The sequence below is a fragment of the Gossypium hirsutum genome, chromosome D10 (genome assembly GCF_007990345.1).
Source record: "Gossypium hirsutum isolate 1008001.06 chromosome D10, Gossypium_hirsutum_v2.1, whole genome shotgun sequence".
In the NCBI taxonomy this organism is placed as follows: domain Eukaryota; kingdom Viridiplantae; phylum Streptophyta; class Magnoliopsida; order Malvales; family Malvaceae; genus Gossypium; species Gossypium hirsutum.
The window spans coordinates 36,802,426-36,946,604 of NC_053446.1; the positions used below are offsets into that span (position 1 = coordinate 36,802,426).

Consider the following 144,179-nt stretch of genomic DNA (forward strand, 5'->3'; position numbering starts at 1 on the left):
AAATGGGACCATTCAGGAGTTTGTTAGCAAGGCCTTAGATGCGTATACGAAAGAACGGGAAAATCAAGATTTTAAATCTTCAGAATCTTGGTCCAAGAAACCAAATCTTGCAGCCAAAGCGCATTGGATCTCCGTTACGAGCATCAACGATTCAATTTCGGTAGGAGAAGGATCACAAGCCCAAATTCTTGAAGGCAAGGCCCAAAAAAAAAGATTCCAAGCCCAATCAAGAAATCCACTCATACTTAGTCGAAAATCAGGCAAAATTGTCAAAGTGGCCCAAGTTGTAAAGTTTTATTTTTATTTATTTATTTATTTATTTATTTTTTTACTTAGTTTAAATTTTTATGTAAATATTCAGTTCAAGAGTCCCAAATAAAGACCCTTGGCCGAATTTCAATATTAAAATAATTAGGAGTTTTTATTTATTTTAGTTTTCTAATTAGATTAGGAAAACACTTGAGAGGCCTATATAAAGGCTTGGCCAGCACCTTGTTATTAACTTCTCAATTATATCAAAAATTTCAGATTTGTTTAAGTGCAGAATTCTCTTTGAGTTTTTCTCCAAGAATTCTCTCTTGGGTTTTCTTTAGAAGTTGTTTTAACAATCTTTTGATTGTGGGAGCCATCTTCAGCCTTCTTCTTGCCATTGATATTCTTTGGAAGGGAGATTAGAGTCATTTGAAGGGAGTTGTGAGATCTTTCGAGATTTCAAGGCTTCTCAGGACTTATCTTTTAATTTCTTGCTGTCAATTCTTTCTTTATTTCTGCTTGTGCCGAATCTTTATCTAATTTATTTGCTGTTCTTATTGTGTTTCCAGCCTTTTTTCTATCTTAAAGAATCAGCCAAAAATCCCCAATTTCTAGGGTTCTTGCCGATTCATCCATACTCTTTTTGGGTGAAATTAGATTGCCGAAATTTGGGGAAAACTATCTTGGTGTTCAATTTGGCAGAATTGCAACCTCCTTTAGGGTTTCAAGAACCCTTATTAACACTTATATCTATTCTCAATTTGACTCTTTGCTGATTTGGGGATTTTATTTCAGATCTGGAAATTCAAAGTTCTAATCTTTTAATTTTCCGTTTCGTTTCAGATCTGATTGTTTAGAGCTTTCGTAGGAGTTTCCCGTGACTTGATGACTCGATCTTGGTCCGCGCGTATTCCTCTTTCATTTGGTATCAGATTTTGGGCGTTCTGGGTGTTCTTGGTTGATTTCTAAACTGATATCTATTTTTTAAACTACAAATAGCAGTTTTACCCAGAAAAAATTTTTGAAAAAAATTCATTTGAGTGAGTAAACGTTGTCCGATTGATCTGAAATTTTACATTCATATTTTTGGCACTGTGATTGAATATAAAAAAATATTTCCCGCAAGAAATTCAGTCGAAAAAGTCAAAAGAATTGAAAAATACAAAATTCAATAAAAATTAAAAAAATATTCAGCGGGTTGAGTTTGGTGCCCAAAATTTCCAGATCAAAAATTAAATATTTAAGGACATTCTAGATTTAATTTCGTGATTTTTGGAGATCGGGAACACCTCGAACGAAGTTGTCAAGTTACTCCGTAGTTTTTCGGGTTTTCTGGTTTTAGCAATTTTTATTGATTCTTAGCTATAGGTTTTCATTTGTTTGCTTTTTATTCTCCCTTTACAATATCTAACACCTTCTTGTTTCTTGTGTTAGTAGGATTTAAACGTGTGCACAATCCTTCCTCGGTGCAACACGAATCAATTGGTGTCTCGTCAGTCTTTGGCATCCTAGTGCAAATTAGGATTCTTTGGTAGTCCGGTTCATACACTCTCTAATTGGTTAATATAAACTCTACTAAAGCACTCACAAGACTGAATTCTACCTCATTGAGAATTTGATTTTTCTTTTTGAGTGATTAACGGTGAGGTTTGCTAACTTTTATTTTCGAGTGTTGAGTGTTTATTTTTTGCAGGTTTTTCAAAATCTCTAAGGGTGATAATAATGATGACACATTTAAAAAATTCCAGCAACAGTTGGAAGAACAGGCTGCTGCACTTCGCGCTTTGACTGCTACCATCAATGAGGTGCGATTGAATCAAGAGTCTCAATATCGAGACGCCCCATTGACAGAGGTTATAAAGAAATCAGTGGGTTTCAAATGGGGTGAAACCCAAGAAAAGGCTTTTCAGACCCTGAAAGATAAGTTATGTTCTGCTCCTCTTCTCAAATTACCTGATTTTTTTAATACTTTTGAGCTTGAATATGATGCTTCAGGAATTGGAATTGGCGCCGTTTTAATGCAAGATAAGCAACCTATTGCTTATTTTAGTGAGAAATTCAATGGTGCACAGTTAAACTACTCAACTTATGACAAAGAACTCTTGGCATTAGTTTGTGCACTTCAAGTATGGCAACATTATTTGCTGCCTAATGATTTTGTCATACACACAGATCATGAATCCCTTAAATGGTGAAAGGGATAAGGTAAGTTGAGTAAAAGACATGCCCGATGGGTAGAATTCATTGAAACGTTCCCTTATATGATACAATATAAAACAGGTAAAGATAATATAGTTGCAGATGCTTTGTCTAGACGATATACTTTAATAACTACATTGAATGCTAAAGTCTTAGGGTTTGAACATATTAAGGAGCTATATAATGATGATGCTGATTTCGACCATATCTATAAGAATTGTGGACATAGTACTTTTGAAAATTTTTATCTTGTAGATGGCTTTCTTTTTCATATAAACAGGTTATGCATACCAAAGTGTTCCATGAGAGACTTATTGATTCATGAGGCCTATAGTGGGGGGTTGATGGGACATTTTTGAGTGGCCAAAACACTAGACATCTTGCAAGAACACTTCCATTGGCCACATATGAAAAAGGATGTCAAAAAGGTATGTTCCAAGTGCATTACATGCAAACAAGAAAAATCTAAGGTAATGCCTCATGGCCTTTACACTCCTTTACCGATTCCTACTTCACCTTGGGTAGATTTATCCATGGATTTTATTCTAAGTTTGCCTCGAAATAAGAAAGGAAGAGATAGTATATTTGTTGTTATTGACAGGTTTTCAAAGATGGCACATTTTATTTCTTGTCACAAAACAGATGATGCTACACATGTGGCAGACTTATTCTTTAAAAAGGTGGTAAGACTTCATGGCATCCTTAAAACAATTGTTTCTAATAGAGATGTCAAATTCCTTAGCCACTTTTGGAAGGTATTGTGGGGTAAGCTTGGTACTAAATTACTTTATTCCACTACATGTCACCCCAAACTGATGGCCAAACCGAAGTAGTTAATCGGATCTTAGGGACTTTATTACGATCTGTTGTGGGAAAGAACATTAGAAACTAGGAAGAATGCCTACCGTTTGTTGAATTTGCATATAATAGATCTATTCATTCTACAACTGGTTATTCTCCATTTTAACTTGTTTATGGTTTTAACCCACTAACAGTACTTGATCTTGCGCCATTACCACTTGAACACATTGTTAATTTAGATGGCGAACAGAAAGCTGAGTTGGTGAAATTCTTACATGAGAAGGCTAGGCAACGAATAACCAAAACAAATGATGCCAACACCAACAAAACAAACAAGGGGCGCAAATGGGTTGTCCTAGAACCCGGAGATTGGGTTTGGGTCCATATGAGGAAAGAACGATTTCCTGCAAAAAGAAAGACCAAGTTGGACCCAATGGGCGATGGGCCTTTCCAAGTACTCGAGAGGATCAACGATAATGCCTATAAAATTGATCTACCTGATGAGTACAATGTAAGTTCTACTTTTAATGTGGCTGACTTGTCCCCATTTGATTTTTCAGATTCGAGGTCGAATCTTTTTGAGGAAGGGGGAATGATACGAGATCAAAAGCCCGACAAATGCGTTCCAAACTAAATGGGACCATTCAGGAGTTTGTTAGCAAGGCCTTAGATGGGTACACAAAAGAATGGGAAAATCAAGATTTTAAATCTTGGGAATCTTGGTCCAAGAAACCAAATCTTGCAGCCAAAGCGCATTGGATCTCTGTTACGAGCATCAACAATTCAATTTCGGTAGGAGATGGATTACAAGCCCAAATTCTTGAAGGCAAGGCCCAATAAAAAGATTCTAAGCCCAATCAAGAAATCCACCCATACTTAGTCGAAAATCAGGCCAAATTGTCAAAGTGGCCCAAGTTGTAAAGTTTTATTTTTATTTTTTTATTTTACTTAGTTTAAATTTTTATGTAAATATTCAGTTCAAGAGTCCCAAATAAAGACCCTTGGCCGAATTTTCATATTAAAATAATTAGGAGTTTTTTTATTTTAGTTTTCTAATTAGATTAGGAAAACACTTGAGAGGCCTATATAAAGGCTTGGCCGGCCACCTTGTTATTAACTTCTCAATTATATCAAAAATTTCAGATTTGTTTAAGTGCAGAATTCTCTTTGAGTTTTTCTCCAAGAATTCTCTCTTGGGTTTTCTTTAGAAGCTGTTTTAACAATCTTTTGATTGTGGGAGCCATCTTCAGCCTTCTTCTTGCCATTGATATTCTTTGGAGGGGAGATTAGAGCCATTTGAAGGGAGTTGTGAGATCTTTCGGGATTTCAAGGCTTCTCAGGGCTTATCTTTTAATTTCTTGCTGTCAATTCTTTCTTTATTGCTGCTTGTGTCGAATCTTTATCTAATTTATTTGCTGTTCTTATTGTGTTTCCAGCCTTTTTTCTATCTTAAAGAATCAGCCAAAAATCCCCAATTTCTAGGGTTCTTGCCGATTCATCCATACTCTTTTTGGGTGAAATTAGATTGCCGAAATTTGGGGAAAACTATCTTGGTGTTCAATTGGTCAGAATCGCAACCTCCTTTAGGATTTCAAGAACCCTTATTAACACTTATTTCTATTCTCAATTTGACTCTTTGCTGATTTGGGGATTTTATTTCAGATCTGAAAATTCAAAGTTCTAATCTTTTAATTTTCTATTTCGTTTCAGATCTGATTGTTTAGAACTTTCGTAGGAGTTTCTCGTGACTTGACGACTCGATCTTGGTCTGCGCGTATTCCTCTATCAACTTTTCTTATGTTCTTAATGTTTCACTCTTTTTTAGTCAATTAAATCCACATACCAACATTTGGGTTTCAATAATATTGAAACAGAGGATTCAAGACTCGTGAAAATTGTAAAATTACATTCCCGGTAATGGAATTTGGTCCAATACCTATGTTTGTCTGTAATAGAAAGTAGTAGAAACATTGACATCAAATTTGGTACTCCCATTTGTCTGTATCTATTCCTTTGATGTCTCAGTCTCATAATAAAAAGTAATTTTAGTTACAATGAATCCTTTGGTCAATTTGCAATAAAGTGGCGTTCCTTACCACAAATATCAGAAAGTAGGGTGCCCATACTCCCAAATGTAACTAAAAATTTAAGATGCCACAGCGACCAAATAAAAGTTGGTGCAAAAAGATTTTATAAACACCTTGAGGGAAAGAGTCCCTTACCCTCCTCAAAAACCCAGCCAGAAAGGAAAATAGAAACACCTCTTCTCCTTGCTCAGGAGCATCGAAGCCAGTTTACAAATGGCTGCAAAGAGAATTGTAGCTCAGGCTTTACTGATACTGATGCCTGCCTTGCTGCGGTTGTCCCTTGCAGCTGTTTACAAGGTTGGAGACTCTGCTGGTTGGACCACCATTGGCAATATTGACTACAAACAGTGGGCTGCAACAAAGACCTTCCAAGTTGGTGACGTTATTCGTAAGTTTCCCTTCAAGCTTTGTGCTTTCTCCTAAGTCTCTGTTAATATTATCGGTGATCATTCAATGTTTAAGCTTACATCTTTTCATCACAATTCGTCTCTTAATGGAACTGGCTTGTGGATACCCTCTTAGTAACAGAAAAGTTTTCTGGATCCACTCTTCCTTTACCGGCGGGGGTTAATCGATACTTGCACTAGCTTTTTGTCCTATAAAATAAATCACCTTTCAGCTCTATTTTCTACTCACTATGGTCCACCTTATAGTTGGTGTGGGGTTTACAGTTTTCTGGGAGTCAAATTCCAAGCAGCCAGGTTCCTAATAAATGCTCCCCATTATATGTTTAATTCCTTGTTTCGGTTTTTCAATCCATCATAACTGGTAAAGACTTGGAAAGAAACTGTTGTTGAGAACGGAAGACACAAGTAATCTAAAAAGACAGTTGGCAAACATACATACAAAGTTTTTAATCATATCAAAACGGGTACCAACATTCACCAACTTGGTGGGGTCCAAAGTATAAATCTCACTTTCGCATGCCTCTCTCATTATAACTTTCAATTCACACCATCCACTCTTGTTTGCCTAAAAATACAAAAACTTACCTTTTTCTTTCGGTTTATAAGCTAAAAGTTTAATAACTATTAAATGTTTAAATTCTTTTATATAGAGACATAAAAAGCACAGTATGTAATCAAAATTTGAAAAATCCTTCGTAATTTATCGGATATATTATCTACCTATGAGTAACTAATAATAATCCTAAAACATTTTTGATTAAGAGTTAGTACAAATAGCATCTATGAGAAATGAAAAAGACTAGAGGCAAGTTCAATGAATTCATGTTATAATTTTGGATAGTAATAAAATTTTAATATATGTTTTATTATTTTCAAATTTTGATTATTTTTCTTGAAATTCAATACTTTAAAGAGGGAAATTGATGCAAATAGGACACAAAAATTTAAAAAAAAATTCTCTTGACTGAACTGCGATGACAAATTATGAAAAAAATGATATATATTAAAATTTTATTATACATATATACGTATAAAAATTATATATTTAAAACATAAAGATAAAAATTACATATTTTTATAGGCATATAAAAAGTCGAAAGCATACACATAATCATATAACTTATTTTATAAATAAAATAATTTTTTATGATTCTTTGAGTTAACTAAGATTCGGTTGATAGTTGACATCAACTCACTAAATTTTTTTTATAAATAATGAATATAATAAATATAAATATATAACAAATTTTCTTTAAAAATATATATATAACAAATTTGTATAATAAATATACTTATTATTATTACATTGCTTTGGGACAACTTTTATTATTTTTTATTATAGATGTGGCAGCTTTATTATAATGTTCAACAACTTTATTGATGGAAAAAAACAGGGAGCCTGGCTGTGTGTTCTAAATATAATGCGTACCCCCACTTTTCATCACAGTTCGCATAATATAATTGGAAACCCCTGTCTAATGTGTCAAGATTCAATGATAGTGGGGGCTACGCACTCTAGAATTATTTACAGAAAGGAATCTTGAGGGAAAGCAGTGCTATGAATATGATAACAATCTAGTTCATCCACGTCTGATGATTTTAGATAATTTTGAAGTGATTTTGTGATTTTAATGGGTGGTTCAAGATTTAAATTGGTTTAAATTATGGTCCTAAGCCAACATCCATCCACCGCAAATAATTGTGAAATTCAATAGTGGGGTGATTTTTGAATTAATTAAAACTAGTTTGGATATTAATGCAATACATAGATTGATTATATGAATAAATCAAAATAATATTTCATCATTTCATAATTTCATATAATAAGGTTTTAATTAGATATTAGTTTTAAATTTAAAAAAAGTAAAGTGTTTATATAAATAATATATATGTTGCTTAAATTTTATTCCAAACATACCTTTTTTTTGTATAATATTTTAAATACATTTTATATAGATTTTTAAATTTAAAATTAAATTAGTTTTTGTAATAAAACTATCTTATTGAAAAAAAAATTATAAATATAAATAGTTTTAAATAATTTGAAAATATCATGTTAATAGATTTAAATTTATATATTTTTAATTAAAAAATTGTAGTATACTTTAACATATTTTAATCGTAAAAATAAATCTGTTTTAAATATGTTTGTTAAAAAGTTTTGTTTTCTTCTTAAATTTTATTAAAAATTTTAATGTACAAAATTTTTTTAAAAATAATTTAATTTAAAATTTAAATATATTAATTAAAAATATTTTCAAAAGATTGCCAATGCTAAAATATTTTTTAACCATTTTAACATTTAAATTTATTAAATTATTTATGAAAATATGTTAAAGTAATTTACAAAATTATTATTTTTTAGATAACATTGTGTATGTGTTAAAAGCATTTAACTCTTTTTTTTTTGCAATTTTTTAAACCTAAAAAGGAAAAAAAAACACCCACTTTGAATTGTTCTTGGCAAGCTTCCATTTATTTTCCTATATTTCTACTTTTATTTTGTAAAATCATTCATTATTAAGTTTAAATTAGACTCATAGGATTTTTTTAACGAAGTCTTCTAAATAATTTACTAAAAAGTAATAAATGATTTAACATATTATAGATTAAATTATAGTTTTCATATATTTGTAATAATTATTGACAATAAGTATTTTTAATATATTCATTTAAATAAATGAAATTATAATACATTATCAATACATACTGAGGCAAATTTTTAATGATGCACAAATTTAGTTATATGTATCAATCAAATTTTATAACATTTTAACAATATTAATATTTAGAAAATAATAACAAGCTAATATAAATATTTAATTTTTAGAATTATGATTTTGTATTAGGATAAATATATAAATTAAAAAAAATCTATTCAAAATAAAGGTGAATTAATATAAATTAATATAAATTCATTTAATTCAATGATGTTAACCGTGTATTAAATATTTAATATTCAAGAGTCTATTTAAAAAAAAAAACAATCTATTCACTTAGGCAATTTTATATTCACTTGTGCATTTTAATATATTTGTTGCGGGAAAACCCCTGTAAGTAATGAACGAGAAAATTAACGAAGAAATTGAAAAGATAAAACACAAAAATTTTACGTGAAAAAACTCCTTTGATGAGGATAAAAAAACCACGGCCACGACATTGTTTTTGCTTCTCCCCTATTTTTTCGTTGCGTCATTGTCACGTCACATGGCTCCTTGTCTCGCTTTCTATTTGTGTCTTAATTTGACCGAAATGTGAGACATACTCCACAAGTCTCCATCTTGACTCGTATTTTTACAATGCCTTCTTTGTCGAGCCCGCCACGGGCCTATCTTGAACTTTGCAAGATATTAACTGAGTCCAGGTTGTGCTTGAACTTTGAAATTGGAGACTTCTAGTCTTCGACTTGTGCACTGCCAAATCAAAACTGATCCGAGTCTTCTTTCCACGAACACAATGCTCTATCTTTCCAAACCCTGCGCCCAAAAAGGAACTTCTTTTATTCAAAATGGTCATACCTTTTTCCCTTTTATGACCAAATTGCCTCTGCTTCAAACGAGTTGACTTCGGCTCTTTAACAAATAAGGGACTTGTTGTTTTACCAGTCATCGTTGAACCTTGAAGAAGATAAAGATTGCCAATCTTTCGACCTTTCATCAGAATGAGAGCCCTACAAGATACTTTAATGTCGCTTGACTCGATGTTAATTCTACAACTCCTCAAGTCTACCATACTTAACGAAATGAGTTTCTTCTTTAAATCAAGTACATATCTAACATCTAATGTCTTGTCATTCATCCTAATTTGATTGGTACTGTAACACCCCTTACCTAGTCCGCTTGTCGGACTCGAGTTATAGAATGCCACAATAGTTAACTGAATAATTCACAAACATTTGTAACTTAAACATTCAATAATATTAATAAAACAATTCATATCCCATGTTTCGCAAGATTTACAAACAAATTCAAGTCTAAATCAAGCTTATGAGAACTCATAAACGAACCCAAAATCAAATAGGGACTTAATTGAGAACTTAACAAAAAGTAGGGAAAATTCAGCAAATAAAGGTCACACAGCCGTGCGACAAACTGTAACTGTATGTGCCTAAGTTACACGACCATGTCACTTGGTTGTGTAACTGACTTGAAGCCATGTATAAAGGAGTCGCATGTCCATGTTGTATGTCGCGTAACCAAATGAAGCCGTGTGGACCTAAATGAAAAATTTTCAACTTAAAGTCACACGACCATGTCCCTGAACTGTGTATAAGATTGATGCTATGTGAAAAATTACTTGACCAAATCTATAGTGTCACATGGGCATGTGGCCAGCCCATGTAACAAGTTGAGGTCGTGCCAACCTAGAAGCTCCCATATTAAAAACAAGCACAAGGTCGTGCCACATGCCTATGTGTGACACACGACCGTGTGTGCCAAAAAGGTACCTTAATATGTAAGCTATTAAATCAACACCTCAACTATATCATGATTTGCAATAAATCATACCTAAAACCTGGCTAAAAATGCACAAAACTATACCCAAACACAATGTATCCTATTTCTAACCAATATGCCTCAAGGCACCTTCATACATTATAAACCAAATCACAATGCACTACCACTCAAGCCAAGTTAATTTAACAACTTGCCAAAAACACTTATACATATGCTTATATACATACTATCATCATTCTTTAAAATTCATAACTAATTAACCTATCATTATAAACAACAAAGGTAGTTATCAACCATTATCTAAAAACACTCAAACATACTTTCAACTCTCATCAACCATCTAAAAATTCAAAGTGACAACCCTAGGTACATGCCAAATTACATAACCAACATGGAATACAAACTTCAGGGAGTTTGGGGCCTCGATTGGATGCTAATGTGAGACACAAAATGTAGCTATAGACCTAACCTGTACACAAAAAGTAAAACCTCACGATAAGTAAGCAATGCCTTATATTTTTATACATTATGATGGTATAGTAAAACCATTCAATCTATAAGCATTTAGGTTAATAGAAAAGTTCTATGCCATTAGGTTTCAATATGATTTTGATCACTAACTTCTTTCCCTTTTCATTTCAATATTTACGAATGTCATTTTGCATTCTGCTTCCGCTAAAATTTTTGAACTAGTAAATACATCTTTTTCACTTTTTAATGTCATTCTGGATTGCCCGACAACAATGACTGCCATCCCAGGTTGCCTGAAAACAATGGCTTACCATACTGGATTGCTTGACAACGATGATTGCCATCTCAGGTTCCCCGGTAACAATTGCTTACCACCTTGGATTGCTTGACAATGATGGTTTCTTAATTCATTTATGTCATCTCGGATTGCTCGACAATGATGACTTGCCACCCCGGGTTGCCCGACGGTGATTGCTTACAACCCTAAATTTCCTGGCAAAGATGGTTTCTTAACTCATTTATGTCATTTCAGATTTCCCGACAACAATGACCTACCACCCTGCGTTGCCCAGCAATGGCTTTATCAAGTCTAGTCCACTGATATGTTGATCACATTCACCTCTTATTGTATGGGTAAAGTCAATACCTCTTAATATCTCAATTTTTATCTTCATAACGCTTCTTTCGAAATTGTACCCAATAGAAATATAATTCAACTCCGCAATCATGCATCTATTCATTTTGATACTTGTCTCGATATTCAATTGTAATATCGCAAATCATTTCACTTGTCACCAGATAGTTGATCGTAACAGTACACAATATATAATATTATAAAAATATGAAAATTAAATAAATATTTGACCATAGAAACAGTTACCAAAACTTGAGTTATTCGTCGTTGATTTTTGCTTTCACCATTCTTTTTTATGTTCCCGTGTCGTCTTTAGTTACAAATTAACATAAACATGCCAAATCATCAATATACCAATAAGTTCACACTCAATTTTAAAATTTAAGCAAATTTTAGATTTTGTTCAATTTAGTCCCTAAAACTGAAACAACTATATCTTCACATTTAAACTTCTTTTTCCAAACCATTTTTAATTACACCCTTATACAACCCTTCAAACTCAGTAATTATAGAAAATTTAAGTTAATTTCAATTAGTTTTCATTTTAGTCCCTAAACTCAAAAATAAAAAATATCACTTTACAAGTTAATCCCTGTTTCGTCTCTAAGCTTATAAACTACCATATCAACACTAAAAGCTTCAAGATTCATCAATGGTAACTTTTATAAACTTTAACAGTTTCACAAAATAGTCCCTGGTTGAGAAAGATGAAAACAATGGTTTTTTCTCTTTCTTTCCACTTTCTTTCTTTTATTTTATGTTTTACATTTCAATTTTAAATTTTAAAATTTTAAAATTAAAATTTTCATACAAAATGCATAAAACCCATGCCACCACCGTCCACTATTATTTACCTAGTGGTTTATTTTCCATTTAGGTCCTTAGTACAATTTTTACTTACAATTTCTTTAGCAATTGAAAATTTACTACTTTTATAATTTAGTCCCTGTACATTAATTAACAATTCACAAAAATTACTATTCCAAAACTCAATAGATTTCTAATTTAGACTCATAATTATTAAATAAAATATTCACAGATCCAGTTTACAAAAATGTAGTTCGAAAACCGTGTTTTTTGTCACCACTGACTTTCGGACCATTATAGGTACCTACACTGATTGGCTTAATAGATGGATCGTTCCCCATATGCATAACTCCACCTTCAACTGAACTGTATGTAGAGAACCAGTCCCTGTTGGGACACATGTGGAAAGAACAACTTGAATCCAGGATCCATTTGGATGTAAACTTAGACCTTTCGATCGTAGACACCAATAACCAAGCATCACCCTTGTCGTTACCCAAATTAGCTTCAGCTAATTCTTCCTCATTGCTCTCAGCAACCCTCTTATTTTGCAGTTTGTAACAATCTACCTTAACCTCACCTAACTTCATGCAGTAGCGACATCTCTTGTCTTGATTCCTTGATGCTACCAAAATCGCGACTTGCCTATCTAACATTCTATCCGAACCAAACTTATTGTCGAGTTTGTCTTTACTCAAGAAGTGATTTTTCACATCCTTGAGTGAGAGTTTACCTCTACCATAAATCAATGTCTCCATGAAAGACTTATATGAAAGGGATAAAGAGCACAAAAATAGCGTAGTTTGATCTTCATCATCAATCTGAACCTCAACGTTCTTTGGATCATTCAAAAGAATAATAAATTAACTGATGTGACCTCTAAAGTGCTCACCTTCATCCATACAAAATGTGTATAACCACTATTTTAACACCATTTGGTTAGCCAAAAATTTGTTGCGGAAAGGGTGTCTAACCTTTTCCACAAGGTGGATGTCATGTTCTCCATCAATACACTATTTGTGTGACAAAATTGTATTGCAAACAAGGCCTTCTCATCAAGCTCTTCCCATTTTGACTGGTCTAGATTATCGAGCTTTTTCCTAGTAATGACATTTTCCAAACCATTTTGAACTAGAATTGTTGTCATCTGAACTTGCCACAAATTGAAATTTGTGATGCCACGAACTTCTTAATGTTGAACCTTGTTGTTGCCATCTCTGAACGGGTTGAATGCAGAAGTTGAGTCAAGATCTGATACCAGTTTATTGGAGAAAATCCCGTGTAAGCAACGAACAAGAAAAATAATAAAGAAATTGAAATAATCGAACAAACAAATTTTATGTGGAAAAACCCATTTGAAAAGGATAAAAAAGTACTAACAAAGATAATTTTACTAAATCGGAAAAAATGAAGAGTATAAAGATGGAGATAAAAACTAAACACCAAAACCCAAAAATAAGAACCCTCAAAACATAAACACTAAATTCTCTGAAAGTTTGTAAAAGCTAATACTTAAATGCGTTAAGGGTTAATCTTTCTAAGATAGAAAAAGGCCTAGTTATAGGCTAAATTCATACGTCAAATAATGTTAAAATATTTTACACTAATCAAAGTTAGTCTGGGACAAATAATCAGAATTTGACTGGATGAAAAAAAATTAAGAAAATTGCATGACATGTCGCCTCGTGGCAATGTCGTTTCTACTTCGCTCCTATTTCGTCGTCACATTGTTGCGACGAAGAGCCATGCGACATAAATTCAATGACAGTCAGATAAATTACTTCATAAATACACAATGATAGTCAATTCAATGCAAATTCATAAAATATAACTTTTCTCGCGTCTTAAACGAACTTACGTATGCTCTAATTTAACTAAGAATTTAACTAGGACTAATTTGTAACATTTTAAAAATTACAGATAAATTAATTAATAAATAAACCCATCAAATAATCAGTCATGTCATAATCATTCAAATATTATAACATACAATTAAATTCAAGTCTTATTGGAGCTTATGAAAGCTCTTAAGTTGATCCCAGTACAACGAATGATTAAATTAAAAACTTTTCAAAAAGTTAGGAATTTTTTAAAAATATGGCCATATGGCCATGTGCCTAGGTCGTGCTTCAAACGGAGATCATATGAAATTTGGAGTCACACGGTCGTGTATCTAGTTCATTTAACTCACTGAAGTCATGCGGACCTAAATGCAAAAATCCAACAAAAGTCACACAGCCATGTAACTAACTGAGACGGTGTGATCTAAATGCACCTTATTTTCCAGTGGCACACGGCCATGCCACAAGCCCATGTGTGACACATAGCCATCTGGCTAAACCGTGTGGCACAAAAATATGTCATTTAAGGGCTTGTAACAAAACCAACCATTAAAGTAACTTGAAAAATACGTTTTGACAACTTTAAACCTGTTCAAAACATTTCAAAGCTAAACTAAAATACGTCATATAACATCCTACTAATGCCTAACCAATATGCCACAATGACACCATCAGAAAACAAGAGTTTTAAAACATTTCAAATCATTCAACTAGTTTAATACCATTCATGCCATAAACTAATATTACCATTTCACATTCTAAGTCAAACCATTTCACATCCCAACCTTAGTAACATTCCCAAGGTTTACCATTCATTTATCTCAAATATACCTTAAGCATTCCATCATCATCATGAACATATACGCATATTTATTTCAAAAGTTATATACATATTATATAATCACTCAATGTCAAGCACGATATATGGACCTTAATCTTTATTACTCAAACAACCACTTATATTATTCAAAGCCTATATACATAAACATAGTAACACATCCCAAAATAAGCTTTACAACCAAGAATCATTTCCTCAATATTCGAAAGGAAAAGCTAGTCTGCAAGCCACTGGTCCAATTCTCTCGGTAATTTCATACACTCCTATGAACCTCGGTTTGAGTTTTACTTTTTTATTGAATTATAAAATATTTTCTTAAAACGAGACTTTTAGGAATACATTGTCATAAGTCTGAGACTCGATACCCTTTCTTTTTAGACCGGTATACAATATCTTACGGTTTGAGGTGGCTTCCAAACAGTTTGAGATAATACGAACTGTATGTTCTATTTCTCTGATCAAATCAGTCTCAACTAGCTTTCTTTCACTCAATTTCGACCAATGTAATGAATTTTTGAAATTACAACTTTCAAGTGAGTAATGTGTTTTAATCGAAATGAAATGTGTGGATTTGGTGAGTATCAACAATAACCCAGATTGCATCTTTGTTTTTTAGTGGTAGCCATAAACTTGATACGAAGTCCACAGTGACTTGATCCCATTTCCATTCTAGAATCATCATAGATGGTAACGAACCTGACAGAACACAATGCTTGTCTTTAGCGTGCTAACATAACAAACATCTTATCACATATTTTGAAATCTTTCTTTTGTACTTTATTACCAATACAACTATTTTATATAACTGTACACTTCAAAATTGCCCTGATGAAATGAATAAGTACTGCTGTAAGCTACACGTAAGTTATCTCGTTTCAGTTCTAAATCTTTCGGCATACTCAAATAGTTACGAAGACATAGATTTTTGTTACCATCAATACTAAACTCAGAAGTACAAGTCTTTGTTTAACTAGCAAACTTCAAATTATCTTTTTGAAATTCTTGAATTCTCTGAAGAAATATTAGTTTAGTTCTCAAGTCTACTGAAAATAGAATCGCCATAATTCTAAGTTAAATGAGTATTCACAATAATCTCTGTCAACCATTTCCTAACCGAATAAAACTAGTAGTTTTCTATACTAGTTTCATAATAGTTTTGTTAACGGTAATTCGATCACCTTGAAGCCTAAAATAACCAGTTGTAACACTTACCCATTCTTAAAAATTATGCTTTTTTGTACATTCTTTAGAAGTTTCCAAATCAGATCTAATGATCTTTTGTTTGGATCAATACTAATACCTTTAGCCCATAATACATGTTTTAGAAATATTATTTGTAGAAGTTAGAATTCACATTACATAAATTTTGCATACAACTGCTTTTCTCATAAATTCTTCAGTACAGATCTCAGATGTTGATCAAGTTTATTTTTTTTCCTCGAGTAAATTAGGATGTCATCAGTATAGAACAACAAATATCTATTATTTACAGCAGCTTTGTTTAGTTGTCTACAACCAATACAAAATCTTAAAGTTTCATCTTTGCTTTTCACAATCAGGACCAAAACATCCCAAGGTGACGCACTCAATTGAGTGAACTCTTGGTTTAATAGCTCTTTCAACTAAGGCTTCAATTCTTTCGATATTATCTGTGCTATTTAATATGGTGTAACAGATATTGAAGCAGTGTCCACTGCTAATTCAATAACAAATTCAACCTTTCTTTTGGGCGAGAACATTGGCAAATCTTCTAAGAACACATTAAAATATACATTAACCATCGGACTTGTTTCACCTTCAATCTCTATATTCAGTACTTAAATTGCAAGACCTTCTTTGGTAAGTATTTGAAAAGATAACACTACCTTGATATTGGTGGAACATTTAGATTTGTCAACATTAACATTAATCGATTCACTCTTCTAACATCATTACAATTCTCTTCTGTTTACAGTCTCTACCATATCATACAAAGTCAATCAATCCATATCAAGAATAATATCAAATTTGTCAGTGGCAATAATATCAGAACAATAGAAAATTCACAGTTCTGTATTTTTAGTGAACACTTTTACACATCTATATAATGATAACATACTGATCTAACAAGTTCACTACTCTAACATCATGTTCAATCCACTCTACTGATATATTTCTTTCGATCACAATATCTTTGGTATATTTACTGAGTCCAATAAATTCACATTCATTCATTACTATAGACATAATTCTCTGTTTCAACTCTTGAAATTCTTTGTACTTCTTATCTAGGTACCATTTGCTGGTGTATTTCTTTTTTAACTATGATTAGAAGAAATTACAATTTACTCAATCTTTAAGAACAACCGTTGTCAAAATATTCATTTCCGATAAGCTTCATCTTTCCAAGTGACATAACGTTTCAAACTGTCTTAAGAAGAACATATAATTTCATAAAAAAATCATTGACTATTTTCCAGCAGTATCCAGTTCTGATCAAATCATCATCAGTTTTATCTCTAAATCATTCAGTTCCATGTTTTTGAATCTTATCAATTTGAATTCTATGAACACTTACTAGATTTTGAGGACAATATACTGTCGTGGAAGGCATAATCGAGGGTGGAGGTTGTAGAGCCAAAAGATTAGCTTTTAAAGACTCTAAGAACCATTGGTTCATCTTTTAACAAAAAAAATCACATATCACTATCTGGCTCTTGTGGAACGGTTGTATTATGACTAGCTCCCTAATTGGAAGAGGAATCATTACCATTTATCTAATCAAATACGATACGATTAGGCTCGATTGACATAGTATATCTATAAGAAAATAGAGTCAACTTGGATTAAAAGCATCACACTATCATAAGTTAATGTGACATCTATTTCTAGACTTATCACACACTACGTTCATTCCTAGAATTGACTAAATCATAGTTCTGATACCATTAAATATAACACCCCTTACCCGGTCCGATCGTTGGAGTCGAGCTATGGAGTGCTACAGTCAATCTAGAATAGAACACATTTGATTAACATTAATTAATTCAAATAAACATAGAATGACTTTATAAATACACAATTAACATCAGATTAAGCATGAGTCACACAATGATAGTCAATACAATGCATAATCATCAAATATAACTTTTCTCACTCCTTAAACGAACTTAAATATGTTCTAATATCAACCTAGAATTGGATTAGGACTAATTTGAAACATTCCCAAAGTTATAGATAAATTAAATCATAAAGAAACCCATCAAATAATCAATCATGTCATAATCATTCAAATATTATAATATACAATTAAATTCGAATCTTATTCGACTTATGAGAACTCTTAAGTTGATCCGAGTACAAATAAGGACTAAATTAAAAACTTTTTAAAAAGTCAGGAAAATTTTCATAATAGGATCACACGGCCATGTGCCTAGGCTGTGTTACAAATGGAGACCATGTGAAATTTGGAGTCACACGATTGTGTAACTCATTGAAGCCTTGTGGACCAAAATGCAAAAATCCAAAAAAAGTCACATGGTCGTGTAACTAATTGAGATCGTGTGATCTAAATACACCTTATTTTCCAGTGGTACACGGCCATGTCACAAGCCCGTGTATGACACACAACCATGTGGCTAAACTGTGTGACAACAAAATATGTCATTTAAGGGCTTTTATCAAAACCAACCATTAAGGTAACTTCACTAATACATTTTGACAACTTTAAACTTGTTCAAAACATATCAAAGCTAAACAGAAATATGTCATATAACATCTTACTAATGCCTAACCAATATGCCACAATGTCACCATCACAAAACAAGAGTTTTAAAACATTTCAAATTATTCGACTAGTTTAATACCATTCATGCCATTAACCAATATTACCATTTCACATTTTAAGTCAAACCATTTGACATCCCAACATTAATAACATTCCCAAGGATTACAATTCATTTATTACAAATATAACTTAAGCATTCCATCATCATCATGAACATATGCACATATTATATAAGTACTCAAGATCAAGCATGATATATGGACCTTAATATTCATTACTCAAACAACCACACTTATACTATTCAAAGCCTATATACATAACATAGTAACAAATCCCAAAACAAGCTTTATAGCCAAGAATCATTTCCTCAACATCCTAAATAAACATTTAATAACATTTAAACCTAAACACATGCCACGTAGTCGAGTCTAGAACGATCAAAAACCTATCGAGATTGAAACTAGAATGTGTGAACCTTGAAATTGATCCGATAGACACGTTCCGCAAGAATGTCAACTATAGACACAAAAAATGAAATAAAGTAAGCGTTACAAATGCTTAGTAAGTTTATAGGAACTAAAATAGTAAGCTTACCTCAATTGCTCTTAATATAACAATTTAGCTACTAAACAACTTTTTTGTTTTCACATTTAACAACAAAAAGGTTAGATCAATAGAAAAAAGTCTCAAACAATTCAATTTATATGGTGCCATAAGCACAATCATATAACATATCCATTCAGAACACATATCTATACTTCAAACATATAACACACCCCATTTATATAATTCAATCTAGTATCATTTATGTATAATTGTCGAACATATACATCATTTATTCAATTCAATCGTATAACACAAAATATTTTTTATGCATACATCCATTTTCATATATCATATAGAATTAGTCAATTCCTTTCCTTTTAAACAATTAGCCCGATGAACTAAAATAATAAGATATAGATACGTGGATAACTACACCACACTAGATAGCTCAATAAAGTGATAACTACACCACACCAAATGGCTCGATAGAGTGATAACTACACCACACCAAGGCACTATAGTGCAAAGCCCTTAGGCACAATATCGTTTCATATAATGTATCATCCTTCCACCATACCAAGGTCTTTGAAGAGACAAAGCTTGGTAATCCGCAACAAGTGCAGGATTTCGGGATAAACAATTATATCACCATCATATCTTTTACTCCACATAATCTTTTACACATATCCCATACTACAACGCAATCAAACCTATTGGCATGACAATCATATCTTAATCGTATACTACATTCAAACAGGCATTTATACGTGAGTCGTAACATTTATAATACATGGTCACTTTCATGTTTTCAAAACACAAGCCATAATCAAATTACATTCATTTCAAATCCACACGAATCATTTTTCACAAGTATTCAAACTTCCAATTAGATCCTTTCATTTCTCACATTTAGTACAAAATTATAAACCTTTTAAAATTTACAATTTAACAATATATAATTATATATTCACAATTTAACCACCATAAATACATATAAACACATTTCGATACTCTATAAACTTACTAGGTACAAAAAAAATTGAAGTGCTAGAGACTAATCTATAATTTCTCCTATTTCTCGATTAACTTCCGATTGATTTAATTCCAAATCTATAATAATTTATTACAATTTATCAATTCCAACAGCCTTATAACATCTTAGTATATGTATATAACAACTTAATTTCATCTTGTACAATTTCTCTAAAGTTTCACATTTTATTCAATTTAGTCCCTAAAATTGAAATAGTTATATCTTTATAATCTAAGCTTCTTTTTTCATTCTGGTTTCAATTTCATCCATTTATAGCCCTCTAAATACAATTATTATAGAAATTTCTTATCACTTTTGACACATTTACATTTTAGTCCCTATACTCAAAATTAACAAATTTCACTTTACAAATTAATCTTATTACATTTCTAAGCATCAAATCCGACCATTAAACATTAAAAACCTCAAAAATCATCAATGGCAAAATTTCAAAACTTTAACATTTTTATGATTTAATACCCAGGCTATCTAGATTAAGCTACAATGATCTAAAAAATATAAAATTTACAAAAACGGTTGAACATTCACTCACCATGCAAAGACATAAGTTTGGTCGAATATGAAGCTTCAACCATGGCTTCTCAACCTTTTCTTTTTGCAAAAGAAATAGTGTTGGTAAAAAAATAAAGATGATGACGTTGCTTTTATCATTTTTTATACTTTAAAATCTTATATTAATTTAATGATAATAAATTTTTAAAATTGTTTCCAGCACAACACTACCTAACCGTCACCACAATTCTAGATGTGTTCCAATTGCCACCTTGGTCCTTTAATGATTTCCAATTATTCCTTTTAGCGAATAAAAATCTATATCGATAAACTGTTATGGTTTTTACGATTTAGTCCTTGTACCTTAATTAATCACTAAATCAATAAAAGTACTTATAAAAAAATTTAATACACTTATACAATAATTCCATAAATATTTAATAAAAATGTTTACAACCTCAAATTTTAAAAATGAGGTTTCAATACCTCAATTTCCAAAACCATTGACTTTCAAAACAATACACTTGTACCTTGACTAACTTTCCACATAACCAAAATTATTACACTAGAATTCAGTATAATACTGTAATAACTTCATATATATTAATAAATAATATTTATTGACTCGTTCATCAAAAAATGGAGTTTCAAAACTACTATTTCCAGTACCTTTAAAAATTACGCCGTTACACAATACATATTTTTTTATTTTCCAAAAAAAACATTAATTTTCCAATTAAATAATTTTCTCATTCCAGTTTGACCATCGGTAAAATTTTGACGATTATACTACTGGCAAAATTTTCAATAAAATATATTCAATATTTTACAACTCAACTTCTTCACTATTACCAAATGGTTTATTTTCATTTTTGGCCTTTAAAAATAAAAAAATATAAACTCATTCTTCTGATCATTTATGAGTAATCCATATATATTTGCAAATAGATCTTTTCTCATTTTTAGTTCCATTTTTATTTCCATTTTTTGAGAAACCCACATTCTTGTCCAAACGGTTCCATTTCTCCATTTCAGAGAAAACCATAATCAATTTTGATTGTTTTCTATCTCTATATTTCTATTTATTCTATTCATTTTGATTCAAACATGTAATTCATTTATGGTTTCAACGAGCTAGAGGAGAGGCTGATTGAACATAGGTAATTAGGGATCAAATGATTTATAATTAAGTTTCAGCTTTTTGCCTATTAATTATAAATTTATTTAGTCACGAAATCATTCCACTATAGTATTGTGACTGAGCATTTCCAAGCGACATACCATTACGAAAGCAAATATTCAGTGCTTGTCCAATGACCTTGTCATAAGTGTGTTACCCTCATAGTATATCCTTGATCTCTTTGGAATAATACCTGCTCTCCTAATGTGATCCTATTTTATCTCATGCTAACCATTACATCTTCATTCATAAAAAGTCAACCACTATCAAATAGTGATAAAGTCATTCATCACAAAGGCAAACAACCCCTGACCACATTTGCTTTTCATCAACCACGCAATGTGAATGAGAGGATATCATTTACCCATGTCTCGGGATATGAATTCCACTGTTGTGAATGATGTTACATACTGTAGAAGTCGTACACCAAACACACCAGCTTTCGGTTCCTTATCTATTCGAACTCAAGCTTTTACATACATTAATGTGTACGAGTCACACATACATCGTCTGACATACACTTATAATTTAGGTATGTCACATTATGAACACCACAAGTGAAAACATCTATAAATGGATTTAGGATCTATTTTGCTTGGGTCATGTTCGATGTACTATTAGTCTAGTCAATCACATCTATGTCTCTATCTTTTAGGAGTCATCCGCTCTGATGCCCAAGACAAAGCGTATACCCAATTGGACTTGATAGACAACATATTAGTCTTTCAATTGGTTTGCTCATTTCCAATTAGACTAAGGACATGTTTAAGTTTGTCTATTAATAGATGTTGTCATTTTGTATTACGATCCGACCATGTAATACCGTTTAGTATTAGTTAAATATTAGACAACCGGTGACAACATTTGCTTCCATTTTGGTTTGATTGCCAAACTCATTTGAGGAAAATAATACAAAGTATATTAATTGTAATAAATGAATTTTTTTTATTTACTAATCTATTTTAAAAAATTTCAAGTGTATTGAGACGAAAATACTACACTTAGGGCACTAAATCCAACAGTCTCCTACTGGCCCTAGTGAAGTAGATAAGTCATGTTTTGCATTAGTTTTCCCTTCTTAATGTTTCCCAAAGAGATCTCCAACTAGTAGAGTCTTGGCAAAAAAAATCCCCAAGGTTTGTCCTCATATGCGATCTTTGACTACATCCACTATTCCATCAAACACTACCATCTCCCTTATGGTACTTTATATCAATGAGTTTTATCCTTATGGGGTTTCTTTGATCTATAGTTATATCCACACTATTATACTGCTATAGCTTTTCTGTACCTCATACTCGGCCCTCCATAGTGAAGTTAGTAGTGCAATCGTTCCTGACACTTATTCACACTACGGACATGTCGTCTAGGATAAAACACAGCCCGATGTCGATTTCCTTGAATCCCGACATGTTTGAAAGTTCAAATCAATATATCTAATAGGAGTAAGATCTCCTCTTGAATATACAAACATATAATTCCTCATTCTCTGTAAATACTTGTGTATATGCTTAACTACTTGCCAGTGTCTTGGTCTTGGATTCGCCTAATATCGGCTTACCAACCCCATTATAAAGTACATATCTGGGTGTGTGCATAACATAACATACATGATACTTCCTAATATCGAAGAATAATGAACCTTTCTCATGTTCTCTCTTTCTTCCACTGTTTGAGGAAAGTCCTCTAAAGAGAGATTAAATCTCAATACGGAGGGTTGATTTCCCTTCTTTAAATCGGTCATTGCATAACGCTCTAATATCTTGTCTATGTATGAAGCTTGAGACAGTGTTATCACTTTTTTCTTTCGATCCCTTAAGATTCGAATGCCTAGTACAAAATTAGCTTCTCCCAAGTCCTTCATGCTAAATTGTTGGGCTAACCACAATTTAACTAATAACAATGTCCCTACATCATTCCTAATGAGTAGAATGCCATTTAACATATAGAATGACAAAGATCACCTTTTCATCCCCGAAAAATTTTTAAACATAAAGTTTATCTATGGTTTCGACATTGAACCAAATGGTCTTCTCAGTTATTTCCGTACCACAAATTGCTTAGAGTGTGGGATCGAACCAATTGAATTAAAACACAAAATTAGGAAAAAAGTTCTTTTTTTAGGGGTAAAAACAAAAATTCTCTCTTCTTTAGCAAACATTGGTAGAATTGTTGTAACAACCTATACCCAGCCCGTCGCCGAGAGAATTTTCGGGTGAGTGTTTATAAACGATGGTGTATAAACACTCACCAATTATGATTTTGCTAAAAAGTTGAAAGCTCAAACTAAATTCCCAAATAACGCATTGAATCATGTCCACAAGCAGCTAATCTAAACACTCACCAATTACGATTTCGCTGAATAGTCGAAAGCTCAAGCTAACTTTTCCTTGCCATTATCTCTACTTATAAATGGTCATATCGATTCCAATGTTTCAACAAAGTAAATCAGACAACAACACAGTCAAAATTCAGTCACAGACTCACATCAAAAAAATCCAAAAACACAAGCCTAAGCTAGGTTCTCTTTTGACCGAAACCTTCGACACAGAAAACTTAAAATTTGAATATCTTGGTCTATACTTCATCTTTTTTTCCTGAAACTAATTCCATTCATCTAATTATTTACCTACGACTGATTCTCAACCTTTAAACTTCGCAAAACTACTCAATTCATGGTATCAAAATTTTATGTAGTATAATAGGCATTTTTCATTAAAACTCATTAAAACATTAGAAATATTTAATGAGACTTTTAAGTAAGTTTAGAAACCTAATAATCATGTCAAAACCTACTAATTAACACTTTGAAATCACATTTTTACTCGAAAACCTGAAATTCACCATTAACGACTCTATTTTTGGCTTTTATTTAAAACATTTAATTTAATGGTTAAAAATCCCATTTAAAATATCATATATCATTTAAAACTAATTAGGAATTGAATTGTTACCTTAGTTGACGAAAAATTGAGCGTTTGATTAAAAATATGAAAAACTCACAAGCTTGACAATAGAGGAAAGTATGGTATTTTTGGGTGTTTTTCTTAACTTCTATGAAGGTTTATGACTAGGAGAATGATAGAAATCAAAGGAATAGAGTTTAGGAATCAAAATTGGGTGATTGGGGTTTTAGGGGAGGAGTGGATGACAACACAAGTGAATGGAGAAAAGTTTATGTGAATATGCTATAGGTGGGGAAGATATTATTGGGTTGATTTAAAATTTTGGTGATATTTCTTCATAAACACACAAAATTTTACCCTTTTTACAAATCGGTCTTTAACTAAAAATTAAAGGTTTCTAAAACACATTTTCAAATATTGATTTGAATTTCTAAAAACTATATTCAAAAATATTACGGATATATACACTTTATGGCTAAAATTCCTAAATTACACCTAAAACTTTAGGCCCAATTTAGGGTTGTTACAATTCTCCACCTCTAAAAAGAATTTCGTCCTTGAAATTTACCTACTAGCATTTCACTTGCTTAATCACAAAATATGTTATTTCTACTTTTAAACAAACCTTCACACTTTCGTTGCGCACTCTGATTCCTATTTTCTTTAACTTCCTACCACTTTTCTTAAAGATTATCTTCACTACCACGGACTACTCTATGGTAACTTCTTTAACAATTTCCTATTCGCTATGACACTCTCTCACCTAAAGAACTTGTAACCATTTTTCCTAATTCAATAGTCCCTGTCGGGATTCTCTACTTATTAGTTAAATTTCTCAAAATTTACGGAGGCGTAGAACCTAAATCTACTAACGAGAATAAAAGAAGTGATTACAAGGAAAAAAATACCCTCAATTTTGGTCGATGAATCTTGACCCTATGGCTCCCTAACAACATAATCCTAAGCTACACGTCCAAACTCAAAATGTTTAGCAATAACATAAGCAACAATTTGCTGCCCAACCGATCTTCCATTACCTCTACCGCGACCACAACCTCTAGCAGGTGCCAAACGCTGAGTCTGCGATACCTCTACTCTTTCAGGCAATCCCTCAGAAAATGTTCCTCCAAACCACACTCAAAATAACCATCGTTCAACTTACGACACTCACCAAAATGCCTACGGCCACAATGTGTACAAAACAGTCATCTAGAACCACTTGACGAACCACTAGTACTAACTACAACACTGTATTGCTTCCTAGACTGACTTGGTCGCAACTCGTGCTGTGCTCTCCTATTAGAACCCTGAATATCATGTCTCTCTTAGACGGTCATCCAGATGCATCATTAGAATCCCTTTTACTAGACTTAGTAACCATAGAACGAGGCAACTCAGTCAAAGTCCCCTCAATAGCCTTGGCTTTCTCAACTAACTCATCAAACATCTCTACATTTTATGCTACCAAATAAACCCAAATCTCACGATTAAGCCCAAATCGACACCTCTTTCATCGACCCCTCTCAAAAAGTATCATCTTAGGAGCATACTGACTAAGTCATACGAACTTAGCCTCATAATCAACCACTGTCAAATCACCCTAAACCAAATCCAAAAATGCATGCTTGCGAGCCTCCATATATTGTTCACCAATAAACTTCCTCTTAAAACCTCAAGAAAATATCCCCAAGTCAAATGATAAGTAGTAGTACCTCTCCTAATCGCATTCCACCAACGATGAGCCTTACCATCGAGTAAGGACACAGTACAACCCAACTTCCCTTAATTAGAACATGACATCTGTGTGAGGATCCTTTCAACTCCCTCCAAACAATGCTCAATTATGGTCAAATCAATACCTTTTACCTTAGAAAATTTCTTACCACCCAACGCCAGAAGACGTTCAAGTGGAAACCCTCGGTTAACAGGCACAGGATTGGCAGGTGCAAAAGCAGGTTTAGCATCAACAATCTGCTAAAACGCTCCAATCATAGCTTCCATCATAGGGCCTACACCTCATTAGGTATGTTCACTCTGCATGGCGGCACAGAAGGTGCAGAGGATGTACTATCCACTTGAGCACTAGCTCTAACATTTACATGTCTAGGAGGCATATCTAATAATCTAGCATACAGACAAACAAATAAACGGTGTGAGCATCGAGGAGATGATCCAAGTTTTACTCCTACAAACAAACTTCAAGATCTAAGGCAATGTGTTCCCATTCCCACATGCAATTCAATCAGAATATTTCAAGCCAGCTTATGCAATTCAAACATCATTATATCACAACTTCAAGAAAATAGAGAAATTTAGACTCGCGAGTTTCGAAACTTCAAAGACACAACAATCACCTAGGTCTGAGCGTTAATGAACCTAGGCCCTTATACCATTAAATGTAACACCCTATACCTGACCTGGTCTCCGAGCCTGAGTAATAGGACGCTACACCACCATCTCACATCATGTATTGTCACATTTCATGCAAACATATTTTATCTTAGCACTTATACAAATTTTAAATTGGACATATACTAATTATCAATATAACAAGAAAAATCTACCTTAAACGAGCTTATTAAATCAATTAAACATGTTTTAGGACCACTTAGCAAAAATACCAAAACAAGTCACGTAAGTATCAATACTATAACAAATGTCTCAATATTTTCTTTAGATGGTATCAATGCCAATTTGAAAATTGATACCAAAACTGCTTACTGTTTCTCGTTGAGAAACCAAAGTAACAAAAATTATAGGTACCATTTACAAAGATCAGTAACTTTACCCCGAGTATCGATACTCTTGATAGGGTATCAATACCAAATTAAGATCCTGGCTTCCTACACATTTGAAAATCATAGAGGTATTATTTTTACAACCCAAATATCGGTACCTCTACATTAGACCCTAAAATTGTAGCACATATAAGCACATAGATCATACCAACTTGTATCAATTCATCATGCTACTATAACATTATCAAATAAATGTCAAAACGACCATAATAAAGTTTTAACATTGAAAATTATTCCGAGTAGTAGTCAACATAACATGATTTAAACCTCAAAATCCTAAGAGCAATTAAGTTATGGAATGTCAAAAAATCAAGGCAAAAACTAGCACAAAGTCTACCACATTACCTTATTCCCAAAACCAAATTGAATAAACAACAGACACCCACAAAAAGCGAAATGAACTTGTTTGGATCACCCCTCAACAACCACACCGCTGGCACCAGCACTTAACTACTCTGTAAGGGTTTAAAAGGAGTGGGTGAGCTCAACAAGATCAGTGAATGCCTAAAACAACTACTATGCAAACATGTCATCAAGCATTCGTAGAAAACACACATGGCATAATTAGAATAATCGCAACTTTATCGACATATTCCAATTACACAAGCATGTTTAACAGTTTATTTCCTAAGTTATTACATACACTTTCGCATATACATCACAATACATAGAAACATAGCTATAGTCAATTTCCATAATAGTCACATATCATATAAACAAATATCACAACACACACATATTCATATATTATGATAGTTTGAGATAATTTGACACTTGAGCTACGAAACTTAAAAGTGGGCACTACCACCACACATCATATACACGGATCTCCAACACACCATATAGACTCATAGAGTTAAACATTTCCTGTAAGCGAAGCATTAAGCTAACACTCTCCAACACACTGAACATGTCCCGTTGAATGGAGCTTAGCTCACATCCCCTTATCTCTCCAAACATGTCCCAGTGCCTCAATGCCCAAATCACATATATATATGGGTGAGTACTTACAATCCTATGGCATGCCAACTATATCCAATGGTCTCAAGTATCATAGGGCCAAAATATCTGTATTTAAACACATATGTTACTTACCGATTTTCGTTTACTATCACCCCACATTTGTAACATTTGCACAATATTATCACTGTCACTTAGCATGTATGTCATGCCTACATATACTCTTTCACAACAATAATCATGAACATACAACACATATATAACATCTCATTTCAGTTCACCTTTTCATAATAAGGCAAGTGCATATTCCACAAGATAAATATCAACATAAGGAAGCTTACGCTCAGAATGTAGACTAGGGGTTTACGCTACAACTAAATTCCCAAATAACGCATTGAATCATGTCCTCAAGCAGCTAATCTAAACACTCACCAATTACGTTTTCGCTAAAAAGCTGAAAGCTCAAACTAGCTTTTCCTTGCCTTTATCTCTACTTATAGAAGGTCCTATCGATTCCAACGCTTCAAAAAAGTAAATCACACAACAACACAATCAACATTTAGTCAAAGACTCACATAAAAAAAATCCAAAAACACAAGCCTAAGCTAGGTTCTCTTTTGACTGAAACCTCGACATAGAAAAATTAAAATTTGAATATCTCGATTTATAATTAATTTTTTGCCTAAAATGAATTACATTCATCTAATTATTTACCTACGACTGATTCTCAACCTATAAACTTTACAAAACTACTTAATTCATGGTATTAAATTTTTTTGACGTACAATAGACATTTTCCATAAAAACTCATTAAAACCTTAGAAATCATTAATGAAACCTTTAAGTAAGTTTAGAAACCTCATAATCATGTCAACACCTACTGATTAATACTTTGAAAACACCTTTTTACTCGAAAACCTAAAATTCACAGTTAACGACTTTATTTTCAGCTTTTATTTAAAACATGCAATTTAATGGCGAAAAATTCCGTTTAAAAGACATACGTCATATCAAATTGATTAGGGATTGAACTGTTACCTTAGTTGATGAAAAATCGAGTGTTTGATCAAAAAATCGAAAAACTTACAAGCTTGACAATGGAGGAAACTATGGTGTTTTTCTTAACTGCTATGGAGGTTTATGACTAGGAGGATGATAGAAATCAAATGAGTAGAATTTAGGAATCAAATTTGGGTTATTGGGGTTTTAGGGGAGCAATGGACGACAACACAAGGGAATGGAGAAAAGTTTTCGTGAATATGCTATAGGTGGGGAAGATATTAGGTTGATTTTAAAATTTGGTGAAATTGCTTCATAAACACACAAAATTTCCCCCTTTTACAGATTGATCCTTAATTAAAAATTAAAGGTTTCTAAAACAAGTTTACAAAATTTTATTTGGATTTCTAAAAACCATATTCGAAAACATTACCGATATACCATGATAGAAAATTTCAAACACTCTAAGGCTAAAATTCCTAAATTACCCCTAAAACTCCTAAGCCGTATTTTAGGGTGTTACAATTATTTTGTTGGATAAAAATATTTAATAGTTGAGAATAAATTCTCTCTATTTTTCGGTAGAGTAAAAATCTCTCAAAGTTTTGTAAATAGCTCTACCGGTGCAATCTATTTATAGGGAGAGAAGGTAGAACCCTTGTTGAATTGTAGAGGTTTATTTCAAATAGAAAAAACAACTTCATAGTCCAAATAAGAGAGGGAGAGGGGCTAATAGGGTGTGCTTACCCTCATATGTATTATGATGGGGATTTAGGTCTCTCATTGTATTAGACCCAGTTATATGTGCTTTCTTGACATTTAACCCAATACTTTATAATTTAATCCAATGTAATACATGTTTTTCTATTTTCAAAATAAACATTATTTTCCCAATTAAATAATTTTTTTATCCCAATTTTACCCTCGATAAAATTATAACTATTTTACCATTGTTAAAATTTCCAAGAAAATATATTCAATATTTCACAACTTAACGATTTCACTATAACCGAACGATTTATTTTCATTTATAGGCTTTAAAACTAGTCAAAAACCTAAACTCATTCTTCCAACCATTTCTGAGTAATCCATATATATTTGCAAACGGACCATTTCTAATTTTCATTTTCATTTCTATTTCTATTTTTTAAGAAACCCACATTCATTTCTAAATGATTCCATTTCTTCATTTCAGAGAAAATCATAATATTTTTTTATTGTTTTCCATTTCTCCACTTCTATTCATTCTATTCATTTTTATTTAAACACACAATTCATTTATGGTTTTAATGAGTTAGCGGAGGGATCGATTGGACATATATAATTAGGGCCCAAATGATTTATAAGTAAGTTCTGACTTTTCTCTTATTAATTATAAACTCATTTAGTCAAAAATTCATTCCACTATAGTATTATGGCTGAGCTCTCCATAACGACATACCATTACAAAAACAACTATCCAATGCTCGTCCAATGACCTTGTCATAACTGTGTTACCCTCATAAATTATCCGTGATCTTTTTGGGATAATATTCGTTCTCCTAATATGATCCTGTTTTATCTCATGGTAAACATTACACCTTCCTTCATGAAAAGTCAATCACTATCAAATAGTGATCAAGTCATTCATCATAAAGATGAACAACTCGTGGTCACGTTTACTTTTCATCAACCATGTAATGCCAATGAAAGGATATCGTTTATCCATGCCTAAGGCTATGAACTCTAGTATTGTGAATGACGCTACATACTATAGAAGTCGTACACCAAATGAGCCAGTTTCGGTTCCTTATCTGTTCGAACTTAGGTTTTTACTTAAATCAAAGTGTACGGGTCACACATGCATAGTCCGTCATCCAGTTAGGATTTAGGTATGCCACACTATGAGTGTCACAATTGAATTTATCAATAAATAGATTCAGGATCTATTTTCCTTGGGTCCTATTTGATGTACTGTCAGTCCAGTCAATCACATCTCTGTCTCTATCTCTAGGAGTCATCTACTCCGGTGCCCAAGACAAAGCATCTACCAAATTGGACTTGATAAACAACATATTAGTCTTATAATTGGTTTGATCATTTCCAATTAGACTAAGAACTTGTTTAGTTTTGTCTACTAATACAAGCTATCTTTCTATATTACGATATCAGCACATAACACTGCTTAGTATTAGTTAAACATTAGACAACCAATGAGCAACATTTGCTTCCATTTTGTTTTGCGTGCAAAAACCATTTGAGGATATAATACAAAATATGTTAATTGTAATCAATGAATTTTTTTTATTAGCCAATCTATTCGAAAAAAATTACAAGTGTAGTTAAACGAAAATACTACACTTAAAGCACCAAATCCAACACTGACTCCTTCACAGATGAGGAAATTACTGCTTTACCAATTATCTTTGAATCTTGTAGAACATAAAGATTGTTGGTCTTTCAACCTCTCATCAGAATGAGAGCTCCATGAGATACCTTAAAGCCACTTGACTCAACTTCGATCCTATGACCTTTTGAGTCTCACTTTCCCAAGGAGATGAGATTCTTATTTAAATTAGGCATATGCTTGACATCTGATAGTGTCCTAACGGTTCCATTGTGTCTTGATTTGAATGTACCAACACTGGTTAGCTTACAGGGTGAATTGTTCCCCATAAGCACAACTCCACCTTCAACTAGACTTTATGTGGAGAATAAGTTCTTGTTTGGACACATATAGAAAGAACGCCCAAATCTAAAGTCCACTTAGACGTAAGTTTAGACCTTTCAGTCATAGACACCAATAATCACTGCCATCCTTGACTACACTATCATTGGCTACCTCAACCTTTTGTTCCTCATTGCTCCCAGCAACCTTCCTATTTTTATTTTTCAACTTATAACATTCTACCTTAATGTAACCCAACTTCTTGCAATAGTGACATGTTTTGTCACGATTCCTAGACTTCGATCTTGACCTAGATTTGTTTTGACTTGAATCCTAAGTGTGTTGCCTGCCTCTAGAAACCAAAAGCGAAGCTTGATCACCAGGCTTGCTACTCCATCCTAGCTCATTATCAACTTTCTCTTTGCTCAACAAGTTACCCTTCATATCTTCAATGAAAGTTTATCTCTACCATAAGTCAGGATCTCCCTGAAGGTTTTATACGAAGGGGGCAAAGAGCACAATAATAGTATAGTCTAATCTTCATCATCTATACTAACCTTGACATTCCTTAGATTGTTCAAGAGAGTAACAAATTGACTAATGTGACCCTTAAGGTTCTCACCTTTGTCCATACGGTATGTGTATAATTAATGTTTCAATACCAAGCGATTTACGAGAGACTTTATCATATATCAGGCTTTCAATTTCCTCCATAGGGTTATTTTTGTCTTCTCCAAAAGCACCTCCTACAATACATTTTTAGTGAGACACAACTGAATTGTTGACAATGCCTTCACGTCAAGTTCCTCCCGCTCTGCCTGATTCGCATCCGCGGGATTTCCCCTGTAATAACCTTTTTCAGACCGTTCTGAACTAGAATTGTTGTCATCTGAACTTACCACAAACTAAAATTTGTGATCTCGTCAAACTTCTCGATGTCGAATCTCATTATTTCCATCCTAAACGAGTTGAACTGCAAAAGCTGAACTAGGCTTTGATGCCAATTTATTGGGGATCAACCCGTATAAATAACGAGTAAGAAAAGTAGAAAAGATCAAATACACAAATATTATGTGAAAAACCCTCAAAGAGGGATAAAAACCATGGGCAAAGGAGACTTCACTTATTGAGAAAATAAATGAAGATTACAAGATGGATAGAATAACGTAAATGAGCAGAACCCAGATACAAAGCTCTCTAAAAAACTCTCCCCAAAACTCTTTATCAAATATCATGTAAGAGATATTCTGTCAACTCTCTAAACAGGGTTACAAAGATAGTTTAAATAGGCTAATATTAAAGTCCTAATCTGGCTAAAATATTCTTAGACTAATCAGAGTTCAATTGGGAAAAGATAGTAGAGTTTAATTGGGTGAAAAACTCGATTTAAGTTTAATACACATTGCCACGTCGTGACGTGGCATATCGCCTCGTTAGAGTGTTGTCCATTACATCATCGTGATGTTGTGCTCCTCTTCATCTTGACGTCGATTCTGTTTCTTCTCTAGTTTGCTTGAAAATGCGAGGCACAACCCACACCATGGTATGCAACACAAATAAAATTCATATAATTGGAGCTCTTTGAGCTTCCATTCATTATTACATATTTCCTATAGTTCATATTAGGTGGCCATTAGACCTTATATGATTCCAAGCTTCTTTTTCACACGTAGGCACTATAAATGTTTTGCATATACGTACACATTTTCACATTTATTTAGGCCTTATGCTCATGTCTATTTTCATATAATGGTTCCAAATAGTGTGGATTCATAATTTCTTTGTTCATTATCTTTCACACAAAAAGTATCATGCTTTTTAACAAGGTGTCGACTCTATCGACTAAAAGTAGGAATTCACAATTCTTCACATATTTGTCCATAGTGACATTATTAGCATTGTCGATATGAATAACTTAGTTCATACACATTCAATAATCACTTTATGGTAACCAATTCGTATGACATTTTACTAGGAATTTTTAATACCTTGTAATCAAGGATTATTAGGCCTTTAGTTTTCTAATTTTCTTTTATCTAAAATTTAATTTATGGAAATCGAACACATACATTTCAATACCATTTTCATATTTATTTCTCAATTTCATCAAATTTTCGTAAACATGACAACATAGGTAAGTAAGGGTATCCAAGGATAGTTACCTTAATGGATACTCTACAAAACTTAATCATGCCCCTATAAGCCTTAATCCATCATCAATCAAGCTTTTAATTCCATAACTCATCATTTCTTTTCATTTTGCATACATGAAAATATAACAAAAATATTTTCCATGCTTTCCCAATGCAACCTATAACAAAACTGAAAGTAGGGATGTAAGAAGTCAGTTTTTACCTTATTGGAGCTTTCTCCCACTAGAAGCCTTCGAACCCTAGGTTGACATGGATGAAAATGATAGAGGAAATGAGATTAGAAAGTTGTTTCCATGGTGATTTCATTCAAACTTCAAGGTGGGTTATGACATGTTTTAGAAAAAAAATGGAGAAAATGCATGAAAATGGAGGAAGAAGAGGACAAATGCCAAGGGAGAGCTGGCCAATTGATTTTAGGCTAATGGGGGTTCTTTTTCCCCTATTTTTTTATTTCGAATACAACACAAATGGGCTCAAGTCTAAGCATCCATGTTTAAGTTTTTTGTCAAATTGTAGTCCAATTCATGATATGAGATTCGAACGATCCATACAAATTTAGAATATCCAGTATTACATTTAAATGTTATTTTCATCATGAAACTATCTAGAAATGACCAAAATACCTTTACAAGGTCAATTTACCTTTTTGCCCATTTATGTCTCTTAACATAGTTTCTTCACAATAAAGTTAGGAAATTCTAAATCTCAGAATTCACTTATAATCTTTAATATGAAATTATGCAGGGTGAAAATTACATATTTTCCCTTTTCTCAATAAAGTTAGGAAAATTATAATTTAGTCCTTGTACTTTCAATTCCTTTCCAATTTGGTTCAAAATGTGATTTTCACCATACCAGTACATATTCCAACTTACTGTTAGGCCAATTCATCAATAATAACTTACTTTCCTATTTTGGTCATATATGCTCTTTAGTCCCTAAACTTTTCAATGTTTGGAATTTAGTCCTTTTTGTCATGCTTTTAACTCCTAAAAGTTCTTTTCAATGAATCTCATATCCAAAACCACTTTATCTTAATGTAAATTCCTTTATTTGACAAAATTTTCTCAATTTCTTAATATTTCATTATATCTCATACCAGAATAATGTCACATGTCAAATAAAAAATTTGGGATGCTCCATAAGGAATTACAATATAATTACACTTTATCAACCAAATACGTTTAGTAAATTATAAAGAATTGTAATTCCAAGAGAGTGTAATTACTATCCTAGTAATTACATTTTCATCGAATTACTATGTATTATCCAAACAAACTAGTAGTGGTCCCATTCTTTTAAGTAAGTGGATTTAAAATTGATTCACTTAATTATAATGAGTTATATTCTAAATGTAAGACATATTATGAGTATTTTATCCATTTAGGTTCATCACCTTTACCTTGTAATGACATTACTTCGTCCATGACCTTATTAATAATAAATCTTCATTAAGGTTAGGCTTCTTAAACATATATATGCATAGCACATGGAGTGCTTTTGGTCTACCTCACTAAGAAAATAAGGGTACTTTTTTGCATGGCTCACACATGAGACCTCACCTATTACATCTTCATTTGATTGTCACCTATCTAAAGGACTATTGTGCTATCCAAATAGTCGATCAAAAAGAACATGCACGATGCACGAGTCAAGACTAAGACTAATAGATTGTCCCTTTGGACTATAAACACATGTCCTTAGGCTTACAAAATAAATACTTGTCTTTAGCATCGGGAAGACACTTATGTCTTTTCAACTACCCACTGATAAAATTAGAACACCCTGAACTTATAACTCCACTTATCGTGGCTCTCCGCACACTAATTTGTGAACCACCGCCTCATTGACTTGCCTCATTTGCCCCTAACAAGATAGGACAGATATATAATATAAAAAATAATTAAAATACAATATATTAACAAAATAGCATAAACACCACGTGAGTATTGAATGATTGAGTGTGTCAAAATAAATATAAGACAAATTATTATGTATATAAACTTTTATCTAAATTTACAACACATATTATACAAAATTCTCTCTACATTCAATCGAAATATTATACAAAAAAAAAGGATGAAATAAGATAATACACAAACATATTCTTAATGCACTAATTTTTCTCGACAAACAATGATGAACTGATATAAGATATGATCATAAAAAATCATTTTTTAAAAATCATTTTTAGTTAAACAAACGCCACCTTTATTTATATATAAACAGAGTATTTTAAATGTTATATGTTTTAATTTTTTTAATGTTTAGTCATTTTTATTGTGTGGTTATATTTTTTATTTATAATATTCAAACATTATTGATTCAATTGTTAATTTCTTCAAAAAATAAAATAAAATTGATATACTAAATCATAATTAAAACTAAAATTAAATTAAAGTACACTCATGATATGAGTGAAAAAAGATATAAGTGAAAAAAGTTATGAACAATAATATTTAAGAAAAATTGATATACAAAACAAATGAGAGTTTAGATAAAATGATAAAATAAAATTTTGTACTCTATGATGATTTAATTTCAAATCTCATGTGTATTCTTTTTAATATTTATATTAAAAAAATATAACTATCCTTATGATCATGTTTGTTACTTTATAAAAAAAATGTTTTTTGATAATTTTTTAATTAAATGAGCACCCAACAAATCATTTAAATAATACTATACAGCCGAATTATATTGCAAAACTTTTAAAACCAAACCTGCACAGATAATCTTCGATTCTAGTTTTAAAATTGCCCACGCTTATCCTAATTATACAAATTTATTTGATAGGTAAATTTAGGTAGAAAATATATTTATATATTTTTTTAAATTAAATAAATTTTTGGTTGAAATGATAGAGTTAGCTTTGGATTTTTATTTTTATTTTTTGCACAAAATAAGTTACAAATTGGAAGATGGTTATATCAATAGGGTTTAAACTTTAAACCTTGATAATTAGTGTCAACAAGAGATATTAACGATTACTCCATTGTGTTGTTAAGGCAAATTTGTATCTTGAGTTAAAATCTCACCAATTATAATTTAATTTGCATTTTCAAAATTATGTTTATTTATTTTATATAATAATAAAAAATAAAAATATTGGGTTTGAAATAGAAGTGTATAGCCATTTCAGTACAGCCAGGAACTTAATTAGCCTGCTGCTTAAGATTTTGTCAGTTATATAATTCTGTTTTTTTTGTCACAACTTATATCAGTTCATTCGATGACACCAATGTTCTACTGACGTACAGTTTTCGAGTACAATGCTCAGTTACACAATGTGATGCGGGTAACCCATTCGATGTACAGGGCCTGCAATACCTCATCCCCTTTGGCTACATATACCACTGACAATGACTCCATTAAAATAACTACTAAAGGTCACCATTTTTTTTTCTGTGGTGTTCTTGGACACTGTCAAGCTGGACAGAAAGTAGACATCAATGTGCTTCGCTTACTTGAAACAGCTCCGGCCTCGGCTCCCTCTGGGTCAACTTTGAGCCCGCCGCCCGTTCATTCAGTGAGTGTTCCAGTATCCTCCCCGAGCAACGCTCTCACTTTGAAAGCTTCCAAGGGGAATTTTTCCAAACTTGGTTTAGCAATTACTGTTTTGCAGTTTTTGTATCAGGTTTCCCATTGAACCAAACTAGTTTTGCTTATTCCGTGGAATTATTTAGGGGCCTTTTGGGGGACCTTTCTTGGAATGGTTAATATACTTTATAATCTCAAAGATTAATAATTGTACAATCAATTATACTAATCAGTAGCTCTTTTATGGAGGATTGCATGCTACCGCTAAAGTACCTCTCTTTTTGGCTTATATCATTCTCTTATCTCGATAAGTTGAAATTCATATTATCCATGTCATTGTCTAGTACTAGTTGATCAACTAAAGTTTCATATAATTGGAAATATTTCAAGTATTTAAGACTTTGGTCCATATCTGACAATTCAATTGAGTTTCAAATCAAGCAAATTGTGCATAAGTTAAACCAACATAAAAAAAAACTGTAACGTCACTACTCTTACCCTGGTGCCAATGTCATCTCTGAATTTGTTGGCTTTCAGCTACTTCTACTTCAATTCTCATCAATCATGAACTCTTTCCAAATAGGGCGTTTATTCCAGACCTTGTCTACCATGGCATCAATGGGCACATTTGTCGCCTCCAGTAACTAGAACAATGGTTGAGCTATGATGAAGGTGAATAGCATGTTGGAGCTAACTGCAAAGGCAAATTCAGCTGTTCTTGTCTCAAGAGAGGAGGTTTCACTGGGTTTTAGTCAACCAAGAGGACCCCATGACCAGGCAAAGGCCATTACAAACAAACACACCAGTAACACAACAAACCACGCTTGGGTTTTTGTTAGTGAACCAGTGGCTTGCAAGTGAACAAGAAGAATTGCTCTAATTACAGTCTCCATCACATAACTTGCTATAAGAACCCAACATGGAAGATTAAGAGATATTGACAGATAAAGTTGGTAACGAGTTTGTTTGTAAAGCTTGATCTCTAATATGTTAAAACTGATGCATACCTGGCATACAAACATCTGAATACTAGCTTGGAGAAGTAGTATCCTCCTACTAAACTTAACAACTGCAAAGACCGAGACGAAAACATTTACAGATCCAGTAATCACTGAGGACAGCAACGAAGCATCATTCTTGAATCCAATAGTCCAATAGTTTGAAACAAGACAGGAGCATAAAACATGATGGCATTGATTCCTGTAAATTGTTGGAAAAATTGAAGCATCACGCCAATAATTATAGGGGGCATGCCATAGCGGTTCATGAGTTTATTGCAAGGATGTTTCACTTCCTAGGCAATTTTGCTGGCTATCACCATCTGTTTGAACTCGGAATCAACATCTTCAACACCCCTAATATTTTGCAGTATCGTGTGTCCTGATGACTTCTTTCCTTGCTCGACCAGGCTCATTGGTGTTTCAGTGATGATTAAAGAACCTATGAACATGATAGTGGCCAACAATCCTCAAAGACACTCTCCATCCGTAAGGGTGCTTATTGGATGTTGGTGATTAGAACTCGAACTTTGATGATTGATCTAGAGATTTGAAGCAGAAAAAAGAGAAAGGAAGTTTTAAGATAGAAAATAATTGAAGACTGGAAATAATAATTGATTTGCACCTCAACGATTTAAATACAAAAGTTCAAGACTAAAAATAGAAAAAGAGGTTCTAAAAATCTGCTAAGAATCTGGTAACAATATACCAAACAAATAAAAAAACTAAGCTCCTAAAGTAAAGGATAATTATTCAAAGTTAGCAATAGAGAAAAAACTAAATGGTAGCAATCTTAAGCACGTGATCTCAACACTCCTCCTTATTTAGATGCTGCAAACTCCAAGTTTCTTCTTGAAGCTTTCAAACATGCTAAGTGGCAATGGTTTGGTGAAGATATCTGCAATTTGATCCTTAGATTTGCAGTAACAAAGAGACACATCACCACTCTTTTGAACTTCTCGAACAAAAAATAACTTGATATTGAAATGCTTAGTCTTCCCATGAAAGACTGGATTGTTAGAGATTGCAATGGCAGCTTGGTTATCAACTAGAATCTCTGTGCTTTGCTTCTGCTCCATGTTTAGATCAACAAGAATCTTCCTTAACCAGAGAGCTTGGTTAATTGTTGCTGTTGTAGCCACAAATTCTGCCTCAGCAGTGGATTGAGCTATAGTTTCTTACTTCTTCGAGCTCCAAGAGAACATGCCTGATCCAAGGAAAAAACAATAACTAGAGGTACTTTTCATATCATCAGTTGAGCCACCCCATTCACTGTCAGAGAAACCAATTAACTTCAATTCCCTGTGCTTTAAAAACTTCAATCCATAACTCCAGGTCCCCTTGACGTATCTGATAACTCTTTTTTGCAGCTCTCATGTGAGTCTCATTAGGACAATGCACGAATCTGGAGAGAATACTTACAGCATTCAAGATGTTGGGTCTGGTTGCTGTTAAGTACATTAGACAACCTACCAAACTCCTGAACTCAGCTTCAATGACTTTGGCAGAACCATAATCTTTGATTAGCTTCTCTTTTTGATTCATAAGAGTACTCATTGTGTTGCAATCTTCCATATGAAAATTTTTAAGTATCTCCTTTGCATACTTTCTTTGACAGATGAACAGTTCATCTTGGCTTTGTTTGACCTCAATGCCAAGGAAATAAGACATCAGACCAAGGTATGTCATTTCAAACACCTTTTTCATTTCCAATTTGAACTAATTAACTTGATCGAGATTGGTCCCTGTAATCAATAAGTCATCTACATAAAGAGCAATGACTAAAGTGTTTGTACCTTCATGCTTGACATATAGTGTGAGCTCAGATTGACTTTTCTGAAAGCCAAGACCCACCAAATGATCATCAATTCTGCTATACCATGCTCGTAGAGCCTGTTTTAAGCCATACAGAGCCTTCTTCAGCAAGTAAACTTTGTCTTCATTGCCTCTGCTTACAAAACCTTCAGGTTGCTCGATAAAGATTTCTTCTTGCAAGACTCCATTTAGGAATGCAGATTTAACATCTAACTGAAAAACTTTCCAGTTCTTTTGTGCAGTAAGAGGAAACGGTAACCTTACAGTGTCAAGCCTGGCAACAGGTACAAATGTTTCTGAATAATCGACTCCAAAGACTTGTGCATATCCTTTCACAGCAAGTCTTACTTTGAATTTGTTAACTGAACCATCGGGATTTAGTTTCATTCTGAACACCCATCTTATTCCAATTATCTTTCTGTCCAGAGGTTGATCAACTAACTCCCAAGTTTTGTTTTTCTCGATCATCGAAAGCTCCTCCTTTATTGCAGCCATCCAATGTTGGCTATTTTTTACATCATAATACCCTGCAGGCTAACAAATATCTACGTTACATCTTTGGTAAATGTTGGAGAGCAGCCTTGTACCTTTGACAGGCGTATCATCAGCCAAAACATCATGCCCTTCATCTTCAAACTCCTATAACGTACTGCCAATGGTAAAATGATTTGGTACACTAGAAGTTTGGTTCGTCTTGGTCGAGTCTTCTCAATACCATTGCTCATTTTCAACAAAATAAACATCTCTGCTCACAATAACACGTCCAGTGTGTGGTTGAAAGACTATGTAAGCTTTAGATACAGTGCTATACCCAACAAAAATGCCAGCTTCTGCCTTTTTGTCAAGCTTATCACGCTTGACCTATGGAATGTAAGTGAGACACAAGTAGCCAAACACTCTAAGGAACTTTAAAGAAGGTTTGTAACCACACCAAGCTTCAAATGGCGTCTGATCCTTTACAACTTTTGTTGAAATATGATTTTACAAGAACACAACAGTGTTTACAGCTTCTCCCCAAAAGCTTTTTGGAAGATTCTTCTCATGAAGCATACATTGAGTCATCTCCATTATGAATCTGTTCCTCCTTTCACTAACTCTATTTTGTTGTGGAGTGTATGGCACCGTCAACTGATGCTCAATTCCAGCCTATTCACAAAACCTATTAAAGTTTTCTGAAGTGTACTTCTTGCCATTATCAGATCTTAAAATCTGAATCATGCATCCACTTTCATTCTCAACTCTGGCTTTGAATTACCAGTACACACTAGCAACTTCTGATTTTTATTTCAACAAGAAAATCCAACACATTCTTGTTAGATCATCGATAAAGGCTATGTAATAGAGGTTACCATTTAATGATGGTGTTCTTTGAGGACCGCAAAGATTAGTATGAACAAGCTGTAACTTTTTCGAGGCTCTCCAGGCTTGTTGAGGAAAGGGTTTTCTATGTTGTTTCCCAAATTTGCAAGCTCGACAATGAGGTAGATCATCATCAATGTCCATAAGTCGTTCCACCAGCTTCTTCGACTGCATTTGAAGCAATCCTCCATGGTGAAAGTGCCCAAGTCTCTTGTGCCAAGTCTCAGTGGCACTAACTCTGGATTTAAAAGCCATTTGCTCCTTTTCCATTGGATTAAGAGAAAAAAATTTTCCCTTCATTTTGACATTAAACAAGTCTCTACCATTAGCATCTCTGATCAAGCACTGCTTATTCTCAAATAGCACTTTATAGCCTTTATCCAGTAATTGACCAACACTTAAGAGATTTTGATCAATTTTAGGTACAAACAAAACATCTGGAGTGAATTTTGTACCTTCATAGCTTGTAATTGCTATTGTACCTTTTCCCTTGACTTCCAAGTACTCACCATTTCCAATCCTCACTCTTTTGAGTTCAGTGTTTCTCAATTCCTCGAAAAGCTCCTTGTTATACGTCATGTGATATGTGCACCCACTATCAATCAACCAGCTCTCACTTGATTCTCTGCCTGAGAAACAAGTAACCGCGAACAATCGATCTTCTTCTTCTTGATCAGCTACCTATGCATATACTTCTTGCACCTGGCCTTTGACCTTGCAAATCACTGCTTCATGTCCAAGTTGATTACATTTGAAGCATTTGGTGTCAGGTCTTTTCCAACATTTGAATGGTGAATGACCTTTCTTCTCACAATGGTGACAAGGTGGGTAGAATTTCTTGACACATCCTCTTTTTCTCTTCTGATAATTGCTTGATGAATTTTCTTCACTCGTCGACTGGTTCTTAAAATTTTTCTTCTTTTTATACTTGTTGTTGTCTTGATGCTTGACAGGTAAGGCACCTTCTATCACTCTCTGTTTTCTCATGGATCTTTTTTGCTCTTGTGCTTGTAAAGCATTCAAGAGCTCTGCAAGAGAGATCTTTGACAGGTCCTTGGTGTTCTCCAGAGTAGTAATGGTGGCTTCAAACTTTTCTAGAACAGTGACCAGTAGCTTTTCTACAATTCTAGAGTCGTTCAACTCAGAACCAAACAATCTTACCTTATTGGCAATGCTGAGAATTCTGTCAGAATATTCTTTCACTAACTCAGACTCCTTCATCTTTTGTAACTCGAAATCCCTGATTAGATTCAAGAGTTTCATTCCACGAATCCTCTTATCTCCTGCATAATCAGCCTTGAGGTAATCCCAGATTTCCTTTGCTAGTTTTAGAGACATTATTCGTGCGAAAATCATTTGACACACAGCTGCAAATAAGCAAGCTTTTGCCTTTGATTTCCTTGTCTTCTTTTCCTTTTGTGCTTTAATCTGTGCCACAGTAGGATTTGCTGGAAGTGGTGGGACCTCGTAATTCTCTTCTACAGCTTCCCAAAGATCCAAAGCCTCCGGGTAAGTCTCTATGCGAACTGACCACATCTGGTAATTGTATCTATCGAAGACTGGTGGTGCAGCAACTGAAAAATTGGACTTTCCTTCCATCTTAACATGCAAATAACCTCACAGATCCCTCAAGAAAACAACTCCGATACCAATTTGTTGGTGATTAGAACTTGAGCTTTGATGATTGATCGAGAGATTTGAAGCAGAAAGAAGAGAAAGGAAGTTTTAAGATAGAAAATAATTGAAGGGAGAAAATAATAATTGATTTGCACCTTAACGATTTAAATACAAAAGTTCAAGAGTAAAAACTAAAAAAAAAGGTTCTAAAAATCTGCTAAGAATCTGGTAACAATATACCAAACAAATAAAAAAACTAAGCTCCTAAAGTAAAGGAGAATTATTCAAACTTAGCAACAGTGAAAAAATTAAATGGCAGCAATCTTAAACACGTGATCTCAACATTGGATACGCTATAGTTCACCAGATTTGTAAAGAACATCCCTATGGTTGGAAATAGTTGGAAAAGGATATTGACAGCTCCACGGTGTTGGGTTGGGATATCTCTGATAGGAACAATGGAACTGCCTGGTAAATTAGTTTCATTGGTGACTGGAGCATTTGAAGAACCAATTCAATAATATGTATGATGCATCTAAACATTACAAAGAAAGGAAAAACTGAACGTTGAAGAAATTTAGTGGTGTTTTTGTTCAATCAAACCCCATTGCCAAAGCCAACACAAATACAGAGGAGCACCCGCCCAATTAAAAGCATCCAAAGGAGCTGAGCAGCAGAGCGTAAGGCAGCTCGAGTGAGGAAAAACATGGACGCCGCTTGAATTGTAGGCTTTCGACCAAATTTGGAGCAAACCTTTAAAGCAGCACAACTTGAAACAATAGCAGCTACGTACAACGAAGATGTGAAAAGCTGAAGATATCAATCATCATATTTGCAATAATTGTTCTTCTTAACATGCATCTTTCCTTCATGGACTTTGGGAAACAATATCATCAAAAAGTCGTCTATGGTTGTCACCCACCTGTATTTTTTTATTTTTTTACAAATTCGTATAAATAAAAATGTAAATTCCTAAGGTTCAAAAGAAAAACAAAATCCTAGAATATTTCTATGGATACAAATAGAGACTTATTAGAAAGCACATTACATCCATTAATTCTTTCCAAACTCAAAATACATAATGCAATATTAGTATTGTTATGATATTTCTCGTTACCGACCCAAAATTTGAATATAACCTAGACTATCTATTTGCGACCCATACATTTGGGGCTCGTGAGGAGGGCTTGCAAGCCTAGTTCACATGTCTTAGGTGTTCACAGGTAGAGGGTGCGAAGTCAAACTAGTGGACCAACGAACACGTGTTAAGTCTAAGACAGTATACCTGTTGGCATGTATGGAGCCTACCTAGGATGTCACTTCGATGAATAGTAACCATGTCTTATAAATACCTAATTCTCCTCACCTTGAGGACACACAACAAAAACACTGAACAATTTGGTGCGTCGAGCGTGGACAGACTTCAGATTAACAGACTTTCAGTTTGAAAACCAAAATGGCTTACCCAAATGAAAATTTCTTCATTAACTTTTCATCCGGGCAAGCTAGAGCTTCGGGTTTAGGTGAACAACCCACTGAGGCAGATTTGTTTGCCAGTTGGTTTGTTAATCGACTGAAAAATTTGGGTAACGTAACTCACGTTGGAGCTTCAAACTCATTTGACCTAAATCTTCTTTCTAGCCAGGGGTTATTATTTTCCTCTAGTCAAGAAGTGTCGTTGCAACAATTTCTAGCTCTCCAAGAGCAGATGAAGGATCAAATGGCCTTGTAGAATGTGAGCTTGAGTAATGGGAAAGGTTTCATTAGCAACTCTTAAAGCAAAACAATGAGCTCAGGAGAAAGGTATAATTTGACGATTTCGAATTTCATGATAATGTAACCATACAGGACGAAGGTCCGGGCATGATTGTATGAGAAAGGTAGAGTGAGATGGATGCATTGCGACTAGATGTGAGGGCTTTACATCTTGAGTCTTGGGACATGGATTGAATTTTTTGCTCCAATAATCCTTTGGCTCCAAAAGTCGTTGTAGTAGGTTTACTAGCTAATTTTAAGGTCCCGAAGGACATGTTTGAAGGAAGGAGGGACACTTGAGCTCATCTTATGCAGTACAATAACTACATGAATGTGTTGGGAGCTTTATATCTCGCGAAGTTTAAAGATTTCTCCACAACACTCAAGAGGAGCGTAAAAGATTGGTACTTGTCTCTCCCCCATGGGTATATTTGAAGTTTTTCTCAATTGGATTAGATGTTTTTGGGACAATTTAGAGCACATAAGATAATTATGAGCACTCACATGGGTTTGATGCCTGTGAAGCAGGGGGAAGCAGAGTCTTTACAAGACTATGTGAAATGTTTCCACGAGGCAACACTGGACACAATGAACCTTGAGGATCAATGAGCTATTGATGCTTTTATTGTAGGAGAACATAACGAGCATGTACAGTATTCCTTCACCAACAATAAGCCTCAAAGTCTGGCGAATTTGTATGAAAGGCCTTTATGTTCACAAAAGTAGAGAAGATAAAAAGAGCAGTACGTGGCACGTTTTAAAGGGATGATAGACAAATTAAAAGTAGATACGGGGCCCGCAAGGGCCACCTCATTAATCTTTACGGGTACAAAATGGGAGACAACAAAGAGCGCAACCACAAATGAGTCACCTAAGGCAACTCAAAGAGCCCAACTAGAGCGCACAAGGAGGTACATCCCTAAATGCAGGTTTGAATTTTATACACCCCTGATGCTAAACCCTACCTACTCTTTCCCCTATGAGGAACAGTGCAAGACAGTCAGAGTCAAGGGATAGGTGTGCTTTCCATGACGATAAGGGGCACAGGATTGAATATTATTTCTTTTTAAAGGATGCTATTGAGGAAGTGATAAGAAATGGTGAGCTCATTGACTTTATGGCTGGAAATACCACTCAACAAGGCCAAATTTCGCTTACTAAGGACAAGGGCAAGCAAAATGTAAGAGGTACTATACATGTAATTGTGGGCACAAATGAGGATTGGACAACCTCTAGTGTGAAGAGAAAGGCTCACCTGAGGAGTGTAATGTTAGTTAATGTACCTAAAAGATTGTGTCAGTAAGGGAAATAGAGTATTGAATTTAATAACGAGGATGAATTGGTGTGTGATGAAGAGGGAAATGATTCAATGGTTGTTTCTGGAGTGATTGTTGGCTTCGAACTTAAGAGAATACTTGTGGGCTATAAAGTGCAGTTGAGGTTTTGACCTAGAAAGTTTATCAAAATATGAGATTAAAAGAGCAGGCTTTGTCCAAGGTAGTTCATTGTATGGCTTCAAAAACCATCTTGTTAAAGTTAAAGGATGTATCACTGATCCTATAATGTTGGGTGACAGCTAGCACAGAACGACTAAGTTTGAGTAGTTTTTCATAGTCGATCATCCAATGGCATACAACACCATCTTCAGACGGCCAATAATGAAAATGGCCAAAATGGTGATTACTACCTTTTGTATGAAAATTAAGTTTCTGATAAGAATAGGAATTGGGTTTATGCAGTCCGATCAGTAAACTACTAGGTATTGTAATATATTTCCCGTAAAGTAAACACGAGAGGGCGCTTAGGGGGAACAGAGTTAGCAGCAAGCAGGGTTCGGCGATCAGGTCGTGGATTTGGATAGCGTAGACGCAAGTGATGAGAAGAGAAGCAAAAAGGTGAGGAGCAAGGATTTGGAAAAATCTCATTTTCTAAAACCACTTGACTTTTGGGACAACCACTTGTACCAAACTTATTTATTCAATTAGCTAAAAATTATCAAATTAATATTTTGTATAAAACTATAATTAACTTGTACTAATTATATAATAATTATAAAGGACTTACTCGTCAGATTTGTGATCTCGAAACCACTGATCTGACACCATTAAAAATAGGCTATTACAACTCTCCCCCCATATAAAATTTCGTCCTCAAAATTTCCTACATGAAAATAGGTTCGGGTACTGTGATTTCATAGAATCTTTCATTTCCCACGTAGATTCTGCAACTCTATCTCGATGCCATAACACTTTAACTAATGGAACACGTTTATTTCTTAATTCTTTTACTCCCTGAGCTAAAATTCTGATCGGTTCTTTGTTGTAAGTCAAATCGGGTTCTAATTCAGTTTCGTCCGTGGAAAAAATTTGTGACGGGTCAGAACAATAGCGTCAGAGCATCGAAACATGCAAAACATTGTGGATTCTATCAAATTCTGGAGGTAATGCCAAGTGAAATGTTACAGGTTCGATTCTTTCTAGAACTTTGTACGGTCTAATAAATCTTGGATTGAGCTTTCCTTTTCTGTTGAAATGCATCACTTTCTTCCAGAGCGAGACTTTTAAGGTCACTTTGTCACCAACATAAAACTCTATATTGTTTTATTTCAAATTGGCATAAGATTTCTGACGATCAAATACAACTTTCAAATTGTCTCGGATAATTGACTTTTTCTTCGGTTTCTTTAATTAAATCCACCCATCTAATTTTCTTTCATTCAATTTAGATAAAAATAATGGAATTTTACATTTATGCCCGTATAAAGCCTCGACGAAGCCATTTTTATGCTCAAGTAATAGCTATTATTATACGTAAATTCAGCTAACAGTAAATATTTTTCCCAACTACCTTCAAACTCAATAATACAACACGGCAACATATCTTCCACAATCTGTATTGTTCGCTTAGATTGACCTTCTATTTGTAGATGCAAAGCTGTACTGAAATTTAATCTGGAGCCCAAAGTGTAACCCCCTAAACCCGGCCTAAACGTTATGGCCGAATCTCGAAGTTCACATTAGCCATATTGATGGCGCAAAAAATAATTTAGCTATTTTCTCTTAAAAATTGTCATTACTAAAAATGTCCTTGTTGAGAGAATCAAATTTTGTTTGAAATTGTTTATCTTTAGAAAACTCAAGTTTTGATATTTTTTTCCAGAAAGTGTCGCACTTCAATTAAAACACCGCAGTGGATAATGTGCATATCTAAAACATTTTTTTTCATTTTCAAAACTTAGCTTTAATATTTATCTCATAAAATATCAATTTTGTGAGCAGATAGTGTTGAATTTCGAAAACAAAGTATTGAATTTTAAAAACACCCATGTTGGACCTTGCTTGACCTAGTCATGAAAAATCCATCATAAATTGTAAATTTCACAATATTTGAAATGAGAATTTTAAAACCTAAATCATGTAGAAAAATCCAAAATCAAAATAATCCAAAGTCCAAGAGAAAATCCCAAGCAAAAGTCCGCTGTAATAAAAACACATTCTGAAAATATTAAGAACCAAAATAATATATTTTTTTGAAGACAAACAAGAGCACCTCCGTAAGTCGATCCCATCCTAACCTCGATTATTATATGAAAAGTTAGAATTAAAAATGGGTGAGCTTTAAAAGCCCAGTGTGAGATCAACACAAATATAATCACATACATATCAAAATATCCATCTCAACATATCAATCATCATAATAATCACAAGTTCTAATTCTGATACTTATGCATGAACATGTCGATGCATACATTAAAAATGATGCACATTTTATAACATTTTCTACCCATCTCCGCTACACACCATATATCGAGTTCCCCAGAACTCGTCCATCCAAAACATCATTTGTGGACAAACCCACCACTGGTTTGTAGTTAAACTGCCATTGATTTGCAGATATACTGCCACTGTTTCCTCAGTTCACAAAATCCCACCCTATGCATGTGGTATGGCGGTTTTCACTTATAACACATATAGATCACTTTTAACATGTTTAACATACATTTCACAATAGATCATAGATCTTGATTTATCCGATGATGGTGGAGTGGTGGTCTGACGACAGTGGTCTATGAGGTTTCAGCGTAATGGGGAATGAGAAATAAGACACGCGATGGTGCACGGTGGTGATCATGATGAGGATTAGAGGAGAAAAAGAGGAGAAGTGAAGATGTGATAGCCACAAGGTATAATGAACGGTGGTGGAGGGTTCGATCACGGTTGAGGTAAGGAGTAAAGATTAAAAGAAAGGTGGTGGTTATTTTGCAAAATGGAGAGAAAATGGATGAGAAAAAAATGAAAAAGAAAGAAAAAGGGAGTAAGAGGGATGTAGGGATGAAAAAGTGAGGTTAGGAGAGTGGGAATAGGTTGGTCAATTAGGTCTAGGTTCAATAAACCTCTTGTATGGCAAGGATGAGAAGTTTTAGTAAGTGAGGGAGACATCGAGTAAAAAGGGGATCATGCACCCTCAACTGAGGGTAAGTTTGACCTATATTGGAGGATAGAAATCCTCCTATTTATGGTGAAAAAAGGGTGGACGGAAAGCACTTAAGTCACATGGAAAAATTGTAAAAAAATTAAATAGAAGAGTGTTAACATCAGGACTTGAACCTTAGACCATTAGGATAGCTTAAGAGCACTTAACCACTTGACCACTTCACTTCCTTGTTCTCAAACTTGAACAAATAAAAATAAAAATATGGGATGATATTTGCTCAGGGTTTGAAACAAATTTGCACCAAATAGAAATTAACAAGAGCGAAGGGATTCAAACTCATATCATCAATGACAGCTCCACCACCACTCAATCACTATAACTGATATTTATTTCTTATGAAATGAATAAAAGATCATCTAAATAACAATTAAATTGTGACCACTCTCAGTTCATTAACCCAATTTCTATTAACCTGGTTTTTGGGAGTGACATAAAGCATCGTGTAACTTACTGCAGAATCCAAAGGTAAACCTTGAATCACGATCAGATATGATCGACAATGGTACACCATGCAATCTCACAATTTCTGAAACATATAATTCAGCTAATTTCTCTAGTGAATAATCAATTCAAACATGTATAAAATTAGTCAATTTCGTCAAGCTATCAACAATAACCCATATTGAATCTTTTCTTTTTGGAGTTAATGGTAACCCTAAAACAAAATCCATAATAATAAGTTCCTCTACAGAAAGACTTTCTATAATACACTGTCATTTACCTGAAACTTGATATCCTTTCACTTTACATTTGCATAAGACTTCTTATGGTCTAAAATAGATTTTAACTGATCTCAAATAAACTAAACCTTTTCTTCTGTTTCAAATAACTAACAAATTCCTGCCAGTTTCATATCATTCAATTTCGATCAGTACAAAGAAATTTTGTATTTACATTTGCATAAGGTCTCATAGTGTCATTCTATTACTTTATTGATAGCAATTATCATAAGTAGTATCAAGTCTGACGAAACTAACCATTTCACTATAACCTTTTAAATTTCTTGACACACATCAACAATTTTGAAAACACATTTTAGATCATATATCTGCCATTCTTGAATTCCCTGAATGATAATCGATGATCAAATAATTTTTTTTTCATACTCTAGATATTTAAGCTATCTCAGATTCAATATAGGAATTTCTGTTAACATAGCTTTCGCCTTTTTAAAACTCCACTGATATAAACTGCATTTATCTACAACTTCGTCAATGGTAGAGCTATCATCGAAAAGTCTAAACAAATCAGTTCTAAAAATTATAATTCATATTTGTTGGTCTTCACATACACTGGTTTCTCTCGTAAGATCTGTAGCACTATTTTTCAAGGATAAACATGTTTAGTTTCATTCCTCGCATGAATTGAATATCTTCCATTACATAGCCACAACTTCGATCAGATACAACTAGAAACTTCTGTCTATTAAATAAAAAAGTGACTAAGCAATTTATAGTTCAAGCGATGTTATTAGAGTTTAACATTGTTTAAATCAAGTCTGGAAAGAAATCTTCAGTACATCTGACTCATAATTCAAAGCTAACAACAATCTAATTGAAAGTCAATATTCAAAATACGATATTTCTCTTAACTAAATAAATATGTCAACTATATAAAATAAAAAATATGGGTTCTTTATGTTTTGTCGATCTGCTACTCGTAATCATTATATGATTTTCATAATCATGTCTTTCTTTTTCATAAACACATTATCGTCTTCCCATATTACACACTCAGTTAAACACCTCTTTCTAACAAATAACTACTTCAGCAATGCCTATAGTTCTTATAATTTTGATAGTACTATTCTATAGAGGACAGTAAAGATCAAAATGTTTTCGAGTATCATGTAAATTACAATATCATCTTCTCATACGAGTGATAATGTAGATAGTTCTTCTAGAAATATATAAATAAATTATTTAATCATCTGTGCTTAATTAATCCCCAATTTTAACATTTTGATAACTAAGATACAAACAATATACAATTCATCATCTTGCAAAGTCAACTAGCCCATACTAAGTATTACTTCAAACTCATGAAACGATAATATCATCAGTTCAGCAGGAAAAATTCACAACTCTAAATTACCAGTGGACATTTTATACAAATCAAATTAACTATGACATTCTGATCCAACGGTTTAGTTACTTTATCATCAAATTCAGTTTGTATTACTGGTATGTTCTTTTCATATACTAAAGTAGTTCAAAAGTAAGAATAAATAAACCTAAAGTCTATTAATGCATATACATTAACATCAAAGGGAGAAGATATACCGGTTATAACATCTGGGTCAAAAGTCTCCTGTCTAGCTTCAATAGCCTAAGTTTTAGCAGACGTCCTGGTCTGAAATCTGTTTGTTTTATATTTTGTTCCACCGTGAATAGTTTTAGAATTACTTCTCTGTCATAGTCGTCTGCCTCCTTGAAAGACAAATATCTATCAAACAACTTGATTTACAAAAATGCTTGACTTCTTTGATCAATCACTCATAAAAGGTGCAATAGATACGTATCAAAAATAGGCTCCATTCGTAACTCGATGCACATCCTTGGAGAACATTCCACAATGATCACAAAAAAAATTTATCTTCATTACGGACACTACCAATATTTGCTATTGATGTTTGTTGGACTCTTGAATCTTTTTTATCTCAACTTATTACCTGCTGTGAATCCAAATAATTTGACATTAGAGCAAAAAGTATCTTGGTTTCTTTTACTAGATTCATGAAATTACATTTCAGTCTTTTTCTTACTGTTACAAATCTCTTCTATTTACTGCATTCGACCAGACAAAACCATGAATTCCCATATTTTCATCACTTCAATGAAAATTTTAATTTTATCAACAAGTCCATCTTCAAAACGAACACGCCTTACTTTTTAGTTTGTACAATCTCGCGGGTATACTAACTAAGTTGAACAAACTCTCATTCATATTCTGATATAGACTTGTTTTCCTATTTCAGCTCGAGAAACTCTTTCTTTTTCTAGTCCAAGTACCATTTACTAACATATTCCTTTCTGAATTCGGTTTGGAAAAGGTCCAAATTAACTTTCTCTTTTTATACCATGTCTATTAACGTACTACCTATAACACCCTAAAGTAGGGCATAGAAGTGTCGAGGGTATTTAAAGAATTTTAGCTCTATAGTGCTCAGAATTTCGTAGCGTGGCAAACAGGTTCAACTATGGCATCTTAGCTGTTAAATCAATTTTTTAAAATAAGTTTTAAAAGTCTTTCAATTTGGGTTTTGGGGCTGAATGGTAAAAAGGGCAAAGCTGAGAGTTATTAAGAGTTAGCTAGATTTTAAACTTTCAGCCTATTTCTTCCCTTAAATAGCAAATTCATGTTAGTTTATTCCTTTCCTCTCACTTTTTGTTGTCCTTTGTTCTCCTAACATTAAACCACCTGATTTTTATTTCCAAACTATAAGCTTTTTATTTCTTTCAACACCCAAGCCTTAAACATCCATAGAATCTCTTTAAAACACCTAAAAACTCCATTGATTTCACCATTGTTAAGCTTTTGGGTTTTTCTTAGGTTTGCATCAAAAGTTCAATTTTCTTCAATCAAAGATAATGTTTCGATTTCTTATGAGTTCTTCATGATATCTAGTCTTTAAAACTAAATTATTAGCCATTGAATTGCAAGTTTTAAATAAAAGCCAAAAATTGGGGCATTAATGGTGTATTTTGGGATTTTGAGTAAAAACATGGTTTCGAAGTGTTTTTCAACTTGTTTTATCATGATTAGAAGGTTCCTAAAATTACTTTGAATTTTTGTTGATGATTCCTCACATTTTAATGAATTTTGTGAAAAATAGCCATGAACATGTTGAAAAAAGTCAATACTAGGAATCGGGTATATTATTGTAGTTTGATAGTTGTGAATGAATTGTAGGTGAATTATAAGGTGAACAAACTGGTTTTAGGAAAAAAGACTAAGTATAGACTGAGATATTCGAATTTAAAGTTTGTTATGTTAATGGTTTTGAGTTACATGAAAACTTAGCTTAGGCTTGTGTTTTATTGGTCTAAGTGAGTCCTTGGTTGTTATTTGATTGTGTTTATTATATAATTATTGCATGTGAAGCCTCAGATTCATTAGAGCTTGTTACGAGTTACGAAAGAGTTAGTTTATCTTTCGACTTTTCCGTGAAAGCATAAAGTGGTGAGTGTTTGGAAATGTTGCTCGTAGAAATGAGTCATGTGATATTTGGGAATTTAGTAGTAGCCTAAACCCCAACTCCAAATTTTGAGTGTAAGCTTTCCTATATCTATATTTATTTTGTTATTCATGTGCTTATATGATTGTGAAATTGTGCGTAGTAATGAGATGCTCAAGAACATGTGATATTTAGTTTTGATCACTATTGTGAAAGTGCAAGTGTGTACATGATATGTGTAAGTTCAATGTTAGAGATAGTGTTTTGCTAAAGATGCAATTATGCAGTGATAGCGCACAAATAATCAATAAGTGATATGTGTTTGTTTTTGGATATTTTGGCCTTGTGATCTTGAAATCATTTGAAATAGTTTGCATGTCATAGGATTGTGAATACTCATCTATATGTACAGTGATTTTAGGCATAGAGGCCCTGGGACATGATTTGTGGGATAAGGGAAAAGCTCCATTCAATAGGACATGTCAGGGGAAATAAGGAGAGTGTTTGTAACACCCGTAACCCATATCCGTCGCCAAAATAAGGTTACAGAGCATTACCATACAAATAGAACATTTAAACATACATTTCATACATTATCATAAAACACATTATAAAACAATAATTTACGTACATATCATCCCTTAATCAAGCCATTGAGGCCCTAGAAATACCTTAGAAATGATTCGGGACTAAATCGGAAACATTTGAAAGGTTTAAAAAAATTTCATAATATTTTGACTATTGGGGTCACACGGCTGAGACACACGCCTGTGTCTTAGGTCATGTGACAATCAAAATAGGGACACATGGTCGTGTCCCAACCCGTGTTCGAACCCGTGTAACACTCTAACTTGGGTTACATCGCCAAGCCACACACCCGTGTGTCAAGCCATGTAACTTTCAAAACATTGTGTGCTAGGTGGTGTAATAGCCTAACTTGCACGCATTAAAACCTACAGGGGTCACACGACCATGTCTCCTAGTTGTGTGTCACACACGGCTGTGTCACACGGCCATGTCTCAGGCTGTGTGGACATGAAATTGCCAAAATCAAGCCATTTCCATCACCAAATCAAGCATGTACCTAAAGCATTTTTGGCACATAATAAAAGCATCAAAACCTTACCAAAACATGCATGAAATGACCAATTCAATAGACCAAATCTATTCAACTCAATATGCCAAACAAGGCACCTCAAATGCATTCATTCAAATCTTACCTAAACATGTATACATTACCACATTTTAATCATGCACATCAAGTCCAATACCTTTTCAAAACAACCCTATCTTGACTATATTGAAACTAATCCATCACATACCATATTGGTCATTGAAACATGCATCAAACCATTGCTACATTAAAAAATACTAAATAGGTATCAAAAGTACCAAAATGGCACAAACCAACCAACATCACCTGGTGCCAAAACAACTTATACATGTTACAATCATCAACCAACATTCAACTAACATTAAACACAAGTCCACCTATACATGCCATTATAACCTTGGCCAAAAAACAAAAATTACTGATATAATCACTAGATAGTGTGATAGATCTCTGACGAACTTCCAACCGATTTAGCTTCCGATAATTTGTAAAGTAAAGGAAAATGATTACGTAAGCAATGAGTGCTTAGTAAGCTCTTATAAACTTTAAACATAATATTCCATTTTAATAATGAACTTTCTAGAATAAATATAAACTTATACCAATACCATAAAACTTGTAAAACTTTATAACCAACAACTCAAAAATGATTAAGTCCATCAGCATCACATATATTTTTCATTCATATCATAATAGGATTTTACAAGACATAATACACAATCATCAACCTTTTCATAAGATTATGAACCATTTTATTTACTTATGATAGGGGGTTGCGCGTGGACCAAGATTGAGTTGTCAAGTCGCAGGAAAACTTCTAAGAAAACTCTAAACGATCAGATCTGAAACTGAACAGAGAATTAAAGTTAGAACCAATCAGATCTGGAAATTTAAAACCCTAAAATCAGCAAGAGTAAATCAAGAACCAAAACACTTATTTTCAGGGAGAATCAAAAATCAAGATCACGGGAATAAACTCCCAGGAGGTTCCTAAACCAGCCGAATCTGTCAATTACAATAAAACAAAGAGTTAATTCGACGAAAGGAATAATTGAGCAAAGTAATTTAGGCAGCAAGAAAAAAGGGGAAATCTGGAATTTGATGGAACTTTCGGCAATCAAGAAAAGCTATGAGCCCTTTAAACTAAATCTGAAAAGTTATTAAGATCCCAAACAGCAATCTAATTAAAATTCTAGCAACCGATTTAACCAGAATGAGAAGGAAAGATTCGGCAAGAACAATTGGGAAAAAGATGGATTGGATCGATCTTGGCTGCCAAGAAGAGTACTGATCGATTGCTTTAAGGTTAAAGTTGGCTGGAAAAGCAATAAACGAATTGAAATAAGTTAGATAAAGAAAACGGCACAAGCAGAAGTTAAAAGAAAGAATGACAGCAAGAAATAAAGATAAAGTCCTAAAAAGCCTTGAAATCCCGAAAGATTTCACAACTCCCTTCAAACGGCTCTAATCTTCCCTCCAATGAAGATCAATGGCAAGAAGAAGGCTGAATATGGCTCCCACAATCAAAAAGATTGTTAAAACAACTTCTAAAGAAAACTCAAGAGAAAATTCTTGGAAAACTCAAGAGAATTTTCACTAAAAGCAAATCTGAAATTTTTAATGTAATTCTAATGTGTGTAACAAGGGTGGCCGGCCATGCTATAAATAGGCCTTATAACTATTTCCTAATCTCATTAGGAAAACTTAAAAAAAACTAATTAACAAATTTAAGAGGGAAATTCGGCCAAGGCATTCTAATGGGCTGCTTGGGCTGAATTTTTGCATATAATACTCCTAAAGTCTAAAAATTAAATTAAACAATTAAAAATTTTACAAATTGGTCCACTTTAACAATTTGGCCTAATTTTCAACAAGTATGGTTTGACTTCTTAGTTAGGCTTGGAATCCTCTTATTGGGCCTTGCCTTCAAGAACTTGGGCTTGTAGTCCATCTCCTATCGAAATTGGCTCGTTGATGCTCATAACGGAGATCCAATGTGCTTTGGCTGCAAGATTCGGTTGCTTGGACCAAGATTTCCAAGATTTGAAATCTTGATTTTCTTAGTTCTTGAAATCGCTCCAAACAACAAAACTGGGCCAAGTTTCAGTTTCTTGATTTTCTTGAAAACAAGAAAGTGAATCTTGATTTTCTCTTTCTTTCGTGTACGCATCTAAGGGCTTTGTGACTCGTATCATTCCCCCCTTCCTTAAAAAGGTTCGTCCTCGAATCTAAAAAATTCAAATGGAGATAAGTCAACCACATTGAAAGTAGAACCTGTAGTCCAAACATAAGCATAACAAAACAAGTATAACACATGCGAATGGACAGATTCAGATTACCATGCAAACAAGCTAATTTACTCACCAATGCCTCGTCAAATATTCGAAACAAGAATGGACATGTTTTAAGGCATTCAATCATCTCAAATTGTTTCCACAAACCATGAATAAATCGCGAGTAATAAATCAAATGGTAAACGTAATCATGATAAGTAGGTATTTGAAAAGGTTCACACGGTTCACAGAGTTGCACAATCATACCATGCAGTAATCGACGGTCTATAGATTCACTCACACATGCATTATCAAAAACAAGAATCTTTTTATCAACCCTCAAAACAAATAGATCATTACTAAATAAAATAGGACAGTCAAGCACGTTTCGATCTAAGTGTTTTACAAAAATTAAATCATCAACACGATATTTGTCACTATCCGAGGAGTACAAAAGTGTTTCAAAAGTTTCAAGAATCTTACCTTTATAAGGAGAAGAAGAAGGGTCGATTTTACCTTTTCCATTTAATACAAACCTTCGCTCATCGGGGGCATAGTGTAGTCGAAGCTCTGTTGTTGAGTTAACCTTTGTCAAATGGAACTCAAAATTCATGTACAACCACCTAAACTGTTTAAGGCATGAATATAAATTGAAAACAAATTTGGCAAATTTCGTTACTTTATTCACCAAAATAGATTTGCACAAATTCACGGATTTTACACAAGGCAAATCAAGAGAATAACAACTCACGCTTTCTTTTGTAATGACTTTATCAACCACAATCGAAGAATAAAAATTAATCGAATAAAAATGAGGGGATCTTTTAAGAATTAAGTCACCAAAAGTTTTATCAATAATTTTCAAATCTGCACGGGACTCGGTTGATAAAATTTCCTTACCTCGCTTACCTTCGGGCTCATGTAGTGTGATTTCATCTTTGCCTATGTTGATCGTATGAAAGCGTCTTTCATCGGAAAGGTATTGAAGTTGGAAGTTATCTTTCATATGTGGCCAATGGAAGTGTTCTATCCCACCCAAAGATGGTAAACCTTTAGGGGCCTCACTAAAAACATCCTCATAATCCTGCGAAAAACATTGAAACACATTAGGCAAATTTTCATTAATGTTAGATAGAGATAAATAAGTTTGCTTAACCTTACAAGGATACAAGGCTATTCATTGAATAGGTCTCTCCGCTCATCTTTTTTTGTTGCAATTAAAATTTTCACTCTATTTTTACCACTTGTAGATTCACTCACCTTTGGGCCATTTAAATTTTGACTTTTTTCACTACTAGCCTCTTTTCTCTCTATCTTTTTTATTTGTCCTTTCTCCCTCACCCCCTCACAAAATTTCATCATTTTTAATTGATCTTTATATACATCACTGGGATTTAAAGGAGTAAGAGTGAATTTTCAGCCTTTAAACACAAGAGAGTATCTATTAAGCTTGCCTTGGTGTGTAACATCACGATCAAATTGCCAAGGCCATCTAAGGAGCAAGTGTGCCGCATGCATTGGGACCACATCACACCATACCTCATCCTCGTAATTCCAAAGCTTAAAAGTGATCAAGGACTATTTTGTAACTTTAACTTCTGAGCATTCATTAAGCCACTGAAGGTGATATGGCTTAGGGTGATCGATACAAGGTAACTTTAAGGAATCCACCAAATAGCTGCTAACTACATTCGAACAACTCCCACTATCAATAATAAGTGAACATAAGTCACCTTTTATAAAACACCTAGAATGGAAAATATTGGTCCTTTGGTTATCACAATCGTCTCCTATTTGGATGTTAAGGGTGTGGCAGACTACAATCTTATTTTTTTTCTCTTTTTTTTTTGAAATACCTGTAAAACAAATACTCAACACTCAAAAGAAAAATTAGGAAACCTCACCGTTAGTCACTCAAAAAGAAAAATCAAATTCTCAATGAGGTAGAATTCAGTCTTGTGAGTTCTTTAGTAGAGTTTATATCAACCAATTAGAAAGTGTATGAACCGAAACTACCAAAGAGTCCTAATTTGCACTAAGATGCCAAAAACTGATGAGACACCAATTAATTTGTGTTGCATCGAGGAAGAATTGTGCACACCTTAAAATCCTACTAACACAAGAAACAAGAAGGTGTTAGATAGTGTAAAGGAAGAATAAAGGCAAACAAATGAAAACCTACAGCTAAGAATCAATAAAAATTGCTGAAATCGAAAAACCTAAAATATTGCGGAGTAACTTGATAACTTCGTTCGAGGTGTTCCCCGATCTCCAAAAATCACGAAATTAAATCTTGAAGGTCCTTAAATACTTAATTTTTTATTTCGAAAGCTTGGGCACCAAACTAAACCCGTTGAATCTTTTTTTAAATTTTTATTGGATTTCGTATTTTTCAATTTTTTTGACCTTTTCGACTGAATTTTTTGTGGGAAATATTTTTTTATATTCAACCACAGTGCCAAAAATATGTATGTAAAATTTCAGATCAATCAGACAATGTTTACCCACTCAAATGATTTTTTTTCAAAACACTTTTCTAGGTAAAACTGCTGTTTGTAGTTTAAAAAATAGAGATCAATTTAGAAATCAACCAAGAACACCCAAAACGCCCAAAATCTGATACCAAACGATAGGGGGTTGCGCGCGGACCAAGATCGAGTTGTCAAGTCACGGGAAAACTTCTAAGAAAACTCTAAACAACCAGATCTGAAACTGAACAGAAAATTAAAGTTAAAACCAATCAGATCTGGAAATTTAAAACCCTAAAATCAGCAAGAGTAAATCAAGAACCAAAACACTTATTTTTAGGGAGAATCAAAAATCAAGATCACGGGAATAAACTCTCGAGAGGTTCCTAAACCAGCCGAATATGTCAATTACAATAAATCAAAGAGTTAATTCGACGAAAGGAATAATTGAGCAAAGTAATTTGGATAGCAAGAAAAAAAGGGGAAATCTGGAATTTGATGGAACTTTTGACAATCAAGAAAAGCTATGAGCCCTTCAAACCGAATCTGAAAATTTATTAAGATCCCAAACAGCAATCTAATTAAAATTCCAGCAACTGATTTAACCAGAATGAGAAGGAAAGATTCGGCAAGAGCAATTGGGAAAAAGATGGATTGGATCGATCTTGGCTGCCAAGAAGAGTGCTGATCGATTTCTTCAAGGTTAAAGTTTGCTGGAAACACAATAAAAGAATTGAAATAAGTTAGATAAAGAAAACGTCACAAGCAGAATTTAAAAGAAAGAATGACAGCAAGAAATAAAGATAAAGTCCTAAGAAGCCTTGAAATCCTGAAAGATTTCACAACTCCATTCAAACGGCTCTAATCTCCCCTCCAATGAAGATCAATGGCAAGAAGAAGGTTGAAGATGGCTCCCACAATCAAAATGATTGTTAAAACAACTTCTAAAGAAAACTCAAGAGAAAATTCTTGGAGAACTCAAGAGAATTTTCACTCAAAGCAAATCTGAAATTTTCAATGTAATTCTAATGTGTGTAATAAGGGCATCCGGTCATGCCTATAAATAGGCCTTATAACTATTTCCTAATCTCATTAGGAAAACTTAAAAAAACCTAATTAACAAATTTAAGGGGGAAATTTTGCCAAGGCATTCTAATGGGTTGCTTGGGCCGAATTTTTGCATATAATACTCCTAAAGTCTAAAAATTAAATTAAACAATTAAAATTTTTACAAATTGGGCCACTTTAACAATTTGGCCTGATTTTCAACTAAGTATGGTTTAACTTCTTGGTTGGGCTTGGAATCCTCTTATTGGGCCTTGGCTTTAAGAACTTGGGCTTGTAGTCCATCTCCTATGGAAATTGGCTCGTTGATGTTCGTAACAGAGATCCAATGCGCTTTGGTTGCAAGATTCGGTTTCTTGGACCAAGATTTCCAAGATTTGAAATATTGATTTTCTTGATTCTTGAAATCGCTCCAAACAGCAAAATAGGGCCACGATTCGGTTTCTTGGTTTTCTTGAAAACAAGAAAGTGAATCTTGATTTTCTCTTTCTTTTGTGTACGCATCTAAGGCCTTTGTGACTCGTATCAACTTACTTTCCATTCCATTCCAAATGCTTAGCCTAGGCCTAAAAAACATTATCAATTCAGGAGTTAGTGTTTTTATCCATGATATAGGTAAATTCATAGCATAAGTAGATTTCTCACATATAAGTACATCATTTAACTCATCAATCCTTTTATATCATCATATTACATCCCAATTATGAACTTATCATTTCATTCCCTTTTCTTACCTGTTCCATTTGCATATTACAAAGCATAAGCATAAAATCAACCATAACCACAAGCTTGACACAAGCCTAAACATCATCATCAATACACAAGTTAGTGCATTTATACATAACTCTTTTGGTATCAACCACATGATAAGCCACTTCATGAGAAAATACATCATTTGATTCATACAACCTTTTCATGAACATAAGCATATTTCTAGTGAAGTTTACCATTTCAATCCTTTCCATTAATACATGATATAGTTCATTTGAACACTTACTATTCATTTCCTTTTCATGCTCATTGAACCACTTAGAATATCATCTGATACTCGGGAAAGCTCACACAAAGTGTGCTTAAACATATAATCGTAACCTTTACTTTACATTGTTGCTCACATGAGCTGTGGAGTATCTGCAACAAATGTAGGACCTCAACCATTAGTAGGACATTCAAGACCAGCAGCCGAAACATGAAAACCCTAATGACATGTCATTTGTATCCTATGAATTCCTAAGGTTCAACCGGGACTCGATAACCGTCAATTCACCATAATGTGGATACATTTATATATATTGATTCATTTACATTAAAAACAACATAATAAACATGTAGTTTAATAAACATTATAATGATTTCAGTTTATACGAACTTACATGGCTAAATTGTAGCAATGACTAAGTACAAGGGCTATTTGGTAATTTTCTCTTCTCCTCGGTTTTCCACTCGTTCTTGATCTAAATTACTAATTTCATTCAATTCATTAATTCAGACAATAAAACCAATTCATTTTTTGCAATTTAGTCCTTTTTGACATTTTTACAAAATCAGCCTCAACTTTTCATTTTTATTCAATTTAATCCATATGTCCTAATCATGCAAATAAAAAATTTTATTGAAAATCCATACCACCCGAATGTTGATAGCATCCATTATAGCCCACGTTTGTACCAATTTCACACGAAGTTCTTGAATTATTATTACGTTAGCAATTTAACCCCTAAACATTTAAATCATTAAAAATTACTTAACCAAATACTTATAAATAACAATTAATACTCCAAATTCATCACTTAACATCTAAAACACAAATGTTCATCATTATGAACATTTAAAATCTTTAACAGTTTCAAAAAGAAGGTACAAGCTAGCTGGACCTAATTGCAACGATCTCAAAAACATAAAAATTACGAAAAATGGTTAGTTTAGGTGCTTCGACACGTGTTGCTCTAATAATGTGATCATTTGTATTGTACAAGTAGTGATATAGTGGTATGGCATCTTTATATTCGAGCTCGGCGACTAGGCCAGGTATAGGGTGTTACACTACCACTAATACACTTTGTCTTTCCATAGTAATAATGCACATCTTAAGTAGTCATCAAGTGCACATGCCCATTCATCAAATACTCTTTGAATATTTTATAACCAGAATTCACTCTAACTGGATCATTGTTTGTCTTGTCTCTAAACTCATCGGCTGTACATTTACAAATCTTATCAATAGGTGGATGATGAACTACTGTATATGCGAGATTTTGTGGACACGAAGGTGTCGGAGGAGGCACACTCGGGGGAGGAGGTTACGGGGCTGCAAGGTTGGCTATCAAAAAATCATTAAACCATTGGTTCATAATACCATAAAAGACACTTTTCATTTCACTATGACACATTTGTAGAACTAACATACTTTGACTTGCTTCCTAATTGGAAGCTTGAACATTACTTTCAGCTTCATTCATTACGGCAGGATTTGATTCATCTGACATCTTGAATCTATAAGAAAAAAATAATCAAAACAGATCAAAAGCATCACACTATCGCAAGGTATATGTGGCATATATGTTTTTGATCCAATACGCGCTATGGTAGTCCTAGAATTTACTAAATCATAGCTCTAATACCACTAAATCTAACACCCCTAACCCATTTTCGTTGTCAGATTAGGGTCACAGAGTGTTACAATACAAAACTAAACATTTAACTTCAAATGAAAACAATTTTACAATTAAGTAGCAATAATTCAATAATTAAATGAAATTAATGAATAAATACACTTACGAGCCTTAATCCTAGCTTACTAGGTCTTGAAAATAGCCTTGAAAAATTTAAGGATAAATTTGAAACAAAACAAAAAATTTTGTGAAAACTTAAAAATTTTGGAAACAAGGGCACACAATCGTGTGACCAAGCCGTATGAAATATCCTAAACCGTGTCGACATTCAAAGTATGGACATGGCTGTGTAACTTACAAACTTGGGTCACACAACCGTTTCACAGACCGTGTTCAAAACCGTGTGTATATTCCAAATGTGGTCACACGACGATGTCGTAGACCATGTGAAACCTACACCTAAAATAATATTAATACGCGGCTGTGTGGGGTGGTCATTTGTGGCACACGCCATCTGACAGCTCATGTCCCAAGTCGTGTGCTCTATGTTTAACCCCTAATGAAAACAAAAAGGGACACCAATTCCTGCAGACCTTCAATGGTTAAAATCACATTCAACCACATACCAAATGTACCAAATCTCACATCCTATGTGCCCAACCAATATGTCCTCATTGACACCACAATGGTTACACAATTACAATATTCCCATCACTTAAAAGATTACCATTATACACAACTATTCATTTGGCAACCTTATTACCATTACATAATACCATAAACAAATCCAGTATGTCCAACACCATAAGCTTCCTATCTAAATAACCATACTAGATTTCAACATAATTAATGTTACTAAATCAAAATAATGCTTAACCAAAGGCACAAACACTTTCATACCAAAATATTATCAACTTGGGACATAACTAACCAAATCACAACCTTAAGAGTTTAGTTACAATTGAACTAATAAATTAACCTTAACCACATCAAATCCTATATACATGCCACAACCAAAATGACTTTAAGACAAAAGCTACCAAAAAGAGAGTTTGGATAGTGTGAATATTGAAGCTTATCCGTGTGAACTGTTCCACGAAATGTTAACTACATAAAACAAAACAAAATAAAAGAGTACGCTTGTGAAGCTTAGTAAGTCCATAATTAGAATTTGATTTAACATACCTTAACTTATAACAGATCATTAATTAACTTGAATCATTCATACCCTGTCAATCATTTCCATAAATTCACATGTCATTAGTACCAAAGTAATCAAATACATAGCTCAATATACACCATGACTAAAAACAAGCAATTCATGCTTCCATACTTATACATATATACACTTACGTATCATTATACATAAATTCAATTGATAAAATAATTTTACATTTAAAAATAAGGTTTTATGGCCCGTTGAACTATAGCAAGTTGACTCAGATACTCAGGTTTCCTCCAAAACACACTAAAGAGCATCAAAATGCTAATAGATGGTGCAATCTCGTACAAGCGCACGTACTAACCCTATTGTCATGCCAATCGTATCCTAACCGTTTACTACGTTCAATCGGTCCTTATAATTTAATTCAAACATTGAAAATCAAAGGCACTTCGCAATTTTCATAGACATATTATAAATTCATCAATCTCATTTCAATAACATATAATCACGATATTCACCAATTAACAAATGCTTGTTTCTCACTTGTACTAAACTGCAATATATAAAAGTTTATGACTTATTAACAAAATTTCATATTAACTATAATTAAATCAACACATATTAATACAATATATAAAAAAGATCACATGTTTATTTTATACTATGAACTTACCTAATCTATATCAACCGTCAACTCGTAGGGACTATTCTGTAATTTTTCCTTCTCTTCAGTTATCCTCCGTACAAATCATATCTTGATCTATAATAATTAAATTCAAGCTTATCAAATTCAAATACACATTCCAATTCACTTTTATGCATATAACCCTTAAGTTTTCATTATTTACACATTTTTCCTAGACTTTTACATTTCTTACAAATTAGTCCCTAAACCTAAAATTCCAAATTTATCAAAATTCCATAATTTACCATACTAGCCAAATTTCTTCATATACTAGTACAGATCATAATTATTCACAATTCACTAAAATTCTATGACTAGTACAATTCATAATTATTCACAATTCACAAAAATTCTATGTAAATTTTAATATTTTATCAAATTAACCCCTTAACTCAAAACTAACAAAAATCACTTTACAAAATAATATTAATCAACAACTAAGAGTACAAATTCACCATTTATCATCAAGAATAACTAAGTTACAATAATGGTGAAATCCAAAATCTTTAACAAATTCAAAAACGAAGGTACGGGTTAGCTGGACCTAGTTGTAACGATATCAAAAACATAAAATTACTTAAAATGAGTGAAAATTTCACTTGCATGCAAAGAATTACTGATGGCCAAATGTCAAGCTTAAAGCAATGGTGTTTCTTTTTTCAATATTCGGTGAAAAACAAAACAATTAGGAAGTTGATAGTTATTTTATTTAATTTACTTTAAGTTAATTGTTAAATTACATTGTCCTTTAACAAAACATTCAATTAAACTTAAACACTAACCCTTTACTGTCCATTAACCTTTAACATGGTATAATTACTTTATAAAACGTTGTACCTTTACTAAACAATTCATTTAATCATGTAATTCAACAATAAATAAGTTTTTACGTCTATTACAATTTAGTTCTTTTTAAATAATTAACTAATCAAACATTAAAATTTCTAAACCAAAGCTTCATATACCAAAATAGTAAGTTCGTAAATGTTTAATAAAAATATTCAAAGGCTCAGTTTTTAGAAATGAGGTCTCGTTATCTTTTTTTAAACCACTTGGCTTTTTGGACAACCACTTATACTTAACTTATTTATTCAATTAGCAAAAAATTATCAAATCAAAATTCTATATAAAAATATAAGTGAGTTGTATTAATTAAATAATTATTATTATGGACTTACTCATCGGATTTGTGGTCCCAAAAGTACTATTTTTGACACCACTGAAAATGGGCTGTTATAGGCAAATTAGAGCTGTCAATTAGATTGTCTCTGGAGATCACACGATTTGTCAACTCTTTCGGTAGCTATGTGTTCATTTTGGCAAATTTATAAGTGGCGTGTAAATAGGGTTTTGATATATGTATGTTTAAGATCATTTAGTGATGTTTTGTGCTGTTTGAAATATGAAATATCTATATTGATGTTAATCCTTAATGGTATTTTGGTTGGTTTGGTACTTGATGGCATATGTGTGTTTCAAACCTATAATTCACTATTGGTTTGTTGAATTGGTGACCTTCAATTGATTATTTTGGCATTTGGTAATTGATGTTAATTTAATGAATGTATAAGCATGGAAATTTAGTTTTGTTTAGGTTTGGTTGGTTGATGCTTATGTTTCGATTGTGGTGCTAATGAGGACATATTGGCTAGGCACTTAGGTTGAATGTTAATTGGTATTTTTTGGCATGTTTTGATACATTTTATGTAGGTTTATTGGCTGGTAATTGCATGACTTGTGATATAAGTAATTTACGTTGAAATTGCTTGCTTAGAAAGTACTTTCCTGCACACATGGCCTATGACTGGAAACACGAAAATTTACACATTTTTACATACCCTTTTTAACTTAAAATCATACAATTTCGATAAAATTCTTGTCGAAAAAATAATTATTTTTTACAAAATGATTAAAGTGCACTTAAAATATGAACATGTTGAATTTTAGTTAAATTTATAATTAATTTTGATAAATTTTGGTTATTTTAGATAGATTTGCACAAAGGGCGAAAAATGGCTTGGCAAACACCGCTAGAAGCGTAAAATCGAGAAGCAATTTGAAGTATCGAGGTGAACTAAATTTCAGCCTAAGACGGTCCAAAATTATATGGATTAATTCATAATATAATTAATTTTAATTTATATCCAATTTAATTTGGGTTAATAAATTATTATTAATTAATTATGAAAAAAGTGGTCCAGTTGAACTGAACCGAGTGAACTGAATTGACCAAGAAATGGATAACCCAAAAACTGTCCCAAGAGCTGACCCAAATCAACTTATTAGATGATTATTTAAGCTTAAAAAGAGGCCCTTGAAGACTTGTTCAAGTTGCATTCAAACCCTTTAACAATTGGTGGCTTTATAGATTTGCCCCAAGCCTAAATTAGCAAAGTTGAAACTATCAACCATGCCGCATGTGTGGCCGGCCAAGGGAGGGCTTTTTGGCTGATAATTTTAGCTATTTTTAGTAGTCCTCCTCAGCTATGAAAACCCCTTTAGGCTGGTCATTTGAAAAACACACCTCAAGCATTCACATCTTTCCTCTCTTCTCTTCACTTTCTCTCTTCTTTTCCATTCTAGAATTCCCTTGCTCTCTTACTGATTTCTCCTCTTGGGAAAGGTGCATTCATCAGCTATTTGGAGTAGCACTTAAGTGTTCATAGTAGCCTTGGTTGACGAGGACAACGGAGAAGGAAAAACGGAGCAACTAGTTGAGCCACGGAAAAACACTGGATTTGATTCTTGTTCCCTATCTCTTTAATTTTTGTTGTTGTTATGCTGAACATATCTAAGAATATTTATGTTGTTGGAATGGTTAATTTAATCAATTTAGCTTGAATTTAATTCGTGTTAGGTAGATTACATTCTGTTTGTTAAAATTATTGAAATTGTGTTTATGTTGTTATAGGCCTCGGTAAGATGCTTGATTAAGTAAAATCATGACTAAGTTATTATTGCATTATAATTGTTAGGTAACTAATGAATTAATTATTTAAACGGATTGAAATTGTAATTAATGGACATAGTACTTAATCAGTGCATGTTTAATCATCTAAGGTAGTTGAGGGTTAGATTAGCAACAATATCTGACGATACATTTGCGTTGCATAACTTGCAAGATTATTATGAATAAATTGTTTCAATGTAAGGATACTTTGTTACCTCACATAGTCTTTTATCTACTTATTAAATCAAGTTAATTGTTTGAATTGACATAGGGATATGTACAAGAGATTATTTCGATTTAATAGGTATGTATGTGCAATAACATATTTGCCTATTAAGATTTGTTTAATCGGTTGAATTGACATAGGGATATAGTCAAGAGATAAAATGGATTTTGGTAGGTGAGTATTTCATAAGTTAGCAAATTACCGAGTTGCCGTGAACTCATTCGTAACAATATAAACATGAGTTTAATAATTCTAAGTTAAGAAATGTAATTAATCTAACACAATTATGTCATCTTGATTAAAATCGTATTTCGAAATCGTGCATTTGAGATTTATTTATTTAGTTTACTTAGTTTAAAATCTTAGTTTTTAATCACCCTCTTCAAACAAAATATTTTTCTCCGCCAAAGTGTTTTAAATAACATTCATAAATAATTCTTTTCACAGTCTCTATGGATACGATAACTCGACATTTACTTGTCACTTTATTACTTGTTACGATTGTGTACACTTGAACATTTCCGTCGTTCCAGTGACACGGTCAGCCACAAGGGCATGTGTCTCACACGGTTGCATGACACAACCATGTGGCCTATTTAATTTTGGTACAGGTTTGTCCATACAACATTAGTTTGCTACACGACCTAGGGACACGACTATGTTTCCCTAGAGTGCACAGCTTAATTCTATTACACGGTTAGGCACATTGTAACCTCCCAACCTCGTCCTAGACGTTATGGCTAGATTGAGAAGGCTACATTAGCCACCAAACTGGCTAAGCTAATTTACGTTACTTCTGAAAACCTTAAATAAACTCATTTTAGAGAAAACCATAGTTGTACCTTGATTTGCCTTAAAAGCATTCATTCATTAGGTCGTGTATTCTTAGGATTCATTTTCTTGTTGATAGCGTTGTTTTAGAAAAAATGTTTGCTTGTCGCTCTTCTTTAAAAAAAACTTGATGTTAAACTAATGCAGCAGAAAAACTATTTCTTAAGTTATTTTGGAAACTTAGTTGCCTTATCAATTTCTTTTACAAAAATGGTTCATTTGCAATGCAGCGGAAACTAGGGAACAATACCAAATTTTACTTAAGCCCTATATCATGCATTATCTAGTTATTATGCATGAGTAATCCACGCATGCAAAATCCCCAAAAGAAAAGTTACCAAGCCACAGACCATAAATAATTAAAAATTACAAACCAAAATTAGTAAAGACTTAATAATACTTATTAAGAAAAATAATCTGAGGTCTAAGGTGATTCTCTGAATGATGAGTTTGGTCTTAATTTCGAGATTTACCTGGAAAGTTAAACACTATTGGGGTGAGCTTATGAAAAGCTCAGTGTGAGTCGAACAATTATTTAAAGAGACAAAAACATCAAATACAATGAAACATATTAGCATTAACAGAAGAAACCAGAGCCATCATAGGAAATTCATATAATTACGTAGCCACTATCAAATTGATGTCAAAAGGTGTATGAGCATGGGACATCATTCATTTGAATAACAATCATTAATTTCGATACCATTCAACACAAAAAAATATAACACATATCATAAATCAATAACATTTAAATATGTCGTGAGCATGATGCAATGCAAAAAGGTTCCTACCTATACCATCCACTACACACCACGAGTTCCCTAGAACCCATCATCCGAACTCCAGACCATTATGGGCTTAAGCCCGTTGTGGTTAAAACCACCAATAACAATATGCAAAAAATTCTGCCAATAAAAATGTAGACAAGTTGTAAGTAAAAATGTGGTAAATCGTCATTCCCCTCGATACTCCAGGGGTAGTGCACTAACTACGAATAATGCGGACTTAATATGCCGCCAATACTCCACGAAACTCCTCCGTCAACCACAAAATCTCAACCCAATGCATATGCAACATGTCATACAATCTCATACATAATCATACCTCAATACTTTTCACATTCATTTGACATACTTAGCAGGTCCTCAATAATCACATACTTTCAGTAAATGGAAACAGTGTTCCAATCTCTCAAATTACCATTACGTTGGTATCAATCAATATCGTTCAATAACTCATACTTTACGGATTTTCATTGTGCATAAATAGCACCCTTTTTAGTACACAATATAAAAAATAGCTGAAGCGTTTAAATCATACATAAGCTTAATATCTCAACATATTATATCATTCAGTCAAACATTCCCATATCTTACAACTCATATATTCAATTACAAATTCCATCAAACATCCATACTATCAAACTAGAAATTTTGCCAACATGTCAATCTTTTAAGGCTCGAAACAAACCTAGTTCGGCCACCCACAAAATCAATAATTTGGTTGTTAAGCCAATCCAATAACTAAGCTAACTTATCAAATATAACATGATATTTAAAATTTTCAACAATTTTATGAGTTTAGGACCAACACCTTATTTTTCGCTTCCTCATAGCACACTAGCGAATCTTCCAATTTTCCTTAATAATTCCTTAAACGAACCTAAACCAAAATTTAGTATAAATTAAATAAATTTACCATTAAACCAGCCCATAAACACCCACTTATGAGTTTAAACCAATCTTTGAAATTATAATTATTTTATGAATCAATACTAGTTAGATTCCATACACTGTATTGATGCGAACCGTACATGCAATCATTCTTTGCGTTTACAGATGATTTGGGGTGTTTGGGTCAACACCTAATTCAATAATATACTGGAAAATCAGTAGCTAATTAATGATTAAATTCCTTAATTTAATCAATTCATAACCTTTTACCCCAATAACTATGTCGAAATGACAAACTAGACATCTGTAATTGCACTTATGCTTCATGATTTGTGGGATCTGATTGGCTAATTGATCAAGAATGTTTCTCTCTAATTAACATGTGATTTAAAATTGATTAGAAGGGTTCAATAACACAATTTAATGCTGGAAAAATATGGGCAAGAACCAAGAAACAAAACAACCCCCTTTCTTGCACATAGGCGCACGCACCACCACTCATGGTGGGCACAATTGGGGCTAAATTTTAAAATGGTTTGAGATCTCATTAAAATCTAGAAAAAAATACCTTTGAAATCATTTTAAATCCCCCAAATTCCATATCTAGAAATTTTGGTTTTTAATTGACAGGATTAATCAAGAAATTGAAGAGAAAAAGGTTCGTACCCAAACTAGTTGAGAGAAATGGCAATGGCACTTTCTTGGAAATGTTCAAGATCGATCTTAGGGTTAAATATTTCAGATTTGGGGCTCATTTAGATGAGGATAAATGAAAAAAATAGAGTACAAGAGATGGTGCACAATTTTGATGCTAAAAGAATAAGAAAGAGACGGTAAAATCGGAGGTGTAGGTGACGAAAATAATGGGAGAATGAAAGAAAATTGATGAGAAAATAGGAAGGGAAGAGGGTGAATGGCTAGGGTAGGGAAAATTGAATGAAAGGCTGAAAAATACAAAAAAAATTGTATTTATAATTAAGGTTCAAGGGTATGGATGACACACACATTAAAAAAACAAAGGATTTTACAAAATTTAATTATTTCGCAAGGGAAAGGATTCAAACTTGGGACATCATTTAATTTTAATGCTTTCTCATATTTCTTTTAACCATTAGGCTTTTTTTCTCATTCTTGAAATGATTTTTCAACATTTATTATAAAAGCAAGGCATGTCACATACTAGGGTTTATGACAAAATTTGCAAAATAATAAAAATGATGCGAGAGAAGGGATTTGAACTTGGGTTTCAAGAAACGTTTCACTAAAACTTAACCAAAAAAATAATACCTCATGTATTTCTTAAAATGCATAGATAATCTCAAAAATTAAGGCATGGCCACTCTCTCTTTATTTACAAACCTAATTCTACTAACCCCCGTTTTTTGGGATGTTACTCACAACCATGTTATGGGACCACAAGGTCTCAGCCTTGTCACACAACCTGACCGCACGGCCGTGTGACCCTTATTTACAGTTTTTACCTAAATTTTTGTAAAATTTTTAGATTAGTCTAGATCAGTTTCGAGATTGATTTAATAGTTTTGTATGCTCAATTAAGGCTCGGTTATGATTGATTATCATTGAATGGTTGTAATTATATTATATTATGAATTTTTTGATCAATTATGTCAATATAGTGGATAATGTTGATAACTTACTGTTGTAATACCTTATAGCTCGAGTCAAGTGGCCAGACTGGGTATAGAGTGTTATATTTAGTGGTATCAGAGCTACGATTTAGTCAGTTCTATGACTAAGTGTAGCATGTATTGAGTCTAGGAATACATGCCACTTTATGACTTGTGATAGTGTGGTGACTCCTGATCAGTTTGACTTGTTTTCCTATAGATAAAAGATGTCATATGAATCCAATCGATCAGACTCTGATGACGTACAGAGTTATATTCATCATAGGATTTCTATTGATAAAGTTTAAAAATGTGGGACCGAAGAATTTCATGGTAATGTGCATGAGGATCTGGCCAGAGTCGAGTACTGGTTAGAATACACAAAGAGTTTTAGATGAGATGTTGTGTCCTCTCGAGGATTGTTTGAGGTGTACAGTATCACTGTTAAAAGATGAGGCTTTTCATTGGTGGTCAACTATAATTGTTGTGGTATTAAATGAATAAGTTAATTGGGATTTCTTCAAATTTAAATTTTGAAAGACATATGTCAGCAGGCTATATTTAAATAGGAAGAAAAAGGAATTCTTTGAGTTGAATCAAGGAAACAGATATATTGTTGAATACGAGCGTAAATTTGTAGCTCATTAAATATGCTCATGAGATTATGTCTACTAAGAAAGAATTGTGTATCCATTTTGAAGGTGAATTAAACAGCGAGATCAAGATATTGGTTGGTTAAATAGAAATCCATGAGTTTGTAGTTTTATTTGATCAAGCTCAGAAAATGGAAGAACTACATAACCACAAGAAATAGAATGGAAAGAGAACTCGCGACTTTAATAAGCAAAATACATCCAAAGCGTTTTCTACTTCCCTGTCGAAAAAGGTGATAGAATCTAGTAGTCATTTTGTAGCACCATTAGGGTTTTCTAGTAGAGATAGATCAAAATAGAGTAGTATGAAACCCTTGAAAACTTCAATAGCCAGTGTGGGTAATGTTCGGAATGTGATTAGACTTGAATGCAACCATTGTGGTTGAATTCATTCTAGTTATATAGATTGAATGATAGGTCATGTTTTGTTTGTAGATCTCTTGATCATTATAAGAAAGACTACCTGGATCGAGCTATTTTGAACTGAGACCAGAATGTAAAACTAGTTGTTACTCATGCGAGAGGCTGACAACCAGGAAATAGTAACATAGCAAAAGTTAGTAGAAGAGAAACCAAAGATACAATAATTCGGTCTGAAGCTTGAGCTCCTACCAGAGCTTATGCAATCCATGCACGCAAGGAGGCCTCAGCTCTTGATGTTATTGCTGGTACCTTTTCTATCTTTGATGTCACTGTGAATGCATTAATTGAACATGGGTCGACACATTCATATATATGTACTACGTTAGTAACAGAAAAGAGTTTACCAGTTGAGTCAACTAGTTATGTCATTCAAGTAATGAACCCGTTAGGTTAACGTGTCATAATTGATCTAGTTTGGAAATAATGTCCACTAAAAATTCAAGGCTATAACTTTCCCATTGATTTGATGTTATTGTCTTTTAATGAGTTTGACAATATTCTAGGAATGGATTGGTTGATGGTACACAATGTTGTAGTGAATTGCAAACAAAAATGAATTGATTTGGGCTATTAGAATGGTGAATTGATTTATGTTAAATCTGATAAATAATTCAGTCTAAAGCTTGAGCTCCTACCAGAACTTATACAATCCATGCATGCAAGGAGGCCTCAGCTCTTGATGTTATTTCTAGTACCTTTTCTATCTTTGATGTCACTATGTATGCATTGATTGAACATGGGTCGACACATTCATATATATGTACTACGTTAGTAACAGAAAATAGTTTACCAGTTGAGTCAACTGGTTATGTCATTCAATTAACGAACCTATTAGGTTAAAGTGTCATAATTGATCTAGTTTGGAAATAATGTCCACTGAAAATTCAAGGCTATAACTTTCCTACTGATTTGATGTTATTGTCTTTTAATGTGTTTGACATTATTCTAGGAATGGATTAGTTGATGGTACACAATGTTGTAGTGAATTGCAAACAAAAACGAATTAATTTGGGCTATTAGAATGGTGAATTGATTTATGTTAAATCTGATAAATCTGATTGCGCTTTGAGTATGATTTGAGTAGTGTCTGCACAAAAATTGATCTAAAAATGTTGTAATGCATTTTTAGCTTATATTCTGGACTCCAGACTATCTAAAACGAAAGTTGATCAAGTACTGACAATTTGTGAGTTCACTAATGTATTTCCTAAGGAATTGTCGAGTTTACCACCTGAGCGGGAAGTTGAATTTGCTATAGAGTTATTTCTAGGGACTGCCCCAATCTTGATTTCCCTACACAGAATGGATCCAACAAAATTAAAAGAATTAAATACTCAATTGTAATAATTGATCGACAGAGGTTTTATTCGACTGAGCGTATCACCTTGGGGCACACCCGTGCTGTTTGTGAAAAAGAAAAATGAGTCAGTGAGATTGTGTATAGATTACCGACAATTGGACAAAGTTATGATAAATAATAAGTATTCGTTGCCTCATATTAAGAACTTATTTGATCGGCTGAAAGGTGCTATAGTATTCTCAAAGATTGATCTCATATCTTGCTACTACCAGTTGCGAGTTAAAGATGAGGATGTGCTGAAAACAACATTCAAAACCTATTACAAACATTACGAGTTTTTAGTTATATCTTTCAGATTGACTAATGTCCCTACAACATTTATGGATATGATGAATCGGGTTTTTCAGCAGCATCTTATAACACTGGGGTTTGTGCAAGTGTACTCGTTATCAAGTAATAAGTAAGTATAAGAGTTATCGTCTCCACAGGGACTGTATATGTTAATCAATATTTTGCAAAATTAAAGATTTACAAGTTGGTAGGAAAGCACAATATTTTTGAGGTGATTAATGATAAAATTAAATTAAATTAAATTATCTAAATGCAATTTAACCTAAATGAAATGTATGCAATAAAATGTATAAGATGAATTTAGTAGCAAATTCACAAGCTTCAACAACAATAACATGAATAGGCTAGAATAATCACATCAATTGACTTAATTTGTTTTCATCATTTTTAATAATGCTCCAAAAAATATTCCATGACAACTTGATATTTCATGAACTTGAAGCCAATATTAAGTCCTTTCGAAATCTTTTACTGAGAAAAATAAGCATACTACCATGATCATATTTAACTAAGAGTTTCTTCGAATTCATATGAAGTACTAGGGATTGGGTCAGTTTGAAACAATTTAATGACATAAACCTAAAATCTATGAAAGGTAATAGAGCTTGTTCAAGTTATTACAAACCATCAATTTTTTTTGGGTCGGATATAAATAAGCATGCACCTTTTAATTTTTATGTCCCCTAATGAACATCTGGTTCGGATTAAGCAACTAATTCTAATGCATTCAATCATATTTTAATGAATGAAATAGATGTATGGCTTTAATTGAAAGCATGATCGATTTAGGCACAGAACACTATGAACATGAATCAAAAGGACTTCATCAAATTAATGTAATCATTCTGGCTAAATAAAATTAATCTATCATTATTGATGAAAAAACAATAAAAAATTGTGAACATGATTAATAGTAAAAGTAAAAAATATATATATAAGGAAGAATAAAATCTAATTGATTCGGCTGTCCTCTAGATATCGATCGTAGTGGCATTCTCCAATCCTTATGTTTGCTTCTTCACAAAGTGCTTCACAAGGTGGCCAGCCAAGAGAGTATTTGCTAAAGGAATTGCTAGCTAAAGGAAAGGGAAAATGGGGATGGTTATGCATGAGGGATGGCTAATAGGTTTACTAAAAATATTTCAAAATTCCCTTAGTTCGTTTCACTCTTGGCCTACCATGATTTGTGGAGAAGGGAGGTTGTTGGTTATACATGAATCAAGTAAAGAGGCGGATGGTTTCAAGGGTAAAAGTTGTGTGCTGATTTTTGATTGATTTCCATGTGTAAGAACCTCTAAAAAGTTACTCCAAAACCTAATTTTGGGCTTTTTAAATGCCTTTTCCAAATTGGGCTTCTTCCCCCTTTTGTTTGGATAGTTTTGTGACCCATTTAGTTGACAGACTTGTCCTTCAATTTAATCATCTTTAACTAGATCAAGACGACCTCTTCATGAACTAAGTTGCATGCCTTTGCCATCCAACTAGGTAGAATAAGTCTTATGTCCATGCAAAATTAAAATAATCTTCATAAATTATCAACTCCATGGCCCCACTGCAACATTTAAATAGAGGAAATTATTATGTAGCATAAATTAATTAAATTATGAACAAAATTAATACATAAAAGCATAAAATTGCATACTTTATTAAATCATGCCCATTATCATAATATGAAAAAAATTCACCCAATTAACTCTCAAATACTTGGGATTAACATTATATTTAATTAAAAAACTATCATAAATTACTAAAAAAATCTATATAATTTAGAGTTTAAACATCTCAACAAGATCATTGTTTTTTTTTTATTGATGATATTTTGGTTTATTCCAGAAATGAATCTGAACATGCCCAACACTTGATAATCGTATTACAGACCTTGCATGAAAAACGGGTTAAAATTCAGGCTTGGGAAGTTAATGTATTGAGAAATAAAGGGATACCATTAGTAAAAAAATTATGGCATCGACACGGTATCAAAAAAGCTACTTGGAAAACTAATGAATCGATGCAATCACAATATTCGAACCTATTCTTAGGTAAAAATTTTAGGGCCACAAATTTGATGAGTGAGTTTGTAAATTTTATTTTTTAATATTTATGAGTCAAATATAGTATTATATTGAATTTTGATTTGATATTTTTTGCAAATTGAACGAATATTTAAGTACAAGTGGTTTGTCCCTAAAGTCAAGTGGCTTTGAAAAATAGGGTATTGGGAACTCGTTTCTATAAATCGAGCTTGTAAATATTTTTATTAAATACTTACGGAGTTACTACATAGGTGTATGAAGTTTGGTCTAGAATTTTTTGTGATTTGATAGTCAATTAAGGAAAAATGACTAAATCATAAAAGTTGCAAAAGTCAATTGCTATAGGCATATAAGGGTTAATTGAGTGCAATAACATAATTTAATGGATTTAAATGGAAAATAAGTCATTATTGTTGTAAATGGTTGGTTACAAGCTTGATTAAGTGAATTTTATAATTAAAATTTTTATAGAATTAATGTTAAAGTATAATAATAAAACAAAAGATAATGACATCCATCTTCTTCAGTTTTTCATTTTACAACCGAAGCACCATTAAAATAACTTGGGAAGGTTCAACCAAGCTAAGTCTCTTGCATATCAAGAAACAGATCAATCGGTTGATAATCACGAGAAAGGAAAAGCTATCGAGTAGTTCTCGTCGAGGTATTGATAGCTACTGTGTTTAGATTATCGGATTCAACCTATCGATTGGATCGTCTTTTGGAGATCACACTATCTGTCACCTCTTTCGGTAGCTATTTGTTCATTTTTTCTCGGTTATAAGTGGCATGTCAGTAGGGTTTGAATATATGTATGTCTAAGATCATTTGGTCATGTTTTGTGCCATTTGAATTATGAAATATGTATATTGATGTTAATCTTTAATGGTATTTTGGTTGGTTTGGTACGTTATATCATAGGTGTGTTTGAAACCTCTAATGCATTGTTGGTTTGTTGAAATGGTATTTATATGATAGGCTAATTGGTGAACTTCAATTGATGATTTTGGCATTTCATAATTGATGTTGAATTGATGAATGTAGAATCAGGGAAAGATAGTGTTGTTTAGGTTTGGATGGTTGATGCTTATGTTTGAATTGTTCTGTCAATGAGGGCATATTTGTTAGGTACTTAGGTTGAATATTAATCGGTATGTTGTGGCATGTTTAGATACATTTTATCTAGGTTTCATGGCTGGTAATTGTATGACTTGTGATGTAAGTAGTTTAGGTTGAAATTACTTGTTTAGAAAGTACTTTCATACACACACAGCTTGTGACACAGTCTGCCACACGATCGTGTGTCTCATATGATTGCATGACACAGCCATGTGGCATGTTCAATTTTGGTGCAAGTTTTTCCACACGACTTAATTTTATTACATGGTTAGTGTAACTCGTAGGTTTGTGCAAGTGTACACAGTCGTTATGAAGTAATAAGTATCGAGTTATCGTCTCCACAGGGATTGTATTTGTGCTAAGTAACTTAATTTGTAAAATCATATTAACAATTTGGTAAATAAAAACACAATATAGTTGAGAAGTGGTGATTAAAATATATTAAACTAAATGCAATGATCCCTAATGCAAATTATCATAACTATGCAAAGTATATGAATGAAATAGATTTTAGTAAAATTAAACACAATTTGCAACAATTATGACATAAATAAACTAGGACAATTACTTTAATTAAAATCAATTTATTATAAACATGTTTAATAACATTCGGAAAAACATTCCATGGCAACTCGATCTTTCATGAGTTTGGAAACCATATTAGGTTCTTTTGAAATCCTTTACTTAGTAAATACGCATTTTATTGATCATTATTTACTAAAGGTTTCTTAGCATTCGTGTGAGGTAACAGGGATGTGTCAGGTTTGAAACAATTTAATGACACAATCTAAAAACTATGCAGATAACAGAGCTTGGTCAGAGTTGTTATGCAACCTACAATTTAATCGGGTCAAGATCTAAATTGAGCATGCACATTTCAATTATGTGTCCGTTAGCCATTGTCTAGTTAGGATCACTCAGCTAATTCAGGTGCATTTCAATCACGTATGAATGAAATACAGACTTGATTTTAATTGAAAACATGGTCGATTGAGGCACAAACATTGTAAGCATGAATCAAATAAATATTATTTAATCAAAGCAATCATCTTAGCTTAAATAAAATTAAGCAAACATTGTTGTAAACAAGAACAAAGAACACATAGCAAACATCTTTATATTAAATTAAAGAAAAGGAAGATTAAACCAAATTCAGAGAGGCTGTCACCTAAGACTCTGACTGACGAGGCTCCTTTGTTCATTTGCTTTGCTCCTTTGCTAATGGCTCTCCAAGGTGGCTAACCATGGGTTATTCAAGAGGCTTAATTGCTAAAATCTCTATGAAGAGATGATGCTAGGTGTGGGAATGAAAAAAGGCTAAGAGAATTTGGAGAAAAGACAGAATGATGAATGATGAGAACGAATGAGGAATGATTCAGGGATGCTTGAGGGCCATGCTTAGTGGCTTTTGACTTGATTTTTTTTTATTTTTAAGCAATTTTAGATGCCACACAACTCAGGACTGAGACTCAATCAATCGTAAATCTTCAAGCAAATCTCTAATTTCTTCAACACTGCAAGGACCTTGTGTAATTAAACCAAAGAATGGTTTAAATTGACAGCCATGTGTAGCCGAACATTGGGTTGACTTGGTCTCTAATGTGAACGGTTTTATAATCTAGCAAAGCTATTAGACCTATCCAGAACAAATCAACAAGTTAGAGGACCAAAGAATAAAATTTATCTAATTTAATTAATTAATTAAAACCCAAATAATTAATAAAATATTTTAAAATGAATTATTAAATATAATTTTATATTTTATTGTTTAATTTAATCATATATGGCCGACTTTATGTCTTAAAAAATATAATATATTCAAATTAATATAAAATAAGCCATTTATTACATGAAAACTATATAATAAAGCATAAAATCACATTTTAATAATTTTTATGTGCTAATTTCATATTTTCACATATTTCATTAATTTATTAAACAATTACTTAGTTTTAATAACGGATTTAAGTAAAAAGGGTGATAAATTACATACAAAAAATCCTATTTTTTTTCGTTTACATACCCCCAAACTTAAATCATTGCTCCTCGCGAGTTATGTTTATGCACTGTAACACCCCAAACCCGGCCTAGACGTTATGGTTGAATCTGGGGTGTCACATTGAAGTGTCATTTGCAAATTTGTCTTGTTGGTAAAAGAACGTTTCTAAGCTTAAAACCTCTTTAGTATTATTTAACAATCATCTAGTTAAAATGTTTGCCTTATTATCTGCTACTGTTATAATAGTTTTTTTTAAAATGCGGAAGCATTTGAAAACTCTAATCGTTTAAAGTTCGTGACTTTGAAAACAATTATTATTTTGAAAATTCGTCTTCCCTAAACTAGCAATTTAAAGTAAATAAGCAAAGGCCCAATTAAAAACTTAAACAAACTTAAAAGGCCCTTATTACATGAAGAAACCCAACACAAACTTTAAATTTAAATAAAAATTAGTAATAAATAGTTGTAGTAGTGTGGCCACCTCCGAGTCTCACACAGCACCAAATCGCCTATGGCCGAGAATTTCCTGTGAGTTTACGAAAACTCAGTCTGTAATCCGCTATCAATCATTCAGTAAACAACATGCAGTAACTGTCTGGGCCTAAGCCCTATTCAGTGACAGTACAGTGTGGGCCTTAGCCCAATACAGTATCAGTGTAGGCCTTAGCCCAATACAGTAACAGTGTGGGCCTTAACCCAATATAGTAACAGTTTAGGCCTTAACCCAATACAGTAATAGTTTGGGCCTTAACCCAATATAGATTTAGTGTGGGCCTTAGCCCAATACAGTAACAGTGTAGTGCAATAATGTAACCCATCTCAATCCAGCCAACACACCACTCCGTACCACCAACACACCATGTGGGGATAAAATCGACCCACCCAGTCAACACACTAATATCGCAGCAAAGCTGCCAGTAACAGTATATGTGGCAAAGCCACCAGTAGGTTCACAGTCGTCTTAGGCGACCTGTGTGACCTTAACAGTACAGTACACTTCCTCCAAATATAACAACCCAACCCCATGGAACATGCCGTGACATAATATCATACGTGTATGCAAAATGTCATGCTCAATCATAGTCATACATATCATAGAGCAAATGAGTCATACATAACATAAGGCCATAACAGTTATTTCATCTCTTAAGGGTATAACAGTCATTTTACCCTATGGGGGTATTTCGGTCATTTTAGCTTATAAGGGTATTTCGGTCATTTTACCTTATAGGGGTATTTCGATCATTTTATCCTCTGGGGTATTTTGTTTATTTTACCCTGTGAGAGTATTTCGATCATTTTACCCTACTTTGAGGTCTCGGTACAGATATCGACGTCTCAGAAGGTCCACAGTCACCTCGAGCGACTCAGGTAACCTAAATGGTCATAACAGTGTAAATGGGCCCAAGGCCTATTACTTGACCCAAGTGGGCCCATACACTCGTGTGGCCCGTTCAGCCCAGATTTCACCACGGTTATGAGATCTACACAACCTAGTCCAGAATTTGCCACAAATCTTGGATTTCATCCGTGTGGGGCCTACAAGCCCATTTCGGCCCAACGTGGCCCATTACGACCTACGCCCATGGAAATGCTGATGGAGGCCTCTACAGTTTATCGCCCATGCTTCGCAGGTTTGGCTTTCCATACGACCGATCGCACACTCGTGTGGTCTCAATGCCGTATTTCGGCTTTTCAGCTTTTGTTGTTCTACAGTTATAGTGGGGTGGTTACACACCTGATGTGATTTGCAGATTCCCTTCGTTCCGAACACTCTTACTCTAAAAATCAATGATCATCGCACCCTTGGTTCCCAGGCAATGTACCAATCAACCTCGACCACCACCAATTAGGAATGGAAGCAATGCAGGTTGGAGAAAGCTACGAAAACCTTGAAAACCTCGTCGATTTCCCATCCAGTACAAGGAACAAATGAGATGATATAACACCCCAAACTCGGCCTAGGAGTTATGGCCGTATCTGGTGTGTCACATTGAAATGTCTTTCAAAAAATTAGACTCGTTGGAAAAAACGTTTCTAAGCTTAAAACCTCTTTCGTATTATTTAAAAATCATCTAGTTAAAACATTTGCCTTATTATCTGCTACTGTTCTAATAGTTTTTTTTAAAACGCGGAAGAATTTGAAAACTCCAATCGTTTAAAGTTCGTGACTTTTAAAACAGTTATTATTTTGAAAATTCGTCTTCCCTAAACTAGCAATTTAAAGTCAATAAGCAAAAGCCCAATTAAAAACTTAAACAAACTTAAAAGGCCCTTATTACATGAACAAACCCAACACAAACTTTAAATTTAAATAAAAATTAGTAATAAATAGCTGTAGTAGTGTGGCCACCTCCGAGTCTCATATAGCACCAAATCGCCTATGGCCGAGGATTTCCTGTAAGTAAATAAAAGAAAGGGTGAGTTTACGAAAACTCAGTGTGTAATCCCCTATCAGTCATTCAGTAAACAACATGCAGTAACAGTCTGGGCCTGAGCCCTATTCAGTGATAGTATAGTGTAGGCCTTAGCCCATTACAGTAACAGTGTGGACCTTAGCCCAATATAGTAACAATGTGGGTCTTACCCCAATACAATAATAATGTGGGCCTTAGCCTGATACAATAACAATGTGGGACTTACCCCAATATAGTAACAATGTGGGCCTTAGCCCAAAACAGTAACAATATGGGCCTTAGCCCAATACAAAATCAGTGTGGGCTTTAGCCTAATACAGAATCAGTGTGGGTCTTAGCCAAATAAAGTAACAATGCAGTGCAATAATGCAACCCATCCCAATCCAGCCAACACACCACTCCATACCACCAACACACCATGTGGGGATAAAATCAACCCACCCAGCCAACACACCAATATCGCAGCAAAGATGCCAGTAATAGTATCGCAGCAAAGCTGCCAGTAATAGTATCGCAGCAAAGCTGCCAGTAATAGTATCGTAGCAAAGATGCCAGTAAAAGTATATGTGGCGCAGCCACCAGTAGGTCCACAGTCGTCTTAGGCGAGCCGTGCGACCTTATCAGTACAATACACTTCCTCCAAATATAACAACCCAACCCTATGCAACAAGTCGTGACATAATATCATACGTGTATGCAAAATGTCATACTCAATCATAGTCATACATATCATAGAGTAATTTAGTCATACATAACATAAGGCCATAACAGTCATTTCATCTCCTAGGGGTATAACACTCATTTTACCCTATGGAGGTATTTCGGTCATTTTATCTTATAAGGGTATTTTGGTCATTTTACCCTATTAGGGTATTTTGGTCATTCTACCCTAGGGGTTATTTCGGTCATTTTACCCTATGGGGGTATTTTGCTCATTTTACCCTATGGGGGTATTTCAGTTAATTTACCCTATGGGGGTATTTCAGTCAATTTACCCTATGGGGGCTTTTCAGCTTTTTTCGTTCTACAGTTACAATGGGGTGGTTACACACTTGATGCGATTTGCAGATTCCCTTCGTTCCGGACATTCTTATTCCAAAACTCAATGATCATCGCATATTTGATTCCCAAGCAATGTGCCAATCAACCTTGACCACCACCAGTTAGGAATGGAAGCAATGCAGGTTGGAGAAAGCTACGAAAACCTTGAAAACCTCGCCGATCTCCCATCCAAAACAAGGAACAAATGAGATGATGTATATCTCTGCACAACAACAACCTCCCCAAATCCCAATATTCTCTCATCAAATCTCTTAAAATATCCCTCCTCAATTCTCTCTATGACCAATTCAAACTCTATTGAGCAGTATTTCAATCCAACTCCAATACCTGCATAGCTCAACCAACAAAATAAAACTCCATTGCGCAACCCAGGACTTGAACCTCAAACCTCACAGTTACAGAACACGCCACCTTACCACTAGACCACAAGCTATTTTTGTATCATATTTTAACCACAATAATTGAAAAACCTACTACCTAGATCCAAGGATTTTATTCACTTAAAATAAAAATTTTGCATAAGCCAAGGCTTGAACAACTTACTTCTCAGACACTTCCGAACACTCCTAAATTGCTTAACCACTGAAGTAGACATTCATTTATGTCACTTCCTTGCATAACTAAGTATTTTGTGTACTTCCTAACTGTTCCCTTGCACAAAACCTATTTCTACTAGGCCCAAAATTTGGGGTGTTACATGTACAACAAAAGGTCTTCCTAAGGCAAAATTGCTAATTGTGTAAGCAGCATCAATCTTTGTCCCATAATCATGCATTAATAACTTCACGCTTATCGATCTTTTTTATTAACAAGTATTTCATATGCAAACATTCCTTAAGATTATCTAAGCTTCAAAATATGCCAACATGAATCATAGTTTGCATGTATGTCCCAGCCATAGATAACATTCTTCATTCAACATAAATTCCTATCAATCAAGCAAACAATCACAAGGTTTATTTATGATCTTCAGATGTTGAACTTAGGACTTCCTCTCCACTAATGTAGGTGACATAATCAACAAATCAATAAGTCTTTTATAAGGTTGTAATGGGGCTCAGTTAAAGGTAGGGATTTTAAGAGATGGGACATTTCGGTTTTAAAAGTCTTAACCTTTAACTTTGTCTTGGTTTTCTTGTAATACAACCTTTTTCTTTAAGTGAACCTTTGGAACACCCCCAAGCTTATTTTGTACTCAAGCTCATATATTTTTCCCTTTTGAAGACTAAGCGAACTTTTCTTTGCTCTTTTTTTTTAAGCAAGAGCACATACATCTTTATGAAAATTTCCTCAAATGTTGATTTCCAAGACAAATTTAGTTAAGATAGGTGCACAAAATTAGGATAATTTTAAAAAGATGGTAACTGGCTTATAATGTAGGTTCATTGCAAAAACAGGCCTTTAAGCTCAAAATTACAGTTTCAAGGGTCTAATATCATAGGGTTGGCTTAAAAAAGCTTAAACGGTCCAAAGAAATAGTGCCTATATCATTTTAGATTTTTATGTCCCCTAGGATTTCGCCTCAAGAAAGTTACTAAGTCAATTCTAAAGATATAAACCTTCATGCATGTCTAATCTCAAAAGAAACTAAGTTTTCATGGTAAACATTACTAAAGCTAAGACCATACAAGCATTCCATTCTTCATGATAACATAGTTTCACTTAGATAAAATCATCATTCATACTTGCATACAAACTATCTCAGTAACAAAAAAAATACCTCTAAACATTCATTTATTAAAACATACTTATGAAAGAAATAATTGAAGCATGCTTGAAAAAATTTTAAAATTGTTTGAGCAATTTATTTGCCTTACCCCCTTTAAAAAGAAGCAATTTCCTCATTGCACAAACAAAGTAATGAATGAAAACTGAACACCAGGTAAGGTTGTAAAGAAAGAGAGGTAAGTCATTAAGACTGCTTAAATACCAAGTCTTCCCTAATAACCCAATCCTAGACATGTTCATTCCCATTACCACATCACTTAGTCTTACTCTTTCTAAAGAAGTGTTAAGTTTGTTCATGCTTGCTATGTTTTATTCTGTAGAAATTAAATTCTAATTACAAAAAAAATAAATTCCTAAAAACCTAAAAATAATTAAATAAATAACAAGACAAGAATCCCCTTTTTATTTTTCTGACTTATTCCTCTTGTCTTCTTTAGCTCCATTTCTGCTTGCATCATCAGTATCTTCTGTCCATGTCTCAAAGATAGCATCTAGGAACTCAGGAATAAAAGTATTAGAGATATTCTTAAAAGTATTTCGAATTGAGTCATCTCTAATTTTTTCACATTTCTAGTAAGTTTGTTGTTGATTGTGCATGAACTTGTACATATCCATCAAAATTGACAACTCTGATTTCCTTAAAGTACTTGCAGAAGTCGGCATGGAAGTTGTATATTCAGGTTCATCACTTAGCTTAACTGGTTCTTCTTTTGGCTCAATCCTTGGTTCAGGAATGTTCATTTCCTTATTACATTGTTCCTCTTTAGTGTCTGTGACTGAATTAGCTTCAGTTTCAGTTCCATCAGTTGACTCCTCTGTATCCGGCTCAGTTGGCTCTTCTTGCTCGCCTTGATTCAGTTCATGCACCCTCTCTACTAATCTTTCAAGATCATAATTCATAATGCATCCTTGAACATATCACCCATTCAGATTTGCTAGTGTTTTAACACAGGCCTTTAAGCAAAGTGAAGTGATTAATGATGGGAAATAAACACTTTCTGCCTTTTGTTTAGCACAATTGTGAATCTCCTTGAGGATAATTTTCTTAACATTAATGGACTTTTCTGTCAAAATTGCATATAACAAAAGCATTCATTCCATGGAGATGGTGGAACTATGTGAGATAGGCATAAAACTATAGCGAACAAAATAAAACCATACCTTTGCTACTCATTTAAGTATTCTCTTCGACAAGAATGGCTCCCATACTTTCTTATAATCCATTGGGATCCTCGATTTGTCACAACATCGAGAAATTGTTGAAGAAAATCCCAATTGATATTGTTCATCATAGGGTAGTACTCATCTTCTTCAACATTAGGTAAATTAAACAAATCATTGATGGACTTAGAAGTAAGAGGTACCTTTTTCTTTCGAATGATGACTTAAATAGCATCTTGCATAATCAAACTAGCATAGAATTTTCGAAGTAGTTCATCATCGAGAAGTGAATGAGCATCACAAAATCATTTCCACTTGAGAGCATTGATTTTCTTTCTAATTGGTATAGGAACAACCATCAAATCATTACTATTCAAGTCAAAACCTTTTTCCGAAATCATAGGTTGATGCTTGAAGATTGAATAAAATCTCTCTTTCACTTCTTCATAGATCAAAATTGGGTTTTTAGGAGTAGTCTTTGAAGGTATGGTTCTTTTGCGAGGCATGGTATCTTTTCCCAAAATTTGGACAAAGTTTCTGCACAAGAGAGAAAAGAAAAATCGGCAAAGTGGGTAGAACTTGCTACGGCAAAAATCTTGCGACGGCAAAAGGGAATTTTGGCAAAAAGGGAAGAGAATTAGGGTTTCTTTCAAGATTTGAGGTTGATGGTACAAAAGGAAGATTTAGGGATTTTTAGGGTGTAAGCAAATTGCTTTGAGGGATATGAAGATTAATAGAATGAAAAGAGGTTTATATCAGAAAAATTAGGGCAACATATAGCAAAAAATTAGCTACATTAGGGTTATTTGGGCGGCAAGCAATGGGTATGACAGCAAGGCATGAATTTTTCCCTCCTTTTTGCTGTCTTGGGCCTCAAACTCAGACTATATTTTACTAAAAAAACTGATTAGTACTTAGGCCAACTTTGACCCCCTTTATTAACATAAAAATTTGAAATTTAAACAGAACAAATGAAATTTTAAAAAAATTAAGTCTTAATTAGCAAATTTCCTCTTAACAAATTACATTAAATTATTTCCCAGGAAAGGTTAGAGGGATCACAGCAGTCCCGCTTAAGTTCCAATCTCCTTAGATAGAATTACTTAATTGTAATAAGTTAAGAAAATAAGTTCTAATTATTTATTTACAAAATGAGTTCATGAAAAATTAAAGGTCTGTTAATTTTAGCGAGGATTCAACTCCCTCCACTTCACCATCCTAGTAATGTTTGAGACGTTGACCATTAACTTTAAATATACCTCCATAATTGTTGTATAATTCAATAGCTGCATAAGGATAAACTCGGTAGATGGTATAAGGTCCTTTCCATTGGGATTTAAGCTTCCCAGGAAATAACTTCAACCTTGAATTAAACAACAAAACCTTCTGACCCTCTTTAAACTCGCGAGGTTGTATATGACTATCATACCATCTCTTTGATCTTTCTTTACACATTTTGGCATTCTCATAGGAAAACAACCTCAGCTCTTCCAACTCATCATGTTGTAACATCCTTCTCTCACCAGCGTGCTTAAGATCAAAGTTTAACTGCTTCAAAGCCAGTGAGCTTTATTCTCCAACTATAATGGCAAATGACATGCCTTTCCAAATACTAACCGATAAGGAGTCATTGTTAACAGAGTCTTAAATGTTGTTCGATAGGCCCATAATGTATCATCGAGCCTTTAAGACCAATCTTTTCTGCTAGGGTGTACTACCTTTTCAACGATACCTTTGATTTTGCGATTGACTCTTTTAACTTTCCCATTAGACCGGGGGTGATAGGTAGTAGACATCTTGTGCTTCACATCGTATTTGTCAAGCAACCACTTAAGCCATTTGTTTAAAAAGTGAGAACCTTCATCACTAATAATAACTCTTGGTGTCCCAAATCGTGTAAACACATGCTTATGTAGGAATCGCATGACTACCTTAGCATCATTTGTAGGGTATGCTTCAGCTTCAACCCACTTGAATACATAGTCCATAGCAACTAAGGTGTATTTGTTCTCATACGAAGAAAGAAACAGGCCTAAGAACTCAATGCCCCATACATCGAACAATTCAATCTCTAAAATGTTTGTCAAGGGCATCTCATTCCTCCTTGATATATTTCCAGTCCTTTGGCATTTATCACAGTTCTTCACATAAGCATAAGTATCTTTAAATAGTGTAGGCCAAAAGAAACCTGCTTGCAAAATATTTGCTGCAGTATGTGAACCACCAAAGTGTCCCCCACTTGGAGATGAATGGCAATGATACAAGATTTTAGCAATCTCGCTTTCAGCTACACACTTTTAGATTATATTATTTGCACATTGCTTAAACAAAAACGGATTCTTCCAAAGGTAATACCGACTATCATGAAGGAATTTTTTCCTTTGTTGGTATGTCATTTCTCGAGGAATTATTCCACATGCAAGATAATTGGCAAAATCAACAAACCAGGGTATTTCATGAATTTGATTTACCATAAATAAGTGTTCATCTGAGAAATTCTCGTTCATAGGCACACATGACTAAGTTACCTCATCTTGCTCCAACCTTGACAGATGATCAACTATTTGATTTTTGACACATTTTCTGTCTCGGATCTCAAGGTCAAATTCTTGGAGTAAAAGTATCCAACGAATTGGCCTTGGTTTTGCATCTTTCTTCGTGCACAAGTATTTAATGGTTGCATGGTTAGTAAATACTGTAACTTTTGTACCTATAAGATATGAGCAGAATTTGTCAAAAGCAAAAACTATAGCGAAGAGTTCCTTTTGGGTTACCGTATAATTGCGTTATGCTCCAGTCAAAGTTCTACTTGCATAGTAAATAGGGTGAAACACTTTATTTCTTCTTTGACCCATCACAGCTCCAACGGCATAGTCACTTGCATCGCACATCAACTCAAAAGGTGAGTTTCAATCATGTGTAACGATTATTGGGGCTAAGATTAATCGTTTCGTTAGCTCTTCAAAAGCTTCCAAACATGCTTTGTTAAAATCAAACACTGTATCTTTCTCTATCAACAAACACAACAGTTTAGAAATTTTTGAGAAATCTTTGATAAACCTTCAATAAAAATCGACATGGCCTAAGAAACCTCTAATTCCTTTCACATTCATTGGGGCTGATAATCTTTCAATTACGTCCACCTTTCAATTCCTTTTTTTGAGATTTTATGACCTAAGACAATCCCTTTCTTGACCATAAAATGACATTTTTCCCAATTAAGGACAAGATTCGTCTCTTCGAATCTCTTCAGTACCTTAGTCAAATTACTCAAACAGATATCATAAGTGTTACCAAAAAACAATCATCCATGAAAACCTCAACAAAATTTTCAACCGTATTAGTAAATATTGCCATCATGCATCGTTGAAAAGTTGCTGGTGCATTGCATAAACCAAAAGGCATTCACCTAAAAGCAAACATATTGTATGGACAAGTAAAGGTTGTTTTATATTGGTCCTCCGGGGCTACAACTATTTGGTTATATCCTGAATAGCAATCTAAAAACAATAGAATTCATTACCTGCCAGTCGATCTAACATCTGATCCATAAAAGGCAACGGAAAATAGTCTTTCCGAGTGGCTTTGTTCAACTTTCTATAATCATTACAGATTCTCCAATCAGTAATAGTTCTTGTTGGAATTAACTAGTTAAGCTCATTTTCAACAATCGTGATTCCACCTTTCTTCGACACACACTGCACCAGACTTACCCACGAACTATCTGAAATAGGATAGATGATTCCTGCATCTAACCATTTGATCACTTCCTTTCTCATAACTTCTTTCATAATAGGATTGAGCCTCCTTTTCCCATCAATTTGAGCTCTTCACCTTCTTCTAAAATGAATTTATGCATGCAAAAAGAAGGGTTTGTACCTCGAATATCAACTATGGTCCAACCAATTGCTTTCTTAAATTTCTTTAGAACAACAATTAGTTGCTCCTCTTGATCTTTCGTCAGTTCTACTGAAATGATCATAGGCAAAGTAGAACAATCACCTCAATAAATGTATTTCAAATGGGAAGGAAGTAATTTGAGTTCAAGTTTAGGTGGTTCTTCAATTGACAACTTGGGTTGCACAAATTCTCTGACTTCCAACTCCAACGGTTCAAACCATGTGGATTGAATAAAATTTCTTGGATTGGCTTCCATCAAAGCCATGTTTTCTTCACCTTCTTCATCCTCCAAAGGTCAAGATCTAAGGCTTTCTCTAATGGATCTTCTTTAAAATTGCTTTCTATAGAAACCAAGGCTTCTATCTCTTCCATAACTGAACACTCCTCTGTTGGTTCGGGAAATTTCATCGCTTTAAGAATGTTAAAGGTTACCTGATCATTTTGAACTCGCATGGTGAGTTCTCCTTTCTGCACATCAATTAACGTTCTTCCTGTGGCTAAGAAAGGTCTCTCAAGGATGATCAACACTTCCTTGTCTGCTTCAAAATCTAATACAATGAAATCAGTAGGAAAAATAAATTTATCGACTCTTACCAAAAAATCCTCGATCTTTCCTTTGAGGTATGCTAAAGATCAATCTACTAGCTGAAGTGTCACAGTTGTAGGTCTTACTTCACCTATCCCTAACATCTTGAAAATAGACTTAGGCATCAAGTTGATACTCACAACTAAGTCACACCAAGCTTTACCACAGTAAGATTCACTAATGTTACAGGGTATAGTAAAGCTTCCTATGTCATTCAATTTCGGTGGCAATTTGTTCTGCAAGAATGCACTGCACTCCTTTATCAAGGCAACAGTCTCATGCTCACTCAGTCGTTTCTTCTTGGACTGTATATCCTTCTGATACGAGTCATAAAGGCCCAACTCAAGTTCAAGAATGTGATGGGCTCAAATTACCACAAGGCCCAATAACGAGATCAAAGGCCCGAAAAATGCGTTCCAAACTAAATGGGACCATTCAGGAGTTTGTTAGCAAGGCCTTAGATGCGTACACGATGAACGAGAAAATCAAGAAACTGAATATTGGCCCAATTTTGCTGTTTGGAGCGATTTCAAGAATCAAGAAAATCAAGATTTCAAATCTTGGAAATCTTGGTCCAAGAAACCGAATCTTGCAACCAAAACGTATTGGATCTTCGTTACAAGCATCAACGACCCAATTTCGGTAAGAGATGGATCACAAGCCCAAATTCTTGAAGGCGGGGCCCAATAAGAAGATACCAAGCCCAATCAAGAAATCCACACATACTTAGTTGAAAATTAGGCCAAATTGTCAAAGGGCCCAATTTGTAAACATTTTAATTGTTAATTTAATTTTTAGGCTATAGGAATATTACATGTTAAATTCGGCCCAAAACAGTCCATTTAAGTGCATGGCTGAATTTCCTTTATTATTTTTATTAATTAGGTTTAATTTTTAAGTTTCCTAATGAGATTAGGATTAGTTTAAGGCCTATTTAAAGGATGGTCGGCCACCCCTTGTACTCACTACTTAGAAATATATCAAAATTTCAGATTTGTTGAGTGCAGAATTCTCTTTGAGTTTTTCTCCAAGAATTCTCTCTTGAGTTTTCTTTAGAAGTTGTTTTAACAATCTTTTGATTGTGGGAGCCATCTTCAGCCTTCTTCTTGCCATTGATATTCTTTGGAGGGGAGATTAGAGCCGATTGAAGGGAGTTGTGAAATCTTTCGGGATTTCAAGGCTTCTTAGGACTTTTAATTTGTTTTCTTGCTGATCAATTTTCTTTTAGTTTCTGTTTGTGCCGATTATCGTTATTGATTTAATTGCTCTTCTTGTTTTTTTAGCCTCTTTCAATCTTAAAGATTCGGTTAATTCTCCTCTTATTGGCAGCACATAGTCGGCCTAAAAATCCTCAATTTCTAGGGTTCTTGTCGATTCATCTTTAATCTTCTTAGGTGCATTCGATTGCTGTAATTTGGGGGAAACCATCTTGGGAGTTCAATTGGGCAGAATCGCAATCTTTGTTCACTTCCCGAATTGTTTTATTCCATCGATTTCTTTCTTTCCTTCTTGCCGTAACAACTTTTAAATTCCATTACCAATCTGATGTTTTGATTTGTTTTTGGGTTTTGGTGTCCTTTAAAAGATTCGGCTGGTTGGGGAATCAATCTTGGAGATCGATTTTTGCGTTCTTGCATTCCGAAAACCATTTATTCTTAAGTTCTTTGTTTCTTGGCTGTTCTTAGTTGTTTTTGGGGATTTGATTTCAGTTTGATTAATTTAATCTTAATTGTTGTTTTGTTTTCAGATCTGATTCATTTAGAGCCTTCGTAGGAGTTTCTCGTGACTTGACAACTCGATCTTGGTCTGCGCGCAACCCTCTATCACCTTCATAAACTTCACATAATTCAACATTTGTTCTAAAGCCTCCACCAACATAATATTGATGTGTAACTACTTTAGAACATCCAAAAACTTCTTGAATTTCACCCTATGTTTCTGCTTGTTTTGCTGTAATCTTTGCGAATATGGAGGTGATGGAACTTTCGGTTGAACAGAACAACTTTTCTGATTAGGTAAATCTGCATCCAAAGAAGATGTTAAAATATCTGAACTCACTAAGTTAGGGTTTACCTTGTCAGACTTTGCAGATTCTGATTCTTTTGGTGTAGGAACTGTGACAGCCCAAAATTGACCCTAGTCGGGAAGTGGTTTCGGGACCGCTAAACCGAGTCACTGAAATGTTTGAATGTGATATTTATTGTCTAGAATATGTAATTATGAATGTGTGAAAATTTCAAGCTTCGATTTAATCGATTGCATGTGAATTTAGTCAATAGGACTTACGTGCGACATTTTTGAAATGTGATAGGTCGAAGCATAAGGACCTATTAGTGCATGAAATAAAAAGGGGGGACTTGCATGTCAAATTCCCCCCTAATTAGTAGTGGCCGGCCATGACAAGCATGGTAGACCAAGTGTGATGGGCAAGACATGTCATAGACATGTTGTGTTGGTGCATCATGGGTGGAAAAAAATAAAATAAGGAGCATGGGCATAAAATAATGAAAGGGAATATGATGAAAACAAAAAAAAAGTGTGTGGTTGTTTCCCCCCCATTGCCGTGAGTTAAAGAAAAGAAAAGAGAAAATTTTGTTCATCCTTTTTCATCTTCATTTGGCCGAAAATTCTAAGGAAGGAGGAAGGAGTTCTTGCTTCATGTTTGGTTTGGAAGAGGATTAGGAGGAGGTTTGGCCATACTTGTATCTAGATCAAGGTATGTTTGAGGTTGTGCCATGAGATTCATGCATGTTTTTAGTTGCTAGCTTGAGTTCTAATTATCCCATGGTTCAAATCTTTGCTATGTCATGGGGATGATATTCGGCCTAGGTAGATTTTGTGTTAATGCCATTGCATGCTAAATATGAAGCTTGTTAATGATGCATGTGATGGTGGATTGATGATTCTTGAATCTTCTTTTTAGCATTTTTGAGTGAGCACATATGTGCATTGGTTGCTAGATGGAGAAGAATCGGCTAGCAAGTTGTGTGCTAAGGCCGAATATAATTTTTGTATATTAATGAGTAATGCATGTGTTAAATTGATGGAAAGGGAGAGGATGCTTTACTAGTGTATATATGTGTGTATTAGCCAAGTTTTGAACTTGAAACAAAAGGGTGTTTAGTCAATACAAGTGACCATACTTGTAGAATGTATTAAGTTTTGAAATCGGCCCCAACATAGACATGCATATTCGGCTATAGGAAGGAGATTGGTGTTGCATGTATTCGGTTAGAGGCAAGCATATTGATGCTTTTGTCTTGGCTTAGAAAATTCGGCCAAGGGGGAAAAATTAGCTAAAATGTTGAGTTTGATTCATGATTCCGTACATATGTGACTTTAATGTCTAATGTATAAATATGGGCTAAGTGCCTTGTGTTCCTCTTTTCGATGCTCAAATGATTAAATCAATTTATTTGTTTAATTAAGCTCAAGAGCAAAGGGGAACTAAATCCGATAAAGGGAAGGAAAAAGTGGTCGAATAGCTATCGGAATCGTTCGACAACACCAGAGGTAAGTTCTTGAGTAAAAGAGCTTAAATTATGATTTGATTAGATCATGTTTTAAGCAAATCAAAATCATGCTGTTTGTGTGTGGCTATTGAGCCGAAATTGCAAGAATGATAAGTGTCTTGTGTTTGAGTTTTGTTAACGAAAATGAAATACGAATGTGCCATGATTTACTGTTAAATGTGCATGGTTATTTGAATGATGTCCGGGCTAAGTCCCGAAGGCTTTGTGCTAAGTGACCATATCCGGACTAAGATCCGAAGGCATTTGTGCGAGATACTAATTCCGGGCTAAGCCCGAAGGCATTTGTGTGAGTTACTAAATCCGGGTTAAGTCCCGAAGGCAATTGTGCGAGTTACTATAACCGGGCTATGTCCCGAAGGCATTTGAACGAGTAGCTATATCCGGTTAAATTCTGAAGGTACGTGATTTGGGAATGAATGATCTTGCTGTAAAAAATTTCAGTAAATACTCTAGAAACATCCCAACATTGAGGTATGTTTCGTATGTGCTTGAATTTAGTTGAGCCCTTACAAATAAGTATTCGCTCAGTTGATAAACGAGTTACCGGCCTTTGGCTAAGTTGATCTTTTGTGTATGTACATAAGGGTTGGTAATGTGAAGCAAGTATGATATCGAAAATTTGTGCATATGAAATTATCCGTTTAGCTATATGAATGCTATACTTTTGCTGTGCTGGAATTCCTTGCTCAAAACTTACTAAGCATAAATTGCTTACTCCGTTTCTTTGATCCTCTGTTTTATAGATTTTGGTTCTCCAGCTATCAGACTCGGGATTTTGAAGTCGAAGTCGCCCACACTATCAAAGCCCCCCCTTTTTGGTACAATTTTGGTTGAACTTCGAAATGGCATGTATAGGACTACCCGTTTGTTGTGGGTCATGGACCCTTTGGACTTGTATAATTTTGGATAGCCATGCGAAAATGGCTTATATATGTTTGAGTATAATGTTATAATCATTTGGTATGGATATGGTTATTGAGAGGTGTGGATATGCTTGACAAGGATTGGCCATAGGAATGGTTAATCACTATCATAAATTGTGCTATTTATGCAAAAAGGGCTAGTTGAATCATGGAAACTATGAAATAGGTAAAGTCTACCTTAAAGGCAGATGCTGACAGCAGCAGTGATGTAGATTTGGAAAATCACTAAAAATAGTACAAATGGAATTAAATAGTGAATAAATTATGTAAACGAACCTTGATGAATCTATTTTTATAGCAAAGTAATGAAACAATCATACGGACAGTATGTTAAGAGATATTCAGGTTCTTGTGAGACAGGGCCAGAACGGTTTCTGGATTTCCTGTTCTGACTTTGGAAATTCATTACAAATTAACCAGAGACAATTAGGAGTCAAGCCATATATGTATAGATTCCTCTCTGAGTCTAGATTCTATATAATCAAACGGCATCAGTATTGAAGCCCTGTACAGGGAGATATCCAATTCGTAATGCGAAAAGGTCAGTGTAGTCGATCCCTATAACATGGGAGACTTTGACTAATAAACTGTACTATTTGGCTCAACTAAAAATTCTAGAAACAAATATGTAGATGGGCGTATGAGTCTTATTTCAGGGAAATTTTACGGAACTGGATTCCGAGTTTCTAAACTCAAGATATGATTTTTAAAGCGACTAGTACGCAGATTGGCAGTGTCTGGGAATTTTTTTTTTAAGTCTGTTAACACCTCGTGTTCGACTCCGGTAACGGTCTCGGGTTCGGGGTGTTACATTTGATTGGTATCAGAGCCAGGTTTAGTCGATTCTAGGACTACCGTAATGCGTTGGGTCTAGCTATACATGCCATTTTATGTGATTATTTGATAGTGTGGTGATTTCTGACATTTGCAAATGTGTTTATTTATAGTAATGGATCCCGATCCCGACCGAGTGGTAGCTGATGATCTTGAGAGTGTAGCGCCTGCTCCCGCACAAGGGACAGCGCCGGCGGACTCTCAACCTAATGCTAGTAACCCGAATGATGAAGCTAGACAAGCTTTCTATAGCGTGTTAAATGATTGGTTCAACCAATACATTCGAACTAATACGGCTGTTCCACAACCTCCATTCCCGGCAAATACCACCCCCACACCTACAATACCTCCGGAAACTGACCAAATAAGGTCAAATAAGCCCCCAGTTGACAGAATCCGAAAACATAGGGCTACTGAATTTAAAGCTACGGACAGCGATGATGCCGAGCAAGCTGAATTTTGGTTGGACAACACTATCCGGGTACTCGATGAGCTATCTTGTACACCCGATGAATGCCTAAAGTGTACTATCTCCTTGCTACGCGATTCTGCCTACTATTGGTGGAGTACTCTGACTTCTGTTGTGCCCCAAGAGCAAGTAACTTGGGAGTTTTTCCAAACTGAGTTTCGGAAAAAGTATATCAGTCAGAGATTTGTTGATCAAAAACGGAAGGAATTTCTTGAGCCTAAGCAAGGTTCTATGTCAGTTACTGATTACGAGCGAAAATTTGTTAGACTTAGTAGATACGCTCGGGAATGTGTTTCATCCGGGGCTATCATGTGTAGACGCTTCGAGGATGGGCTGAATGAAGATATAAAAATGTTCGTTGGCATTCTTGAAATACGAGAGTTCGTAGTACTTGTCGAGCAAGCTTGTAAAGCCGAAGAGCTTAGAAAAGAAAAACAAAAAGTTGATGTGGGAACTGGAGAGTTTCGTAAAAGATCTTCGGGAAAGTCTCTTCAACAGGCATCGAAGAAATTTCGAGATGATGTGGGCTGGTCGAGAGGCACTTCGGGCCTTTTTAGACGAGATCGTGATCGACCCCCTGTGGGTACACGAGGCACTTCGTTCGCCAGTGTTGGGAATGAACGTCGAGACAGAACGAAATGTCGATATTGCGGTAAATGGCATTCGGGGAGTTGTAGATTCCCTGACCGCTCCTGTTACAAGTGCGGATCAGTTGACCACTTCATTAAAGATTGCCCGAGGTTGTCTGAACAGAATGTAAATCAGAGTGGGAAACCGGGTGCTACCACTGCTCGAGGTAGACCATCTGGAAATACGGGCAATGCTGGTGGTGGTCAGAGAGGATCTAGAGATGCTACGACCAGATCCGAGGCTCGTGCGCCTGCTAGAGCTTATGCTATACGTGCCCGCGAGGATGTTTCTTCGCCTGATGTTATTATCGGTACTTTTACTCTCTTTGATACTAATGTAATTGCTTTGATTGACCCCGGTTCTACTCATTCTTACATATGTGAAACCTTAGCATCCAGTAAGACTTTACCTATTGAGTCTACTGAGTTCGTAATTCGGGTGTCAAATCCCTTGGGTCGTTACGTGCTTGTCGACAAAGTGTGTAAGAAATGTCCCCTAGTAATTCGAGGTTCCTGTTTTCCGGCGGACTTGATGCTTTTGCCATTTAATGAATTTGATGTTATTCTCGGGTTGGATTGGTTGACCGTGCATGATGCGGTTGTGAATTGCAAAAGCAAGACTATTGAATTGAGGTGCGCAAATAATGAAGTAATCCGAGTTGAGTCTACGGACTTGGATGGGTTGCCAGCTGTAATATCCTCAATGTTGGCCCAGAAATATGTAAGAAAAGGGTGCGAAGCATACCTTGCGTATGTACTTGATGACAAAGAATTAGAAAAAGAAACCCGAATTTGTGCCGGTGGTTTGTGAATACCCGGATGTTTTTCTTGAAGAATTACCGGGTTTACCACCTGTTAGGGAGATAGAGTTTGGTATTGAGCTTGTACCTGGGACTACGCCGATTTCGATGGCTCCGTATCGTATGGCACCAACCGAGTTAAAAGAGTTGAAAGCTCAGTTGCAAGAATTGACGGATAGAGGTTTTGCTCGACCAAGTTTCTCACCTTGGGGTGCACCAGTATTGTTCGTGAAAAAGAAGGACGGAACCATGAGGTTGTGCATTAACTATCGTCAACTGAATAAAGTGACGATAAAGAACAAATATCCGTTACCGCGTATCGATGATTTGTTCGACCAACTGAAGGGAGCCTCAGTGTTCTCAAAAATAGATTTGAGATCGGGCTATTATCAGTTGCAAATTCGAGATTCGGACATACCCAAAACTGCCTTCAGAACGAGATATGGTCACTACGAATTCTTAGTGATGCTGTTTGGGCTCACTAATGCCCCTGCGGTATTTATGGATTTGATGAATCGGATCTTCAGACCATATTTGGATCGGTTCGTAGTTGTGTTCATTGATGACATCTTGGTCTATTCAAGAGATGAGACCGAACATGCTGAGCACCTGAGACTAGTGTTGCAAATTTTGCGGGATAAGCAGTTATATGCTAAGTTCAGTAAGTGTGAGTTCTGGTTAAGAGAGGTTAGCTTCTTGGGTCACGTGGTATCCGCATCGGGTATTCGAGTTGACCCGAACAAAATTTCAGCCATACTTAACTGGAAACCTCCAAGAAATATTATCGAAGTTCGGAGCTTCCTGGGGCTCGCCGGTTATTACCGACGATTTGTCAAAGGTTTCTCGATGATAGCCACACCAATGACGAAGCTACTTCAAAAGGATGTTAAGTTCGAATGGACGGAGAAATGTCAGAAAAGTTTCGATCAACTGAAAACTTATTTGACTGAAGCTCCAATTTTAGTGCAACCCGAATCAGGCAAAGAGTTTGTCATTTATAGTGACGCATCCCTACTTGGGTTGGGTTGCGTATTGATGCAAGAAGGTCGAGTGGTGGCCTATGCATCGAGACAATTAAAGCCACATGAGAAAAATTATCCGACCCATGATCTTGAACTAGCTGCCATCGTATTTGCTTTAAAAATATGGCGACATTACTTATTTGGTGAAAAGTGCCATGTATTTTCGGATCACAAAAAGTCTCAAATATTTGATGACTCAAAGAGACTTAAATCTACGACAAAGACGTTGGCTTGAGCCGGAAAGGCTAATGTGGTTGCTGACGCCTTAAGCCGAAAATCACTGTTTGCTTTACGAGCGATGAATGTGCACTTGTCTATTCTACCCGACAATGTGTTAGTAGCTGAATTAAAAGCCAAACCATTATTGATTCATCAAATTCGTGAAGCCCAGAAAGTTGATGATGAATTGGTTGCAAAACGGGCTGAGTGTCTTCCGAACAAGGAATCGGAGTTTCAAATTGATGATGATGATTGTTTGAGGTTCAGAAGTCGTTTGTGCGTTCCAAGGAATTCGGAACTCATTTCGATGATTCTGAACGAAGCCCATTGTAGCCGAATGTCAATTCACCCGGGGAGTACGAAAATGTACAACGACTTGAAACGTTGGTTTTGGTGGCATGGTATGAAACGAGACATCTCCGACTTTGTTTCGAGATGTTTAATATGTCAACAAGTGAAAACAGAACATCAAGTGCCTTCAGGATTACTTCAGCCGATCATGATACCCGAGTGGAAATGGGATCGAGTCACAATGGACTTTGTGTCCGGACTGCCATTGTCAGCAAGTAAGAAGGATGCGATTTGGGTTGTTGTTGATAGACTGACTAAGTCGGCTCACTTTATCCCCGTACGTACGGATTTTTCATTGGATAAACTAGCCGAATTGTATCTTTCTCAGATTGTGAGATTACACGGGATACCTATTTCTGTCGTGTCGGATAGAGATCCGAGATTCACCTCACGATTTTGGAGGAAATTGCAAGAAGCTTTGGGTACCAAGCTGCATTTTAGCACTGCTTTTCACCCCCAAACCGATGGTCAATCTGAGCGGATAATTCAGATACTTGAGGATATGTTGAGATGTTGCATCCTCGAGTTCAGTAGTTCATGGGAACGGTATTTACCTTTGATTGAATTCGCTTACAACAATAGTTTTCAATCAAGTATTAAGATGGCACCTTACGAGGCTTTGTACGGTCGTAAATGCCGTACACCATTGTTTTGGACCGAGCTCGGTGAAAGTAAAATTTTCGGAGTTGATTTGATTAAGGATGCCGAACAGAAAGTAAAGGTAATCCGTGAAAGTCTGAAAGCAGCCACAGATCGTCAAAAATCGTATGCGGATTTGAAACGAAAAGACATTAAATATCAGGTGGGAGATAAATGTTTCTTAAAGTTTCGCCTTGGAAAAAGGTACTCAGATTTGGCCGTAAGGGCAAGTTGAGCCCGAGATTCATTGGGCCGTACGAAATCTCCGAACGAGTTGGTCCGGTTGCGTATAGATTGATTTTGCCCCCTAAACTTGAAAAGATTCACGATGTCTTTCATGTTTCGATGCTTCGACGTTATAGATCCGATCCGTCACATGTGATTAATCCCTCAGAAGTTGAAATTCAATCTGACTTGAGTTATGAAGAAGAACCGATTCGTATCCTAGTTCGTGAAGTGAAAGAGTTGCGAAACAAAAGGGTTCCGTTAGTTAAGGTGTTATGGCTCAAACACGGGATCGAGGAAGCTACTTGGGAAACCGAGAGCTCGATGAAAGAACGATACCCAAACCTATTTACCGGTAAGATTTTCGGGGACGAAAATTTCTTAAGTGGGGAGAGTTGTGACAGCCCAAAATTGACCCTAGTCGGGAAGTGGTTTCGGGACCGCTAAACCGAGTCACCGAAATGTTTGAATGTGATATTTATTGTCTAGAATATGTAATTATGAATGTGTGAAAATTTCAAGCTTCGATTTAGTCGATTGCATGTGAATTTAGTCAATAGGACTTATGTGCGACATTTTTGAAATGTGATAGGTCGAAGCATAAGGACCTATTAGTGCATGAAATAAAAAGGGGGACTTGCATGTCAAATTCCCCCCTAATTAGTAGTGGCCGGCCATGACAAGCATGGTAGACCAAGTGTGATGGGCAAGACATGTCATAGACATGTTGTGTTGGTGCATCATGGGTGGAAAAAAATAAAATAAGGAGCATGGGCATAAAATAATGAAAGGGAATATGATGAAAACAAAAAAAAAGTGTGTGGTTGTTTCCCCCCCCCATTGCCGTGAGTTAAAGAAAAGAAAGAGAAAATTTTGTTCTTCCTTTTTCATCTTCATTTGGCCGAAAATTCTAAGGAAGGAGGAAGGAGTTCTTGCTTCATGTTTGGTTTGGAAGAGGATTAGGAGGAGGTTTGGCCATACTTGTATCTAGATCAAGGTATGTTTGAGGTTGTGCCATGAGATTCATGCATGTTTTTAGTTGCTAGCTTGAGTTCTAATTATCCCATGGTTCAAATCTTTGCTATGTCATGGGGATGATATTCAGCCTAGGTAGATTTTGTGTTAATGCCATTGCATGCTAAATATGAAGCTTGTTAATGATGCATGTGATGGTGGATTGATGATTCTTGAATCTTCTTTTTAGCATTTTTGAGTGAGCACATATGTGCATTGGTTGCTAGATGGAGAAGAATCGGCTAGCAAGTTGTGTGGTAAGGCCGAATATAATTTTTGTATATTAATGAGTAATGCATGTGTTAAATTGATGGAAAGGGAGAGGATGCTTTACTAGTGTATATATGTGTGTATTAGCCAAGTTTTGAACTTGAAACAAAAGGGTGTTTAGTCAATACAAGTGACCATACTTGTAGAATGTATTAAGTGTTGAAATCGGCCCCAACATAGACATGTATATTCGGCCATAGGAAGGAGATTGGTGTTGCATGTATTCGGTTAGAGGCAAGCATATTGATGCTTTTGTCTTGGCTTAGAAAATTCGGCCAAGGGGGAAAAATTAGCTAAAATGTTGAGTTTGATTCATGATTCCGTACATATGTGACTTTAATGTCTAATGTATAAATATGGGCTAAGTGCCTTGTGTTCCTCTTTTCGATGCTCAAATGATTAAATCAATTTATTTGTTTAATTAAGCTCAAGAGCAAAGGGGAACTAAATCCGATAAAGGGAAGGAAAAAGTGGTCGAATAGCTATCGGAATCGTTCGACAACACCCGAGGTAAGTTCTTGAGTAAAAGAGCTTAAATTATGATTTGATTAGATCATGTTTTAAGCAAATCAAAATCATGCTGTTTGTGTGTGGCTATTGAGCCGAAATTGCAAGAATGATAAGTGTCTTGTGTTTGAGTTTTGTTAACGAAAATGAAATACGAATGTGCCATGATTTACTGTTAAATGTGCATGGTTATTTGAATGATGTCCGGGCTAAGTCCCGAAGGCTTTGTGCTAAGTGACCATATCCGGACTAAGATCCGAAGGCATTTGTGCGAGATACTAATTTCGGGCTAAGCCCGAAGGCATTTGTGCGAGTTACTAAATCCGGGTTAAGTCCCGAAGGCAATTGTGCGAGTTACTATAACCGGGCTATGTCCCGAAGGCATTTGAACGAGTAGCTATATCCGGTTAAATTTCGAAGGTACGTGATTTGGGAATGAATGATCTTGCTGTAAAAAATTTCAGTAAATACTCTAGAAACATCCCAACATTGAGGTATGTTTCGTATGTGCTTGAATTTAGTTGAGCCTTTACAAATAAGTATTCGCTCAGTTGATAAACGAGCTACCGGCCTTTGGCTAAGTTGATCTTTTGTGTATGTACATAAGGGTTGGTAATGTGAAGCAAGTATGATATCGAAAATTTGTGCATATGAAATTATCCGTTTAGCTATATGAATGCTATACTTTTGCTGTGCTGGAATTCCTTGCTCAAAACTTACTAAGCATAAATTGCTTACTCCGTTTCTTTGATCCTCTGTTTTATAGATTTTGGTTCTCCAGCTATCGGACTCGGGATTTTGAAGTCGAAGTCGCCCACACTATCAAAGCCTCCCCCTTTTTGGTACAATTTTGGTTGAACTTCGAAATGGCATGTATAGGACTACCCGTTTGTTGTGGGTCATGGACCCTTTGGACTTGTATAATTTTGGATAGCCATGCGAAAATGGCTTATATATGTTTGAGTATAATGTTATAATCATTTGGTATGGATATGGTTATAGAGAGGTGTGGATATGCTTGACAAGGATTGGCCATGGGAATGGTTAATCACTATCATAAATTGTGCTATTTATGCAAAAAAGGCTAGTTGAATCATGGAAACTATCAAATAGGTAAAGTCTACCTTAAAGGCAGATGCTGACAGCAGCAGTGATGTAGATTTGGAAAATCACTAAAAATAGTACGAATGGAATTAAATAGTGAATAAATTATGTAAACGAACCTTGATGAATCTATTTTCATAGGAAAGTAACGAAACAATCATACGGACAGTATGTTAAGAGATATTCAGGTTCTTGTGAGACAGGGCCAGAACGGTTTCTGGATTTCCTGTTTCGAATTTAGAAATTCATTACAAATTAACCAGAGACAATTAGGAGTCAAGCCATATATGTATAGATTCCTCTCTGAGTCTAGATTCTGTAGAAACAAACGGCATCAGTATTGAAGCCCTGTACAGGGAGATATCCAAGTCGTAATGCGCAAAGGTCAGTGTAGTCGATCCCTGTAACATGGGAGACTTTGACTAATAAACTGTACTAATTGGCCCAACCAAAAATTCTAGAAACAAATATGTAGATGGGCATATGAGTCTAGTTTCAGAGAAAATTTACGGAACTGGATTCCAAGTTTCTTAACTCAAGATATGATTTTTAAAGCGACTAGTACGCAGATTGGCAGGGTCTGGGAAATTTTTTTTTTGTCTGTTAACACCTCGTGTTCGACTCCGGTGACGGTCTCGGGTTCGGGGTGTTACAGGAACTTCAACAGCTGGTTGATTCTTCTCAACAGGCTTATCTTCGACATCAATCAATCGGGGTTCTAGAATTTTACCACTTTGCAATGCCACTGCCTTGATATGTTATTTACCCAAATTTTTTGGATTATTAGTATTGCTCGGTAAGGTTCCTTGGTTTTCCAAGCTTGGCTTTGGATCAAAGCGTAATTCTTTGCCATGTACGCTTTCAACAAGTTCTCCAAACTGTTTGATGCCTCAGCTTGAGATGGTTTTGGAGCTTGCTGATTAAACCCTTGAGATAGGATGGGTCTTTGCTGCAATAACTTATTGTTCGGTCCATTTCCTTGGTTGCTTCAAGAAAATTTAGGATGATTACACCATGAAGGATTGTAGAAGTTGGACTGGGGTCCTTGTCCACTCCTATTTTGATATTGGTTCCCCACATAGTACACTGACTCAAGATTTGATGGACAATTCTCAAAAGAATGACCTTCCCCACAGTACACATAGGAAACTACTTCAAACGGACTTGGTGGCTGAGCTGCAGAATTATTAGTACTATTAGCGGTTAACTGTTTTATCATAGAGGAAATAGACAATCCTTGAGGAGATAATGAAGTGAGGGCGTCAACTTCATGAACCCTGGCTACACGTCTTCCTGAAGTTGCTCAATTTGTTGGCCATTGATAGTTATTACTCGCGATCCTCTCGATGATCTCATAAGCCTCATTATACGACTTAGACAAAATTACACCATTTGTGAAAGCATCAACCATCAATCTTGTATGTGCATTGAGACCATTATAGAATGCCTCCAACTGGATGCAATGAGGAATCCCATAATGAGGACACTTATGAAGTAAGTCGTTGAATCACTCCCAAGCCTCATACAAAGACTCGTCATTCAATTATTGGAAAGTTGTGATCTCGTTCCTTAACTTAGCATTTTTGCTAGGTGGGAAATACTTAACCAAAAATCTCTCTGCTAATTCTTGCCATGTAGATATGGAACTTGGTGGCAATGAATTGAGCCATGCTTATGCTCGATCTTGCAACGAGTACGAAAATAACTTCAACCTCAGTACGTCTTCAGTCACACGGGCTATCTTAATTGAATCACTCACCTCCATAAAGAATCGAATGTGGAGATGTGGATCTTCCGTGGGCATACCACTAAATTGACCCACCGTTTGTAGCATTTGAAACATCACTGGTTTCAATTCAAACTGGGTTGCCTCAATATCTGGCCTTCTAATTCCTGGGTTTAACTCACTGAAAAGTGGCACAGCATATTGTCTGATGCATCGATCCCTATCATCGGCAATGAAGATAGGATTTCGTACATGATCGGCTTCATTACCTTGGTTTTGATTCTAATTTCCAAGGTCCATCTTGACTTGTCTTTCAGTTGTTCGTTCATGTCTTCTTTTGTCTGAAAGATCGCTCAATTTCAGGGTCTATAGGGAGTAAATCGATAATTTGATATATGTTCATAAACACCTAAAAAGAAAATTACAAAAAGTAAAAAGAATAAGTTAGTAATGTTAGAAATAAATAAAATTGAAATTAAATAATTCACGAAAAAAAATGACTACGGCCGCAGTTGACAATCCCTGGCAACGGTGCCAAAAACTTGTAACGCGTAGGTTTGTGCAAGTGTACACAGTCGTTATCAAGTAATAAGTAGGTATCAAGTTATCGTCTCCATGGGGATTGTATTTGTGCTAAGTCACTAAATTTGTAAAATTATATTAACAATTTGGTAAATAAAAACACAATATAGTTGAGAAGTGGTGATTAAAATATACTAAACTAAATGCAATGATCCCTAATGCAAATTATCCTAAGTATGCAACTATATGAATGAAATAGATTTTAGTAAAATTAAACACAATTTGCAACAATTATAACATAAATAAACTAGGAAAATTACTTTAATTAAACTAAATTTATTATCAACATGCTTAATAACATCCGGAAAAACGTTCCATGGCAACTTGATCTTTCATGAGTTTGGAAACCACATTAGGTTCTTTCGGAATCCTTTACTTAGTAAATACACATTTTACTGATCCTTATTTACTAAGGGTTTCTTAACATTCGTATCAGGTAACATGGACGTGTCAGGTTTTAAACAATTTAATGACACAAATCTAAAAACTATGCAGATAACAGAGCTTGGTCAGAGTTGTTATGCAACCTACAATTTAATCGAGTCAAGATCTAAATTGAGCATACATATTTCAATTATGTGTCCATTAGCCGTTGTCTGGTCAGGTTCGCTCAGCTAATTCAGGTGCATTTCAATCACATATGAACGAAATACAGACTTCATTTTAATTGAAAGCATGATCAATTGAGGCACAAACATTATAAGCATGAATCAAATAAATATTATTTAATCAAAGCAATCATCCTAGCATAAATAAAATTAAACTAACATCGTTGTAAACAAGAACAAAGACCAAATAGCAAACATCTTTATATTAAATTAAAGAAAAAGAAGATTAAACCAAATTCAGAGTGGCTGTCACCTAAGAATCTGACTGACGAGGCTCCTTCGTTCCTTTGCTTTGCTCATTTGCTAATGGCTCTCCAAGGTGGCCAACCAAGGGTTATTCAAGAGGCTTAATTGCTAAAATCTCTATGAAGAGATGATGTTAGGCTTGGGAATGAAAAAAGGCTAAGAGAATTTGGAGAAAAGAGAGAATGATGAATGATGAGAAGGAATGAGGAATGATTGAGGGATGAACAATGAAGGAATGGGAGGGTTTTATTTGTAGGAAAGGAGAGGGAGATAGTTTGCTAAAAATAGTAGATGTTAACCTCTTCAAATCTCCTCAAATTGTGGTCGGACCTTGTGTAATTAAACCAAATAATGGTTTAAATGGACAGCCATGTGTAGCCGAACATTGGGTTGACTTGGTCTCCAATTTGGGCAGTTTTACAATCCAGCAAAGCTATTAGACCTATCCAGAACAAATCAACAAGTTAGAGGACCAAATAATAAAATTTATCCAATTTAATTAATTAATTAAAACCAAAATAATTAATGAAATATTTTGAAATTAATTATTAAATATAATTTTATGTTTTATTATTTAATTTAATCTTACATGGCCCACTTTATGTCTTAAAAAATATATATATTCAAATTAATATAAAATAAGTCATTTATTGCATGAAAACTATGTAATAAAGCATAAAATCACATTTTAATAATTTTTATGTCCTAATTTCATATTTTCACATATTTCACTAATTTATCAAACAATTACTTAGTTTTAACAACAGATTTAAGTAAAAAAAGGTGATAAATTACATACGAAAAATCCTATATATTTTTTTGTTTATAGTTAGGCACACAACCATGTTATGGGACCACATGGCTCAGCACCTGATCGCCTCCAAATGTACCAATGTCTAGAGTATACGCAAGTATCCACGAGTATAAGGGTAAAGTTGTAATATAGTTAAAACGAAGTAGGTGAGTACTCCGAGTATCGTACCCAAGGGAGGTGAGCACTAAATTAATCCTAACCTAAACACAAATAACTCTAATTAGTACTTTAAATAAATTATATTACGATTAGACATAAATATAGTTTTTTAATACCTAAATAAATAAAATAATATAAATAGAAAACTTGAAAGATTTGTTATGGAAACTTAGTAAGATCTGAGCAAGGGTGATTACCTTGCTTCGCGAACCCTAATTAGTTGTATCTTCGGGTTGCTTGTTCAATCAACTAGTTGATACCCTAGTAGGATCTTTCGATCTTCCACCAGAATGACGAGTTGGTAAGAACTACTTATCTCTCAACCTCACAGTCCAGACTAGTTCGAGGCTAACATGTTTGCGGATAGGCTATACCAATTTTGGGTTAATTCCTACCTAAATGACTTCCTAGGGTCGTCAAGCCTAAGATTTATGTTCTTCCTCTCCCAAACAGCTGATCCATTAAGAGAGCCCTAAAAATAGTTAATTTAACCATACACCCTTTACTAGTACCCCATAAAAGAATAACTTCCTCATTGATGTCATAAAGATGATAAACTTGATATATAAAATATACATGAATAACGAATCAAAAGATTAAGGTTTAGGAGAAGCTTGAATTGTATTTAAAGATAATGTCAAATCCACGAAGTTTGATTGAGTTCCACAGATCAGATCTCCCAATGAAAGCAAATAACAAAACAAGAAATAAACCTAAGGCCTAAGAAAAGGGAAAACTAAAGACTAAAACTATGAAGAAAACTATACAATATGAAAAGACATCCATAACATGTTTTAAATGAGTCGATTTTTGGACTTAGAGTAGACGTCATCCTTAACCCTAAGTCAGCTGCCGCTCACGTGCTTAATATTTGGTTTTGCAGACCAAAATGCCCCTAGTTTGTGATTATTTCTAATACAGAGTTGATGTCGCGACACACCAGGCCGTGTATCATGACATCAAAGGCAGTATGCTCATTCTTCAAGGATTCTTCAGGAGTGTGCCCCGACATCCTCAGGCTATGTCGCGACACCGAAGGCAATCTTGAAATTCTTCTATTCTACTCCCTATGTTGCGGCATACATCTCTTTGTGTTGCAACACAACGACCAGTGTTAAGTTAGCACACCTTCAATGGTCTCTTACACACTCACAAAGCATATTAGTTCACCCTTAGGCCTTATCCAGCCCCTAAGGTCAATAAAAGACTCAAATTATTCATTTTATTGCATTTAAATAAAGTAATAAAAACTTAACTAAAATATAACTAAAGTGCTTGTATTCAAGCTCCTCAAATGTGAAAACTATTTTAATCTGTTGCACTAAATTACGGCAGATCAAACTCCCCCACACTTAAGTCATTTCTTGTCCTCAAGAAATGCAAACAAAAGTAGTAAATGAAAAGACGACCCTTGAGCAAATATAGTACAACTATTAGCTTTGGAGCATATGACTAAACGTTTCATATTCACAAATAATCTCGGCATGATATAAGTTGACTTACCACTTTTGATATCAAACTCCTAAGTTCAGTATATTTCAAAGCATACAAGCATTAAGAGTTTCTAATGTAAGGACCCATCAATAAGTTATACAGGTAATTTGTTTATCTTAGTAGAATACAAATAGTCATAAATGCAATTATTATATATGATGTCAATTTGTAAATAAGTATACCTAGATCACATAGGGATAGGTATGGAATTCAATAACAGTCAGCATCAAATAGTTTCAAGCACAAAAATAGTTTGGCTCATCGTATTGTTCCCTATTCTTCCTCCTTAGTGACACTTACCTACTCACAGCCTTAATTCTCCTTCTCTCACCTTCCTTATTTCTCTAAAGGAAATCACAGAATAATACAACAACTATGGCTAGCTCATAAGTTTGTGTGCACTAATGAACAAGTCTTCTCTATTTTTGGTGACTTTGTCACTTTTCTTTCTTCTTTTTATATACATTTCTTATTCACAAATTCTTTTACTTTCAAGAACTTTTTCTACTCGTTTTTTCTTTTTTTTGAATTTTTATTTTTTGTACATATTGGCTAACCTATAATTACTTTATCAAACTAATCTTTCCTATTTCACTCTATTTGTAAAAAATATCACCGTAATGTATCTACTTAACCCTCAATATGAATGACTAGATGTTTATAGTCATGCAATTCAGGACCAAAGAAAAAGGGAACATATAAATTAACAATGTTGGCTCGGATTTTGTATGAAGGTTTATCAAGAAGTGCTTTCTGGATCAAATATAGGTACTAAGGATTAATAAATAGGGTTAGTTTTTTTGCTGTGGGTGTATACCAAACAATGCCATAGGTCATCCCTAGGTATCTCAATATTCAAAAATTTAATCAACCAAATAATCACAAATTCAACAATTTATCATTCATACTAGCATGCTCGTTCCCCTTTATTTCCTATATCATATGTAGATTCAATTACTCAATGCCTATTTACAGTGTAAAATATAGAACTTAGTAGTCTAATAATAAAAAATTTAAAATCATTTAATATAATATCAAATTTATATAGTAAATACGATCAACCTATATACATGCTCCAAACCAATCACTTGTATTTCTATAAGCTCAAGCACACAATTGACAATAAAAATCAAATAAAAGAGTAAAAATTAAAACAAATTTCCTATGTTTCTCCCCTACATTTTAGAAAACACATTGCATTCAATGTGTAGCGCTAAACGCATAAGGAAAGAAGTTACCTGATTAATCGTGGTAGTTCCATAAGCTATTGGTGGGTGCTTCCTCATTTGATCATCGGAAGTTCAAAATTGTTGTGCTTCTTCATGTGAGGTTTCTACGCAAACAATTTTAAAACAACAATGAAAAGAAAACAAAAATCTATTATTAATCCTACTCTTAAAAATAAAAATTAAAGATTATTCCAAATTAATATAGTCCTAGAGAATGAAAATGAAAAATTAAGTTTAATCATCGTTCAAATCATCAAAACGAGGCGAGTGCCCCCTTCTATTGGTTTTTTTCCTTTTCCTAAGCCGTATCCTTTGTCAAAGCTCTCACCCGTCAAAGGTACATGTCGAGATGGGCTTCATATGATGGGCCCTTTGGTATAGAATATTGCAGCTGGAATGTCGTATCATAATTGTCTTCATCCCTTTGAAATTCTTGCACAGAATCCTTGTCCTCTTCTTCGCCTCCTCCCTCATTCCTTGTCTCCTCGAAGCTAGTGTTGAATGATCCGAATATATGCAAATTTGGTTGGTAGTTTGGTTCTCTAATATTGTTTTGCCGCGCAAATTCTTGAATTACTGGTCCTACTTTTTGCATCCAGTGATCATCCAATCTATTTTCGTGATCTTACTTGTTTCTTTTCGATCTTTTTTTTTCTTTCTTTAATGATGTTGGAACATCCATTCTATGATTTGTTCTTTTATTCCACTCTGTAATTTTTTTCTCTGAACCTCAACATATTGAGTATACAGGGAATCTCCAATTAAGCTCTTTGCCAGCTTCATGAATTGCTCATGGTCTTCCACTGGAACTTTAGCTTTTCTGCATAAAGGTGTCACAGGATGAGGAAAGAAAACCCCAACTTTTTGGTTATGAATGCATCATTTCATATCTTGATTGATCCATCTTCCGATACATATCAGTTTTTTCTGCAAAATATCCTACAATAAAATAGCTTGAAAATTATTTACATTAGAGACATTTAATGCATGAGTTATTCTAGTACAAATTAGTTGCATCCACATCTTAGCTACTGGGAACATAATTGCCTGATCAAAGTTAGTTGGTAACACAAAATCCAGTCTACAGTTCCATACACCTCTTCCTTGGGTTAAATAGTTTACAATTTCATTCTCTTCTATGTTCTTAAACATATTTAAATCAGTGTTATCTAAAAAATCTTTTTCATGGTATGGGGCATTATAAAATTCACATATTTCTCGAGGAGTAACCTGTACTTCTTTACCTCTTACTGTAACGGTTCCCCTTTTTTCACCATACGATCTCCTCGCTTCTTGATCTTTAAAAGAGGCATAGAATTCTTAAACTACCAAACTGACTACATTTTCTTTAGGAGTGACACAAAATTACTCCCAACGATGGACCGAACAAAAGTCCAAATTTCATTATACAAAACCATTTATGGTTCAAATCCTCGTTCTTGAATAAAAGTTTTCCCTTGTAATTAGAGAAAGCATTTCTTGGCATTTTTTATTTTGACATTTTTGAGGATCCAAAACCATTGTAGTTCCATGCACATTGGTTTTTATAGTTTTCCTAGGAGGCATATTTGGTATAATGTTCGCTAGCAATACTAACAACAACATATAATGTTTCAAAAGCAACGGAACAGTAAATTTTTAAGTTGTGAATTTTAACCTTGACTTTGGAGTCATGTTGTTTCCTTCCCAACATTGTGATGACTTCCCTTTAATGATTATAGCCACACTTGCAGAAAATAAAATAAGAAAGGATTGTAGCAAAATAGAAGATAAAATAAGAAGTGGTTCGGTTTTGAAGATTTTTTAAATGATTTGAGAGAGTTTAAAAGTTAAAAGAGTTTTAAGGTTTGGTTAAAAGAGTGTTTAGAAATTAAAATCGAGGTAAAATGAAGTGAAAACTCAGTGGGTTGCGAAATTAGGTGGGGTCAACCCTACAGAAAATTGCAGCGATATCACGACACAAGGGTTTCGTGTCGTAACATCCTTGGAAGTTTTCCTTCATCTTGACATCAGAGTTCAATGTAGCGATATACTCTACAATTTTGAAAACTTGGGGAAACTGTCTTTTGTGTTGTTACACAAGGGTGCTGTGTCGCGACATCAAGATGATTTTCTCGATCCTTTGATTCTGGACACGGTATTGTGACATGGGGGTGTTGTATTGCGAAACCAACTCATTTTTCTCCAAATTTTGAATTTTCAAATAGCCTCAGGTGTTGGTTAAATCGAAAGTTTAATAGAAATTAAAATCTACAGTAATCAATTAGTGAAATATACAATAATTTACACAAAGTTAGAATTTAATCAAGAATGCTAGGTCTTGCTGCCGAATTCATCCATCAGCTTATTTAATGTACAAGTGGATGTTTATCTCGTCTTGTTTTTATCGGTATTGGTCCAGTATACATCATGTCGTTCTACTTTTCTTCATTTGTCTCACCACTGAAATCTCTTTTCACGATTCAAAACAATTAGCAATACGTAATACCAAGTGACAATTTAAGAACCCTAAATACGTTTTATAATCCTAATTTTGAAGAATATTCTTGAGATATTTTTCATTTTCATTTCCTTTATTTTAGTCATTCATAATTTGGATAAAGTTCTGATTATGGGATCATTATGTGTCATGTAGCTACGTTACTTGTTCCACATTCCTTTAGACTATTTTATAGGTTGAGTTGCAGTTTCGTCAGGTGGCTCTAGTAAGAGCTGTGTGGTTCATAACCGCTGCAAACTTATTTCAGTATTGATAGGTAGTATTGGTTGTTTATCGTCGGCTTTGGAACCATATAAATTTCTGCCAAAGTATACCGTCTCTATCTTCATGAACATATTGAGACATTCTAATTTGTTAAACTTTTGGGGTGTCTGATTGAGAATTAATTGTAACACCCCAAACTCGGTCTAGATGTTATAGCCGAATCTGGAATGTCACGAAGAAGGGTTAAGAATCAAATTTTATAATATTAAAACCTCATTTAATTTAGTACTAAAAGAATCCTCATTTTAGAAAAAAAACATATTATTATGCTCATTAATGAATGCATCAATTGTTTGCTCTTTCAAGTAAAGCGATAGTTTGCAGTGAAAATTTAAAAGTCGTTACATTTTGAAAACTGAGTTTCTGTTAACAAAAACGTTTGTTTGTGTATAACTGTTATTTTCGTAAATTGTTTTGTTGAGCATCGCAAGAAACTTAAATCAAATCCAAAACTAACAAAAAAACCAAAATAATGTCCGGAAAGTCCCATATTTACAAAACTCTTAGAATAAAAAAGAATTTAAATATACTTTTAAGTAAATACAATTTACGGGCATGTGGTCACAATTGAGCCTCCGTCGCACCGACCCGCCTATGCCTGAGGATTACCTAAACAGAACAAACAAATAGAAGTGAGTTTTAAAAACTCAGTGTGTAACTCGACGAAAACATAAATTCGAATTTTATCACCTAGCAGAACATGTACAGACATAATTTCTTTACAGAATCAGATATGCATAGTCCTACCCCTATCCTCTACACACAAACTCCAACCATCCCAACACATCATGTAACACCCCGAACCCAAGGCCGTCGCCGGAGTCGAACACGAGGTGTTAACAGACTTCAAACCACTAAAAAAAAAATTTCCCAGACAAGCTGCCAATCTGCGTACTAGTCGCCTTAAAAATCATATCTTGAGTTCTGAAACTCGAAATCCAGTTCCGTAAATTTTCCCTGAAACTAGACTCATATGTCCATCCACATATTTTTTTCTAGAATTTTTGGTTGGGCCAATTAGTACAGTTTATTAGTCAAAGTCTCCCATGTTACAGGGATCGACTACACTGACCTTTACGCATTACGACTTGGATATCTCCCTGTACAGGGCTTCATTACTGATGTCGTTTGTTTCTATAGAAACTAGACTCGAAGGGGAATCTATGAACATATGGCATGACTTCTAATTATCTCTGGTTAATTTATAATGAATTTCCAAAGTCGGAACAGGGAATCCAGAAATCGCTCTGGCCCTATTTCACAAGAGTTTAATTATCTCCGAAAATACAGCTCATATGGTCGTTTCGTTTCTTCTATATGAAAATAGACTCATCGAGCTTCGATTACATAATTTATTCATTAATTAATTCCACTCATACTATTTTTAGTGATTTTTCAATCTCACGTCACTGCTGCTGCCAGCATCTGTTACTAAAGCAACTATGCCTATTTCGTGATTTCTCCTTGATCTAACTAGTAATTCATCATACATATCACAAATTATGATCATGACTAAGGGCTAATCATTGTCAAACATCTTCCTACTACACTATTGCCATATCATGAATTTTGACACCAAAAATAATCAACAATGACATATGGCAAAAAAATCGAATTTCCAAGACTTACGACCTAACATTATAGAACCAAATCCAACCGAACATTTATGCCATTTTCGCATGGCTAAAAGTTTACATACCAAATTTCAACAAAACATATTAGCCTATACATGCCGAAATGTTCTCCTAGACCGACTAAATAGAAGATACCAAAAGTTGCTAGCCGGTGTGATGACTTCGATGACGGCCCGATCACGCAAAAAGAGACGAGTCCAAGAAACCTAAAATAGGTGACAAGCAAACACTGAGTGAGTATATAACTCAGTAAGTCATAAGCAATGCACCACCATCCATTAATAACATTATCACAAGAGGAAACAAAATGGAATGAGGCTAGTTACTCCATCCATACCGAACCATACCATAGTTCCTTAGACCTATCGGTTCAATCTCATACCAAGTCATGCATTCACATTCCATATACTAATCAATAGGATATTTGAGGCATTTTCATACATCATTGTATTTTCGTTACAATCATACAACTAAACGACCTTTCACCTATTCCGCAATAAATCTTATGTACGTGACTTCAATTATAATTGTCACATAGGTTCAAACTTACCAAGCTCAACTCCAAATATAAACATAGCGCCTATTAGCCATGAACTCAAGGTACTTACCCGATCCGCTGTCCGTGATCAACTCAATAATGTCGCACACTTAGTGTCCATAGTGATTCAAAAGTATATATTAAGTCCGCACACTCAGTGCTATATAATTAACTCGCACACTTAGTGCTATATAATCAAACTCGCACACTTAGTGCTGTACAATTTAAACCCGCACACTTAGTGCCAATCTCATGATCATAAATGTTTATACCCGCACACTTAGTGCCGAGATCAACAACTCAATACATCTCACCTCTTTTCTTTTCATTCAACACTTTCATCACCACATGCATACATGTATATATATATTTATCATTCCATTCAGCATCATTACATAGACGTTATGACCATTTAAATTAATACAAACTATATGCTTAATGACTTACTTTGTGTTGGGTAAGACGGTTCCAACTCGGCTACTCGATGATCTTTTCTTTGCCTTTGCTTGATTCTCCTCCTTTAACTCCTTGAGCTTAATCAATAAATCAACTAGTTTAACCATCTTGCTAAACATTCATAATTCAATTACACATGCATATGTATGTCTGTATATTCGGCAACCATCCTCACTAATTACCCATTTAGTCGATTATACACATAATTAAAGGTAACATCACGAATGGGCATACTTATGTATATATATATGTATATACATATATACTTCGGAATGGGCATCACAATTAGATTTATCACCACCTTCATACTCAATTAGATGGCCGAATGCATGTATATATGCACAATGTCAACTATAACATCATTTAAACACCTAATTTCATCTCATGAACACTCGACCCATTTTTTTAACAATAATTCATGTATCCTTTTTATTAAACACTCAAAATCAACCATCTTCATACCTCATCACCAAAGACATCAAAATACCAACCAAGAATGTAACATTCATGGCCGAATATCATCTCCATCAATTAACAAAATTTGAACCATGGCTAGGTAGATTTCAAACTTACAACTTAAAATATACATGAATCTCAAAGAATAATATCAAACATACCTCAATCTAGTTACATGCATGGCCAAACTTCTTAGAAACTTTTCCCCTAGGCACCGAATATTCAAGAGCTTCTTAATCAACTTAAAGGTGACCAAATGCCTTAACTTCAATTTCTTCTTTTTCTTTTCAATTCGGCCAAGAAGAACCAAAGAACACAACTTGTTTTTCTTTCTTCCTTAGAACATTCGGCCAAGGGAAATGAAGAAAGATGGACACTTTTTTTTTGTTTTTTCTTTCTAGTTTCGGCCAAATGGGGGGGGAACAACCACACACTTTTTTTTGTTTTCATCATATTCCCTTTCATTATTTTATGCCCATGCTCCTTATTTTATCATACTTCCCATGAAACACTAACTCAACATGTTTATGACATGTTCTTGCCCATCACACTTGGTCTACCATGCTTGTCATGGCCGGCCACTACTAATTAGGGGGGAAATTGACATGCAAGTCCCCCCTTTTTATTTCATGCACTAATAGATCCTTATGCTTTGACCTATCACATTTCAAAATTTTCTCACATAAGTCCTATTTACTAAAATTCACCTACAATTAAACAAAATTCAAACACGAAATTTTCACACATGCACATGTACATATAATGAGCATCAATTATGACGGTTAATTATTTTTATGACTCGGTTTAGCGGTCCCGAAACCACTTCCCGACTAGGGTCAATTTTGGGCTGTCACAACTCTCCCCCACTTAAGAAATTTTCGTCCCCGAAAATCTTACCGGTAAATAAGTTTGGGTATCGTTCTTTCATCGAGCTCTCGGTTTCCCAAGTAGCTTCCTCGATCCAGTGTTTGAGCCATAACACCTTTACTAGCGGAACCCTTTTGTTTCGCAACTCCTTCACTTCACGAGCTAGGATACGCATCGGTTCTTCTTCATAACTCATATCGGCTTGAATTTCAACCTCTGATGGGCTAATTATGTGCGATGGATCAGATCTATAGCGTCGAAGCATCGAAACATGAAAGACGTCGTGGATCTTTTCAAGTTCAGGGGGCAAAATCAATCGATACGCAACTGGATCAACTCGTTCAGAGATTTCGTACGGCCCAATGAATCTCGGACTCAACTTGCCCTTATGGCCAAATCTGAGTACCTTTTTCCAAGGCGAAACTTTAAGAAACACTTTATCTCCCACCTAATATTCAATGTCTTTTCGTTTCAAATCCACATACGATTTCTGACGATCTGTGGCTGCTTTCAGACTTTTACGGATTACCTTTACTTTCTGTTCGGCATCTTTAATCAAATCAACTCCGAAAATTTTACTTTCACCGAGCTCGGTCCAAAACAATGGTGTACAGCATTTACGACCGTACAAAGCCTCGTAAGGTGCCATCTTAATACTTGATTGAAAACTATTGTTGTAAGCGAATTCAATCAAAGGTAAATACCGTTCCCATGAACCACTAAACTCGAGGATGCAACATCTCAACATATCCTCAAGTATCTGAATTATCCGCTCGGATTGACCATCGGTTTGTGGATGAAAAGCGGTGCTAAAATGCAGCTTGGTACCCAAAGCTTCTTGCAATTTCTTCCAAAATCGCGAGGTGAATCTCGGATCTCTATCCGACACGATAGAAATAGGCACCCCGTGTAATCTCACAATCTGAGAAACATACAAGTCGGCTAGTTTATCCAATGAAAAATCCGTACGCACGGGGATAAAGTGAGCCGACTTAGTCAGTCTATCAACAACAACCCAAATCGCATCCTTCTTACTTGCTGACCATGGCAGTCCGAACACAAAGTCCATTGTGACTCGATCCCATTTCCACTCGGGTATCATGATCAGCTAAAGTAATCCTGAAGGCACTTGATGTTCCGCTTTCACTTGTTGACATATTAAACATCTCGAAACAAAGTCAGAGATGTCGCGTTTCATACCATGCCACCAAAACCGACGTTTCAAGTCGTTGTACATTTTCGTACTCCCCGGGTGAATTGACATTCGGCTACAATGGGCTTCGTTCAGAATCATCGAAATGAGTTCTGAATTTCTTGGAACACACAACCGACTTCTGAACCTCAAACAAACGTCATCATCAATTTGAAATTCGGATTCCATATTCGGAACACATTCAGCCCGTTTTGCAACCAATTCATCGTCGACTTTCTGAGCTTCACGAATTTGACGAATCAATAATGGTTTGGCCTTTAATTCAGCTACTAACACATTGTCGGGTAGAACAGACAAGTGCACATTCATCGCTCGTAAAGCAAACAGTGATTTTCGGCTTAAGGCGTCAGCAACCACATTAGCCTTTCCGGCTCAAGCCAACGTCTTTGTCGTAGATTTAAGTCTCTTTGAGTCATCAAATATTTGAGACTTTTGTGATCCGAAAATACATGGCACCTTTCACCAAATAAGTAATGTCGCCATATTTTTAAAGCGAATACGATGGCAGCTAGTTCGAGATCATGGGTTGGATAATTTTTCTCATGTGGCTTTAATTGTCTCGACGCATAGGCCACCACTCGACCTTCTTGCATCAATACGCAACCCAACCCAAGTAGGGATGCGTCACTATAAATGACAAACTCTTTGCCTGATTCGGGTTGCACTAAAATTGGAGCTTCAGTCAAATAAGTTTTCAGTTGATCGAAACTTTTCTGACATTTCTCCGTCCATTCGAACTTAGCATCCTTTTGAAGTAGCTTCGTCATTGGTGTGGCTATCATCGAGAAACCTTTTACAAATCGTCGGTAATAACCGGCGAGCCCTAGGAAGCTCCGAACTTCGGTAATATTTCTTGGAGGCTTCCAGTTAAGTATGGCTGAAATTTTGCTCGGGTCAACTCGAATACCCGATGCGGATACCACATGACCCAAGAAGCTAACCTCTCTTAACCAGAACTCACACTTACTGAACTTAGCATATAACTGCTTATCCTGCAAAATTTGCAACACTAATCTCAGGTGCTCAGCATGTTCGGTCTCATCTCTTGAATAGACCAAGATGTCATCAATGAACACAACTACGAACCGGTCCAAATACTGTCTGAAGATCCGATTCATCAAATCCATAAATACCGCAGGGGCATTAGTGAGCCCAAACGGCATCACTAAGAACTCGTAGTGACCATATCTCGTTCTGAAGGCAGTTTTGGGTATGTCCGAATCTCGAATTCGCAACTGATAATAGCCTGATCTCAAATCTATTTTTGAGAACACTGAGGCTCCCTTCAGTTGGTCGAACAAATCATCGATACGCGGTAACAGATATTTGTTCTTTATTGTCACTTTATTCAGCTGACGATAGTCAATGCACAACCTCATGGTTCCGTCCTTCTTTTTCACGAACAATACTGGTGCACCCCAAGGTGAGAAACTTGGTCGAGCGAAACCTCTATCCGTCAATTCTTGCAATTGAGCTTTCAATTCCTTTAACTCGGTTGGTGCCATACGATACGGAGCTATCGAAATTGGCGTAGTTCTAGGTACAAGCTCAATACCAAACTCTACCTCCCGAACAGGCGGTAAACCCGGTAATTCTTCAGGAAAAACATCCGGGTATTCACAAATCACCGGTACAGATTCGGGTTTTTTTTCTAATTCCTTGTCATCAAGTACATACGCAAGGTATGCTTCACACCCTTTTCTTACATATTTCTGGGCCAACATTGAGGATATTGCAGCTGGCAACCCCCTTAAGTCCGTAGACTCAACTCGGATTATCTCGTTATTTGCGCACCTCAAATCGATGGTTTTTCTTTTGCAGTTCACCACTGCATCATGTACGGTCAACCAATCCATACCAAGAATAACATCAAATTCGTCAAACGGAAAAAGCATCAAATCGGCCGGAAAACAGGATTCTCGGATTATTAGAGGGCATCTCTTACACACTTTATCAACAAGTACGTATTGACCCAAAGGGTTTGACACTCAAATTACGAACTCAGTAGACTCAACAGGTAGAGTCTTACTAGATGCTAAGGTTTCACATACATATGAATGAGTAGAGCCAGGGTCAATCAATGCAATCACATTAGTATCAAAGAGAATGAAGGTACCAGTGATGACGTCAGGGGAGGATGCCTCCTCTCGTGCGCGAATGGCATATGCTCTAGCAGGAGTACGGCTCTCGGCTCGAACAGCCGTATCAGAGGCCCCTCTCTGTCTACCACCCCTACCTCCTAAAATTCTCGATGGTCTACCTCTAGTTGTCACTCCACTAGGTCTTGCACCTTGAATCTTATTCTTCTCATCAATCTCCGTGCAATCTCTAATGAAGTGGTCCTTCGAACCGCATCCGTAATAGGCCCTGTTAGTAGACTTACCCCAACATTCACCTAGGTGTCGTCTTCCGCATTGGGGACATTCAGGTTTCTCTTGACGATTATTGCCCACACTAGCTACTGAAGTAGCTCGGGAGTCCGTTGGTGGTCGTGCTCTGATGGAAATTCCCGCAGTCGTCCTCGACTTATTAGTGTCCTCCCTGAACTTCTTTACAGCTGAGAACGGAGCTTTACCCGTCGATCTTTTACGATAGTCTCTAGCTTCAAATTCAGCCTTCTTCTTCTCCTTTCCAAGTTCTTCCGCCTTGCAGGCTCGTTCGACTAGTGTCACGAATTCTTTTATCTCCAAAATACCCACTAGTAGCTTTAAATCTTCATTCAACCCTTCTTCGAATCTTTTGCACATAGCAACCTCATCAGCAACACACTCCTGGGCATACCTACTGAGTCTTACGAATTCATGTTCGTATTCAGATACTGTCATACGGCCTTGCTTGAGTTCCAAGAATTCCTTACGCTTTTGGTCAATGAACCGTTGACTAATATATTTCTTTCGAAATTCCGTTTGAAAGAAGTCCCAAGTAACTCGTTCGTTTGGGACTATGGAAATCAGGGTCCTCCACCAATAGTAGGCTGAGTCCCGCAACAAGGATATAGCACACTTTAGACATTCATCGGGCGTGCATGACAGTTCATCAAACACCCGAATGGTGTTATCAAGCCAGAACTCGGCCCTTTCAGCATCATCAGTAACTATGGCCCTGAACTCCTCAGCCCCGCGCTTCCTAATCAAGTCTACAGGTGGCTTACTCAGCCTCACAGGATCAGTAACTGATGGCATTACGGGCTCTTGGGGTGGATCATTCAAATTCGGGAATTGTTGGACAGCCGGATTGGTTCGGGTATATTGCGTGACCCACTCATTCATCATGGTAAAGAAGGCTTGTTTAGCCCCCTCACCTTGATTATTCGCAGATGACTGAGGTTCAACAGGCGGCGTCCCTTGTGCAGGAGCAGCTGCTACACTTTCAACGTCATCCGCCAAGGTTCTCTCTACACCGGGATCCATTTACTAATCAAAACAAAAATTTTAACCGTCAGAAGTCATCACACATTTAAACATTAACATTAAGGCATGTACAGCTAGACTCATACGTGCTATGGTAGTCCTAGAACCGACTAAACCATAGCTCTGATACCAATCAAATGTAACACCCCGAACCCAAGGCCGTCGCCGGAGTCGAACACGAGGTGTTAACAGACTTCAAACCACTAAAAAAATTTCCCAGACAAGCTGGCAATCTGCGTACTAGTCGCTTTAAAAATCATATCTTGAGTTCTGAAACTCGAAATCCAGTTCTGTAAATTTTCCCTGAAACTAGACTCATATTCCCATCCACATATTTTTTTCTAGAATTTTTGGTTGGGCCAATTAGTACAGTTTATTAGTCAAAATCTCCCATGTTACAGGGATCGACTACACTGACCTTTGCGCATTACGACTTGGATATCTCCCTGTACAGGGCTTCATTACTGATGTCATTTGTTTCTATAGAAACTAGACTCGAAGGGGAATCTATGACCATATGGCATGACTTCTAATTATCTCTGGTTAATTTATAATGAATTTCCAAATTCGGAACAGGGAATCCAGAAATCGCTCTGGCCCTATTTCACAAGAGTTTAATTATCTCCTAACATACAGCTCATATGGTCGTTTCGTTTCTTCTATATGAAAATAGACTCATCTAGCTTCGATTACATAATTTATTCATTAATTAATTCCACTCCTACTATTTTTAGTGATTTTTCAATCTCACGTCACTGCTGCTGCCAGCATCTGTTACTAAAGCAACTATGCCTATTTCGTGATTTCTCCTTGATCTAACTAGTAATTCATCATACATATCACAAATTATGATCATGACTAGCCATGCCAAGGGCTAATCATTGTCAAACATCTCCCTACTACACTATTGCCATATCATGAATTTTGACACCAAAAATAATCAACAATGACATATGGCATAAAAATCGAATTTCCAAGACTTACGACCTAACATTATAGAACCAAATCCAACCGAACATTTATGCCATTTTCGCATGGCTAAAAGTTTACATACCAAATTTCAACAAAACATATTAGCATATACATGCCGAAATGTTCTCCTAGACCGACTAAAAAGAAGATACCAAAAGTTGCTAGCCGGTGTGATGACTTCGATGACGGCCCGATCACGCAAAAAGAGACGAGTCCAAGAAACCTAAAATAGGTGACAAGGAAACACCGAGTGAGTATATAACTCAGTAAGTCATAAGCAATGCACCACCATCCATTAATAACATTATCACAAGAGGAAACAAAATGGAACGAGGCTAGTTACTCCATCCATACCGAACCATACCATAGTTCCTTAGACCTATCGGTTCAATCTCATACCAAGTCGTGCATTCACATTCCATATACTAATCAATAGGATATTTGAGGCATTTTCATACATCATTGTATTTTCGTTACAATCATACAACTAAACGACCTTTCACCTATTCCGCGATAAATCTTATGTACGTGACTTCAATTATAATTGTCACATAGGTTCAAACTTACCAAGCTCAACTCCAAATATAAACATAGCGCCTATTAGCCATGAACTCAAGGTACTTACCCGATCCGCTGTCCGTGATCAACTCAATAATGTCGCACACTTAGTGTCCATAGTGATTCAAAAGTATATATTAAGTCCACACACTCAGTGCTATATAATCAACTCGCACACTTAGTGCTATATAATCAAACTCGCACACTTAGTGCTGTACAATTTAAACCCGCACACTTAGTGCCAATCTCATGATCATAAATGTTTATACCCGCACACTTAGTGCCGAGATCAACAACTCAATACATCTCACCTCTTTTCTTTTCATTCAACACTTTCATCACCACATGCATACATGTATATATATATATTTATCATTCCATTCAGCATCATTACATAGACGTTATGACCATTTAAATTAATACAAACTATATGCTTAATGACTTACTTTGTGTTGGGTAAGACGGTTCCAACTCGGCTACTCGATGATCTTTTCTTTGCCTTTGCTTGATTCTCCTCCTTTAACTCCTTGAGCTTAATCAATAAATCAACTAGTTTAACCATCTTGCTAAACATTCATAATTCAATTACACATGCATATGTATGTCTGTATATTCGGCAACCATCCTCACTAATTACCCATTTAGTCGATTATACACATAATTAAAGGTAACATCACGAATGGGCATACTTATGTATATATATATGTATATATATATACTTCGGAATGGGCATCACAATTAGATTTAACACCACCTTCATACTCAATTAGATGGCCGTATGCATGTATATATGCACAATGTCAACTATAACATCATTTAAACACCTAATTTCATCTCATGAACACTCGACCCATTTTTTTCACAATAATTCATGTATCCTTTTTATTAAACACTCAAAATCAACCATCTTCATACCTCATCACCAAAGACATCAAAATACCAACCAAGAATGTAACATTCATGGCCGAATATCATCTCCATCAATTAACAAAATTTGAACCATGGCTAGGTAGATTTCAAACTTACAACTTAAAATATACATGAATCTCAAAGAATAATATCAAACATACCTCAATCTAGTTACATGCATGGCCAAACTTCTTAGAAACTTTTCCCCTAGGCACCGAATATTCAAGAGCTTCTTAATCAACTTAAAGGTGACCAAATGCCTTAACTTCAATTTCTTCTTTTTCTTTTCAATTCGGCCAAGAAGAACCAAAGAACACAACTTGTTTTTCTTTCTTCCTTAGAACATTCGGCCAAGGGAAATGAAGAAAGATGGACACTTTTTTTTTGTTTTTTCTTTCTAGTTTCGGCCAAATGAGGGGGAACAACCACACACTTTTTTTTTGTTTTCATCATATTCCCTTTCATTATTTTATGCCCATGCTCCTTATTTTATCATACTTCTCATGAAACACTAACTCAACATGTTTATGACATGTTCTTGCCCATCACACTTGGTCTACCATGCTTGTCATGGCCGGCCACTACTAATTAGGGGGGAAATTGACATGCAAGTCCCCCCTTTTTATTTCATGCACTAATAGATCCTTATGCTTTGACTTATCACATTTCAAAATTTTCTCACATAAGTCCTATTTACTAAAATTCACCTACAATTAAACAAAATTCAAACACGAAATTTTCACACATGCACATGTACATATAATGAGCATCAATTATGACGGTTAATATTTTTATGACTCGGTTTAGCGGTCCTGAAACCACTTCCCGACTAGGGTCAATTTTGGGCTGTCACACATCACGTGGGGTATAAAACACCCACCCAGCCCTACACACCACATAGTGTCTGTACGACACTTATCAGAATAAATCGTAGTCATGCTGCTAGAATAATGGCGAAATATTGCCTAATAGAATACTTCCTCCACATAAACATATCCCACCCCAAACACAGATACAGATGTACAAAATAACATATAATATGCATGCTTATACATAACAGGCATAATACACTCATATGCGTGACAGAGCAAATCATACATATCATGTCTCTTTAATATCGTACAAACCTTACTTAAGCCATTTTCAGTCTAACAAAATAATAGGTTTCATGCTTAAGGGTTTGTTTTTCCCATACCGACCCTACAGAAAGCCCACAATTGATCAGAACGAAACATGCAGCCCTAGGGAAAAATTTTGAAATTTTGGCTCACATGCCCGTGTAGGCCCACATCTTGTATGGCCCACACTCCCAAATTTGGCCTACCCATGTGGCCCACACGCCTGTGTATCCTACATGCCCGAATTGGCCTAGGTCGTGTGACCCACATAGCCACACACACACCCGTCAGACGACCGTGTGTCGTACACAGCTGGGCATACGCCCGTGTGGCGTCGATAGGCTAGATTTTTTACTTTTGGTCGAATGTTGTTTTCTCATGTTTTCATTACACACCTTATTCGTTTTTTATGTGAACATAATCTCGAGACAACCATAACCTAAAAATCGTCAATAAAAGCTCAAAATCAGTCTCAATTCCAATTGAGTCACCACTCGAATACAATGCAACGAAATGCAAAATTTCAACAAAAAGACTGCACTAGAAACATTTCAAAAGCTTACCCACGACTAAGGCAACCTTAAACTTTACTACACAATCAGAGAATATCGGATTTCCTAAAAATTACCTAGCAAAACGATATGCCAAATCAACTTTGTGCACCAACAGAAAATTGAAACATTAACCAAAACTCCCTTAAAACCACAGTGAACCCTTACCTATGAAGCAGCACGAAGAACCCAAAAATTTGAAGTATAACGATTTAATGAAAAGAAATAGTGATAGGATTAAAAAAAAGGGAAAAGAAAATAAATTAAGAGTAACAGAGAGGGGAAGAGAAAGAAAAATGTCAAAAGGGGAGAGGAATTTTGGGGAAAAGAAGAGAAATTTTAAAAAAATAATAAAATCACTAAAATCCCAAACTCCCAACTAACCAACATATCCCACTAAAACCGACAACTAGCTCTCATCCAACAACCTCAAAATTTCAATTCCACCAAACCTCTATCACATAACCGAAGCAAAAATTATCATCCTCGCTCACACAATGATTTGAACACGAGACCTTATGCAAGCTAACTCCTTACCACTTGAACCAGTAGGCTCATTCTAATATGAGTTTATCAAAAAATAAAATATAAGCCAAATCACCAAAGATAAGGCTATGATAAAAAAATAACATATTTTTAAAAAGTGGTGCTTGAACCAATACCTCAAACAAAACCCCAAATCACTTAACCATTGGAACAAATACTCATCTATGACAAAATTCACAGAAAAAAGTTAAATAAATCAGGGTGTTACAACTCTACCCCCTAAAAGAAATTTTAGCCTCGAAATTTACCTGATCCGAACAAATGAGGATACTACTGATGAATTGAGTCCCCAGGTTTCCACGTGGCTTCCTCAGTGCCATGATTCTGTTACAGAACCTTAACCAATGGAATAGACTTCCTCTTCAAAATCTTCACATCTCGATCCAAAATCTAGATCGGCTCCTCCTTAAATGTTAAATCTGGTCTAACCTCAATCTCCTCAACAAAAACTATAACTGATGGGTCCGATTGATATCGCCTCAACATAGAGACGTGGAACACATTATGGATACAGCCTAACTCTGGAGATAGCTTTAACTGATAAGCGACTGATCTCACACGCTTCAAAATCTGATACGACCCAATGAACCTAGGGCTCAACTTACCCTTACGTTCGAACCACAGAACTTTCTTCCACGAAGACACCTTAAGGAAAACAAAGTCACCCGCAGAGTACTCGATATCCCTCCTTTTAAGATCTGCATAGGACTTCTATCTATCAGAAGTTGGCTTAAGACAGTCTCGAATTAATCTAGCTTTGTCTTCAGTCTCGGAAACCAACTCAGGACCCAAAACCTATCGTTCACCCAACTCAGTCCAACACAGAGTAGTACGACACTTACGACCATATAGAACCTTGTAAGGTGCCATTTTGAATGCTAGATTGAAAACTGTTATTGTAGGCGAATTCAGCTAGAGACAGAAAATCCTCCCAACTCCCTCGGAAATCAATCACACAACTTCGAAGCATATCCTCCAATATCTGAATCACGCTCTCAAATTGGCCATCGGTCTGAGGATGAAATGTAGTACTGAAGTCTAATCTCGAGCCCAAAGCCTTATGAAGGCTTTTCCAAAATCAAGAAGTAAAGCAAGGATCCCTATAAAAAATTATCGAAACCAAAACCCCGTGAAGTTTCACAATCTCATAAATGTAGAGCTTGGCCAACTTCTGCAATGAATAATCTATTCAAATCAGAATGAAATGGGCAGACTTAGTCAACCAATCCACGATAACCAACATAGAATCCTTCTTAGTAGGTGTTAAAGGCAACCCACTAACTAAGTCCATAGTCAAACGTTCTCATTTCCATAAGGGAATCTTAATAGGTTAGAGTAAACCCGAAGGCAACTAATGCTCAACCTTAACTTGCTGGCACGTCAGAAAATGAGAAACAAATTTTGTTACCTTTCATTTCAAACCCGGCCACTAATACAGTTTACGAAGATCCTTATATATCTTATTTCCATCGGGTTGCATAGCATAAGGCCTACTATGCGCTTCCTTCAAAATAGGCTATCTCAAATTAGAGTCATTTGGTAACAAACCCATCCTTCAAAGCACTGGACCCCGTCACTATTCAGCCCAAAATCAAACATACTAGCACTCTCTACCTGACAGAAACACAGAACCAGAGAATCATCCCCCAACTACTTATCCCAAATCTAATCAATCCAAGTCGGCTTAACTTGCAACTCGGCTAACAGGCTCCCATCCTCAAACAAATTTAGGCGAGCAAACATTACCCTCAAATCAGACATTGCTCTACGACTACGAGCATCGACCACAATATTGGCTTTACCAGCATAATACTCTATCATGCAGTCGTAATCCTTCAGCAGCTCAATCAATCTACATTGCCTAAGGTTGAATTCCTGTTGAGTAAGGAGGTACTCAAGGCTCTTGTGATCGGTGTAGATGAAACACCTCTCACCATACAGATAATGCCTCTAAATCTTTAAGGCAAAAACCACGGTGGCCAACTCGACATCGTACGTTGGATAATTTCCCTCATGTGACTTAATCTGTCAGGACGCATACGCCACAACCTTACCATATTGTATCAGAACACATGCCAAATCGACATGTGACACATCACTATAAACAACAAACTCCTTACCAAATTTAGGTTGCATTAGAATAGTAGCCTAAGTTAAAACAAACTTGAGCTTCTCAAAACTCGGTTGCTGCTCATCAAGCCAGAAAAAAAGAGCATTCTTACGCAAAAGCTTAGTTAGAGGAGCTGCAATGAGCAAGAACCCTTCAACAAACCTCTGATAATAACCCGCAAGACCCAAAAAATTACGTATCTCAGAAACATTCCTAGGCTGTTTCCAATCAAGTACAGTCTCAATTTTTCTAGGATTAACTCAGATTCCCCCAGTAGAAACCACGTGCCCTAGAAATGTTACTTCCTATAAGCAAAACTCACACTTGCTTAACTTAGTGTAGAGTTAAACTACTCTAAGATGCTCATCATGTTCATCCTTGGTCTTAGAGTACACCAGAATATCGTCAATGAAGACTACGATGAACTGATCCAAATACGACTAGAAAACCCGATTCATCAGATCCATGAATGTAGTCGGAGCATTCATCAAACCAAAGGGCATGTCTAGGAACTCGTATTGTAACAACCCGTTTTTAGTGGTGTCAGAAATAGTGGTTTTGGGGCCACAAAATCTAACACCTAGGTTTGTAAATATTATTTTTTACAAGTCATAGATGGTTTTAAAAAGGTTTTTGATTTGATACATTATGTTATATAAGCGATTTATTGTAACATCTTGATTTTAGTTAAATCAAAATAGTGGTTTTGAAACCACAAATTTGAGGTTGAAAATTTATTTTAATATTATTTTTGGTATTTACAGAATTTTAATATATATGTGTGAAATTTTCGTGAAGAAATTTTACTGTTTGAATGCTTAATCCGATAAAAAAGACTAAATTGCGTAAAGAGTAAAAGTTGTGTTCTATAAGCTAAAGGTGTCTAATAGCTATAGAACATTAAAGTAAAGGTCCTTAAGTAGTAAATATTCCATTTATGAGTTAGTGGATGATAGTGGAGTGGCATTTGGTGTAATTACTATTTTTAATGGTAAAATAGTAAATAAGTAAATTAAAGACAAAATAAATAAAACAAAAGGAAAAATTTTGTTCATCTTTCTTCCTTGGACGAATGTTGAAGAAGAAAAACTCCATTGAATAACACTTAGGGTTCGACACATACATAGCTTGATTAAGGTATGGTTTGAGCTCGATTTTTTATAATTTTTACATTTTTGAGATAGTTGCTTCGTATTCTAGCTAGCCCATGTCCTAATTTTGGAATTGGTTGATGAATTTGTGAGTTGCCATTGATGATAGCTTGATTTTTTTGAATGTTGATGATGGAAAATGAATAGTTTTTGATAGATTACTATGTTTTGTAAAGTGATTTTTGACAAAAATGTCAAATAGGGATTAAATTGTGAAATTTGCAAATTGAGGGGTTGAAATGTGAAATAAAAAGAATTAATGCGCTGCTAGGGACCTAGGGAAGATTCGGCGAATCATGGGTTTAATGAAACTATGTGTATTTTGTGTCATTTTGAAATAGGGACTAAACTGAGAAAATGTGAAAGTTTAGCGGCAAATGTGTAAAATAGCCCTAATGTGTGTTTGGACTAAAATGAACAAATTGTTGATTAAATAAGCTGACTTTGATAATATATAGATCAAGATAAGCCGAGATTAGGATTAGATCGGTGAAAAGGAAAAGCAGACGAATAGTCAATAATTTCCATCCGAGCTTTCATTAGATCGTATAATTAGAATCGAACTTTCATTTAATTATAATTGTATGAAATGAATTGGTATATATATGTGAATTGAATGGTTGAAATAAACGATATTTAATTGTTTAATTTGTAATGTATTGAGTAATACCGAGCCTCATTTAAACTATAGAAAATAGTAAGATACGAGTGACATGTCACTAGGGTTACTGTTTTGGTTGAGCTCCTGTATTTGTTGTGGACTCACCATAACTCGTATGAGCTTACCGATATATTAGCTCCTATGAGCTTACCGTTTCAACTCGATACAACTTACTGTTCTTCAGCTCAGAATGAGCTTATCGATCATGGCTCGAAAGAGTGGAAAAGATAATAAATTGATGGATTACCAATTAATGCACATAGTGTGTATCACCTGAGTATCCTTTGATGTTTCATTAGGTTCAATGGGCATTATACTGTTATCGATTATATGATAGAGAATGAAATGGAATATGATTTATGTGAATTGTATAGATGAAATATAAGATGTGTTATGAGGATGTATGGAACTGGAAACGAGATTTTATGAAATGTATGAATGAAATACTACGTGAGTTGAATGCCAAATTGAATCATTCATGGATGAAATGTTAGCTATCTGCATATTTAAGACTCTAACCTATTGAGGTGTATGTGTGATAGGCATTTGAATATTCGAGTTACACATATTGATTTAATTGCTTAAATTATGCAATGTGGTAAGTTTAATTCTATTATACAGGCTTACTAAGCTTTAAAGCTTACTCAATTTATTTCTTCCTGTTTTATAGAGGTTCGTTAGCTAGCTCGATTCAGACGATGTCGGAGATAAGCATCACACTACCCAGTCGATTTCTCGGTACTTTTGAACTCATGGAAGTTGTGTAAATATGGCATGTATAGGCTAGTTTATGGGAATATGTTTTTGGTTACTTTAGCATATTGCATAGTTATGTGTTTTGTTGTTCTTAAGCCATGAGATTTGGCTTAGTTGTTATAATGGTCAAATGTGTATAAGATGATATTTTTTGGCAAGTTTGCTTATGAAGCATTTAATGCATATGATAATATTGGTATGTGTTGAGTTGGTGATTGGAAAATGCATGAATGTTATTTGATATTAGGATAGGTATGAAGTTGAATCATATTAGTTTGATATGTGTTTAAATGCACAAATGGTAATGATTTGAGTTTGTAAATGATTGGTTTGAAATGGCATATATGTGCATTGAAATGGTTGTTTATAGTATCTCATATTGTATGTGAATTTGGTACTCTATGAATGGTTTAGGTACATGTGCTTTGGGGTGTGAAAAGTGTCTTAAACCAAGCCTATTTCATGCCACATGGCCTGAGTACACTGGCATGTGACCCTTATTTGAAAATTTTTCTAAGTTTTCTCAAAACTTTTATATGTTACTAATTCAGTCCCAAATGTATGAATTAAGATTTGTATGCTCGATTTAAGCATGTTATGAATACGAATGATTAAAAATTTCTGAAATGAAATGATATTTGTAAAATGTTTGAAGAATTATCGATCTGAATTAAGTTGAAAGTTCGGTAATGCCTCTTAACCACTTCCGACGACAGTTACGGGTTAAGGGTGTTACATTTAATTGGTATCAGAGCTATGATTTAGTCAATTCTAGGACTAACGTAGCGTGTGTGAGTCTAGCTATACATTCCATATTTAAACTGCGATAGTGTGATATCTCCTAACAACTTCTGAATTATGTTTTATATAGTAAATGGATCTGAATCGACCCGTAGCTGACGATTTTGAAAGTAATGCGGCAGCTCCCATTCAAGAGATTGTGCCTCTTGAATCTAGTCCCGTTATGGGAAGTCAAGGAGGAGAAGCTAAACAAGCTTTCTTTCAAGTGTTAAATGAATGGTTCACTGAATTTGTTTGAGCAAACTCGGCTGCTCAACATCCTCCACCCCCACATGTTCCTCACTCGATCCCTGTAATACCTCAAGGTACAGACCCATTGCAGTTGAATAAACCTCTCGTTGATAAGATAAAAAAATATAGGGCTAAAGAATTTTGAGCTATAGTTAGTGACGATGCTGAGAGATCTGAGTTATGGCTTGAAAGCAGGATCAGGGTTTTTGATGTACTTTCTTGCACACCTAACGAAGGTTTGAAGTGTGTTATATCTTTGTTGAGAGATACAGCGTACCAGTGATGGAATACACTAATATCTATTGTTCCGCAAAAAAGAGTTACTAAGGAATTCTTCCAATCTGAGTTCAGAAAGAAATATATCAGCCAACGGTTCATCAATCAGAAATGAAAGGAATGCTCAAAACTTTTATATGTTATCGATTCAGTCCCAAACGTATGAATTAAGATTTGTATGCTCGATTTAAGCATGTTATGAATATGAATGATTGAAAATTTTTGAAATGACATGATATTTGTTAAATGTTTGATGAATTATCGATCTGAATTGTGTTGAAAGTCTGGTAATGCCTTTTAACCTCTTTCGACGGCGGTTAGGGTTATGGGTGTTACATTTATTGAGTTCAAGTGGTGTGATCTTAAGGTCAAGTGGTTTTAGAAGATGAGGTATCAGGACCTCGTTTCTATAAATTGAGCCGTAAATATTTTTATAAATATTTATGGAGTGGCATTAAGGTGGTATTAAAGTTTCGTTGAAAAGTTTTAACATTTTTATGGTTAATTAATTAAAAAGGACTAAATTGTAAAAGTTGAAAAAGTCAATCGCTATTAGTTTAAAGGTGTTAATTGCTTAAAGAATTATAGTTGAATGGCTTTAAAACCTTTTAATTTTAAATGTTTTATAAGTTAACTTATTATAATTAATTAAGTAAAAATGTTAATAAAGTATGAATAAATCAAAAGTGGTCATATTCAACATTAAGCTTTCTTTGTTTCAACCGAAATCCATGGCTATGGTGAAGTGAGGTTTGGCCATCTTTCTTTGTGTGCATGTAAGTCTTTTAGCTACCCGTTTCTACTAATTTTGATGTTTTTTAGATCGTTGTAACTAGGTCCAGCTATCCCGTACCTTCGATTTTGAAACTGTTAAAGATTTAGAATGTTGCCATTGGTGAATCTTGTAGTTTTTGATGTTTAATGATGAATTTGGAATGTTGATTTATAATTAAAAGTATCTTGTTAAGTGATTTTTGATGAATTTATCGATTAAGGACTAATTTGTTAAAATAATAAAATTTTAAGGACTTAATGTGAAATTGTAACATGAATGGGTTTTTTTAGATACCATGAACATACGGCTATGCTCAATTTTGGGTAAAAAATGGTTAATTTGCATTTTTTGGGCTCAAACACTAAACTGAATAAAAGTAAAACTTTAGGGGTAATTTTGCAAAAATGTCAAAAATGACTAAATTGCATAAAATGAATTGTTTTCTTGTATAACTTAATAGATTGAATGAAATTATTATTTTAGATCAAGATTAGGTGAAAAATCAAGGAAAATAAAAAATTACCGAAATGCCCCTGAACTTTGGTATTTTTGTAATTTAGCCAGGTAAGTTCGTATGAACTGTACTATGTATATTTTTTTATTAAATTGAATGTTATTATACAAATTTTATTGAAAATGAATCGATATATGTATCTTATTATACAATTTATCTTGTAATGAAACGAGGGAAATTCAACGACGTATGACGACTATCGAGTCTCGTTTGAACCTTAGGAATATATGGGATATGAATGACATGTCATTAAGGTAACCATGTTTTGGGTGCTAGTCCTGAACGTCCTACCGGTGGCTGATTTTTCTGCATGTGTTGCGATTACTTGACAACTTGTGTGAGCAGCATCGTGTAGCTACGTTCCGACTGACAATTTGTATGAGCAGACCCAGGTTACCATGTTTCGGGTGCTAGTCTTGAATGCCCTAACGATGGTTGAGGTCTGGCGTTAGTTGCGGATACTCAATAGCTTGTATGAGCAGCATCGTGTAGCTTACATTCCCACTAACAACTCGTGTGAGCAGACCCATTTCACTGCTTGTGTGAGCTACGACTATATGTTTAGCACACTTTTTGTGATCTTTCTCATGTATTTGGTATTATTCTAAGTGGTTAAACGTGCATGAAAAGGGATGAACCGGTAAGGGTTCCAATTGATTTCACTACGACAATTATAGAAAGGTATGATGTATTGATGATTCAAGTAAGAACATTCATGATTATGAAAAGTATGATTTAAGTGATGCTATGTTTATGTCTTATGTGTTATGAAAATGAAATGGTAAAGGAAATGATATGAATTAAGACATAAAACTATAGTTCTATATGAATATCCTTGATATGCTGATACATGGAAATTATGTAAGTTAAGATGAGTAATAGATTCAAGTGATACATGTTGAGATTAAATGGCTATTCATGTTAATGTGTTTATGATTTATATCATATATGCTAACATGTTTGGTGTGAATGCTTAGGTTTTGGCCAACCTTTGGTTGGATCATGCCATGTTAATTTATAGGTTCTGCATTGTAATGGTATGTGCCCAAATGGAAATATGCTTGAGTTCATGAAAGAGTGGTAAGGTTTAAATTATGTCATTTCTTATCATGCGATTAATTCCAAAAGAGCTATGTTTAAATGCACTAGCTTATGGCTATGGTTGATGATATGCTTATGTCTTGTGTGTTATGCATATGAAACGGGTGTGGAAAGGTAATGAAATAGTAAGCTCATACTTAAAGTGTAAAATGATTGAAAAATGAATGATGAGTTGAATTGATGCTGTTATTTAAGTTAAAGGAAGTAAATGCAATAGAAAGTAATGAAATGAAAATAAGAAAATAAGAAAATTTGAAAGGGTTTACAATTATGTAAAATCCTACTATGCTAGGGATGATTTGTATATGTGATACTGTGGATTATTCACTTTGTGTGTTGAAGATGATCTAATGAATCTTGTAGTATCGGTATAGGATTATTCTTGATATGTATAAATTTCATATTTGAAATAGATTGATATGACTAAATTTTATACGAGCTTATTAAGTATTTATTGCTTATGTAGTTGTTTTTCCTTTACTTTTTAGATTATTGGAAGCTCAAACGGGTTGGAAGCTCGTCAGAGATCTATCACACTATCCAACAATTATATCGACAGATTTCAGTTTCTTGGTTAAGGGTATAATTACATGTATAGGTGAACTTATGGTTGATGATTAGTTGAATGTTAGTTTATGTGTTTGACATGTATCTATCATTTTAGGTGATGTACCCTTGGTATATTTTGTGCCTTGTTGATATGTGTTAATTTGGTAATGTGTTAAAGCATGTTTGAATGGCCAAAGTGATATATATGATGAATTGACCTCAACATGGACAAGATATGGTATGCTTTGGAAAGGTTTTGAACTAGATATGGCATGAATCTAATATGGTATGGTGGTTATGTATTAATTATGTTATGTTTTGGCATGGAAACAAGTTAAGTGATAATTGGTTAAATATGCACATGTATAGGTGTTTTCGTTGATATGTGGATATATGTATGTGGCCTTTTGATGGATGACTTTATATTCTTTATGATGCTTAGATGATGGAAGTTGAACATGGTCACTTTGGTATTAAAATATGTAGTTAGTATTTATGACTTATGATGTTAAATGTTAAATGGCATATTTGGTACATTTGGTGTGAAATTTGATAGCTATACAAAGTGGAAAGTTATGACATAAGTTTAGTTATAACTTTGTTGAACTTTAGGCCAATTTATGTATATGGATATACATGTTTAATGGTTGTGATTGAAGTGCCTTTTGGGCACATTGGTTGTATGCTTATGTACCTTAATTGGATAGCTTGCTATAGCATGGTTTGGTGCACTTTAGAGTGCTTGATTATATGTGGAAAATTGGTTGTAGGGATGAGAAAAATGGCTTGAAAGTAGCCTATTTTTTGTCCACACGGGCAGAGACAAGGGCATGTGTCTCCGCCGTGTGTGACACACGGCCAGGCGACACGGCCGTGTGTCCCCTATAGCTTTCAGAGGGTTGCAAGTCAGGCTGTTACACAACCTAGCACACGGCCTGGCACACAGGCATGTGAGGTCATTTTGAAGGGTACACATCCTAGCACATGGGAGTGTGGTTTGGCCATGTGAACCAAGTCAGTGAGTTACACAGGCATGGACACGAGCTGGGACACGGCCGTGTGTTCCTACTTTGAATGTCCACACAGCCTGAGATACGAGTGTGTCTCTCAACTGTGTGAGTCACACGATCTAGCCACAAGACCGTGTGACCCCTGCAATTTTAAAACATTTATCTTTTCCCAAAAAATTTTTAATGTTTCCAATTTAGTCCCGAATTGTTTCTAATGTGTTTTTAGGGCCTCGAGGGCTCGTACAACGGACAATATGTATGTTATTGATGCAATTTGCTATGATTGATGTTGTGAAGTAAATGATTTATATTTTTGATAGTTTTGAAATGTAAACTACAATAATGCTGCCCCCCATGGAGACACACTAGGATCAATGAATCCACGACCCAGAAGCTCCTAAAGCTGAGCCTTTAGCTCCACAAGCTCTTTCTGTGCCATTCGATAAGAAGAGATGGATACCAGAGTTTTACCTGGTAGAAGCTCAATTCCAAACTTAACTTCCCGATTCGGAGGTAAACCCGGTAACTTCTTGGGAAAAACATCCAAAAATTCCCTCACTGCTCTGATGTTCTCAATAGAAGAGTCCCCAGAAGTTGAAACACTTACATAAGCCAGATATGCTTCACACCCTTTCTGAACTAATTTTTTAGCCACAAGAATAGAGATTACGTTAGATAAGTAATCTCGACTCATCGGTCACAACTGTAACACCCCTAACCTGTATCTGTCACTAAAAAAGGGTTATGGAGCATTACCGAAGTCTACAAATTAAAAGGACAGAAATTTCAAATATTTCATATCATATCAATAAACACATTATATCTAAGTGAAATCATACATATTGTCTCTTATACGAGCCCTTGAGACCTAAAATACACATTAGAAACAAATCGGGACTAAATCGAAAACTCAAAGAATTTTTCAAAAACACTAAAATTTTCAAAACTACAAGGGTTACATGACCGTGTGGCCAGGCCGTGTGACTCATACGCCCAAGAGACAAGCCCGAGTTTTAGGTCTTGTGGGCATTCAAAATAGGGACACACGGTCATGTCTTAGCCCGTGTTCGTGTCCATGTGAGTAAACTGACTTGGGCCACACGGCCAAGCCACATGCCCATGTGCTAGACCGTGTAAACATACTGACTTGCAAACCTTTACAAGCTACAGGGGACACACAGTTGTGTGTCACACATGGCTGAGACACATGCCTGTGTCTCTACCTATATGGACGAAAATAGGCTATTTTGCAAGCCATTTTTCTCACCCAACAAGACATGTCCCTACAGCCAAAAATGCACATGTATACCAGCCATAGCAAGGCACCAAAATCATGCATAACCTAGCTTTATACATATAGTATAACGACACTCAACCAATATGCCTATAGGCATCTCAAATGACAATTTATATACTTGTATAACCAAGTACTCCATTTGGTCAAAATAACAACTAACTTCTAATTTCATTTGCATCCATACATACCATAAATCTTACTTGCCAGAACACAAACCATTTGGTACTAAAATTTCATTCTTTAACTAATATCAATTAACCAAAATAACTATACATAACAAGGTACCAAATCACCAAATATACCATATACCATATACCATATGCACATTCAACTATCATTTCATCTTCTATTATTCAAACAAACAAGCCAAACATTAATCATAATAAAGCTACTCACATACATGCCAAACTTTTCCATTATACCATCCAGATACCAAAACTCAACCAAGTCAAATGGTCATTTCAACATTCAAACACATAGGCTAACATTAACTAGAATACCTATACATGCCATTATAACCAAAATCAAAACATCTGAAAGTAACCGATAGAACCGATAGATAGTGTGATATAGCTTCGATAAGCTTCCAACCCGATTAAGCTTTCGGTAATCTAAAAAGTAAATATGAACAACTATGTAAGCAATGAATACTTAGTAAGCTCGTATAAACTTTAATCATATCAATCCATTTCAAATATGAAATTTATACATATCAAGAATAAACATATACAGATACCACACGGTTCATGAAACCATATTCAACAACTCACAAAATGAGTAAATCCACTGCTTCACCTATACATATTATCCCTAGCATAGTAGGATTTTAAACAACTTTAAACTCTTCCAAATTTCTTTATTTTCATTTGCATTTCTTCACTTTCCACACTTATTCAATATGCATAACATGCAAGTCACAAGCATATCATAAAACCATAGCCACAAGCTAGTGCATTTAAACATAGCCCATTTCGAATTAATCACATGATAAACCATTTCATAAGAAATTGCATAATTTAAACCTTACCACTCTTTCATGAGCACAAACATATTTTCGTTTGATCACTTATCATTTCAATGCAACTTATAAGTAAACATATTACCATCCAACCAACAGCTTGGCACTTACCTAAGCATCAAACAACAACACATATTAGCATACTTGAACATATTTCATATAAATTCAACATTGATAACCTTATTTTCTCAACATGTCACACTTGAGTTTCTTATTTGTCCCAACTTACATAATTTGCACGTATCAACATATCAAATATATTCATATATGTACATGTCATGACACATATCATTCTCTTATCGTATCATTGTAACACCCCAAATCCGGTCTAAACGTTATGACCGAATCTGGCGATGTCACATTGTAACATCCCTTACCCGTATTCGACACCGGAATGGAGTACGAGGCATTACTAGAACACATACACTTATAAACATTTTAAACCGAGTTATAAAATTTCATTCAAATTTAAACTCTTTAAATTTTTAACATGCTTTTATAAATCTTCACGTTATAACTTCAAAATACTATATTTCTAACAAATAGGGCTTCTAAGACTCAATACATACTCATGAAATTCAATACTTCAATTCCATTTCATTTAATTCATGATTCTCATGTTCATGATTCAATTCAATTTCTCAATCCAATATAAATTTCAATACCACAATAATTCATTTAATTCACATCATATCATTTGCAATTTCCATTTAATTCACATACAATTCAATTTCATTAAGTTCAATACTAATACATATTTATCGTTTAACTTAACGTCCCCTTTTTGCATCATTTTACACTTCAAGCATGAACCTAGTATTTCATTTCCTTTCCACTCTCATTTCCTATGCATATCACATAAGATATAAACATTACACTCAACCATAGTCGCAAGCTAGTCGTTTTGAAGACTAACCACATGATAAACCATTTTATTAAAGATTACAAACTTTAAACCTTACCACCCTTTTATGATCACAAGCATATTTCCATCTAGAAATTTACCATCTCAATGCATAATTTTATAAATTTAATGTGGCGTAATCCAGACACAACTTGGCCGAAGCCTAAGCATACACACCAAACATGCTAGCCAAATAAACATATAGTATAAGCATTATAAGCATGGATAAGCACCACATTTATTTATGTATCAAACTTATCAACATGAGTTAATTCATAAAACATTTCTAACATTGCTACATACCAAATCATATACCAAGTATACCACATACACATACTATGAAACTTTATTTTCTCACATGAACTTTAACTATAACTAATAATGCACAATTATAAACATCATTTCTTTTCAATCGTTTATCGATTATAATCGAGCATATGGCCAATTATACTCAAATCATTCATATGTTCTTCCAATTTTCCTTCTCCTCCTCTCCATTCCACATCCTTAATGTGTATAACACACTTAAACAACATTAACTACAATTTCACTATTCACTTACATGTATATTCAAAGTTGTCTATTCGAGTCAGAGTCACTAGATTATTTTTACCCGGAGCTATAGAACTCCAAATTAAGATTCGTAAATTTTCCCAAAAACTAAATTCACATATATTCTTACCATAAAATTTTCAAAATTTTTGGTTTAGCCAAATAGTACAGTTTATTCTTTAAAGTTTCCCATGTTTCACTACTCGATAGTTCTAACCTCTCTTCACTAAAAATTAATTATCTCATTGTACAGAATTCGGATATTGTTTTTGTTTATTTTTATTGAAAATAGATTCACTGAGGATTCTAAACATATAAACTTTATCCCATAATTAATTTTTTACAATTTTTGAAAATTTTCCAAAATCAGAACAGGGGATTCCAAACTCATTCTGACTCTGTCTAACTAAACTTCAAATATCTCAAAATATATAACTTTTTTGCTTGCACTGTTGCTTTTATGTGAAAATAGACTCATTCAGATTCAATTTCATATATATTCAGAGTCTAATTCAATCTCCACCAATTTTGGTGATTTTTTAAATTTACACAACTGTTGTTGTCTAAATTGTTTTATTGCTAAATGTACTCTTTCATAATTTCACTTTTTCACTTTCAATCACAATTCAATTCAAAATTCAATTTTCAATTTATAAGTCGATATTCAATTAAACTCCACACCTATATTCATTATTCAATTACACTTAGTCAATTTCCCGATGAACACTTCGGAATAATAACAGATACTCGGTGGATTCAGCACATAGCAACCACCTTATTAATCAATGATGTCTGGTGGAATCAGCATCTAGCAACCACCTTACTAATCAATGATGTTTGGTTCACATAGTAGCCTGCATGTAGTACTACACACGTGATCGAAACTATCCGGTACAGATAGTAGCCTGCACATAGTACTACACATGCAACCTATCATTCTGATACACATAGTAGCCGGCACATAGTACTACACACGTGACCATCACTTTCACTTTTACATAGTGGCCTACACACAATCCGTTCCACTCATGTGATCATTCATGTCACTTCATTCGCATCCCTTTTTATTCCAAAGGTTCATTCGGGAATTTTTTACTTTTTCTCACTTTTCTTTTTATCAATCAATTTCAATTTCTCGTCTTTCTTGATTTATAACAATACATTTAACTTATATAACCTTCACACTATTCATTCCAGTCCAAAAATCATACTTTGGAAAATTTACATTTTTTCCCCTAAACTTTCACAAAAATACAATTTTGCCCCTAGGCTCGTAAAATAATTTTTATTCAATTTCCTTGCGTTTTAGGCCTAGCTGAACCATTTTCATAACTATAGAAGTCCACAATACTCACTTATTCACACACTTGTGACATATTTTATAACTTTTACAAATTAATCCTTTTAGGCATTTTCATCGAAAATTACTTAATACAAATCGTTTATCACACTCCAAACATTCATATTCTTCCATAAAACATCAAAATACATGGATATCATTCATGGGTAAATTTTTCAACACAAACCCTAGTTCAAAACAATGGTAAAAATAGGTAAATCTTATTACGAGGATTTTAGAAACGTAAAAATCATTAAAAACAGGGATAGAACAGACTTACAATCGAGCTTGGAAGCTTGAAAAATCCTATCCATGGTTTCTCCATGCAATTTTTGGCCTAGGGGTTGAAGATGGATAAAAATTAGCTTTTAATTTTGTTTTTAATTCATTTTAATAACTAAATGACCAAAATGCCCTAAATGAAAAACTTTGGAAAAATGCCTAAAAATACCCATTTTTGTCCACCAACTTAACCATTGGTCTAATTACCATATAAAGACCTCCAATTTAAAATTTCATTACAATTGGACACCTCTAACATATAGAACTCAACTTTTACACTTTTTACAATTTAGTCCTTTTGACTAAATTGAGTGCCCAAACGTGAAAATTTTCGAACGAAATTTTCACGAAATCATTTTTTGAAATCGTAGACAATAAAAATATAATGAAAATAAATTTTTTTCTTGTCAAATCTGTGGTCCCAAAACCACTATTCCGACTAGCCCCAAATTTGGGCTGTTACAACTCTCCCCCCTTTAGGAATTTTCGTCCTCGAAAATCTTGCCAGATAGTAGATTAATGATTTGCTTCCATACAGTTCATTTCAAATTCACACATAATTTTGGACTTTCATATCTTTTATAGATAATCACATAGATTCATAAGAAAACTAGGATAGCGATATTTCAGCATCTGAAGCTACACAAAGTATCGAAAAATTACAATCCATATAGAATGATATCCATTCCGATAATAAAAAAATGTTTAGAAAGATCACTGTCACTCATAATTAATGGAATCCAAAGTAACAGAAGCAATATAATCTTCACGTATATTCAATAGAACAATAACCAGTAGAAACAAAATATTAGCCTCACTCAGACTTTACCGTCGATTTTCATATTTACACAAGGGAATAAATACCAGAAAAAGACATGGCAATGTCGAACATAACCCAAACAAACCAATAATTCTTTCATCTATTAAAATGTTTATCTAATGTTCTCATACGATAAGAATTCTTTTTGAAACTAAACAGTCACATATACCTCTGAGGATAATTGTACACAGAATGTCTAAAAGGAATCATAGTAATTACCCCATTATAGCTACTGTACTCATCCATTAATACAATACAAACATTACTCAATTGTCTAATTCTGTCATCAGAATTTTCTCATTATCTCTTTACTAATAGAAATCGATTCAGAAAAACTTCCGGTTAATTCTTTCTTTAAATAACATACCTGAATAAATCATTTAATTGGATTTAACTTCTTTTGTGACGGTAACTTTGCATAATCTGAGTAGTTTTCAAAACTATCCAATATCTCTCTTTTTATATTGTCTTCATTTGCTAATTCATTCACTTTTCCGACCACATTATTAATCTTTCGTACACAAACTTCTGTAACACTACACTAGTAAGCTTATTCAACCAAAATCTTACAAATTTCATTGTAACATTTTGCTGATATGGGGGGTGAGTGTGGTAAAGCCTCAAATTTATCTTACACATAAATGCGCATAACACATACTATCACAAATAGCCAATTCATTACTAATTTCACATTCTCAAAACATTTAATAAACATTTGCTTTTAATCACTTTTGTTCTCAACACATAATTCATATGCCAACTCAAATCACTAATTCACAATCAATATTTCTATATAGCATCATAATCCAAATACCATAACTCATATGCTCATATAATTATAACATTTATCAATAACAAAATGTTATACTCTTTGATCCATACCTTTATGAGTTTCAACTCATAATCAATACATTTTCACTCAAACATTTAAATGTTTACTTCTATACTATCAGAATTTTAACTCAGTTGAAAAACACATTTGTCTCATCAAGATAATTTTCGTCATAAAACAATGTATGGCTTTGCATAGATACATATATATATGACTTTGCATTCATCATCAATGTAATACCATCATAACCACGTAGTTCATTCCAAGCAAATTAACACATCTATTTATTATGAATATTTTCTGTCACCCACAATTTCACACAATGAATTTACTTACTCA

General features: G+C 34.6%; 1 non-coding gene and 2 pseudogenes across 1 annotated transcript; 2 read left to right on the forward strand and 1 right to left on the reverse strand.

The window, feature by feature from the left end:
* The first annotated feature begins 5,381 nt into the window (after window positions 1-5,381).
* On the forward strand, window positions 5,382-38,051 carry LOC107914852 (chemocyanin-like; annotated as a pseudogene).
* Window positions 38,052-38,383: 332 nt separating this feature from the next.
* Window positions 38,384-111,464, reverse strand: LOC107915469 (sugar transport protein 8-like; annotated as a pseudogene).
* On the forward strand, window positions 105,481-105,587 carry LOC121222818 (small nucleolar RNA R71). Its single transcript, XR_005920189.1, has one exon. It is a non-coding gene; the product is annotated as a small nucleolar RNA R71 (small nucleolar RNA).
* Window positions 111,465-144,179: the final 32,715 nt, after the last annotated feature.